Source organism: Petromyzon marinus, chromosome 28 (genome assembly GCF_048934315.1).
Source record: "Petromyzon marinus isolate PM22_M1 ecotype Great Lakes invasive population chromosome 28, UKy_Petmar_22M1.pri1.0, whole genome shotgun sequence".
Taxonomy (NCBI): Eukaryota; Metazoa; Chordata; class Hyperoartia; order Petromyzontiformes; family Petromyzontidae; genus Petromyzon; species Petromyzon marinus.
Genome location: NC_133694.1, coordinates 53728 through 175623, shown reverse-complemented (window position 1 = coordinate 175623; position 121896 = coordinate 53728). Strand labels below are relative to the sequence as shown.

At 45.5% G+C, this 121896-nt stretch overlaps 5 protein-coding genes across 13 annotated transcripts; 2 read left to right on the top strand and 3 right to left on the bottom strand.

Moving 5' to 3' along the window:
- Positions 1–2055: 2055 nt before the first annotated feature.
- COPB2 (coat protein complex I subunit beta 2) lies at positions 2056–26934 on the bottom strand. 4 transcript variants are annotated; one of them, XM_032962008.2, is made up of 23 exons: positions 26825–26934; positions 24933–25070; positions 23589–23675; positions 22622–22748; positions 21838–21986; positions 19755–19901; positions 19139–19238; positions 17966–18108; positions 16907–17106; positions 16349–16459; positions 15228–15316; positions 14743–14849; positions 14373–14516; positions 11403–11533; positions 11031–11238; positions 10371–10481; positions 9455–9669; positions 7930–8022; positions 6888–7065; positions 5288–5359; positions 4785–5012; positions 3675–3719; positions 2056–3088 (listed from the first exon to the last, which is right to left on the bottom strand). In XM_032962008.2, the coding sequence occupies exons 1-23, from the start codon at positions 26825–26827 to the stop codon at positions 2996–2998; spliced, it is 2919 nt and encodes a 972-aa protein (XP_032817899.1). In that variant the 5' UTR covers positions 26828–26934; the 3' UTR covers positions 2056–2995. The 4 variants fall into 4 exon arrangements, with proteins under 4 accessions (XP_032817899.1, XP_032817900.1, XP_032817901.1 ...); XM_032962009.2 differs by having other exon boundaries at positions 2056–3079; XM_032962010.2 differs by lacking the exon at positions 4785–5012.
- Positions 26935–27145: 211 nt separating this feature from the next.
- Positions 27146–36034, top strand: LOC116946835 (transmembrane protein 107-like). Of its 3 annotated transcripts, none has more exons than XM_032962013.2 (6): positions 27146–27397; positions 28222–28363; positions 30029–30093; positions 31529–31629; positions 33567–33663; positions 34774–36034. In XM_032962013.2, exons 2-6 carry the CDS (start codon positions 28226–28228, stop codon positions 34838–34840), a joined length of 468 nt encoding a protein of 155 aa, XP_032817904.1. In that variant the 5' UTR covers positions 27146–27397; positions 28222–28225; the 3' UTR covers positions 34841–36034. The 3 variants fall into 3 exon arrangements, with proteins under 3 accessions (XP_032817904.1, XP_032817903.1, XP_032817905.1); XM_032962012.2 differs by having other exon boundaries at positions 27147–27682; XM_032962014.2 differs by having other exon boundaries at positions 27161–27268.
- UBE4B (ubiquitination factor E4B) lies at positions 35884–70562 on the bottom strand. Of its 3 annotated transcripts, XM_032962003.2 has the most exons (28): positions 70152–70562; positions 67175–67352; positions 65542–65656; positions 62932–63019; positions 61959–62386; positions 61190–61393; positions 60420–60593; positions 56999–57164; positions 55798–55898; positions 55044–55158; positions 54326–54409; positions 53434–53490; positions 53146–53262; positions 52782–52880; positions 52223–52336; positions 51276–51474; positions 50602–50740; positions 50042–50132; positions 49394–49521; positions 47748–47846; positions 45459–45697; positions 44536–44662; positions 42647–42791; positions 40118–40252; positions 39050–39241; positions 38334–38508; positions 37895–38041; positions 35884–37006 (listed from the first exon to the last, which is right to left on the bottom strand). In XM_032962003.2, exons 1-28 carry the CDS (start codon positions 70173–70175, stop codon positions 36951–36953), a joined length of 3936 nt encoding a protein of 1311 aa, XP_032817894.2. In that variant the 5' UTR covers positions 70176–70562; the 3' UTR covers positions 35884–36950. The 3 variants fall into 3 exon arrangements, with proteins under 3 accessions (XP_032817894.2, XP_032817895.2, XP_032817896.2); XM_032962004.2 differs by lacking the exon at positions 61190–61393 and having other exon boundaries at positions 70152–70411; XM_032962005.2 differs by lacking the exons at positions 60420–60593; positions 61190–61393 and having other exon boundaries at positions 70152–70402.
- Positions 70563–76472: 5910 nt separating this feature from the next.
- Positions 76473–82709, bottom strand: RBP1 (retinol binding protein 1). The gene is made up of 4 exons (XM_032962002.2): positions 82263–82709; positions 78703–78881; positions 78126–78227; positions 76473–77821 (listed from the first exon to the last, which is right to left on the bottom strand). Exons 1-4 carry the CDS (start codon positions 82333–82335, stop codon positions 77768–77770), a joined length of 408 nt encoding a protein of 135 aa, XP_032817893.1. The 5' UTR covers positions 82336–82709; the 3' UTR covers positions 76473–77767.
- An 8927-nt stretch (positions 82710–91636) lies between these two features.
- CCDC50 (coiled-coil domain containing 50) lies at positions 91637–106883 on the top strand. Of its 2 annotated transcripts, none has more exons than XM_032962001.2 (10): positions 91637–91940; positions 92561–92623; positions 93094–93211; positions 93784–93877; positions 97070–97142; positions 99471–99568; positions 100091–100156; positions 102652–103133; positions 104187–104284; positions 106101–106883. In XM_032962001.2, the coding sequence occupies exons 1-10, from the start codon at positions 91658–91660 to the stop codon at positions 106118–106120; spliced, it is 1395 nt and encodes a 464-aa protein (XP_032817892.2). In that variant the 5' UTR covers positions 91637–91657; the 3' UTR covers positions 106121–106883. The 2 variants fall into 2 exon arrangements, with proteins under 2 accessions (XP_032817892.2, XP_032817891.2); XM_032962000.2 differs by having other exon boundaries at positions 91639–91940; positions 106190–106883.
- The last annotated feature ends 15013 nt before the right edge of the window (positions 106884–121896 follow it).

Below are 121896 nucleotides of genomic sequence, written 5' to 3'. Positions count from 1 at the left end.
CCTTCAACTCGAGGAAACCACAGACGTTTCTGATCTAAGCCAGCTTGCTGTTTTTGTACGCTATGTGAAAGACGACATGATAAAAGAAGTTTTTATTTTGTAAGCCTCTTACAACAACAACGAAGGCAGCCGATGTGAAGAAGCTTGTGGATGACTTCTTCAGAGACAACAATCTTTCATGGGATATGGTTTCTGCAGTTTGTACGGACGGAGCTCCAGTCATGCTGGGAAGAAAGTCTGGTTTTGGTGCGCTAGTAAAGGCCGATGCACCACACATCATTGTGACGCATTGTATTCTGCACAGGCATGCGTTGGCAACAAAAACCTTACCTCCAAAAATGGCAGAAGTATTAAAAACTGTGGTGGAATGTGTGAACTATGTGCGAAAAAGTGCTCTGAGGCACCGCATCTTCAGTGAGCTGTGTAAAGAAATGGGCTCTGAATTTGAGGTACTTCTGCTCCATTCTAACATTCGGTGGTTATCCCGGGGACAGGTGCTGAATCGTGTTTTTGCCATGCGTGTGGAATTAGCCCTGTTTTTGCAAGAGCACCAACACTGCCATGCATATTGCTTCAAAAATCCTGAGTTTATTCTCATTTTAGCATACATGGCTGATATATTCGCAGCTCTCAATCATCTCAATCAGCAGATGCAGGGTGGTGGAGTCAATATCATGGAAGCGGAAGAACACCTGAAGGCTTTTCAAAAAAAGCTACCGTTATGGAAACGACGAACAGAGAACAATAACTTCGCAAACTTCCCGCTTCTGGACGACTGTGCAAGTAAGATCGAAGATGTGTCTGGAATCGGAGATATTTCTGTATCCACGGAACTGAAGCAAACAATTGCCACGCACTTAGATGAGCTTGCAAAGTCTCTCGACGGATATTTCCCTACAAGAGAGTCATATCCAGCATGGGTGAGACAGCCGTTCACGTTTGCTGTTGAAACAGCAGATGTCAATGATGAATTCCTCGACGAAATCATTGAAATTCAGCAGAGCCAGGTTCAACAGCAACTCTTCAGAACAACAACGCTCTCAACGTTTTGGTGTCGACAAATGAACAAGTATCCAGTTATTGCTAAGAAAGCCCTGGATTTTTTTATACCATTTGTTACAACATATCTTTGTGAGCAATCCTTTTCGAGGATGCTGGACATAAAAACGAAGAAAAGGAACAGACTTTGCTGTGAAAATGACATGAGAGTGGCACTTGCCAAGGTGAAGCCACGCATATCTGAACTGATCTCTCAAAGGCAACAGCAGAAGTCACATTGATTTCCAGGTATGTAATTTGTTGTGAGTTTATGCATTGTGTTGGTTTTATTCTTTGAACAAGGTAATGTTCATGCACGGCTCATTTTGTGTACCAGTAAAAAACATATCTATGTCTTGAATTTGAAAAAAATCACATTTTATTTTTCACTAAAGAGGGGTTCGGTGAATGCGCATATGAAACTGGTGGGGTTCGGTACCTCCAACAAGGTTAAGAACCACTGGCCTAGTTTGTTGTCCTTCCTGCGCACCTCTGATTTGCACGGTTGGCGACGTACAGTGCGAAAGAAGTCCACCAACATACACAACCCAAGACACCCCCCAAAACAAATGCATTAACTCTACAATATACTGTACATTTAATACGTTGGTATGGAACTGCAAAGAACATGAATGGTGGCTGGGTCAAGGAGCTAACGATGTCACAGGACTGAATTTGAATCTGGGTCTCAGCCAGGGTTGCCACCTATCCAGGAATTGGCATGTGTTACGGTGGCATGAATTGATTTGTACTATTCTGAGATCTGATGACATTGTGTTGAACTTTATTATAGTAGCCTCCAGTTTTGATGGCCATAGGCTGCAAAATGTCTGGGTTTCATCTACAGTGGAAAAGGTGGGAACCATAGTTTAAGCCGCCCTGTGATTAAAAATGATTGATGATTGGGATTTAATGGTGTAATCCCAACTACCAATGGACACAAAACACCATCACAGAAAAAAAAACTAATTTTCAATTGTATGAGAAATGTTACAAAACACACGCAGATGGCAACGATCAGATACATAAACCACTTTATTATAACAGCTATATGCAGACGTATATTGGGGTGCCATCATTTTAAACAAAAAATGAAAACCGGTGGTTTACATTTTAACATATTAACAGGTTTTCGTAGCAATACACAAGAGTGATTACTAATGTTCCTTTACACTACAGGCCATATTCCTTCTTGACGAAACAGCCAAACCATGAAAAATCGTACGTAAAGGCACTTTCGCCAACACTTGAATTGGGCCCCTCATTTATACTAGGTTGTATGTGCGATTGAGAATGTTCACCGAAGTAAATGTGTCAAATGCTGCAATATTAGCAGTAAAAAATTATATACGCCAACAAATTATTGTTAACATGAGGAAGTGTACATTCGCCGAAACTCCCTTAACAAAACAGCAGATTGTTATGCCCCACATCTAATAATTTGAACACATTTGAAAATCTACTAGCCTGAACGTCTATTTCTATTTTTAGGAAGATACAAAATTCGAAAATGAATCATACGTTAGCTAATAGGGTTGCCATGTTTTGAAAAATAATAGCTTGTTTTTTCTGTTGTTACAAAAATAATAAACGATTAATGCAGCTGCGGTGTAAGAGTGCCGCTAAGAGACGTGGCGAGGCGTTAATTTGAATCTTTTATGCACACAATCAATGCATCGGATTGCGTGCATAGGAATTGATTATTCGTTTACATTGTTGTATTTAGTTGATGTATAACTCTGTAGCCATAATAGATTCTATACAACACAATAATAAATTGTTTCTTGAAATGAATGAAATCCAAGTCATGATAATTCACTGAATTATGAGGCCGGGGGTGGTTGGCGAGGGAGGGGGGGGGCGATTTGTGACATGCTTAGCCATTATGGAAAGTATGAGCTCCCGTTGTTTAGAAATTGACATCATCCAAGTCTAGACCAAAGTCATGTTCGCCAGGTCACTCAAAGTCCTCGTCGAGGTTGATGTCGGATGTATCGATGTTCTCGTCAATCTCCAGGTTGTCCAGGTCTTCCTCCAGCTCCTGCAACGTCTTCACGATTATCACCATCGCATCATCTTGCCAACAACATGCTACAAAACTCCCCGGCTGACTTTCCCAATACCAATAAAAAGCCAAGGGTGGTTTTCCGAATTGGGCTGTGCGTTCGAGCATTTTTCCTTTAAGCTTTCGCCATGCACCACTCATAGCGGGCATCTGCAGGCATTGAATATTCAGCTACTAAAAGCTTGAGAGAATAACTAAACACGCAGCTCACACTGTACTTGGATTACAAGGCGCTGCAAAAACTGTCGAATTACGGTGACATGTAGGTTTTTGAAGCCAATATTATGATTCATTTTTGGGTTAAGCCACCATGATACGAGTAAAATTTCTGTTGCAAGACCTTCCTGGCCACGCAAAAGAGGCAAATAAAATTGTCAGACATACAAGTGTGTAACGCGCCATTATTATAGTTTCAGTTTCCCGTTAAGGTGAAAATTTCTCACAACCAAATGTAGCAACTGAATCTGACGTTTTGCTTGAAGCAATGTCCAATATGATCCGGATAAGTTGCTGGAGGTCGTAAATAACAATACAGCAAGTCAAATCTGGTTTAATATGATTTGCAATTTACCTTTTCCTCCTTTGAAAGAACAACAGGCTCACTCTTGTGGATGTCCTGCAGAGACAAAGGAGCTCACTGGGTTATGAGTCACGCCACTGTACATGTACTTCTGGCAGTGGCATTGCTCTTCTCATGTCAAAAAGCTGAAGCCAGCATGCAGCAGTGGGAAACACCTTCCTTAAATGTGCATATTAACAAAAGACCAGCAGGAGTGAAAAATAACCTGTAAAAGAAAAAAAAAAACCATGTGCTTTCCAAAGGTAATTAGAGGAAAGCGTTAAGCTTCAAAGACTGGGAGGGAAAATGTTGCCTTTCAGATGCAATGCAAGACTCCATTCTGCAAGAAAGCTAGAGGGAAGAGTAAAAGTGATTAGGTGGTCATCACAGTCCAGCATCCCATAGGAATGCTTTATTGGAGCTGCACGTTCCAACAACGCCAGCCATGCAAAAGAAGAGATCAAGAGAAGCAGGTAGAAGTTAAGTTACACATTGGACCAAATGAATGGGTTTAACGCTAAAAGAACATTCACATATCACAAGGACTTAAACCCTTGCCTGTTTACATACTAAAGCAATAATAACTAGAATTATATTTTTATGTTCCTGTAAATAATTGTATTTAATATTGATTTGTTTATGCAGTATTTAAGGTTTATTCTTTAACGTTGTTTTTTTCACCGATTTCTATTTGGTTGTTTTAACTCGGATTTCTATTTGCTTCATTATTCTACTCCGATTGTCACGGTTGGCTATGTACGGTGCGAAAGAGGTTCAACATACATACATTTAATATTGCTTGTAATTTTGCTGACAAAAAGTCACTCTTGTAAATAAGACTATCCTGCTCTCCTGAGTCCTCACTTGGTTAAAAACTCAAAACTATAGCAGATACAATGACTGCCTGTTCTAACATTCTGCCACTAAAAATCGACCATTACTCCGGTTTCGCACAATTTCTCAATTAGCAGATGCGACAGATAGGGGAGTGCGCAACAGGGGGACATGAGGAAGAGAGAAGCGGGGTAAACGGAAAAGTGGGACGGCTGCTCGGAATTTTGGGAGGCCTGCATAAAGTGCTGAGGGGCGTTAGATTGTTGTGTGGTTAAGGTCGACACGCACTGCTGCCTCGGCTCCAGCTCCGGGTGTGCAGTCATCGCTGTTAGCGGTGACCAATTCAAGATTTTTTTTATCCGTGTCCTCAACAACATCAGCATCATCATCAGGGTCATTGTCGTTTTCTCCCTGCTCCTCCGCTGCCACATCATCCTCCACCTCCTCTTCCACCTCCTCCACCTTTTCCTCCTCCTGCACGATTGAAGGTTTTTCCTGAATGACACCAACAACCAACTGCGGGAACCGACCGCCAGCAGAAAACGTTAGTGGCAGAAACAACATTGCCGCTTTTCCTTGACCAATGATGGGTAAACATGAGGCTTATTGGTAGACAATTTACACAAATGACAACATAAAATACAAAATGGAAACTAAACTGTTCAACTTAAGTTCTGTAAATCAACAACGTAGAAAGCAATACAAATGGCTGCGATGAAAATCTATGCATGTACTGTACATCAAAAACATTCTGGAAACATTCAAGAGCAAACTCTGAATGCAACACAAACCTGTTTAGCAGCTGTCGTCTCTTTGGGCGTGTAGCCCTTAGCCTCCTCAAGAACGTTGCGTTCTTCGTTTGGCTACAACAGACAGCAAAAAAAAAATCAAAGCATCTCGTGTGCATTCAGGAATCTCACCAACCCCAAACCCAGACTTCCTTTATAACCACAGCAGCACCACCACCACGCACAGCCACTGGGTACACAACTTGCCGTGACGATAACTGCCAGTAACCGGTTCAGAAATCACTCGCCAATGATGTTAAACCGTGGCTAGGAATCAAACTCAGATCACTAGATTCACTGTCCCACCAGTGTCAAGCACTGTACCACCATTCCACCCCACATAGTAAATGTTAAAAATATTGACAAAAGTCAAATACTACTCACATATGTGGACATTTAATGATCTCACAGGCACATTGAAACATGCCGCAAGTCTCAACTAATTTACATTTCTAATTATAACACATTTGCATGACATCTGCAACTGTTACAGATGAGAGTACATTTCAATTAAACTGGCGCTATGCACCATTTAATTATTTACATATGTATCATGTATTTTATTGAGTGTGATATTCATTATATGAATGTATACTGTATAAGTGATAGATTTTAAACTGTAGATGTGTCATTAAGTTTTTGCTGTCAATCGACACCTTGGACGCCTTTGCAAGGGATATTCTCGGTGAATATTTGAACTAATAAAAAAATATTTGACTCATCATAGATTTTTGGGTTAGATCATGATCTGGTAAAAATTGAGTTGTGAAACCCTCCACCACCCGACGAAACCAAACAAATAACAATATCATGGGGTAAGAGCGTTTAACATGACAATTATTATCGGTTAAACTCACGAGCAAGTTTAATAACAATTCCCATCACCAAATTTCGCATCCTCCCAAACCAGCAATTCAGTTTAAATGTGTTACCCGAGCAGGCTTCTTAAATAGGTGTTGTGATATCACAGGAACAACCAAGTAGATTTTAACTATATATGAACCATTACTAATGTATCCATTAAAAGTGTACTCCAATAAAAAAAGACAAATCAAAAATATATTACCGATCAAAATGTTGGCTACGTGTTAATACCTACTATAATCACCCAGGAATGTCTGTCCTTAACGCTCATGACGTCACTCCACATCGACCAGCCCCCTCATTAATAATTATACGGTGACATCCTCCAAATGGACACCCCCCCCCCATTCATAATAATTAGCGGCCGACGTCACTCCACATGGGGGGCCAAGGCGCCTCCTCCCCCCTACTCGGCGTCAACTTACACCCCTCACTACAAAGGCAGAACCCTCACGTCACGTGATCTCCGTAACGCTATTAAGACATCAAAGTAAAAAGGACGTCATGATTAACAAAGGATAATAACCTTAAAATGAAATAGGTCAGTGTCACCGCACCCTTAAAAATTGCACACGCATGAATGCAATGAATATCACGTTGCGGTCTGCTTTTCGCTTGCAAGTTTCAGATTTACTGCAATACACCCGTCCTCGGACGGGCATAAGGTTAGTATAAAATATCTGCATTACTACAAACACATTCACAAGGACTGGGGGGAGGCTGAGTGGGGGGTACAGACCGTCACAAGGGGGTACTGGCATGCAAGCCGTGTAGAAGATGTAGTGCGCAGGTAGAGTTCGCCAGCGGCGGCCTCGCGCAGGCCCGGGAAGAGGTTCTCGTACTCGGTAGGGTCGGCGAGCGAGTCGGCCGCCTTCTGGTTGCTCTTGGCCAGCGACTCGCGCCACAGCTTCACTACCCTGTGCCATACAGCCACCCCACTTCCTCGTCACCGACCGTGCTCCGTTAATACATTTTTGATTTTCGATTGGTGGCCGATGAGATGTGTAAATTATGATGCTGAAATTATGCACAAACAGAAGGCCATGTGGTTGATGGGATGTGTGAAATATATTGAAAATGGAGGGACAGATACGGATTAGAGGTGACTTGTCTGGTTACTTATTTTGTTACTTATATTCTCAACAACGATACTAATTATGTTTTTGTGCTCTCAAGAAGGTCCATTGCCCAAAACGTAAGCCTGTAATATATGTTGATGATATGAGGCCATGCTCAAGACGAACGAGTTTAGATCTAACAAGATAGATGTATACTATTTGGTTCTTTCGGTAAAGTCACGTAGGTGAAAAAATAATAATAATAGAAATAAATAAATCACGACGTTTCGATTGCAACACAAGCAACCATCATTAGGGTGTGATAACCACAGCAATGATTTTTTTTACTAAAGTGGGAGAGAGACCAGGGTTAGGGCAGTTAAATGTCAAGAGAGGGGGAGGGTAGGGGGGGGGGGTGAATGCTGTGGTTATCACACCTGATGATGGTTGCTTGTGTTGCAATCGAAACGTCGTGATTTATTTATATTTTTTTATATTTATTTTATCACCTACGTGACTTTATACCGAAATAACCAAAGAGTATGAATCCTTGCAGTCACGAAAACTTCAAATCTAGAAAGAGAGATGTATGTATGCATGCTGAACTTCTTTCACACCGTACGTAGCTAACCGTGATAATTAGAGGTGCGGGGAAGGACAACCTAAGCGAAGGACAACAACCTAAGAAGGGAGCACCCTGTGAGAAGTGTTCGAATCATTCACCTTGACACTTCGCTGGGCAAGTATGTGCGGGCGAGGAAGGCCGCCTCTGGCAGGCGATTGGTGTTGATCAGCACCTCCAGACACTTATCCAGGCTGCAGAGCACACAGGGCATTACGTTTGAAGCAGTGATTTTCATAAGCATTGTTACATCAAGTATTTCCTCACTGAAGTTATCTTCAAAAGATAACTTTTTTCACCCACTACAAGATAGTCAAAAGTTGATTTCCTGCTGAAATTAGCATTGAGGCAGTGCTTAATACCTGTTAATAGCCCTGATCTAGTGTGGAAATTCCACCTTCCTATCTGTAGGACAACTGTTGTTGGCATTTCCAAAAAGTCGTACTTATTTTGCCTGCCCTGGAGGGATGAGCACAACCTTGGGGTACCCTAAACCTGAATAGCTAATGTGTGCGCATTGCCAGCTAGTGTCAATCAGTACGTCCTTTCACTTTTGAAATTCATGATCTCTTTGAAAGGCAGACCTAAATGTTCGTTAACTTTATGCACCCGTTGTAAGTTGACCACACACATTGCCAGAAACCAAATCTACAATACGACTATGAAAATGAGGAATGTGAAAGGCACAACTGGTGAAGATGATTATTACCCAGGAAAGCCTCACTGAGTCTCAACTCATTGTGAAAGGTCTTGTTATTTTTTGTAACGAGGGGTGATGATTGCTATGTGTTTCCCATTGAAGATATTTACAGTGATTATTTTTATTTGGAAGATTTGGACCGTGATGTCGGCACCCACACAATAGCCTACCTTATTCGAATGATGTCACAGGGCCTTTAAACACGCACTTCTTTGAGTGAATCAGACGGCACAAAATATTTAATGGATCATATACCCGCAGTATTAACCCAGGTGGCCTGGCGGATCGAAGCACAAACCTTTGCAACAAGCTGTGAATGCTTTACCTGTGGGTCATGTCACCGTCCCAGCACACGTGATGGCGCTGCCAATGGCTCACTGGTTACAGTGGTGATAACACAAATATAAAGCTTTTATTCAGGAAATGCTTGCTGATCCTCAACTTCTGTCATGAGGCGCCAGCATTAGAATGTGGTTTGTTCAGTTCCCTTGTAATGAGTGGCAAATGCGCTCCCGCTGGGCCATGCCATTTCCCAAGTTGACAGTGATAACGGCAGTGATATGGCCCAACGGGGCAGGTACATGGCTCAGTGATAGCGTGTTCGTCCCTTGTTGTAGAGATCGCAGGCTGTCCTGGTAATTACTGCAGGTGTATTCACTGTTAAATACGTGCCGTCTTCTTCACTTACAGTGGAATTTATAGATTCCACAATGTCATTCTAAAATAGTGATCCTCTGTGTGCCTTCGTCATGATCAAATTCGAAACTTATCTGCAAATTTGGAAACTGAGCAACATCGCCTCCCTATGAAACTATTGTAGACTGTCTGTGAATCATAGCAGCGTCTTCTTGCGATAGCCCTGTGTTACGAGGACAGGGCGGCTACCATACGTACTAAATGATTATTTATCGTTATCAGAAACTCACTTCCCCTGCAGGAAGTAGGAGAGGAAGGCGACGTTGTTCTTGCCATCGCGCTCGGCGCCCTGCGCGAGCCGCGTCACCATGGCCTGGTCCGACGAGGCTGTGGCGAGCAGAAGCAGGCCGCCGTAGTCCTGCGCACGGTGCAGGCACTCCTGCGCCAGCTGGAACTGACAGCGTGACGTCGCCAGCTCCGCCAGCTGCTTCCACTTCTGCTCAGACTGATGGGGGAGTGGAGGGTTTGGAACAGATACGGAGAAGACCGGAAAGTGAAGAAAGTGAAGGTATGAAGAAAAAAGTTAAGTATTTTACATGCTTTTATTTAACTCACTCTGTTGTTGTTGTCATATCCTCAAATCTTGTAACTAAATTTTAACCCACTTCCCAATGTGCTATCGACTGCAAACTTGGTATACTTATGTCATACTTATGACAATACTATATTCTATCAAATTTTTTTAAATATATATTTTTTAACATTATTTTTTTATATGTTATGTTTCGCCTTGGGTCTAATTGTCCACGCTCAACTGATGTTGGCTGTAAATGACCATGGTCCCTTACGTGATGGCAAGCTTTGCGGCCACTTCCTGGAGTCGTGGAGTTCTGCCATTACTCGTAAGATATATTTCATTAAAGCGTGTTTAAAAAATAGTATTTTTAAATATTCCTTATTACATATGAATTCTTAGATCTGCAGAATGAGGGTTTTTTGTGCAGTTATTTGTGAATGGGCAGAGGCCAACTCACAACACTTCAGAAGCTGGTTGAATGGTTTCCTGGGTTCGAATCCAGGACCTCGATGGTTCTGGCTCATTGCTCTCAAAGAGTGAAGCCTCTTGAGATACCTGGCCACCTCAAATGCATTATTTAAGTTGGTCAAGTTTCAGGCAATGACCCTATATGAAAAGGGGTTGGGTACCTCTGCCTCAGTGGCGAGCTGGTACGCAATCTTCAATTCCCCGAGCTGCAGCGCCAACTCAAAGCGGTGCTCGGGGTCACATGATACGGCCAACGCCTGCGACTTGAATCCCTGTGAGGCGGAACCGAAAATCCCATGTACACACGTCACTAGAGTGGGGGGGCACGCGCTCACGTACTCAGTCCGCAGGGACTCACCTCCCATTTCACGCTCTCTTTACCTGCTTCATCACTTTTCCACACTCTCATTACACTAATTTTTCCATCACCACACTTTTTCCCTATCTCATAACATATCACACTCTCCTCCACCTTATCGCTCTATCCTTGCCCCATCATGCTCTGCCAAACATCTTCATGATCTTTTCGCCATGAAAACAGCCTCACCATCCCCACCTTGCTACATTCTTTTCTGACCAGCATTGCACTCTTTTCTTCTTTAACAAACTCTGCCTAAACTCATAAAACTCTCTTCTCAATCATCATTCTCTCCCCACTTGGTCGCTTTACCCCTGCTTCATCACACTTTGCCCAATCTCATCCTACTATTTTCTCCATCATCTCACTCTCCCCCACCTCATCGCTTCAATCCCACTGTGCCACACTCTCCCCCACCCTTGTCACTCTCCCCCACCTCGTTTCTCCATCCAGTCTTACTCACCTGCTTCTCCAGGAAGTGAGCGACGCGCGTGCGCTGCTCCTTGGGGATCGTGGGCAGCACCTTGTCGGCCATGTCGAAGTCGCGCCGCATCACGGCCGTCTGGTACTCCAGCACGGACAGAAGCAGCGAATAGCTCACCATGTTCAACTCCTTATCGCCCAGGTACAGCCGGTTGTCCTTGGGGATGTAGCCAAGCAGGTACATCGTCCTATATGGCGACGCCGCCGCAGGGTGGAATTATGTGTGAAAGAGAGTACAACAACGATAATCAATGATTGCATTTATTTAAATGTTACTTTATGGTAAAAACCTTTCGGAGCCGGAGCCAGACTCAAGTAAGCTGGAGTTCGGCGTGAACTGGAAAGTCTTTACCTGTCCAGATGTGCAATGGTGACAATTTCGCCGCCCACGTAATAGTTGAGGCGGTTGACTGAGTTAGTGTAGATGAAGCAATCCCCGACCCACAGGCCGGTCTTCACCACCTCCTGGATCTCGCCCAGCACCTGAGAGACCAACATCTCAGTAACCTCTCTCACTAGTGCCAGTGGTTGTGATGCCGATGGTACACTAGTTACAGTGAGGGAAAAAAGTATTTGGTCCCCTGCCGATTTTGTACGTTTGCCCACTGACAAAGAAATGATCAGTCTATAATTTTAATGGTAGGTTTATTTGAACAGTGAGAGACAGAATAGCAACAAAATCCAGAAAAACGCATGTCAAAAATGTTATAAATTGATTTGCATTTTAATGAGGGAAATAAGTATTTGACCCCCTCTCAATCAGAAAGATTTCTGGCTCCCAGGTGTCTTTTATACAGGTAACAAGATGAGATTAGGAGCACTCCCTTTAAGAGTGTGCTCCTAATCTCAGCTCGTTACCTGTATAAAAGACACCTGTCCACAGAAGCAATCAATCAATCATATTCCAAACTCTCCACCATGGCCAAGACCAAAGAGCTCTCCAAGGATGTCAGGGACAAGATTGTAGACCTACACAAGGCTGGAATGGGCTACAAGACCATTGCTAAGCAGCTTTGTGAGAAGGTGACAACATCTTCTTTGGTTCTTTCGGTAAAGTCACGTAGAATGAGAATAAAATAATAAATTGATAAAATAAAATAACACAATAATATTCTCACGACGTTTCGGCCACAACACAAGCGGCCTTCATCAGGTGAAGGGAGCGAGACTGTCTGGTAGGACAGCGCTGGAGTGAGAGAGCCACGCTCAGATCACGGCTTTTAAGCTGTGTGAGAGGAACAAAGAGCCTTGACGAAGGAATTAGCATAAAATTTAGCATTGAAAAGGCTGAATGATTAGCTTGTGACTGGTCACAGAAATAGCTATGTTAAAAGTTAAAGCATACACCTCCGCAGAGGCACCCATTGTTAAAAGGAATTAGCATAGAATTTAGCATTGAAATAGCTAAATTAAGGCATTCGCTTGTAACTGCTACAGAAATAGTTACGTTGAAGTCAGAGCATACACATTCACCGAGGCACTTAGTACAAATCAAAACAGAAGAATTTAGCATTGAAATAACTAGGCGAATTTAGCATTGAGCTATTCACAGTACTATATAGTGAACCAATAAAAACTAAAATATAAATTACCTTCATGTTATCAATAAACTCTATATTCTCCAATCAGCTAAGCTAATATTCGTGAGAATATTATTGTGTTATTTTATTTTATCAATTTATTATTTTATTCTCATTCTACGTGACTTTACCGAAAGAACCAAAGAAGATGAATCATTGCAGTCACGAAAGCTTTAAATCGAAATTTAAGGTGACAACAGTTGGTGCGATTATTCGCAAATGGAAGAAACACAAAAGAACTGTCAATCTCCCTCGGCCTGGGGCTCCATGCAAGATTACACCTCGTAGAGTCGCAATGATCATGAGAACGGTGAGGAATCAGCCCAGATCTACACGGGGGGATCTTGTCAATGATCTCAAGGCAGCTGGGACCATAGTCACCAAGAAAACAATTGGTAACATACTACGCTGTGGACTGAAATCCTGCAGCGCCCGCAAGGTCCCCCTGCTCAAGAAAGCATGTACACATGCCCGTCTGAAGTTTGCCAATGAACATCTGAATGATTCGGAGAACTGGGTGAAAGTGTTGTGGTCAGATGAGACCAAAATGGAGCTCTTTGGCATCAACTCAACTCGCCGTGTTTGGAGGAGGAGGAATGCTGCCTATGATCCCAAGAACACCATCTCCACCGTCAAACATGGAGGTGGAAATATTATGCTTTGGGGGTGTTTTTCTGCTAAGGGGACAGGACAACTTCACCGCATCAAAGGGACGATGGACGGGGGCCATGTACCGTCAAATCTTGGATGAGAACCTCCTTCCCTCAGCCAGGGCATTGAAAATGGGTCGTGGATGGGTATTCCAGCATGACAATGACCCAAAACACATGGCCAAGGCAACAAAGGAGTGGCTCAAGGAGAAGCACATTACGGTCCTGGAGTGGCCTAGCCAGTCTCCAGACCTTAATCCCATAGAAAATCTGTGGAGGGAGCTGAAGGTTCGAGTTGCCAAACGTCAGCCTCGAAACCTTAATGACTTGGAGAAGATCTGCAAAGAGGAGTGGGACAAAATCCCTCCTGAGATGTGTGCAAACCTGGTGGCCAACTACAAGAAACGTCTGACCTCTGTGATTGCCAACAAGGGTTTTGCCACCAAGTACTAAGTCATGTTTTGCAGAGGGGTCAAATACTTATTTCCCTCATTAAAATGCAAATCAATTTATAACATTTTTGACATGCGTTTTTCCGGATTTTGTTGTTGTTATTCTGTCTCTCACTGTTCAAATAAACCTACCATTAAAATTATAGACTGATAATTTCTTTTTCAGTGGGCAAACGTACAAAATCAGCAGGGGATCAAATACTTTTTTCCCTCGCTGTACAACCATCACTATTATTATTGTTAAGCTTGTTTACCCAGGAAAGCCCCCACCTAGTCTCAAAACTCTTTTTCAGGAGACTCAATTTTTGCTGTACAGTTTCCCAATCAAGTAATTAGTGAGTCATTTTTCTAATTTGGCATATATGGACCACGATACCGGCACACGAAGGCCTACCCTTCTTAAAATTACATCATGGGATCTTTAATGTCCACTGCGAAGTAAGTGCACATAGTATTTTATAGTTAATGCACCTGCAGATTTAACCAGGACAACCTAACCGATCATTATTGAGCACCTCTGAACCACCTCAGCCTTTGTTTTGCAGCCACGTGATTTAGATTCAGAAGGGTTGCTTTCATCATGATGCATCTCTGCCATTGTGCCTGGTGGCAGGGGGAGTGGTGGTGGAGGCTAAGGCACCTCGAACGCATCCTCGACGCCATCCTCTGTAACGCCCTGGTGCGTCTCCTGTGCGGCCACCACCTTCTCCGAGTGGTACCGCAGGATGAAGAAGGAGTCCTCCGTTGCCAAGGCGACCAGCTCACCAGAATCCGACCAGAAGATCTGTGGTTGGAAAATGAAAAGAGAGCACAAGTAACAATGCCATTTAATTAAGAGTCTAATTTAACACTAAATCGAAACTAAATAATTTGCCACCACTTTAAAGGCATGTGTTGCCCGTTTGTCAATATTACTTGAGAGTTTTAGGGAATATGTGTGTACCAATGTGAGTATACTAGTGAGTGAGAATATGAGTGTGTGGGCGAGTGTGTGGACGAGTGTGGAATACATTTTTGGGCTGGATCTCAATGCGTCGGACGAGCTCTGTGCTCTCCCAGTCGAAAAACGCCAACCCACTCATGGAGCGCACACCCAACAGAAAGCCCCCGTAGATTCCTGGCAGAGGACATCAATCACGCAAACCCACGTATTAATCACCCAGGCAGAGCGATGTTAAGAGAGGGGCATTAGCCGCTCCATCGGCACATTGCGTCTGGGAGTGGATAAATTAAGCAGCATAGGTTCAACACAAGCTACGGAATGGCTTCAAAATCCAGTTTTCATCAGCAGAGTCAGGCTTACTTAAAGCAAGTCCAGTTATGCACTCCCAGAAGGCTGTTTGGCCAATGAGATGTGTAAAACACACTTATTTTTTATGTGGAGGGACAGATATGTGACGGAGGAGTATTGTCTGCTCATTTATCATGTTACTTATATTCATGATTATTTTGTTGAATCTAGTGAAGTAGTGACGTTCACGATCAATTCAATTACCTTCTGCTCCAAAGTCGGGTTTGAAAGATTTCTTCTCCTTGAAGTTTTTGAACAGTTTCACAGTGCTGCTGTTCTCTCGAATAGCGTACCTAAAGCGTAAAACATGCATGTGAGAAAATCAAAGTGGGGTCACAAATAACTCAAAACCAAAGTACTAACACCCTCAAGTTATTTAATCCTATCTGCTGGAAACCATTAAAGACTCAGATGAGTAGAACATAAAGCACTAATTAATAAATTGTATTAGTTGAAAGAAGTACTATATATATGAAGACCATTGGCAAGCAGGCATTAATAGTGATAATGTACTTGCATTTGTATTGCATCCATAATGTTACAAAACACCTCAGTGCACTGTTTTTAGTCTAGGGGACCACCCTGTGGTAGCTGTGCCTGTGCAACACAAAGTGTCTCAGCACCGGGCTGCAAATGGGTAATTAGCCTGCAATTGGGGTATAATGATTGCAAGGTGTAATGATCGCTACGTGTCATCTTAATTGTGATATTTTTACTTTTATTACAAATCATACCGTAAACCTACTGAAACAAAAGCTTAATGATTCACAGCAGCACAATGCCTCCATTAAACTGGGCTAGAAGTGCGAACCACCATGCGCCCGATTCCATTAACGCTCGCAGCATCATGGAAAAACCCACTTAAATAGAGATGAGTTTCAGATGAAAACATATCGAATATTCAGGACAATTTCGTATCTGAATTTTTTTAGATAATTTACATTGTTCCGTATGCATGCGTCAGCACACCAGCTAATGTGACAGTACCTGATGCCACGTATGGCTATTTTTGGCAGGAAAAACGTGGAAGTGATTGTCAAATGAGTCCCATCACTTCCAATTTCGAGTCAATCACAAAACAAATTTGGATAAAAATGTATTTTCTAGTCCTGACTGAGCTTAAGAAACATATCATTTAGGTAAAGAGTTCAACCAGATCTTGACTGACAATGAATCACTTCGGACCATATTTTGCTCTGGACAATGGTGATGAGATGCCAGCTGCCATGCCTGCCAACCGCCACCGCTGATCCCACATGCAGGAAACCCTCCAAACCCCCCGGCCATTGGCGCTCGGGAGGGCCCCCCGAGACAGCGGCACTTACTCAGACGAGTCGTGGGCCCAGACAAACTCCTGCGCCGAGCCAAAGCTCTTGTTGCGCAGAGCCATGGCAGTGTAGATGATGTATTCCCCGTCACCGCACACCACCACGAACCTGGGTCACACACGCACCGTCGCTGTATGTTAGCAGCTATTTCACAGGTGTCAATTTTAAACAACAGTTTAATTATACATTTTCGTTAGGAGTGGTGACATTAAGTTGTCTTAAGATTTGTCATACAGTGAATTGATTCAAGTTATTTCTTGTTATTTTTTTACATTTTATTTGTATTGTTGCTCATTCTTTCTCAGTACAGTATGGTATGTCAAATCGGCCAAATTCAACATCAGCAAATGTCTTGGAAATAACATTAAGTATGATTAACTTATTTCACACCGTACATAGCCAACTGTGTTAATCCTTACACAGCCAAACGTGTTTCAAATGTACATCCCTTTGCAGCCAACCACTATATTTCCTGAAAATAACAATAAGTAGTCTACTGGTTTCCTTAGAAAATGTGTCTGAAAGCACGAACACAGCATCAGCAGCTGGCCTCACCGGCCGTTGGGGTTGTGCGAGATAGTCTGTGGGTAAATCTCGCAGCTCCCCATGTCCTTGACAGCCAGAGGCAGCCGCTCGCCATCCTTGATCTCCGCCTCGCCCATGGCCTTCAGATTGGCCTGTTGCACTTCAGAGTGCTTCGCCCAGATGATCTTGCCGCTCGAGTCCATCGACATGGCCGGCTCCTCGCGTCCCAACTGCAGCACCATGCAAAAACGGCAGCAGCAAGCTCAGCGGGCAGCTCCACTTTTAAACGGTGCAGGTCTCCTGCACGTAACTTTGTTGCACACATGCTACCAAGGTTGTGCAGTACCTTGTGTTAAACAATGGAACATTGTTGCTTCTGAATCATACTTTATTCTTAGATTAGGCCATTTAATGATCTTGTTAAATTCATTTCGTAAGACCCTCCCACCACCCGACATAACAAAACAAATTAAATTGTCATGGGGTGCGAGTGTTCAACACGCCTATTAATTTTGATTTAAAGCTTTCGTGACTGCAGTAATTCATATTCTTAGTTTTTTCGGTAAAGTCACGTTGAAGAGAAACAACAAAATAATAAAATATATAAAACAATAAGAAATATATTGTTATATACATTTTATTATTTTGTTGTTTCTCTTCAACGTGACTTTACCGAAAAAACTAAGAATACGCCTATTAATGTTTAAGCTCAAACAGGTAAGTTGAACAAAAATTCTCACAACCAAATTGAGCAATTTTATACGTGTTTCAATTGAATCTGCACAGAACCACTTTAGGACAACAGCCAAGAAGTTGAGTACAATCCAGGAATTTTTTTTACATTGTGATACGATTTGCAATTAATGCGATGATATAAAATATATTTTTTACATTATTGCAGTGTGTTTCAAGCAGGAATCACAATGTAGTGTCCTGAGCACACCATGCCACCAATAGCTGCCAACCATCTCCTTGGAAGCAAAGAAATAAGGCTATGACGTCCTTGGATGACACCTCACTCGGTATAACACAGGGTGGGTGAACAGGCGCGTGTGTGCGCAGCACGAGTTGGGGAGGCAGGAGGGGCACCTTGACAATGATGCTGCCCTCGTCGTAGCCCAGGGCGATGGTGTTGGAGCCACGCAGTCCAGACACACACCAGGCGCGCTCCATGCCATAGTTTAGCGTGCTCTCCAGACGGTAGGTGCTTGAGTGCCAGATTCGCACCGTACCTGCATACCACAGTACATATACTAATATGTTCATAAAGCTACTTTTTACAGGTACTCAAAAGCATTGTACATCACGAAAATAAAGTCTCTTTACATAACAGTGCAATAATCACCCTATATCCATTTTTTGTTTCTGTAGCTTAATTTCACTCTGAACGGTTTTTAAAAGTAATAAACAGAGCCATCGTTCACTTTGGAATTTAATTTAATGTTTATTTCCTATTTACATTCTGTTCTCTGACGTGGTTGTTTTTTGCCGATTAGTATTTGGCTGTTTTTGCTCTTATTAGTATTTGATGTAATTGCTTCAATTTATATTTTTTCATTGCTGTAGTTATTTTATGTTTCGATTTAAAGCTTTCGTGACTGCAAGGATTCATCTTCTTTGGTTCTTTCGGTAAAGTCACGTAGAATGAGAATACAATTATAAAATAAAACGTTGTGAGAATTTTATTTGTTTTATTTTATTATTTTATTCTCATTCTACGTGACTTTACCGAAAGAACCAAAGAAGCTTATTTTATGTTCCTTTTTCCATTTTGGTGACCCACATCGCTCATGCATATGAAATGGTTTCTTCAGGTTCTGCTGAAGTAAGTGCTGCTCGCAAGCACCTTTTAAGGCACACGAGGTGGTGGGGTGTGGTCAACAACATATTCAGCCACCTTTGTCTCCTCAGAGCACTGTGTACTCATTTTTTTAAAGCTGATTTAGAGAAGACCGGGCCAGGTTTGTGTAAAATTAAAAATATATTTTATAAATAACAATTAATATTTATGGACCTGAAGCTAAACACATGGAATTTATATTTAAATGACACTTGGCAGGCCAATGTTGAAAAGTAAATTGACGCACAAGGAAACAATAAAAATACACGCACGACAAATAACTCCCTACCACCAATTCAACTCCTGACGATGCCTGCAGTCAGCAATTCTTCGTGAAATCTTGAGCACAAATACCCAACATGCGGTCCAGCCTGGAAAACTTCACTTAGACCACCACCGAATGTTGAGTGCGTACAACGCACCGTCCTCGGAGCCGGTGATGATGATGGGCAGTTCGGGGTGGAAAGAGACGCATGACACGTTCTGTGCGTGTCCCTCCAGTGTTTGGACGCACGTCTTGTTCTGCAGCAAAACCAGGCAGGCAGCACATCCCGCTCATCGACTACCATTATTTAAAAAAACTAATTTAAAGTCAAAGTCATTTCTGACTCATGTGAGCAATGCTTATCTCTTGTTTAGAGCCCTTAGGCAGCAGTGAGAATTTCACATTCCCATGGTGGGGGTAAGTATATTCATAGGACAAAATTCATGTCATACTCTTTGGTTCTATTCGGTAAAGTCACGTAAAAGTATAAAACAACAAAAAATAAAAAAATAAAATTCACGACGTTTCGGCCACCGAAACGTCGTGAATTTTTTTTTGTTTTATACTTTTACGTGACTTTACCGAATAGAACCAAAGAGTATGGATCCTTGCAGTCACGAAAGCTTCAAATCTAAAATTCATGTCAGCTGAAAAAGCAAATACAATTATTTATCAATTAAAATATTTTACATGGATAATCCCTTGAAATTGAACATTTAATTTTCAAGGGGTTACAGTTTATATTTCACTCCTCACACTTCCATCTTCAGTACCTGGTAGTCCCAGATTTTAACAAGGCGGTCATCGGCACCCGAGATGAGGTAAGGTTTATCGCCACCGCTGTAGTAGTCGACGCAGTTGACCCCTTTCTCATGTCCCTCTAGGGTGAAGTTCGGGGTGGACGAACCCAACTGCCACACCTACACGGGGCGGCACGGTGTCCCAACGCACCAGTACACACATCCCACACACATTCAGATTTTATTATTATTTACTGTTACACAAATTTACTCTGGAAATTTTCACTGAGATTCACAGATCTTTTTCAGGAGGGTCCTGCCTACTTTTAGCAACAAGGGGCAATTCCACAAATAATTCCCAATTGAGTACAAGCAAACCTCGCTTCGTGCTCAAGATGCGTTCCTGGAGAAGTGAGTATGAACAAATCAGCACAAAAAGGGGTCATTATACCATTGCATATATGGGGATGGATTCCTGACAGCGTTATTTCTCTCGTATAAGCAACATTAATGTTTAATTGGGGTATCGGTAATAGCGTGAATGAAAGAGAGAGTAAACATTGTTCCAAAATATAAGTTTTTGAGTTAGATCATGTAAATATATAAATGTGTCGTTAAAACCTGCCACCACCCGACACAGCCAACTAGTAAGGGTTGTCACGTAAACAGAACATGACAGTTCGTCACTAGTACAGCACACCAGTGTGGATGATATTGGTCGCGAAAGCCTCCGTGTTAAACATTGTTCCATTAAAAAAATGTATAACATTAGTATTATGTACTGTACGCAGGAGTGTATTCCACTGTACTTCTCTTGCAAGGCAGCGGTGGGAGACGAGTTTAGAGACACTGCTGCGCTCCCAATCTGGGTCACTCAGAGAAGAGATCCAGGACCTCCGTAATCTTAGTGATGCCCTCAGTCTACATTTCTGTGGTGAGGTTTCATTAAGGTGGAACCTGAGACTATCCTGGTCTCGTGAGTTTTCATCTGGCGAAACATTTAGATTTTTATGTAATCATGACAACGAATCATTATAATCGAATCAGAGGGTGCGGGGTCTGGTTGGCTGAGAGTGTAAGTCGGTCTCATTGGCTGAGTACATTGTGGGGGCGGGAACATTTACAAGGCCAACACTGCTGCATATTCTCACTCATAAGCGCTTCATAGATTATCTTTGCAAACTTTTTCTCCAGGACAAAGAGTACTATAACGTATCAGCGTTTTATATCGTCACACTAAGTGAGGTGTGCCTGCAATCTGCAGGTAATTTTTCAATATTGGGACATTTGGCCAATACCAGTTACATTGTATTTTTTGTAGCTATGAGAGGAAACCAGAGAACCTGGAGGAAACCCATGCAAGACAGGGGGAGCACGTACAAACTCCACGCAAAAAGGCACCCAGTCAGAAATAGAATCCAGGTCCTTCTTGATGTGAGACACAAACGTCATCACTGTGCCACTCTTGCTACAATCAACAAATGTGTAGTTTTTGTTTCTTGAGATGTGGTCACATTCATATAAAGTCATAACTCGGTAAACGACCGCTTTGGAATACGTCGAATTTGGTATACGTCGTGTTTTGACGAGAAAAAAATGTCTTGGGATACGACGTCTTGCTTGGGATACGACGCGCTTGCTAGAACTTTTATGGGTCGGGATGAGTCACCGCGTCCCCGCGTAGACCCCGTTCACGACTGAGACAAAGCGCCGCTCCTCAGTCTGCTGGAGATCTCGTTCAGTGCACAACCCTTGCTGTAACTTGTGAATTTTCACGTGTTTTTTGTCATTTTAACTCCTCTCAGCAAGGTCAAGTGATGTTAAATTTGATTTCTATTTCAATTTATTTTAATATATTTATGCATTTATCTTAATGTATGTATGCATTTTAGTACTGAGTAGTGTCTAAATAATGTTATACAACCCCATTAATGTATGTCTTGTAAAATATAATTTCTTATACTCTGGAACTGATTATTTCCTTTCCCTTCATTTCTTAGGGGAAAAATTCGTTTGGTAAACGTCACTTCCGGTAGAAGGCCTCCTACCTTCTGGAACGAATTAACGACGTATACCGAGGTACCACTGTACTTTATAAATGCACATAGTTTTGTACCTTGATGGTGCGGTCGAGTGAAGCGCTGGCAAACTGGTTGTTGTCCTTAGGGTTGATGACAATTTGCATGACGTAGTGAGTGTGGCCTTCAAACACCTGTGAGCACGTCCACTTCTTCTCCCAGTCCCACAGCTTGATGAGCATGTCATCTGCAGTACCGCGCCACACATTAACCCCGTGCACAAATTAATGTAAGCCTGGCTGGTCTCACGTGACAATTGACCGTTTCCAATTTTTCTCATTCCACATGTTTACCCAGGAAAGTTTCAGGACTTTTTTTCAGAAGGGTCCTGCTAATTTTTCCAAATCAGCAGGCAAGAATTTCTCTTTCCAAATGAAGTAATTTGCAAGTAGTTCAAACTTGGTCAAATTTGAAACATGACACCAGCACACAATGGCCTGCGCTTCCTTGAATGTTGTGATTGGAGCATACGGTGCGTAGTATTTTATTGTCAGTACACCTACATGATTAACCAGGGAGGCCTGCCAGCTTCGAACCGAGAACATCTGTAACAAGCAGTTAACACGCTACCGCTATGATGACTTAAAGCTTTTGTGACTGCAGGAATTCATATTCTTTGAGTCTTTCGGTAAAGTCATGTAGATAGGTTCAAAGAAAATAACAAAAAACAAATATTTTTTTTCAACCTATCTACGTGACTTTACCGAATGACCCAAAGAATATACCGCTATGATATGTCACCCTCCCTAAGAATACAGGGTTATAGTCATCATCAGCACTGCGATGGAAATTGCCGACAGTGTCTGTGAGGGTGCCACACACCACTGCTGGTGAGTAGGAAGGGCTGGCTCGGGTGCACGGCGATGCAGCGTATATAATCCGAGTGAGCCTCGAACATGTGCACACGCTCCAGCGTATTGTAGTTGAATACACGGATCTGCATGTCATCCTGAGGGCCCAAACAATACACAAAGAAATTTAAACTCATTCCCACTGTGACCAAGGCCGCTCATGTAATATATCATCATTGTCCACCATGATCAATCCACTGGTGGATGAAGGTATCCCTCAAGCTGCACTAATTTCTTACGGTCTTTGCGATGCAACAATCCACCGAGCACCTGTACACAAATGGATTTCATCACTTCATCTCCTCGGTGGACATACTTTTGGACACCATCCATTCCTTGGCTGCCACGCCACTATTATTCTTGACCATCATCCATCATCCCTTTTTGTGACGTGTCTTGCACAAACCCACTTTCTTTACTTAATTGTTTGTATGTTGCCATTAACCGGTGTATGTTCTCTCATCCATGTGTTCTCCCCTTTTAGTCTCTCAGTGTAATTCCACTTTTCAGTTTTTGTATGTATTTTCCGTAAATGATGACATTCGAACCATATGTTGTTACAGCCAGTAGTACACACCGATTAAAAATTGGTAAGGTATTTCTTACTGTCAATTTCTGATGTCAAATTGCAGACTGCCCCACTTGGTCCTCAAAATGGAAATAATAGTGAATGGCATCCCAAACATAACAAGTGACATCACAAACACAACACAATTCAATACATACTTCACGAACATCTTCCCTCAAATTGATCTACTGGATTTAGCAACACCTAGTATCCCTGTGCATGGACAGCTACATTGGAAAACAAAGCTCTTGGTAGTTGTAGCCTTGGCAAGTGGAGGTTAGTTAAACCACTGGGCCTTATTGTACAAATGTGAAAACCCATAAGCACTCTCAATATAAGTAAAACTCACTCAGCAAAATATGACACTCACCGAGCCAGCAACCATCCAGTTTTTGCGAGCCACAAACTTGGCAGCGCGCACTGGCAGGTCGCACACCTCAAACGTCTTCACCAGCGTCTACACACAAAATAAACAGACAATAGCAGATACGTAACAATAGCAGGTATGTAACTATTTGTAGACTACAATATATCATACAATATATCGTTAGGCTCACAATACATGTGTAATGACAGGGTGACACCTGCTGGCCGGGAAAGGGAATCACGGGTACGGGCACGGTTAAAGTAACAACCAATCAGAGAAGGAGAGGTATCTGGATCACAGGTAACAGGTGGGGCGAGCCGAGATACTCCGTAACCTGCTCGAAGGTTCCACGAGAGGGTGTGGCCGGAGGCGGGGCCTAGCCGCGCCTGGGAGGATAGAAGTGGGAGGAGACCCGGGGCTCGGGGTTCGTTAATGGGTTCTTGGGTCCTGACTGCGTCGCTGCTCGCCGACATCTCTCTCAGTCATCTGGCCACGTGGAAGATATCGTGCGGGGTTTCCATCGCCATCATCGTCACGCCGCCAGCCAGCAGCGTAGTCGAATGAGGGCGGTGGGACCACGCCGAGTGATCGGCTGTGTATCGCCAGTAGAGATGTTAATATCTAAGTGTTGTACTAAGAGTGAGAAGAATAAGTGTTGGCCTGCGTGGTGCCCATGTGTGAGAAATAAATAACAAGTACCCTCTACACGACGTGTCGCAGAAGTCGCTCATTACACATGGATCAAATCGTGCGAGTTAAGAGCCTACTAGTTTAGATTGTTATACATTTTATATGAGTGTTTCTTGCAGAGTAATGGACAAAATAATCAACAGAAGAATTCAGACAGACATTACAACTGAGAAAAAGGAAACTAGACATACCATATAAAAGAGGGGAGACAGTACAAATAAGATGACATCTCAGACAAAACAGATTAGACAGTACAAACAAGACAAAGGAATAATGTTTATGTTATGACTCCATTGTTAATCCAAGAAAGCCTCATTCAGTCTCAATACTTTTTCAGGAGGGTCCTGTTAAGTTTTTGCAGTAAGGACAAATAGTTATTTGTATAATCCCTGCTAAGTTTTTTTACAATCGGTTGTGATTGCCGTTTTCCAAATAAGTGATTTGTGAGTAAGTTACAAACCTTTACAACAAGAAGGGAATGTGCTACCACTGCTCCATCTCACCGCCCTATGATGACCCCGAATGGTGACAATATATACAGTATCTCATGGGAATGGTAGGGGACTCTATATAACAACACGCACAGTCAATCGCATACTGTTCAACGGCATAAACTGCCAGAGCCGCGTCAATGAAAAAGCGCGAGCACAACCGCACCTGTGTCTCATGGTTCCACACGCACACACTGCCATTGTAGAGGCTGGCCAGCATCCATGGCTCGCTCGGATGTAGGTCCACACACTTCACGCGGTCTGAGCGTGCTGTTAGCTTGCGCTTTATCTCCAGTCGCAGCGGCTGTAGGGGAGTAAACGCGGCAATTATAGCTGGAGCTAGGTGCAGCACTGTACTGTCAGTTTCATATTCATGCACACAAACTAAAAGTTTGAGTGTCTCCATACTCAAATGAGCTTTCGGCAGTGCTAAATTCACTTGTGGTCCAGAACCAGGAGTAAAAATTCCATATTGCCATGATTGCCCACAAAGTGTTGATACGAAACTGGGATTTTAACTCATGGCCGTCGAACTGAACGTTGAGTGCGCTGACCAAAGTGCCACACTTTATGTTATATTATTTCTGTTTCTGTAACACTGATCGCTTAATGTGATTTAATGAACACAAGGGGAGAAAAAAATCACTTCACATGATTTATGCAATCAAATAATAATGGAGCAGTTTTAAATAATATAATTTGTATCTCTTATATACATTTTCTCAAAGCTTTTCCATGATTAAACTGAATCTACTTGAGAAAAATACAAAGGGAAATTCCTGTGTTGCTAAATCACCATCTGGCCCTCTCACTGCATGATAGTCACATGTAAAAGCCTTCCCGAAAAAAAAACCACGTTAAAAAATTATATTTTATTTTTACCACAAAATGTAATTGTATTGTATCGTGTGAGATTCAGATGCAAGTGATTTCGCAGATCAATAGCTCTGAAAGTTGAATTGCATATATACCCACCCATTAAAATTATATTTTTGGAGTAATGTTAGTGTATTTGGTCCATGGTTTGAAGTTCGTAGCCTTAGTTACATACAGGAGAGACTTTGTTCTTCCAAGAGAAAACTGTTGGACAATGCCCCCGAGAAAGTAATGCCACGTAATTACTTCTGAGTTCCCTTCCATTGCCTCTTGTCCACATTCAGTGTTGCATCTTCTAACATGCCCTGTTATAGAGGCGTTTGCTGAATGGTAGCAACATCAAACAGTGTTTAGCACTCACTGCAAGCCACTTTAGCCGTTAAGACATCAGTGCGAGGGCCGCCACACATTTGAAACAATTGGGTTTGACAGCGTGATGGCATGCGTCAGGGGCCGCACTGGCGGCCACCAGTGGCCCGCAATAAAGAACACTGGTAATCGTCCATCATTATTATTTTGCATAGGTTCGGAAATGCTCACCGAGTCGCAACCCTTTTCAGGAGGGTCCTGCCAAGCTTTCACAGTAGTTCGCGACGATTGCCGTTTCCCAATGAACTATTTCCGGAATCGAACTATAAACCTCTGCAAAATGCGCTACCGCTGGGTTATGTCAATGCACGGTACACTTGAGAAGCTCGCAAGGTAACTCTGACATGATGCTCGGTGGACACAGTCAAACAGAGACCCCCTCATCCAGGGCTCAAATAGAGAATCTCAGCGCCGCCTGTGTCCGACAATGGCCATTATGAACCACCTTACCCACCCCACCACTTCATTTAAGGTATTTTATACGCTGTAGCTCACGTCACGTTACACAACGTAGGGATCTAATTTCACAACCACCATATGTTAATAAGGCAGAATTAAATAAGCATAAAGAGGTTTTATGTTGTAAAAAAATTAAAAGTTCAATTAAAATCAAACACTGTTCAGACTCCAGACGGCCCACGATGGGCTTCGCCTAGGCCAGACCCCAAACCAACTAACCTCGACGCGTGAGGAGTGTGACTATAATCGCTGTCGCCCAAACGCTCACCACCGACATCTGTAATTGTTGAGTGTTGTGTTAACTAGTGTAATTGCAGCGGCTCTGATTGTAATGCTAATAGATGTGCCACTCACCATTTCGTCTCAGCTGATGCGGCCCCACCAAGACTGTCTGACGTGGAAGTAACCGGGTCCAGCTCTCGCGAGACTTCGGTGACTGTGTTCACAAGTAAATGGATCCGGCATGAGGTATCGCGAGATGTGTATCCCGCGTCGTACGCGTTGAGACCGAGCAGAATTTTCTCGCGGCCATCTTGCGTAGGAAAATTCCCAAAGAGCCGTTAACATTAACGACTGTTACGGCATCATCCCGCGACGTGCCGGCGTCGTGATGTTGGGTCTCGCGCTCTACTTCCATAAACAATATGGCCGCCTTTATACTCACTATCTAATTCCGGTCCCCGGTTTAATCAGCAGTTGCTTGGCAACTCTGGCATCTCATGGGCCGCGTGCAGGTTGCAAGTTGTGATCGCGTCCACGCTTAACTTTCCACATTATCAGGCGTCGATTAAGCCACTGGTAATTAAAACGTGTCGTAAGTAATTGTAAAGGGATTAAGTCAGCGAGATCGGGGCATTCACGAATTGTAGTTTGTTAGTTGGGGTTTTGCCTTTAATTGGGACCCGTGATTGGAACTTCATGCTGGTGGTAAAAATGCTGTTAAGCCTTCTTTGCAGTTTCAATTTAAAGCTTTCGTGACTGCAGGGATTCATATTCTTGGTTCTTTCGGTAAAGTCACGTAGAAGGGAAATAATAAAATAATACAAATAAAATTATAATATTCTCACGACGTTTCGATTGCAACCTTCTACGTGACTTTACCGAAAGAACCAAGAATATACTTAATTGCAGTGTTCCACTTTCCTATTGATATCAACTTTGTTCCGTGGGCGCCCGCCGCCAAAGGAACGTGCCATTTCCACAACTGGTCAGGTCTGTAACCAGGAGCTGAGCACCGCCTCAATGTTCATTTGAACAGGAAATCACTGCACTTGTTTCTGTTGATAAATCAAGATAGTACATTTTCATTGAAGCCATGTGATTGGCGCCTGTTTGATGTTTTTAAATAATAATGTTCAGCCCTGGACGAAGGCCTACGCACGCCTCTTCAGTGAAGTGATCACGCGTCACTGATGTCAGCCGTGGCCTCGAATCGAACTCGGGTCACCGGCTTCGTATCCCAGTGCGCCGATCACCGTACTACCGCCCCAGTCTGACTCTTGATTACCCAGGAAAGCTTGTTTCAACTCTTTTCTCATAAAAGTTCTACCAAGTGTTTGCTCTGCGTTTACCAATAAAATATAATTTGTGGTATATGTTTTCAAATTTGGCGATTTGTGATGGCGAGGCCGGAATACAATGACCTACTCTTCCAGTTTAGTTAGAACCGTGAACCTCGAAAACAAGTGGCGAACATGCTCATTCTGGGCCATATCACCGACCCTTAATTGCTATGGCCGTGTCCTCCGCAGGGCGATGCGTACGGTGAGCGGCCTCGTGGGCCTGCGCTTCGTCTCGCTCTGCGCACACACGGTGCTCGTCGCCACCGCGCTGTGGGCCGCTGTGGCATTCGGCTGGCGCTGTGGGGACGGCGCCCTGAGGAGGGACTGCGCGGTGCGTGTTCGGCCCGGGAGCCCCGACACGAAACCCTCCTCTGGGCGGGCATCTCTCTGGGGCTCAGAACTCCCAACTCAGTAAACCTCCTCTGTTATAGTTGCCCACCTGTCTGGGAATTGACGTGTGGCGTGGCAGTCAATTTATTTGTACCGAGTTCTGGTACCGGTAGTGTTGAACTTCCTTACAGTAGAATGCAGTGTTTATATACATTGGCTCACAAAGAAATATGGCCCGGTTTGGTCTAAAGTGGGAAAAGGTTGCGACATGGGATACCAATGTTGGTCCATTCTTGATGTGTTCTAACCATCAAAACGTTTCTTAAAATGTCTCCATTATATCATGCTCCACTTTTCTAAAAGCTTAACTTCGTAGTGTCTGTCTGCATTCACGGTATTCCTCTTCAGCTCATTTCTGCAGCATCATCCATCCGTCTTTATTTTCTCCCTTCCACTTGTCTGGCCTCGCAAGTCCTGGGGTTGGTTGAACTCGCACCCCGCTTCCTCTGGTCTTAGATTTTTGCACGGCCCGAACTCACATCTCCCCATCCCGTTTTATTTTCAATACATGCCGTCAAACATACATCTTGGCAAATGTTTACCAACAATACGGCAAAAAGATAAGATATACGAATATGTGAACCAAACACATGATTTGGTGATGCTGCGTTGGCAATGGTGCGCACAAGCACTCGACACATTTGTCAGTAACACTATCTTTAAAGGAAAACGAGGTGAAAATGTGGGCACTGGCCATTCTGGTGCGCTATGAAGGGCCATTGAACAAAACGTTGCCTGCTATATTTTTTTCCCCCTTTTAAGTCGGTGTTGTTAACAAGTCTTTAGATTTAAAGCTTTCGTGACTGCAAGGATCCATACTCTTTGCTATATCGGGGAGACGAAACGACATGTCTCTGACCGAATTCGCGAGCACAAATCAGATTTGAAACACGGCAGAACGAATTCTTCTGCCGTAGCTGATCACTGTTACAACACTGTGGGTGATCACGATATAATTTTCTCCGATACCAAGGTTCTTTGCAAACCCACGGGTTTTTATCAGAGATTTGTTCAAGAGGCAATTCAGATTTACAAACACAGACACAATTTCAACCGAGAGGATGGTTTCAAATTAAGCAACCATTGGAAAGATGTTTCAGAATTAAACCAAACATTAAACTAATTTTCAATGGTACAGTATATTTTTTCAAGTAGTGGTATCCCAAACGTTCGCAGCTGCTTAAATTCCTTTTTCACACCATCAATATGTAAACTCCCCCCTCCCCCCCTCGCCGGTCTGCACATGCTCCCCCCCTGTACATCGTTCATCATGCTAAGTCCGCCAATTAAATGCTAATTTTTATGATAATTCCTTTGTCAAGGCGCTCTGCTTCCTCTCACACAGCTTAAAGGTCGTGCTCTGAGCTTGGCTGTGTTCACTCCAGCGCTGTCCTCTAGACAGTCTGGTCCCTTCACCTGATGAAGGCCACTTGTGTTTGTGGCCGAAACGTCGTGAATTTTTTATTTTTTGTTTTTTACGTGACTTTACCGAATAGAACCAAAGAGTATAAACAAATCTTTAGTTTGTGAATGTGAATCACTTAATGTCCCCATTGGTTACCCACTCTCATATAGCTAACTTTGCTCCTTTTCACATTTGTTTCAGGAAGAAAACCTGATCGCCTGTATTCCAGTGCCGCGCACCACAGAAAACCAGACGCCAACGAATGAGTAAGGATGGGCGACTCAGAGCTCTCACGTCCGCACATTTCACCCATAGCTATGGGAAGAAACTGGAGAACCTGGAGGAAAGGTACCCTAGTCGAAAATCAATCCCAGGCCCTTCTTACTGAGGTACAAGTGTTGCCACTGCACCACCCTGCTTTATCCATTGTAGACAGACAGATGACCTTTGTTGATAGCCAGGCCAGAGGTCACAGAGTCTCTCTTTAAAGGGAGACCTGGGTTTATTTAATACAGCAAAGCAGCAAATTCTAATTTGTAAACAAAACAATGTAGAATTAAACAATTAAAAAAATACAAAACAATTTTAAAATACAAGACAAAACGTGTATATGTATGGACTTTGTAGCACTCTTCAACATGCATTTATAAGAAGTATTAAAAAATATGATTCCGTACTACCTGCTATGACATGTTCATAAACATGGACATTACTGAAGAAAATGGAAAGTAAACTAAAAAATGTCAAACATGGTAAGCTTGGAGTTACATTGAGACAAAATGAGGAACACCTAGATAAGAAAATACAGGTTTGACATAATCCAAACTTGAAAAAAGTGGGCTTGGCCAGAAAACGTAAGGACGATGGATGGGGGCCATGGGGGCGAACACGCCCAAGAGGACATACACCGTGGGGGTGGAGTAATTAAATCAGCACGTGTGCAGATGCGAGGTGAATTTTCTTTCATTGCTGGGACTTGAGCAACAATTGTGGCTTGTGGAGGCCTTCATCGAGCTGTGTATTATGGCGGCTGATGTTAGATTTTGAGATAGATAACGAGATATAACATGCAATAATGTCATGTGTAGTGTGACATCACCGTGGGAAAAGTCTTCCCATTTAATGTTTACTTTTTAATCTCCAATTCTTTTATACATTTTCCCAGTTTTCTGTAAAATAACCCCCGAATAGCAATAAGTTTACATTAAAATATTAATTTATATTGGATCATCTTTAAGATGCATGACCCCATGTTACAAGCATTTGGAGAGAGCTAATGCATTAATGCTTTTAAGCTTAGTTGGAAAGCCTAATATTAGATAATACAATGAACATGTTCAGACAATAAATCGTAATTGACAATACACAATTGACAATATACTGTTTGTAAAAATTTTTTACGGTCGAAGCATTTGTAGTTCAATTGGAAAATTGAAGATTCATGCACTTCATGGTGGTTACTCACTTTCAAAGCTGTAATTGAGATTCTGTTTTGAATGTGCTATATATGCTTTTTACCGATGGAATTTATTCCCTTTTGTTTTACCCAGGTCACCTTTGTAAAAAAAAAATCTCAATGGGTTATCATGGTTTCTCAAGATTATCAACGTCATCTTTTAGAATTATTTTATTTCACCAGTTTTATCTGACATGGTGGTTTAACTGGTTGTAAGTTGTGCCTGCGTGTGCACCGGTTGGCAGGGTGGTGATACCGCTGGCGCTCACATTGGCTGCACTGGGGGTGGAGTGGATCGGCTTCATCACTGGGATGTCCGTGCACAGCAGCTCCCAGAGCCTCCTCTGTATCCACACGCTTCCAGCACCTGCACCACCGCCTTCTCACTTTCACCAGATTCGTATTATTCATCCAGACGTGGTCCTCTATGCCTGTGATCCATAGCTTTAAAGGCTGATGGATCGCACAGATCTCTGATGATCACAACTCTGTTGGGCTGAGGTGACCAAGAAATTTGAGTGCAAGGTTTTTTGAACACATTTGTGCAGATCTTTGAGTGTTACCTCTTTATATTCATGGGTTTTTTTGGCTTTCTCCTGCATGCAAAACACTCATTACAATTTAATTAACCAAACATCTCATTGCAGAACCCTCCTAAAGAGGCTCATTCATGTCGCCTTGTTCGTAAGCTAAAAATCGAGGGTATTGCATGTTAGCCAAGGTAATTTAATACTGACATCGTGATCATGCTCCTTGGCAGAGACATTGACCAAATGGCGTGACGCAATCCACCAAGCTTTAACTGCGCTCCATGAACGTCTAAATTCTACCATAGTTATTTTATATTAGATTGCTTTAAGATGCTCCTGCACTAAGTGAGTTGTTCTGCAGCCGAGTGGGAAGTTATGACAGTTCTTGACTTGCATTTGAAAGGTTGTGTTGAAATTCTAGTCCAGCGTTGGCTTGGCCAATCACCCACGAGATTCAGTAAAATACCACTTTGCTGAATGTCAATAGTGGCCATCGTTGGCAGATTAGCCCCTTCCCAAGGAATCTATAATTTTCTCCACTGGCTAAGGAACTCCAATGGTGACGAACATTATTACCATGCTCATTTTAGCAGGGAGACACTTCGTATTCGGAGGTCAAAGGCCAATTCCATTGGTACCACGAACTCGCCATTGCTTTCACTTTGTCGTGGCTATACCGATGGACTCTTCACACGATTGTCATTTCCGAGTGCACCTGTCTGAAACATACATGTGCTTATGTGCATGTCAGTGTAAGGTAGGTTAGGCGTCATGTAATCCTTTTACAATGATCCTCTCTGGACACCAATGTTAGACATTGAACCTTGACAATGTTAATTTGTGTAATTTGTCCATAATAAAGGTTTTTGGGTTAGATCGCGTTTATTTATAAATGTGTCGTAACCCTCCACCACCCGACACGGCCAATCAGCAAAAAAAAAAGTGTCACGTTGACAAAAGACAAATAATTCACTACTTCAGCCCACCGGTGTGTTGAAGAGTTAATCCACATTTACAGTTTCTGGCGAATTGCCCGATGATGCTGGAAGTATTTACCAGCGAAACGTCGTACTCAAACTGTAAATGTGGATTAACTCTTCAACACACCGGTGGGCTGAAGTAGTGAATTATTTGTCTTTTGTCAACGTGACACTTTTTTTTTGCTGATTGGCCGTGTCGGGTGGTGGAGGGTTACGACACATTTATAAATAAACGCGATCTAACCCAAAAACCTTTATTATGAATAATATTGGTCGCGAAAGCCTACGTGTTAAATTGTGTAATTTGTAGTGGCTTTCAAGAGGGTCGTCAGCATGCTTAATTTGTACATGTGGATAGGAGTCCTCTTTAATGTGAGTCGTCGTCTTCTGAGAGGCTGAGCTGTAATCGTTCTATCGGCGATGAGCACCTTTACTTCCCATTTAATTAAAGTTGAGCTGAGCAATGGCTACATTTTCATTGTCATATCGAAGCAAATTGGCAATTCTAAATTTCCACAAAGTGACATGGTTCGTTTAATGTGACCTATTTACATAAAATTGGTCTGCAAGAACACTTCGATTTGCATTAGCAAATTGTTTCCAAAATATTGCAAGGCCTAGCTTATTTCCAAGTCATCCAATAGGGAAATATAATGCAATTGTATATTTTCTAGTATTGGTGCTTGTTTGCACATGTTGTTTCTTAACGTGGATAACAGAAAAATAAGCAATGGAAGCATTGTCAAAATCCCCTTGACCAGCGTCGCGACCAGCCATCGGTTGTCACAGCAGCGCCGGCATCACGATGGCGTTCTACCTGTTTGACTACCTGGCCTGCGACGCCGCCTGGTGGCTCCTGGGTGTCTGCAGGTAAACTCGTCTCGCATTTAACAATAGAGAAAAGCGCAGGGTGAAGGCCCATTCAGCAATTTTAAAGTGCCGTCTTGACCTGTTTTAATATTATTGTCACTGTTCCAACAAGCTTCACTGAGTGAAGCGTTGAGTACTCAACTGGACTGCTTTACCTCATCCATACTGTATTTAACCACCACACTGCAGGTCACAACAACATTCACCTACCACTATATCACTCAACCACTCACCACACGACAGGTGACAACCATTTTCTTTTTGCTTCTTTCCTTACACTGCTCCAGTTTGGAATTCCCTCCCATTACCTTTTTTGTTCAACCATTAATGACATTTTTCAATTAAAGCAATGTATCAACTCTTATCTATAACTTTGATAGTGCTGTTTGTTGCTGGCCTCTTGACAGTTTGGGAAATTCGTCTGTGCCTGTTAAAAAATAAATATTTTCCCCAAGTCTTCCTTGAAATACAATGCTGGTCTCAAGTGCATCTCATTAACTACCTCGCCTGGTGTACAAGCGTGGGTTCGATCCTGACCCTGACGCCTGTATATTTGGTCACGTGGATTTTTATCCGGGTCCTCCGGGTTTTCCCTCCATTTATAAACTTGCGTTTAGAGTAATTGGCTGTTATAAATTTCCACATAAGCAACTTCGTTGAGCTATCATTTGTAGCCAGGTTGGTTCTGAAAAAGAGCTAGAAATCTGTGGCAGTACCAGATAAAATAAAAAGTTTGAAGTTTAAAGCTCAGTGGATTTTTTTTTTTACTTGTGGTTGGGAAAATCAAGGTTATGTTAGTAAACTATTGCACCATCTAATTGCATTCTTAGAAAACATTTGAATATCAGTTTCTGTATAGTACACTTTTCAAAATGTGAATACCTGATAGTATGTACAAGAAAATAATATTTAACTGACCAAAATAACAACTTGGTAAAAGATGCCAAGCTTTTCCCGAGGTCTCGGCATTAAATTAGCATTTGATGTGTTTAAACAGCAATGTGCAGGCGGAGGTAGCTCGGCATAGAACCATTGGCTGATAGCACTTGTCACTTAGGTCTATAAGGTGAAGAAGCAGCTTCAGTTGTTGTGTTTGGTCTCTCCCCACAGTGTGCCACCGGCCGTGCTGGAGGTGGTCGTGGTGCTCAGTCTGCTGCTCAACAAAAGGCCTTACTAACCATGCCACACTGATCACAGCCGCTCAGGTCGCTTGGAGAATTCTTGCTAAAGTGTGGTCGTGTGTCCAACATGGGCTAGCTTTATAGTTAAAAGTCAAACGAGAGTTCCTACTCGAATGAGCATCAAAGTAGAGCTCATTTGTTTACAACCCCGAGCCAGCGGTGAAAATGCTACATTCCTGTGATTGTGCAAGTCTATTGATTGGATAACCAAGTGGTACTAATTTTTATACCCCAGAGGGATGATGGCCTGAGTCAATCCCTAACTAGGATTTGAATTTGTAACCTCCTGATTGCGAGCCACTTGCTCTACCACCGAGCCATCTTCATAGTAGGCAGGTGACAATTTACTGCCCTGTGAGTCGATAAACTGTCGCAATTAGATTAAGAATTTCATTCTTGGTAGTTTTGATGGTACATTTTTGCTTGTTTTATCCAGTATTTAGTGCCGATAGTCTGCTAAAGAAAGCAGTTGCATATTTGTATACACAAATAATTATTCTGATTCTATTTATATTTCACGAGTAAAAAAAACATTTTCATGCTTTCTAGTATTCTGAGGCATGCTGTAAGCTTTACCCTAAATGAGGCCATCATGGCTATTATTATTATGCTTGTTTGCCCAGGAGAGTCTCACCAAGTCTCAAGACTTTTTCAGGAGGGTCTTGCCAGATTTTTGCAGGTGTTGATTTTGCTGTGTTCCCTCATTTGAGTAATTTTCAGTTTTGGGATGTTTGCCAGTTACACTGTGTGGCTTCTGTGATTTGGAAGGAAACCGGAGAATCCAGCGTAAAACCATGCAAAACGGAGAGAGAACATACAAATTCCATACAATAAGGCACCTGAGTTGGGAATTAAACCCAGGCCCTTTTTTGCTGTAAGGAATGAGTGTTACCACTGAACCACCCTGCCCCCCCAAGGTAAAAACGTCTGCCTACTCAAGCTCACATAGGGAGGTGCTCACCTCTATTTGTGGCTTTGAGCTAGATAGGGAAAATCCAAAATTCTATGATGGGACCAGTACTCCAAAGTATGATCAGCGTTGAGAAATAAATGTTTTTATAAGCTTGTAAAATACAACATAGAACAGATTGTACATTTTGTGAAAATGTATATTTGTATCATTTCTGGTTGGATCATTCATTACATCTGATTGACATGTGTAGCAAATGGCAGGGTTCAACTGCATATGGTTTGACTTTGAAAACTTATTACATGTGCTTTATATTATGAATAAATTCATTTTTTTATCTTGATAATAAAAAAAATTGTAATGGTGATAAGAGAAAAGTTTACACGTCTACCTTCCTTTTCCACTCTTGCGAGTGGAATTGTCCTGTTGGGTTGGCGCTTAATAAATAAGTCTTGCCTTTGTTGCCAACATGCTCTTTGTACAATTAAGTATCAAATTTTTAATGATCTCTAACGGAAGAAATACAAAGATATTCTAATTCAAACGTGATCTCTAACTACAGAGTTCTTCAACAGTTGCCTGCACTCGGAAGCGCTGCGGCAAGGGGAGGGGTACACAGGGGAGCAAGGAGGATTAGGGACTATCCTGAAGCACTGACCTGGGAAGTGATGTATCTAATACTTGAGGCGGCGCAGGGAGGGGAGGCGTTTGGCTGTCTGCACCCTGGCCGCCCCCCACGACAAAACCGGTGCGTGCAACGGCTCCGCTAGCGCACGCACAGCCGTTCACTTTCACTCCACAACCTTTAGTTCACAGTGCAACCGGGGTTTCAGACTGCACAATGGAGGACGGGGGAGTGCTGGGGAGGGGGGAGGCGTGATGGGAGTCAAAGGCGGCTGCCGGCACGAGATTTGAGGGAGGAAAATGGCCGACGCCAACGTATGTCCCTCGCGCGTGCGGAGCAGCTTTGCGACGCAGCAGCAGCATTGGTGTCTGATGCTGGAAAAGCGCGGTCCTGTCGTCCGACTTCAGGTGAAATGTGATCTCAGTTTTTTCCTTTTCATCGTCGTGTTGGGTATTTTTTGCCTTTTTATCTTTTAGCAAACGATACAGCATGGTGTACAACTGAAGGAGCCTTCCTTCCCTTCCTGGTTCACGGGGTCACGCTTCCTGTGAGCGTCGTGGTTTGGTGTGCGTCACTTCCTGTGCTTCTCTCGCATCCACGCTTGGATCCTCTCCTTCAACTCCGTTTCTGGATTGCACGGGAAAAAGAAATAAGCGCCTCAAAAATATGACAAGAATAACCATCTCTTGGATTTCCCAGGGCACTTGCAAATCAGACTCATCCAGTCTCTTTAGTCCTCACCTGGTTAAACAATACATTTTAAATAAAAAAAAATTTAACTTATGCTTGCAGAACATCACAAGTACAAATCCTGGTTGGGAATCGACACAGACCTTTCTATTGGCTAGTTACAAAGAGTACCACTTTGGATCACATACATTTATGAATCTCCCTCACCTGTGGGTGTCGAGGTCACAATCTCCTAGCTTAAGTTTAAAATAACACAGAAACGTGTACATTGTGCAAAAAAACATCAGCAATTGCTGAAGAAACGCACCTAATTTTCCATTGTATGACAGTGCTGCAACTAGATTAATTTTCATCTGTATCTGGATTGAGTGTTACCCCCCTCGTACCTGTGGATTTTCTTCAGGTACTGCCAGTTCCTCCCACATGTAAAAACACTCGTTAACAGTTGGCTAAACTTCCCAAGAGGACCGAAGAGCTTCGGAAATAGTTTGTGCCGGTTATGAATGCCTTCCCACTTGTCTGCTTGTAACAAAAATAATCAGACCGTACGCCTCCTGTGTATATTGTCTCCCCACAACAAATACAAGTGTTTTGTTACATATCTCATGTACCACTTTTTTCAGCAGCATTGAATTAATACAAGCAAACTTTGGACCGGTTTCGACATTCAGTGTTTCATCAGTCCAGCAGGCTGGGAGTTTCACTGCACGAGATATCTACGTGATCCACGAACCCTGCCTCTACTGAGCTGGATCGCAAGCATCAGCACGGAACGCAAGCGGTTCACACAGACAACGCCATGGCGGCGGCGTTACCGGTGCTCACCTGGCACCAGCATGGTCTCGTCGAGTGGCTGCCGGTTGAAGGGGTCGGTGTGCGCGTTGAGCAGGTGCCGGATGATGATGCTGCGGTCCATCACCTTGCCGCTCGGCAAGCGCACAGGGTCCCTCATCAGCGTGTCCATGAGCGGGTCTGTGCAGGGCGCACGCACGCACAGTGTCGCCCAGATCCATACAGCTTTACCAAGATGCACACGGCTTCACTGAGACACGGCGGGACCCCTCCTAAGAAAAGTCTTGAGACTCAGTCAGGCTTTCCTGGGTAAACTAGCGAAATGATAATAAACAAAAAATAATCAGCCCATAGGTCTTTTAGATCAATGTTTCCCCGTGGGGAAAAATTATAAATCCTTATCTCAGTGACGGGCAGAGGATCCCATCCCATGTGGCCTCGGCGTTTGGGCATGAGGCGAAATGACGCTCACCGCGGAACTCCTCGGGTGCATCGCTGTAGTCGTGGTCGGCCTGCACGTTGTGCTGCACCATCTCGTCCACACGCTCCGCCAGTAGGCGGAAGCGCTCCACGGCGATGGTCGTCTTGATGCCGGCCTTCTTCATCTTACCCACGGCATCCTCAAACAGCTCCTTTCGGTACGAGCGCTGGCCGCGGCACGTACAGTGAAAAAAACATTTGAATGCCCACCCCGCTTTACGAACTCAATGATTGTTTTGCTCCAACATCTCCCAAAATCATAACAGTTTAAGTATCCCAAGAGTTAAAACCCAAACAGGCACTCTTGCTCGGACACAAAGCTGCTTCAGCGTGGAAGAATCTCAAACTGAAACGTGCCGCCAGTCTCAACTTATTTAAATTTGCAATAAAAAAAATTACTCGTACAACATCTGCAACTGTTACAGCTACAGAACATTATATACAAACCGGTCATGTACACAAATTATTTGTTTGTCTTTAGCTGGGGAGGTAACCTTTGTATAAATGCATACTGTATACATGTAATATCAGTGGTGATGATGATGATAGCAATTCTGGTGGTGTTGATGTTGAAGACAACATCTCGTCATTGCGATGGCATAGTTATGATGCTCATGATGATAATGATGTTGGAGATGACACCTCGTCATTATGATAGCATGGTTACGATGATGATGCTCATGATGATAATTATGTTGGAGATGGCACCTCGTCATTGGCAATGGCATGCGCAAACTCGGGCGAGTCGAGGTGCAGGTAGATGTCGGTGAGCTGGTCGAGCAGGCGGCGTGGCTCGAAGCCGTATTTCTCAGGGCTCTCCACCTTCAGGTCCCGGCACTTGGGCCCGCACAGCTGCTGCAGGTTGAAGTTCAGCATGGCCGCCAAGCGATCAGACAGCTCCTGTAAAAAAAAAAAAAGACAAGGGCACGATGGCAGGAGGAGGAGACGCTGAAGGCTTCGCACTGGCGGTGCCGTGGCTCCGCAGCAACACGTTCACTGCTTGTTGCAGAGATTAACGATCCAAATCCGGCAGGCCACCCTCGTTCTGCGGGTGTATTAACTGTAAAATACTACGTGCAATCAGTTTCACAGTGGATGTTAAAGATCCCGTGGTGTCATTCAAAGAAGAATAGGCCATCATGGACCAATATTTTACAACTTTAAAATAACCTTGGATAACTTAAAGCAACATCTCTCCCTCCTGCGAAAACGTAACAGGACCCTCCTGAAAAATAATCTTGAAACTAAGTAAGGCTTTCCTGGGTAAACAAGTATAATAATGACAAGAATGTAACACGATTAAATTAGATTTTTACACCCACAATAGACAAAAACGTGTATGTAGAAAATACACTATTTACAGGAAAATTAGACTGATGTTCCATTTAGGAATGAAGAGCCCCACTAGGCCTGAAGAAGCCTGATGTATGTCAGGTGAATCTGATGCCAGTTAATGAGCTGGACTGCTGGTGCTGCTGATGCCTCCCGGTGTGTACAGTCGCAATCTGTGAGCTTAAATCTGCACTCACTGGTGACATTTCCCATCCTGTTACATTCCCACCTCTGATTCATCATTTGACTTTGTAGTCTCCAGAGACCGGGTGGAGAGGGCAACGACTTAAGCAACGACTGGTGATGAAGCCACATGCACAGTCGTGTCCGAATACAGGTGAAATGTGAATTTAATCAAACATGCGGAAACCTCAAATCTAAAGAACGAGGAGACAGAACGAACGAGCAAGCTAGCGAGTGATGATCGAGTGTAAGTGGACTCACTGGCCGCATGAAGGGCTTCTGGACTTGCTTGGTGAGGTAGTGGAACATGTCGAGGGTCTCCATGGCAAGCGTGAGGTAGGAGCGACACTGCCTCTCGTCCTGGCTCATCTGAGACGCCCGGCTCTGCTGCTGCTCCTGCGAGGTTGTGCACGGGCAGGTCACAGTGGGGGCGTCGCTTAGTCATCGAGAGGACGCAACATCAACCGAAAAGGGAAATGACTCTCATAGCGGCCGAGTTGCCAGATTAAGTGGCATGGCCCCTACCACACTGCCCCGCTGTGCATGCGTCCTGCTCCTAAATCAATCATGAGCGTCACTGTGGAAAATATAAGAAACAATCAAAGAGCTTTCCCACCTGATGACGGACGCTTGTGTTGCGCCTGAAACGTCATAATCAAAGAGCAGTATCATCCAAAAATTTCCAGGGGCTACTTGGGGATATGATGCTGGGACCCTTCATATATAAATGCAAGCCCTGGTCCTTTTGATGGCAGAATACTGTGCTGCACCTGTCTGGTACAGCAACGCTCACACTGGGCTCACTGACTTGAATCAAAGCTGTGCTGTGTGCCGTGAGCGGCATCATAAAACCTACGCTGCTGCAGTGGCTGCCAGTACTCGCAAACATCTGACAGGATGCTGTTGCAAAACTTAGGGAGTATAAGAATAGACTTGATTTGAAGCTTTCGTGACTGCAGGGATTACTCTTTGGTTTTTTCGGTAAACTCACGTATAAATAAGAAATAACAAAATAACATAATAGCGTACGACGTTTCGGTTGCAACACAAGCAGCCATCATCAGGTACAGAATAGCTAAATTATGAGAGAGGGGAGACACATAACCTCAGATGTATAAACAAACACCCAAGTAGGGGGAACTGACACAGATACAACAGGGGACGCAGAGAGAGAAGCATACCAGACAAACAGGGTTTAGCAAACATTTTTTGGAAACCATGTAAAGCAACACAGACGGTTGGTCAAAACACAACGCATAGTCCGGTTGATCACGCTATTTCAAAAGATTGCTAAATTGCAAGTAAAGTATGAAACTCAAAATACAGACCGCACACACACAGACAACCAAGTAGAGCGAGCCAGCACAGAGACAAGCACACAGTAAAGTTGCAGAGAAGAATAGGCAGAGAAGGTAAGGCTGAGTGACACTCAGAGAAGGTAAGGCTGAGTGACACTCAGCCTTACCTTCTCTGCCTATTTAAGGCAACTTTACTGTGTGCTTGTCTCTGTGCTGGCTCGCTCTACTTGGTTGTCTGTGTGTGTGTGTGTGCGGTCTGTATTTTGAGCTTCATACTTTACTTGCAATTTAGCAATCTTTTGAAATAGCGTGATCAACCGGACTATGCGTTAATTGTGTTTTGACCGACCGTCTGTGTTGCTTTACATGGTTTCCAAATTTTTTTTTCAAAACCCTGTTTGTCTGGTATGCTTCTCTCTCTGTGTCCCCTGTTGTATCTGTGTCAGTTCCCCCTACTTGGGTGTCTGTATATACATCTGAGGTTATGTGTCTCCCCTCTCTCATAATTTAGCTCTTCTGTACCTGATGATGGCTGCTTGTGTTGCAACCGAAACGTCATACACTATTATGTTATTTTATTATTTCTTATTTATACGTGACTTTATCGAAAAAAACAAAGAGTGTAAGAATATGTTGGAAAATCCAGATCTCCCTCTGCATATCGAAATAAAGTCCCCACCACCTTCTTGTCTGAAATCGAGACGTCCAATTTTTGACGCGTGCCTAAACTCTTCTGTCAGCCGAAAAGGACCCCGCCACCCAATGGTGTGAGATGTGGGGAAACAGTGGCGTCCCAAACAAGAACCTTATTTCAGACCCGACAATGGAACAGCCCTGGTCTCTCTATTTTGCCACAACGACAGTGGAGACCGCTACCAATCAAGTCCCAACAACACGTGGAAGATGGTGTGGCGATATATCCTCCGGAAATGGAAGAGCCATGACTCATCAAATTGCAAATGCAGTGAGGTGCGAACCATCAGGTATGTATCACTGATGACTGCCCAGTAACATTCATTCTGGAGGAACGAGCGAACTCCACTCAGCTACCACCCCGGATGCCATGGAATGGATTACAACATTAACAATACAATTGTAGCCTGCTGCTTTTTTGTCATGCCATACAAAAGAAGAGAAACAGCAGATCATTTTCCTCCTTTAAAATCTGTCCCTTCACATAAAAGTATATTTTTACACATCCCATCAGCCACTCAGTTTTCTCAAGAGAGCAGAATTTCAGCAGCATTGGTTCAACACAAGCAAACCCTGGACCAGATACAACATTCAGGGTCTCATCAGCAGAGTAATGCCAAGGACTCTCTCTGTTATATATGGGTCCAAGTTCAACACAAACCCATAAAATAGCTTTCATAACAGAGTATAGAGAGGAGAGAGAAGAGAGATGAGAGTGCATAAAGGAGAGAAGAGATAAGGGTGGGAGAGGAAGGAGCGATGAGGGAGATGGAGTTGAGTGAAGGGAGGTGAATGGCACCTGGGAGAGGCGATCCCACGCCTCCTTGTTGCGCATCTCCTCCTGCAACTCGTGGATCCTCTTGAGAGAGTCCAGGCTCTCGTCCAGAAGGAACGTTGTGTCGTTGATCAGCATGTTGATGAAGCGCACAAACTGACTCCCCGAGCTGCCAGTAAAAACAGCACTGGCTCATGAATGGGCGCAACGCGATCGAGCAAAGTGACGCATGGGGGTGAGATGTGACGGGTTGAAGTGCCAGGGCGATGCTATAAGGCGATGCGTGCCAAGCAGGGGCGGAGCCAGGATTTTCAGCCCGGGGTGACATTCAACAAATTTTAATTTCAAGAATGACTAGAGAGTCAGGCTGTTGAACTAGACGCCATCGGTTGGTGACACACTCTGACAATGCAGTTGCATGGAGTCCGCCAGACCGAGTGTCATACACTTATATGCAGAATGTTTCAGATTTTCGATTTTTTATTTTTTTTCGGGGGTGACAATTGTCTACCCTGTCACCCCCCTGGCTCCGCCCCTGGTGCCAAGGGAATTATTTTTGGTCTCATCAGTACCATCTTGTTTGGTAGTAACTGTTTTGTGTAATCAGTCTTGTATTTTTAAAAAGCATAATGTACAAGACTTTATAATCGCCTAATGTTCAGCTAAATGGCTTAGCAGTAGAGCAAGTGGTTCAAATTCATAAGGTCACGAGTTCAAATCCAGGTTGAGGTTTGGCTCAGTTCATAATCCCTCTGAGGTAGATAAAATCAGGACCACTTTTGGAGAATTCAACGAGTTCTATAAATGAAATCGCTCCCACCATAGGAATGAAGAATTTCCACCATTGGTTCTGGGCTGTAAACAGGAGATGAGCACTGCCTCAATGCTGATTTGAACAGGAACCTGCTGATCTTCTTAAACATGTACAATGCCATATAATTTACAACTGTTTATTATAAATGTGCTAATTTCCAAACAATTCAGTGCGCATATCATCGTGAGTGTAAGAATCGATTTTCATTAGTGCAGATACTCTTGCACGTGTGCAGGTCCCCTTTAACCTGACCAGGGCTTCCAAAACGCCAGATTTTGCAGCCCACGATGATGAGGATATTTGCATTTACTGATCATCAGGGTCATATAGTGTGTAGCAACTGAATTTGAATGAAGAAGTGGAGTTTACAAACATCTTGTAGTCGCATCCACTCCAAGAGTACAGTCTGAATGATTGCCCTTTTGCATTCCCTTTTGCAAGGAAGACCAGGAAGGCTCCAGTGAATGTGAACCTTATGGCGGGACCCCGGGGTCCCATAAGCCCCCGGCTCCCGCATAAACTGCGTTGTGACGCAATTTTATGTCCGTTGAAGGTGAACGACACGGCAATCTATTCCTCTCGACGAGCTCTACATGATGCGCTAATCAAAGTTTCAAAGTTTTGTTTCTTCTGCGCATTCGTCCTTGCTGCGCTTGGAAGGCATGACAACAGAGTGATCTGCGCCGGGTGGGTCGCGGTGTTTATGTACGCGGTGGGACGGAGTTGCCAAAAAAAATTAAGTAATTACGATTTTGACTTCCGTTTATTTGGAACCCTGGGGTCCCGCCATAAGGTTCATATGTATTGCATTTAGTCATGGGAAAATTGTCATTTTCATTAATAATTGACTGTGGCACTTGGCAATCAGCAGCCCTCCTGTTCCATACTAATGGAATCGCAATATCCTTCATGTCCACTTTATAACAGATAATGCACACTACTAATTAATCGGTCACTCTTTACAATGTTTACCAAGCGGCTGTGGTAATCAAACGTTTGACTCGATACAATCTGACTCGGTGAGCCAATCAGTCCGATTGAGCAGTCATCGCCACACTGAACACGAGGCCACTCGGCCAAACAAACAGGCCGTACGTACTTGAACTCCTCCAGGAAGGTGGCCTGGTGTGCCGGATTGCTCCACAGGCTCTTGAAGATGGCGCTGATGTGGTAGCGGATGGTAAACTTGTCATAGAACTCGCTGCTGGCGCCTGTTTGCTCCACGTCTGTGCACACATGTATACATTTAAAATCAATTATTTATACAGTTTGCATGAATGTAATGCATATCACACCCAGTAAAACGCATACATTCAAATGATTTCAATGGTGCACACCGCTGGTTCATGTACAGTGTACTCTAGCATTAACAGTTGCAGATGTTGTGCATGTATGTGAAGTGAGATATTTAAAACAACTGCAGCATTAACCAGGGCGGCTTGCTGGATTCGAACTGCAAACCTCTGAAACAAGCGGTGTATGCATGACTTCTGGATTATGTCACTGCCGCTAGTCACTGAGCAATGGATTGAACGCAGTAAAATACATGAGCAGACAATGCCCCCCTTCCCATGGAGCAGACCTTGCTTGTTTTTATTTTCTTATATTCTCCACTAATACACTGCTGATGATTAATATTGCACTTTCTTACTTAGGAAATACTCTTTCTCGTGAGGGTCATGCCAAGTTTTCGCAGTATAAGGTGATGTTGCTGTGTATAATCCCTATTTAGTTATTTTTAGGTAATTTTTCAGAATTGGAACATGTGGCCAATACCAGTTATCCATGGGAGGAAACCAGATAACCTGGAGGAAACCCATGCAGAACAGGAGTAGAACATACAAACTCCATAAAGGCACTCAAGTCGGAAATCAAACCCTGGAACTTCTTGCTGTGAGACACCAGTGTCACCACTGCACAAGCCTCACCCTAACCCTGATATGTGGTTTTGATCGCATGTGGGGGATTGCCGAGAGCCCAAAACAGCTGTCGCCGCCACTGCCTTCTCCTCCTCCTGCTCACCTGTGTAGAACTTCATGAGCGATGGCGCCAGGTGGCGCGTACCCAGTTGGTGGTTCTCCAGCATCTCGTGGAAGCGCGTGGTGCGTGGCTGCACACTGGGGTTCAGCACGAACAGCACCTCCACCAGTTTGGCGAGTAGGTACGGGTTGCGCAGGTATGTGTGGCTGCACACGAACACCAGCAGAAAGGTGGCGAGGTCGGGCCCGCACGGCTCGCTCTGCAGCACCTGCGGGCTGTACCTGCGCCACACACGGTGCAAGAGAAACACAAGGAAAACCATCGTAACTCAGATGAATGTCCCATGAGATTCTTCATCTGCTTCTGTGACATGAACCTGGGTAAGTGTAGGAGTTTTGATTCATCATTGATTTTTGTATTAGGCCATGTAACGATTTGGCCAAATATACGTCATAAGACCTTCCACCACCCGATACAGCAAAAAAAATAGTTGCGTGTACAAGCATTTAACGCTACAACTTAGCAATTAGATAATATTCTGACTTTAAACTTTCGTGACTGCAGGAATTCATATTCTTGGTTCTTTCGGTAGTCGCGTAGATAGAAAAAAAAAGCAAAAAACCCACGACGTTTTGATCGCAACATAAGCAGTCTTCATCAGGCGGAGAGAAAAGAGGGGGCAAGCCTCCAAATGCAACTGCTTATAAGGGCTTCCAAAGTGAGTGGGCGGGGGACGAGAGTTGCGAGGCAGCAGCAAGGAAAGCTGTGCGGCGTAAACAGCATGGGCAGAGCAGCCAGTGCTAATGTAGGAGTAAAGCGCGAGATAGAGGTGGAGCTGAAGGCGAGGGGCGCAGTCCAAGTGTGTTAGACAATGGGGGGAGGGAGGGGATAGAGATAGGGGGAGAGAGGGGGGGGGGGTAGAGATAGGGGGAGAGAGGGGGATAGAGATGGGGGGGGGCATTGCACCTCGCTACACACATCCACACTGCTGACAGTAGAGGTTGACAAGAAAACACAAATCAAGTCATGACCCAGTGGTTAATGACATCTTCCCAATGATTGCTGAGTTTATAACCTTCGTGTCAGTTGAAATTGTGTCTTTGTATATATGGATGGCTTCGTGAACAAATTTTTGTTGATAGCCAGTCAGCTTGCAAAGTACCATCGTCTTAGAGAAATCAATTTCATGTGAGCCAGTCGCATTAAAGTAATGATCAGCCACGGCAGAAGTATTGGTCCTGCCGTGTTTCATATCTACCGTATGTTCACGAACACGGTCCGAGACATGTCGTTTAGTTTCCCCAATGTAGACGACGGGATATTGCATGTCAGGAATTTTGTCCTTCACAGAAGGATCAGATCACGAATTTTATGCACTGTGTTAAATCGGACCTGGATCTCGTGTTTGTTCAAGATTTTGGAAATCTTTTTGGTTATCCCTGCTATGTAAGGCAAGGTGATTGTTTTGATTGGATCTTTTACCCCTTCCCTCCCCCCATTGTCTAACACACTTGGACTGCGCCACTCGCCTTCAGCTCCACCTCTATCTCGCGCTTTACTCCTACATTAGCACTGGCTGCTCTGCCCATGCTGGTTACACCGCACAGCTTTCCTTGCTGCTGCCTCGCAACTCTCGTCCCCCGCCCACCCACTTTGGAAGCCCTTATAAGCAGTTGCATTTGGAGGCTTGCCCCCTCTTTTCTCTCCGCCTGATGAAGACTGCTTGTGTTGCGATCGAAATGTCATGGGTTTTTTGCTTTTATTTAAAAAAAAATATCTATCTACGTGACTTTACCGAAAGAACCAAGAATATAGATAAAATTCTGCTTGATACTCCTCCAAGCTACTTCAGGACAGAATCCTGGAAGTCAGAATTATGCTTTGAATGACTGTTAAAAAGTGTATCATGTTAAATAAGGGTGTTTATTTTGCAGTAAACTGCACAGATTTCATAGACTTAGGCTGACTGAGAAATCTGTCTGGATTTTCTCTGTGGAGAAAGTAGAAACCCTATCACTCATATACTCACACACTCACCAATTCACTTATTCATTCACTTACATAAAGGTTACAAAAATTCACCCACCCATTCACTCATTCAGCTACTCATCCACTCACTCACTCATATGAGTTGCCACTTATCTGGGTTTGACCCAGACAGTCCAGGAATTGGCATCTGTGTTCAGGTGGCAAGGATTAATTCGTACTGATATCTGGTATCAGTATTGTGTTGAATTTTATTACAGTAGACTGTACAGGTTTGACAGACCTAGGCTGACTGAGGAATCTGATCTATAGTTGGGAGAGGTGGGGCCCCTAAAGGAGGCTCACTGGATAATGAAGAGCAGGAACTCGGCGATGTCTTCGATGTAGAACTCTGGCAAAGCTGAGAATGCCTCTGGGATCTCGGGGTTCAGCGGCAGCACGGGCCTGCGGTGAATACCACAGCATCACTCAGCATCTCTTCACACTGTGAGTTGGTGTAAAACAAGCCAGTACAGCAAGCGAGCCTCCATTCACATGCCTCCAAGGCATGTGACTACACAAAGCAACTTGCGTGCGCAAACGCACAAGCAAATGGACACACATCTGGCACTCATCACGTTTGTATGGGGTGCATATTATTTAAATATACCACCTTTTTTGTGTAATTGAGTCAATTTTGCCCAAAAATAATACAGGTTTGGGCACCACTACTGGTGAGTCATGCGGTGAGTCTCGCAGCATCAGGTTTAGCGATTTTGTAGTCTCATGAAAACATGGAAAGTGTCATTGGATGGATGGATGGAACTAATATAATCAGCTTTATCAACTCCGTTAAACCAGAACTTTGTGCTTCTGTACCTCCCAGAGGCATACTTTATCATGTTTCTGGCACCACATCTGCATATATTTTTTATTAAAATTATTGGTTAGATGGACAGCCATCATCTCTCCAGGGTCATTAAAATTAGTCATACGATTTTAATGTGCAATTCTATTGAGGAACTGTTTTTGCTGTTGTTTTGCTGCCTTGCCCAAGCTTGAGAATTGGCGTACTTATGCAATTTTAACGTATATGCTTTATCTATGTTAAGTACTTATATCTCGTGATTTGCTTACCTTTCCTATAATTTGCACTCCAATCGTTTTTGTATTGTTTGTTGTTGCAACTTTCTGACCTGCCTCTACTGGACAGCTGTGAAAAAAGAGCTTCATAGCTCATTGGATTTCTCCGGATAAATAAAACTTCAGATTCTGAGTACCATATTCTTTGGGTCTTTCGGCCAAGCCACGTAGATAGATCAAATAATAAAAATAATAACAATATCACGACGTTTCGATCACAATACAAGCAATCGTCATCAGGTGAGAAATATCGCAGGAGAGCTGCTGAGAATATATGGGAGTGCTGCGAAGGTAAGGAGTTATAAAGGTTTGGGATAGGTGTAGCCCAAGGGTCAGTGAGAGGGGCTAGAGATGAAATATGCATGTAAATGTAACATCGGGTAAATCTTGACAAACAAAGCTGTTGGGGTGGCCATTGTATTGTGAGAGATTAGCATGTCAATGTAAGAAATTTGCTTGTTAATGTAAGCTCGGAGAGAGCTCGGAAAGAGCTATCGCCACATGGTACCACTTTGCAGGAAAATCAAAAGTGGCTGTCTTATGGATTAACTCTACCCCATAATTGGAATGTGGAATATCCTTCACTGGCTTTTTAAGGCTGTAGATGGGAAATGAGCACCGCCTCAAAGCTCAATTGAGCAGGAAATCCCTGAGTTTATTTGTAATAGACAATGAAGGATAACGGTAATTCTAATTCACTATGCACAACAGAGAAGAATTTGATTTAGATACGAGCAGCAATCTATGAACAACAATAAGGGGACCGTGCCAGGCCACAGGTGCAGTATAGGAGGAGCAACCTAGCGACCTGTGCTGCTGAGAAGAACCGACGCGCTAAGTGACACAAGCCCAGCCACAACAGCGCTCACTTAGGGTTGACGGGGTCGACGATGCGGAAGAGCAGACAGACCACGGAGCCATAGAAGTGCAGGCAACGCCGCAGCAGATTCTCGTCCAACAGGACCACGTCCGCACATGCCTTCGCACGAACTAGCCTCTGCGCGCACACATGATGACCGCAGGGCATGAACATGCGTGTGCGAGCATGGGTGAATGTGCACATGGCCTGGCACAAGCGTCGTGGTGACGTCACCGCCACTTACTGGCGAATGGCGGTTGTTGTTAAATGTGCCAGTCATCGCGGTCAGTTAACTCATAACACCTGTATCTGTGCCGTAACCACCTGTTAGTGAGACTTCCAAATACCAAATGAACTCAATTATGATAATTATTAAAATTAAAATGTCTACGCAAGGTTGTTGTTGTTGATGCATCCCTTGTAAAAGTTAAATGTGGAAGCTCTGTCCAGATGCGACAGAGTGAATAAAAATACAATTTATTCCATCAGCCTGTCAGCCTTCTTCGCCAATGTATTCCAGCAGCATATGTTTTAGCAGCAAACTATCAGCTGGTTTCGACTTTCTGAGTTCCGTCAGAAAAGTGTGGCCCTGCTAAATGCTGCCGGTTAACATAACATCACAGGCAGCAGCGGTGGGTGGTGCCGGTGGGGACTGTACCCTGAGCCGCGCCTTGAAGCGTTTGAGCAGCTCGCGGTGGCGCCCGGTGCTTGGTGTCTCCTCCTCTTTGCTTTTGAGCTCCTCCAGGCTCCTACATTACAACACAACGCCAGCACCGCCATGTCACAACCCGACACCAAACCACACAAACCTACACACAGCAGTCAGGCTCTCTCGCTTTCTATTAAAGGCTCTAAAACAGTGTAGATGAGAAGAAACTGTGAATCGGGTAGACCGAGTCCTCAGCATTGGTGGAGGAATTAACAAGCGACGTTCACTGGAATAGCAAGCATGGTACTAGTGATGGAAGAGTGATAAGGAAGCGACCGGCTGCATGTGCGCAAGCGGCTGGAGTGAATTGTCAAGTGCTGGATCACCAATCACCCTGACCACAGAATGCACTGAGAACATGGGACAAATTGAACCGACGAGTCAATGCATGTGCCCATTCCGAGGTGACTCAGCACGTCCTGACTTTAGTTGTCACACCGATCGCTCGATCCCCTCTCCAGGCCTTATCGCCGCCCCCCGGCACCCGTAATAAGCGTGCGGCGCCGCACCGATTCAGGTCGCGGATCTCGCGCAGGCGCCGTGTGTAGCGTCGGCATGCAGGGAGGATGGAGAGGTGGTGGCAGTGCAGCGTGAGGAAGAAGCACTCTGTGGGGAACTTGACGTCGGCCTGGCAACACGGCTCCGAGCCTGCACACAGCACGCAGTGGCACAGGGAGCGTGGCGCCCGCACCATCGTCACGCTCCAGGTTATTTTATTTACCAGATGAGTACTCGAGAACAGGACGGTCTCATTTGCAACAACGACTGACCTAGGTCACCAAAACGACAAAACCAATCAAATAAAACAGTAATGAAGTGAAGAGAAATCAGCACGAGAACCAAACAGAAATCAGAAGGTAAACAACCTCGTTACGTAAGAAATCGTAGTACTGCATGAACACATAAATATGAAATGTATTTCTTGTAACAAAAGTTAATAAAAAAGTTAAATGACAGAAAAAACTAAATGCATTTATAGGGTGATTATTTCACTGTGTAAACAGATAGAGACATGAGTACCACCTCAATGCTAACTCTTTGAGATTTCATTTGCCCAATTTTTTTCAGTGACTGGATTTCATTTGCACATGCTGTGCAGCACTTGCAGCCAGCAGTATAAATACTCTCCTGGCTGCAGTTGACAGATCTCTCTGCTGGCCGGCCGGGGCGCTGCGCCACTCACGCAGTCGGTCCAGCCAGACAGCGAGTTCCTCGCGCGTCGCCTTCAGCCGCGTCTCGTCAGGGCCCAGTGTCAGCCGGCAGCGCGGGTGGAATGGGTAGAGCGGGTCTACAGTCTCCAGCTTGATCCGCGCCGCCAGGTGCTGCAGCACCCACAGGAAGTTGAGCATGAAGCCATCGGACGACACCAGGCGGTCATCCGTCTGCGGGGATGCGGGAGGGCGAGGGAGATGACCCGTGAGACCTCGCGTGTCACACCCTCAATCTATCCACTGCTACACATAGGCCTCCTTAAGCTGTATTCATCTGATTGGCGCTGCAACAATCCAACTAGCACCTGCACGCGAAATGATTTCATCACTCCATCCCAGCGGTGGACGTACTTTCGCTGTACGTATGTTGAACTTATTTCGTACCATACAAAGCCAACTGTGCTAATCGCTGCCATTACATTAGGTTTGACCAGTGGCCATCATCCCATCTATGCTAAATTTAATTTTAAAATATCTAGGTGGCTTCGTGCTCAAACAACAGTGGGTGACCTTGATCTCCAGTGGGAGAAATTCCACATTCCTATCCAGCTGAGTCATCCCTAAGACTCACTTGGAAGGGGCCGAGTTTACTCCAGACCAGGATTTGAGTGAACACCCTTTCATTGGCAAGCCGTGAGCCCAAGCGGACCTCACAAGATAATTCATATTCTTAGTTTTTTCGGTAAAGTCACGTTGAAGGGAAACAACAAAATAATAAAATATACATAAAACAATAAAAAATTCTCACGACGTTTCGACCATAACTCAAACGGTCGTCTTCAGGTGTGTTTTAAACCAACATTATTATTTTGTTTTTTCCCTTCAACGTGACTTTACCAAAAAAACTAAGAATATGAATTACTGCAGTCACGAAAGCTTTAAATCAAAAGATAATTCATATCAACCGGCGCCTCTGCACCTGCAGCTGTGACTTCTTGCCGTTGCGGTTGACAACGGCAGCCATGTACGCGAGCGTGGCTTCCCGCGTGCCTCCATTGAGCAGCATGCTGTGCAGCACCTTGAACTGCTCCATCTGCGCACAGTCACAGAGCAGCAGCGGCACGGCGTGGGCAGAGGCAGCGTCAGGGCACAGGGGGGCACACTCTGTTGGTGGCCTTTGTTGGCAATCCATGCTTAATTATAATATTTTTTATTTACACAGCACTTGCTGAAATGGCCCAGCAACTTAATGGCAAAGTTAAGTTGCTGATTGGATGTAAAGCAGAAGGAGACGTCTCCTGCAAAAACAAACCATTATTATTTAATCGCCTCGCATCTCATTTCAAACATTCAAAGGGCACCACCATTGGCAGCTGTCCCTGTAAGTCACAATGTTGACTCCGCATTAGTCTGGCAACTGAGGGTGATGATTGCTATGTGTAATCCCAATAGAGTAATATAGTGTCCTTTTTCAAATGTGGTATGTGTATATACGTGTGTGTGCGCTGGTGGTGAGGTGCACGCCGTGCACGCCGCACCCGCGCCGTCTCCAAGTGATGCTGCAGGGCCTGGCTGACGACGCGCGTATTGTCCAGTGTGAGTGTTGGCCCCGAGAAATACTTCTCTGCCACCTTGGGCTGTGCAACAACACAGAACACAGCGCATACAGCGAAGCACGTGCAGCATGTCGCATATAGCGCATAGTCCACGGCACAGCGCACCACCTCTATGTACACTGCACTATACCCTGCACTACCACTCCTGTACACTAGTACAATGCAGTGCACTCTCCAATACTTCTCGTGCGCTGCATTACACCCGACACATTACACGCCACCCTGCACCACATCCCTGCACCACACTCTAGCCTGTGACTCCGGGTGCCAATGCCCCGCGACTCACGTCGTCCTCGGAGAAGGCGGAGAGTGAGAAGACGGAGCCGATGAAGGAGAGACGCTGCAGCTCGCGGCCGCCCCCACCAGAGAGCGAGTCGGGTAGCCACAGCTCGTGCAATGCAACCTGTGCACCGCAATGCATGGTTAATGCACGCCGCAGTAGTAACCAGGGTGGTATGCCGGATTTGAACTGGGAGCCTCTACAATAATTGATGCTACTACTGCGTCATGTGACCGCCTGAACAGGCTGGGTACAGTCGTTACAGTTGGGTGCGGGAGGGAGAGAGGGACCCACCAAGGAGCAGATGGGGCGAGTGTTTCCCACCTTCACCTCGCACAGCTCCGCCAGTGCCTGCAGCCCACAGCAGCCAGAAGCAGTCAACACACAGCCCCATCTGCCAGCGCAGCCAGCGCTCACCAATTATTACTCAAATGCCAATGAGTTCACCAACCGGTAAGTTGAAGAACAATTCTCACACCCAAAATCAGCAATTAGACACGATGTTTCCCTTGAAACTGGATCATCTTTAGGACAAGATCCCGAAAATTAGACTAACCACGTCACCTGATCCGGCTTCTTAAATAGGTGTTCTGATCTCAGAGGAACAACCACTCAGAAATATTGACTATTACAAATTAAAAATTTTATTTAAAGCTTTCGTGACTGCAGTAATTCATATTCTTAGCTCTTTCGGTAAAGTCACGTTGAAGGGAAACAATAAAATAATGAAATATTATTTCTATATATATTTTATTATTTTATTGTTTCCCTTCAACGTGACTTTACCGAAAGAGCTAAGAATATGTATTACAAATTTCTTATTTTAATTTTATTTTAATTTACTTTGGCCAATGATTAACATTATATGCATTATTCATAACTATTAATTAATATACGAGCCTGCAGCAGGCTAGCAGCATAATCTTAGGGTTTACGAAAGATGTTGTGCCTCCGCATTACACCAAGGTATCCAAATAACCACGCGTGGAGGATCCCTCATCTTACACAGCCCAGAGCACCCTCCAAGAGGGAACAATGTCCTTGAGCAGTGGTTGCCAAGGGCGCCGTCAGCCGAACAACAACACGGCGCCTCTCATGGCCACACCTCCGATCAGCACGGTTGGCTAGGTACGGTGCGAAAGAAGTTCAACATACATATATAGCCGGGTGGCTGCAGGGACCTCACCATGAGCGGGTACTTGAAATTGTCATTCTCCAGCGAGCACTCACAGCAGGCCTGGGCGAGGTCTTGCACCACTGGCATGAACACCTGCCAATAACAAAAACAGCAGCAACTTTATCTTACAATATAATTACTCTTTGGTTCTTTCGGTAAAGTCACGATGAAAGAAAATATATTAAATAATAGAATACGACGTTTCGATTGCAACACAAGCAACTGTCATCAGGTAGAACTAAATTTGAGAGACAAAACACAGACACGGAGACACACAAGCAGAGAGAGACAACACAAACAACACAGAGACACACAAATCAAGTTTGAACAATATAATTATAACGATTACTGTTTTTTTTTCTTTATATAGCCTCATTCGTGCATACTACATCTCAAAACAGCAACATAACCTCCCGTATTTCCATTTTTTATTTTGGGAAAATTGGTTTCGCTTTAAGTTGCTTCACTTAGGTCAAATTTTACAGGAACGCAACCCCAACATTAAGCGAGGAGTGACTGTAAATGTTTAAGGTAATGGAGACATTATAAGGATTGAGTAGAACTTGTGGTATGGAGGCTATGCGTCATCACCTGGAAAGCCCGACGTAGACTTTGTAGTCTCCTCAACCTGCAGCCACAAACCTCCATGAATTGTTCTCCTCAATGCCTACATCCCCACCCACAACTCACATCCCCATCCACACTCATCTCCCCACCCACAACTCACCTGACTAAACGCATCCTGGTCCAGGCAGGAGGCCCTCACCATCTCCTGAATGAAGCCGACCGGCAAATTTCGGCACAGCAGGTATGGCACCAGCAGCGACGGCTGTAGTGCGGATCTGCTCCAGTCACATTTTGCCACAAGAAAACGTTTGTGTGGATGAGGAAGAGATTAATATTATTATAGTTAAGCCTGATCACCCATGAAAACCTCATCGAGTCTTAAGACTCCTTTTCAGGAGGGTCCTGACCATTTTTTGCAGGAGGGGGAAATTATTGCAAAAGATCTACAATTGAGAACGGGCCCAAAGGGCCAAACTGCCAAGCAGCCACCAACAAACACCACAAATCAAAGTTGTCGATTAAATGCATTTTGTGAATTGAGCAAGATTGTTATAAGAACTTGGAAAAAGAGATGATGATGGGAGAGAATTCCAACGTGAAGCAGTGCGAGGAAAGAATCAGAAAGAGGAGCATTGTGACCTGCAGTGTGGTAGTTGAACATGAGTATGGATGAGACAAAACAATTTCATGGAAAAAGTAGCAATAAAAAAGTGACAAGGAGGTGACTGACCACCGGTGAGTAATTCGATTGAATTGGTGAGTGCTGGATCATTTATCACCCTGACAGCCTTATGTTAAATTATATCGAGTGCAGTTAGGTAGAAACTGGGTGCTCCACCCTAGGTATGACAGCAGTGTTCCAACTTCGGCTGAGTGCATGTGTGCGTGCGCGTTTGCGCGCGTCTCTGCATTACCGCGGTTGGGTTAGCGCCCCTTGCAGCACGAGCGTTGCGTGAGCCACACACTGCGTACGGATCTGCCCCAGCACGCGGCCGACCTCGGGAAGGCTGCACATCTGCACACCCATGGACAGCAGCACAAAGAAAATCTCATTAATGAGCTGGCGGAGCGGTCAATTGAGAGACCCATAACTTCATGAGGGGATTTGACCACAGAGTGGAATGTTCCCACGGTAGCGCACATATGCGTTAAGCTCACACAAGTACGCCCTTGTGCTCACGTTAAAATACATGCGTTCATCACACTGGGACACAGCTTAATGCAAAGAAAAAGTAAAATAAACTCATTAAAGTAGTTATTTTCCAATCTTGCACAAAAGCTGCACAGCGAGCTGTGTGGTAATTTTTTTTTAGATTGTTTTTTGTAAGGATTTTGTAGATTTTGTGAAAACTTCTAAAGTTTTCCTGGCCTGATGGCTATGATTGTTGGGGAGCGAGTGACTGGAGTGAAATGGTAGCGAGTGCTGAATCCTCAATCACCGGGTTTATGTTCAACTAGCTTTACTACCCGGCTTCGCCCGGGACTTGGATTCACTACGCCCGGCCGCCTTTGTCTCCCCAGTGGCGATGTTCACATACCACACCAGTAAATTGTTTGAGGCTGAGTCGACCTAGGGGAGGCCCAGGACCGGTTAAAAAAATCGTCACCGGTGGTGGCCGAGAGTGGGAATCGAACTCGGGTCGCCGGGTTCATAGCGCAGCGCGCTAACCACTACACTACCGCTCCTCCCACACACACGCGCGCGTCCATAGGTACACATACACGTGTTTGCTGCAGACACACAACTTTCAGGGTGCCTACGGCAGTAAACGACTGAAATAATAAAGCAATGCTGTGCGAAGAACGCCTTCGACCTGCAACACATTTGTATGGCACTTCACTCGCGGAGGGCTGGGGGGGGGGGATGCGTGACATCAGCAGACACACTGCGTTACACTTCCGCATGCGGGTGACATGACATATGTGACGTCACAGCTCACTTGCCGTGCAAAAAATATGCATGTCGGGAAGTATGCTAAACATTTTGAACAGACACACATTCACAAATTTCCCTTTTATAAATATAGATTTGATACAGTTGAACGGTTTTCACACTGCAACAGGCAGGGTGCCACTGGCTGGTGCTGCGGCTGGGCGCGTGTTGCAATGCGCTACCTTGGGTGCTGCCCTCTCCTCCATGGCAACGCGGTCGAAGCACTCGACGAGGTAGTTGAGCGCGTGCGTCTCTGCGCAGCTCTCCATCGAGAACACGTCTCTGCGGTGCTCCGCTGGCAAGCAGAGCGCCATTGCGTCACTGCTGATTGCGGCGCTGCTGTTGCTGCTGCGGCACAAACCCCCCGGCCGAGGAAAACCTACGTCACAGAATGTCATGTGCTTCCCCCAAGTATCCCTTCGCGCCCCCAATATAATATCGATGGTTTTTCTTTTTACACAGCGTCACTCGCGCAAGTTGTCACCCTGGGGAATAAATATTTTGGGGAACCAAAATTCGTGTACGCTGGCACAAGCAAAACGACAACGCACCCAATCACACTGAGCACAAACGACACATGTCCATCTCACTGGGAGTGACACCGAGCGCCGGTGGAAAGTGTCACATCGACAAACAATCAACAATTGTCAGATTCATCGGGAGCCACAGCAAGCACATCTACAGCTTCACACTGACCACAACCGACACGTGGCAATCTTACCAGGAGTCACACCGAGCACAGGCAAAAACCGTCACATCGAGAACAACCGACAAGTCAGTTTGACCGGTATTCACACCGGGCACAGCTAACAAGCATCATACCAAACAAAGCTAATGCACAAGCATTACACCAGTACCACTATGGGGCCCAGTGGCAACCCTGGAAGGTTGTGTCTTGCAGGGGGCGTGCCGTGATGCCAGTCACACTCTTTAGGCTGAGCCAACTCGAGGAGAGGCTCAACGCAGACGTGGACTCTGATTGCTGCTTTTGCTACTCATTGCAAGTGACACCCTCCCAACACCCGTGACCTTACATTGACCTGCGAAGGTAAGTCAGCAGCAATGACGAGCACGCACAATGACATGCAGACCGGAAACATCGTCTAAAGTTAGCAACGCACGACTACTTAGCAGCGCTCTCCACCTCCATCAGTATTCACATGTTATTATTTGAGAAGGCTCTTGCCAAATTTTCACACTCGTGGGAAAATTTGCTATGAGCGGCTGAGAGGGGAACCAAACCCAGAATCTTCTTGTTGTGAGGCACAAGTGTTACCACTGTGACATCCCGCTGCCCACGTGTGCAACCTAAACTAACAAACAACCATTGTAGATAAAGCCCTAGGTCAATTGTCCTGGACTGTTCCTCATGCATTGGAAATGTTATTCATTTATTTAAAATGTCATTAGTGATGTCCTGTTCGAATGAGCATTGAAATTGTGCTCATCTCCCATTTAAAGCCTTGAGGCAGTGGTGGAAATTCCTCAATACTATGGCAGGCAGGGGTAAGCCAATCTACAGCACATCCACTGATACACCTCCACAGTGAGCACAATGTCACCAAGATTATACGGCTTACCAAAAATACATAAAGTAGATACACCCCTTCGTCCCATCGTCTCTACTATAAACTCCCCCACCTAGAAAACGGCTCGTTTTCTGTCTGAAATGCTGCGGCCTTTCACTGGAAAAACCACCTCTACGGTACAAAATTCTACTCACCTGGTATCGACACTCACGGGTATTTCCCTGTCCCCAGACGACCTGCTTGTCAGTTTTTATGTAGTTTCCTTATTCACCAAAGTTCCTGTACCTGACACCATCACAATCGTTGAAGACTTGGTTCATCAAGGACTAAACACTGAGGTACGCCCCTGGTGAGACACTGCTTAACCAATACATACTTCACTTGGAATGGAACTATCTACAAACAAACTGAGGGCACCCCAATGGGCTCCTATCTCCGGAGAAATTTGAGACTGACGCCATCTAGACTGCCACTGTGCGCCCAACCTTATGGAAGAGGTACGTGGATGACACTTTTGCCATCTGGCCACATGGCCGGCCTGCTCTAGACCAATTCCTCAACCACATCAATTCCATACACCCAGCCATCAGATTTACCATGGAAGTCGAAAAAGATGGCAAGCTACCTGTTTTTGATGTCCTAATAAAAAAGAGACCTGATGGTTCAATGAGCCACTCTGTCTACAGGAAAGCTACCCATACGGATGCTTACCTGAAACCAGATTCCCACCACCATCCATCCCAGCAGAATTCCCTCATCAAGACTCTGCACCATAGAGCCCAATGCATATCCGACCAGGAACACATAGCCAGTGAACTCAAGCACGTACACCAAGCTCTTAAGGCTAATGGTTACTCCCACTACACAATCCGCAAAGCTATCACTCCAACCATGAAGAAGGACTCTCTTGAGGAGCCTTTCAAAACCATCACTTTACCCTACATTGCGGGGATCACAAAAAAGATCTCCAAAATCTTGAATAAACACGATCCAGGTCCGATTCAACACATTACATAAAATCCGTGATCTGGTTCAGTCTGTAAAAGATGTGATTCCGGACATACAGTACCCTGGCGTCTACAAACTAAGTTGCCTCTATGGTAGTAGTTACATTGGAGAAACCAAACGACATGTCTCGGACCGCATTCGTGAACACAAAGCAGACCTAAAACACAGTAGGACCAACACCTCGGCCGTGGCAGACAACTGTTATAATTCAGTAGGCTCACATGACATTGACTTCTCCAAGACAGAGGTTCTTTGCAAGCCATCTTGCTACCATGAGAGATTCATTCATGAGGCTATCCACATATACAAACACAGAGACAATTTCAACCGAGAAGATGGATTCTGGCTTAGCAATCATTGGAAGGATTTGATAAACCATTTCGGGTCTTAATTGATTGTTCACACTTACGGTGGCTTTCGACCGCATCCATTATTTTCGTCTCCCCCCTCCTTTTTTCCAAACATAGATGGACTCCTCCATCTGAATAACTGATAAATCACTCTCCGTGGTGCTAACGTTAAAAAACCGCGACTTTTTTCAAATTTTCTTGCTGTGGTTTTCACACCTGATGATGATTGCTTGTGTTGCAGTCGAAACGTCGTGATAATTTTATTGTTTTATATTTTTATTATTTTATTGTTTCCCTTCTACGTGACTTTACCGAAAGAACCAATACGACCTAAATACATAACTTTATAGTTAAATTTTGATTTAAAGCTTTCGTGACTGCAGTAATTCATATATATTTTATTATTTTGTTGTTTCCCTTCAACGTGACTTTACCGAAAGAACTAAGAATATAACTTTATAGTTTTTTTCATAAATTAAACGTATTTTTATTTGGTTAAACTTTTGATAAATTAAACAAAATCTAGTACCCCTACTTCCAAGTCATGCTAGTCGGCCCGCAACACACAACACCTGCTGTGTAGCTAGCAGAGAAGAGCCGTTTGGTATACATCCCAGCCAGCATGTAGCTAGTAGTGAAGAGCTGTGTGGTTTTTGAGTTGCGTTGTTGTACAAGCCGATCGTGAAGGCCACCCCCCCACTCATCCCCCTGGCTACCTGGTGCCGAGCACACCCTCCTCATCCTCATCATCGTTATCATCGTAGTCGTCATCATCACCGCCGTGGCCCGAGCGGTGGCGGCGCGGTCCGTGAGCCGCCACGAGAGACAGGAGGAGGGCGACCGGGTCGTCAAGGCGTGGCGACGCTGCCAACGCCGCGCGCTGCGGGGTTCTGTTCGGCGAGCAGCGGTGATGGTGGAGGAGAGGAAAGCATGAAATCAGAAAGAAATAAAATGACAGTACAAAAAGTGAAAGCAGACAGAAAATTTAAATGTGGAAAGAACTTAAAAGGAAATAAACAATCGTATACAAATTATAAGTAAAGAGTGGTTTGTTTGACGGTCATGTAAACATATTTGTTTTTCCACAGTACAGCTGCCCAAATTCTGTGTTTTTCTATGTGTGCTTACGAATGTTTTCGTGCCATTAGGTCTGTGTAAGTCTCTGTGTGTGCCTGTCCATGTGTGAAAGTCTCAATGTCTATTTATGAGTTGTCAGTGTGTCTAAGTTTAAGTGTTTTTTTTGTCAATTTGTCTTAACACTTTTGTCCGTCTGTGGGTTTTCAGGTTCGCACACATCTAAGACTGTGTCTGCATGTCTATGTACTGTATGTATATTTAACGTGTTTCGCACCGTACGTAGCCAACCGTGCCATAGTGTCTACATGTCCCTTTGGAGTTTATATTGCTCTCCTAGATCTGAGCGTATCTATCCGTGAGCCTGCATTCGAGTGTCTGCATCCATATCTGTGTCTCTGCTCGTTCGTACCCAATGAACATGGGACTGTGTATGGCAGAAGTATTGAGCACGAACTGCCCTGGGGTCGGAGAAGCAGCGCCGATGGTGGCAGGAAAGGGGGACGGCGGGGAGGGTCTGGGAGAGGGGCGGGATGGGAGGGCTGACGCTCCGAGACCCCGGAACCAGGGGCTGGGGCTGGCACTGTACAGACTTGTGCCCTGACTGCCACCCAGACTGGTGGAAACCGGGAGACATCGCAGAGCCGTTGGGAGAATGGGGAAGGAAGGAAACAAAGAGGAAAATACAAGGAAATAAAGATGACACAGGATCATTGCAAAAGCAAGGAACTCAGAAAGCCAAAGAGACACGCTTGGACTAATAGGAACAAGAGGTAAAACTAAAACAATGATGAATAAAACCGAAAGGATGGAATGATTTTACCGTACTAACATAGATTTGAGTGCATCACCAAAATAATATAAAGAAGTGTGTCACATGGCTATACGTTGCTCGGGTGGGTAATTGAATTATTTTACAGTTATGGATTGTTTATTTAACTGAAAACCCATAGCACAACTCTATCTCGTAGATACGAACCCAGGCTGTGCATCCCCAGCGGTACCATACAAATTTGATTGAAAAAATATTAAAAACCTCAGTCATGCATTTCAATAGTGCCCAAGCGATCCACAAAATTGCCTGTTATTTTGCCAATTCACACTGCAAATGGATTTACGGCAGAGACCTGAATCCTAGAGACGCAAGTGAGTGGCGACAGTCACGATCGCCCAGGTCCTACCTTGAGCTGGCACCCTCTCCACCGCATGCACCGGGGCTTCTGGGAAAGCTGCACAGCGCCACGGGGTCGCCACCAGAAACATCTCGCCGCCCGGGGGGCACAGGCACAGGCTGCGATGCTGCGAGGGGTCCAGCGGTAAGACCGGCGAACGGATTTTCTTCCACGGAGTCCACCGAGTCCGGGAGATCCGCAGGAGCCTGCGCATCCGAGCGTGTCAGGTTCACGAGCACCTCCACGAGGATCTGTCCCACCAGGTCCTTCCAGTCGGAAAACATGCCCCGTGGGGCGGTCAGGAACTCAGCCGCGAGCGCTGGGAGGGGGATGAGGTCCCGGCCGGGCTGCTTCCATGACACCCGCAGGATCTTGCAAACCAGCTGTAGCAGCTGGTCCTTGGTCATCTCCGTGTCGTCCGAGGCCTGCATCAAGCCCTGTATATACAATAACTTTGTATTACTATAATGCTTGTTTACAAAGGAAAGGCTCACTGAGTCTCAAGGAAGAGCGCATAGCACAAGCAGCTGATGTAGCACACGTGGCAAACAGCTCACATAGTACAGCACACTTTCTCAGGTTGGTCCTGCCAGTGTTCACAGTCAGAGGCAATGTTGCTGCTGTGTATAATCCCAATTGAGTAATAGTCTTTAGGACATCCATACAGAACAGGGGGGGACCCATTTTTATGAATTGGTGTTATCCACCAACCTTAGCATCCAAAGTACTGTATTAACTGTTGGGCAAGTGCCATTAGAGGGTGCCTTTTAAGGCCAGCACAGCGCAGGTGGTAGTGATGTGGGCAACACCACGCCAGCTGCCTACATCTCGATGACATGGCACAGTGGTAACAGGTTTGCCATTTGTTGCAGAGGTGAATCCTGGAATCGCACCCAATAACTCAGCGGTGGCAGCTCAGCCCTCTCATTTGTATTCGCCCATATAGGCGATATGATAGAGGCCACGTCCTTTTATCACTGACCTTTACGTTCAGGCCTCGCTTATCCTTGCGGTCGCTCTCCTCCACTTCCATGTTCTCTATCCCCGAGTCCACATCCACCTGAGATCCACTGCACAACCCATCACTCATCACCCTCTCAGTTCAACATTTCAACCTTCTACTAGGTTTAACACGTAGGCTTTCACAACCAATATCATCCATAATAGAAGTTTTTTGGGGTTAGATCGCGTAAATATATAAATGTGTCGTTAAAACCCACCACCACCTGATACAGCCCACTAATAAGGGTTGTCATGTAAACAGAACATGCCAATTCGTCACGAGTACAGCACATCGGTGTGTTGGAGAGCTATGCCACAACATTTACAAACTGAGTACGACGTTTCGCCAGTTATTACAACTAGCTTCATGTGGCAGGGGGATTACTCAGGCAATGTACATTATGCATGTGCATTATGCGAGCCCTTGGAACTTTATGGGCTACCAAAAAAAATTCACAAACCTGATGTCCCATTAAGACCCATAGTTAGTACAATAGGCTCTGCCACGTACAAATGAGCACAATACGAAATGAAACAAATACAGTCCTACATCGGTAGGACCTTTTCGTTTATCAAAAATTTTGAATATCTTGTAAATATATTTAAAGATATTAATCTTAATCCTAATGATATTCTCGTAAGTTTTGATGTGACCTCTCTGTTCACCAGGGTTCTGGTCAACGAGTCAAATAAATTACTCGACACTCTGGTAACGAACAAAGGTTTAGCCAAAGATATCCCAAGACGAGCTGAACACTGTCTAAAGAACACTTCTTGTAGAAAGGTGACTTCTGTAAACAAAAGGAAGGAGCAGCAATGGGCTCTCCTTTGTCTCCTGTGATAGCCAATTTGTACATGGAAGATGTTGAAACATAAGCAATAGCTTCAAGCACACTAAAACCATCTGCTTGGTTTAGATATGTGGATGACACATTGGTGGTCTGGCCAGACGGCAAAGATACACTGAATGCATTTCTAAATCATCTCAACTCGCAAAACCCATCCATCCAGTTCACCATGGAAGTGGAAGCTGACACAACTCTACCATTTCTGGATATTCTGCTCGGACGGGGTAGAAATGGTAAAATAACACACAGTATTTACCGAAAGAAAACGTATATTGACGCCTATCTGAATGCAGTCACACCATCACTCCGCGAAGAAATCTGCTCTTATCAAGACGCTCATTCATCGAGCTAAGAAAGTGTCAGATGGTGACAGTCTGAGAAGTGAAATTCAACATGTTAAAGAAGTGCTGCAAATAAACGGTTACAATGATGCACAAACCAACAGGGCATTGAATACCAAAACCAAATAAAAACAAGAGCATTGAAACTGCCCATTTAATGAAAACGATCAAAATACCATACATTGTAGGAGTAACTGATAAACTAGCCAGATGTTTGGAAAAACAAAATATCCAAGTCAGATTTGGCACGGTACATAAAATACAGAATTTAATATCTGGTACAAAAGATGTATTACCGAAGCTATCAACATAAGGTGTGTACAGGATTAACTGCACGTGTGATAAATGTTGTTGGGCAAACAGGACGAATGATCAGCACAAAATTAAAAGAACATCAGAGAAATATTAAAAAATCCAAAATGCAACTGTCATCAGTAGCAGAACACGCATGCCAACAAAGACACTCAATTGATTTTGATAATGTTGAAGTTTTGTGCAAAACCAGCTACTACTGGCTAAGACTAATTAGATAATCTATCAGAATAGAAAGAAATAAAAATAACCTTAACCGTTCAGATAGCTACAGTCTTAGTGCTGCATGGAAGTGAATAATCAAATAATACATTATTTAAATGCATGCCTACAAAGGACAGCGTACTTCAATAGGGATTAACGTTGGTAGAGCTATTTTAATAAACAGAATAGAGAGGAAGGACAAGTTCAAAGGGCTAGCAGAATGCACATGCATAATGTACATGCATAATGTACGTTGCCTCAGTAATCCCCCCCCCACATTGTGCAAGAGCGCAGAAGGGTGGTCAACACATCTACGCCTCTATATAAGGAACGAAACAGTAAGACTTCTCCACAAATCTGGCTATCGCCTGATGAAGCTAGTTGTAATTACCGGCGAAACGTCGTACTCAGTTTGTAAATGTAATGGCTTGGCTCTCCAACACACCGGTGTGCTGTACTCGTGACGAATTGGCATATTCTGTTTACGTGACAACCCTTACTAGTTGGCTGTGTCAGGTGGTGGGTTTTAATGACCCATTCATAGATATACGCAATCTAACCCCAAAAAACCTCTTCTACTAGGTATTAGCAACTGTATCCGAGTGTCTGCATGTAGATTTTACATGTTTGTATACATGTCTGACATATTTACTGGATACCTTGAACACAAATTAGCATCATGATTTGATTCAAGAACTCTATAGTGAATGCAGACTTCTGTAATTAATAGTGATTAGAGCATTCCATAATCAACAAATGAAAAATCAGAACTTTCTATCATGTGATTACAGCCGCCCGTAATGAATATCTGAATGGAGCTCTTTGAAGTAAATGGTGAGAGGGGAGCGAGCATGTTGGAGGAGAGCGAGCGGAGTGGATGTGCACCTCTTGTCGGGCGCAGAGCGGTCGATCTCCATGCTCTGTGAGCGCGATAGGCCTTGCGACTGCGACTCGGCGCCGGCTGATGGGGAGCTGCTCAGAGAGCTGCTCTGGCTCATCTCTGTGGAGCAACAGGAAGCAAGTCACACGACTCGCTTACACGCTCGCCGAAAATAGGTACTACACGTGGCTTTACCACCACACTGCAGTGGTGAAGGGCAGCAGGGTTGCCCAGTGGTAATGCTGGTGCGTCACAGCAAGTATGTCTGGGTTCGACTCCAGACTGGTGCCTTTGTGTGGGGCATATGTTCACTCCCTGTTTGGCAAAGGTTTCCTCCTGTTTCTCTAGTTTATTCCATAGCTAAAAAAACATACAAGAGGCCTTCAGAAGAGAATTCGTGTAATTTTGCTATTCCTACGTTGCAATAGCACAGAATCCATTGGTTTACAATATGGTCCATAGTTTGGTTTGCATGGCAAGTCACAGTGGGCCTTATATTTAATTTTCCATTTCTTAAAGAGATGTCCTGATGCAATGGATGGTTACACCAGTATCTTCGAGGAATGTAAAAGTCAAAAGGTGTGATGAATGAATCGTGAATGAGGTGTTTATTATCGAATTCCGCATTATTTCACTCTGTTCGACAGCATTCTTCTGGATCTGGGTGAGATATAGGGATTGTGACAGCATGAATCCAGACGAGGGATCGGACGTCAGTCGGCAGCAAGTTACATTGTTGAGGTCTTGGTTGATGGGTAGGTTGTCGTTGGCAAAAAAGACATGTAAACGCCTTTGCAGTTCGCATATCTCTGTGGATATTTTGTGGCAATGTTTGCCAGAACAGGGAGCCAGGGGATGCATGTCAGTTTGTGTTTTGTTTATGATTTTCATTGCTTTATTTAATTGTGCACCTAGCAGTTTTGTACATGAGAAGTTAAAACACAACTCACGAGCCCGCATGGTGTCAAGTTGGCCTGCCATGGGAGTGTGGACATGTTAGCCCAGCCCGTGTCATGCTCAGAGCCAGCATAATTTGACCTACTTCAGCAATTGTTTCCTGCTGTGGTTGTCCCACCTGATGACGGACGCTTGTGTTGCGTCCGAAACGTCGTGATTTTATTTATTTTATACTTTATACCGACGTAACTTTACCGAAAGAACCAAAGAGTATAGGGTTCTGCTTCATTGTATGTATGGATGAAGGTATGTTGAACTTCATTCGCAACGTACAAAGCCAACAGTACTAATCGGAGGTGCGGGGGAAGGACATCAAACTATACAAAAGTAAGTTCTAAATCAATGAGTTTTCAATCTATAAAAGAAATTAGTTTTCAATATCGAAAACCTTGGATGTTTGGCCAACACCAATAACATTGGGTGTGTTTAGCTATGAACAAAAACCAGAGATCCCAGAGGAAACCCATGCAGAACAGGGGTAACACACACAAACGCGACACAAAATGGCAGCTGAGTCAGGTATCGAACCCAGGCGCTTTTCCTGTAAGGCACAAGTATTACCACTGTGCCACCCTGCCATCCAACATAAGTATGTGCCACATGTTGAGAAGAGAGCCTGAACTGCAGGACTGCGAGCTGGGCGCTGTGACCACGGTGCCAGGCGCAATCTCACAAACGCACCCACGGGCACGCTCGGCGAGGTAGACGGCCCCTGGGCTATGGATGGCCCCTGGGCCGTGGCCGGGGGTGATGAGGCTACGGGAGTTGAGGGCCCCGCGATAGGCGGTGCCGTCTCGCGCTGCGGTGACGTGAGCGGCGTGGCCGGCTGCGCCAAACGAGCGAGGCGGCGCCTGCGGATCTGGTGAATGCCACGGGGAGAGAGCACAAGCAGCGGATGTAGCATAATCAGCATAAACACGCAGCAGACAGCTCACATTGTACAGCACACTTAAAACAATAGCAATTTTATCTCAAAACGCTGTAGTTTTCACAGGCGGGGGAGCCATAGATAAGCAGGAACCCAATCACAACCAGTGCCAAAAATCGCTGAAATTCTGCGGTCCTATATTGGGATATTTGACCAATGCATTAATGAGTATTTACCCACATCGGATAAACCAGATTTCCCAGAGAAGATCCACCAACCCTCGCCTCCAATGCTGGATTACAGACATGCATAGCCACCAGTGGATAGCTATGCAACACACAGCTGACAGCTCACACAGCACATGCAGCGCACATAGCAAAAACAGCACACACAGCATGCACAACACACATGACATAGCCAAAACAGGTGTCATCACAACACCGCCACTTTCATTTGTGCAATGCAATGCTTAATGGGCAAATGCAGATAAATTGTGTCATTGTCGTTTCATGACAAATTAAAATGATCTACGCTGCTCAATGATGATGAAACTGATGGTGTTCAGAGGAAGTTAGTTAATGATTACAATGGCAATGATGGGTGTTTTTTTATTTAAAGGACTGTATTATTCATTGTTGTGAGGTTGTCAATTACATGACAAAGTTTGCTTTTGAAATACAGGTCAGTCATGCACAATGCTCTTTCTGTCAAACTAAAGTCCGCTAATTTTGCAAGCGTTGCACAGCAAGTATAGCACAGCAGTTACCATCCTATAACACCTTTGTTGTGGTGGTGGTATTGTCTGTCTCATGGTTTCGCAATGTGAACACTGCATGAACTTAAACAAGCAAAGCATTGTTAAAAAGGCGTGCGTTTTACCAAAAAGACCAATACGTCGCCTTGCTATATTTGTATCTCAACATAAAAAAATATTTATTTTACACATCCCATCAGCCACAAGGCCTTCTGGGAGTCAATTTTTCCAGGAGCATTGGTTTAACATAGCAAACTCTGGGACAGTTTCAATGTCTCATAAGCAGTCAGGCTTGCCTTGAGGCCATTTGTAAAAGGTGCATTATAAGTGCAAATTATTGTTAATGCTGAACTACATAATCAGAAGCAAAGACTCACTCTGTTTGATACGGGTCCTAGTTCAATAAATGTAACTATATAATACATAATAAAATGGTTAGACTTTTCCCATATAAAATTACCTCACTCACACACATTTCAACACTGAGCAAACAGCAATGTCTAACGTATAAGTGTTCATCCCATAAGAAAAGTAAACCCAATTCTAAAATGGGGTACATTATTGGATTGGCAAGAGTTGTTTCTGCACCTCTTGTCGGTTGCGTATGGGCCCGTGGTTTTTGCTAAATGAAAGGAAATATTGGATTGTACGTTATTAAAGAGGTTTTTGTTCCTATACTCAGGTATGTTATGTGCCCTCAAAGTGAAATCACGATGCTGTTGACGCCGAGAAGGTCCTCCCACAGCACGTGGTCCCCCACAGCAGAGTTCTGGCCGCGGTTATTATGACTGTGATTATTTGCACCGAGGTGAAACTATTAATAAAGCGGTGGATGAGCGGTAAACAACACGGGGCCGACGGGTAGAGACGAGGTCACGCCACACTCGTGTCAATCGACCGCAAAGTGCTTGTGTTATGTATTCATGTTTCATGGAATGAGGTCCCAAATCTAACAGAGGGGATCCTTGCCCATACACATCTAGCAAATTACTAGCATTGATTTAAAGAAGCCTTACTAATGTAAATGATTACCCTATAGCAGTTTCGCCGATTACACAGCGGGCCCACGAGACGGGCCCTGGTTGGAGAGCCGTGGGCCGTGCATGCGTGGCGCTATAACGCAAACAAAATGACACTGCAATAATAACGCGCGGAGCAGAGCCGCCACTGCGTGTTTACAAGGCTGGGCCCATGCAAACAGATTCCGAGTTCGAGCTGGGTTCTTTAAAATCCCACTATTAACGTTCAAAGGGGTCTTATAATGTCAAGGGGTTAGGCGAAGATTGGGCAAAACATTGTCCAAGTTAAATGGATGACTCATTGTGGCATATGAATCGGATTACACGTTACACTTATCGCCACACAATCTGCCTCAATTTCTTGAAAATGTAATTCTACAAGCATATACTTCTTTAACAATTAAATCCGAAACGTAGCTCTCAAAGACGCATGTTTAATTTGCCATACCTATGGTTCTACGCCGGGCTTGTTAAGTAGACTACTTTCACTCTATCATAGGCTTGATACGAACTCTTATTCCGCTGTAATCTCAGAGGTCATGCACGTAGGAAGGCAGATGAATATGCCGGTCCATGTGTAGGCAAGTATGCAGGTGGGTGTACATTTGCAGGTAAGTGGGTAGCTAAGTAGGTAAGTACGTGGGTGGGTACGCGCAAGTAGATGCCTAAATAGATACGCAGACAGGTATTTAGGTGGCCAAGCATGTGTGGTTAAAGATAAAGTCGCCTTAGCTCGAACCCGGCAAGGAGCCACAGGAACACCGCGTCTCCTATGCAGGCCACGGCGCGCCCAGACACTTAAAGCGACCCGATTCCCATGCTCTAAGGAGCGGGGTCCACCGGGGTCCCACGGCGACCACTAGGACTCTGTCCACACACGACCGCAACCACCAAACAGCTGCGGCCTACTTTCCCGGCGGAGCCTCGTACTAGCCTAGTGGTCTTGCCTGGGAGGGCGAGGGACCATGGCGGAGGGGCCGCACCGACGCGGGTTAAGGGGAGGGATGTTGCGAGCACCTCGTCTGGGCTGAGCTCCTCCATTTCGGGGCAGCAGCTGCGTCTCTTCAGGGTTAGCAGCAGAAGGAGAAGGCGGACGCGGAGGAAAATGAGAAGGATGAGGAGACAGGACAAAGAGGAGAAGGCGGCGGCGGCGGCGTCAGTGCAGTAGCGATTGATGCATCCTGCGAGCAGCGGCCATGTCGGGGCAGAGTGACGAACAGCTGAGAGGGCGGTGTCATCGCATCATCATTATCTCATTCATTATTCATTCACCCCAGTCATCGTATCATCGTTCGTATTTTATTCATTATTCATTCATACAGTGAACATATCATTCCCTACTAGTTGATTATTCATTCGTCCAGCCATAACATCATTCTCTTCTCATTCAATATTCATTCACTAGTCATCGCATCGTTCCTTACTAATTTATTATTCATTCATGCAGTCATCACATAATTCATTTCTCATTAATTCGTCCAGTCATCGCATCATTCACTAATAAGCAAAAATCCCTGTGGATTAATCTAGCAATCACATAATTCCTTAGTCATCCAATCGGCACGTCATTATTTACTCATTCATTCAGCCATCAAATAATTCCTAATTCATGAATCCAGTCATATCGTTCCTTACTCATGTCTTAAATCATCCAGTCACCGTATAATTCCATACTCATTCCTTAGTAATTAAGTTACCACGTCATTCATTAATCATTCGTCCAGTCATATTCCTTATTCATTTCATAATATTTCTTACCCATTTATTAATTTGTATGGTCATCACATAATTCTTTACTAACTTATTCAGCCATCACACCATGCCTTACTCAATCCATACATAATTCCTCACTCATGCATATTCAGGCAGTCATTACATGTTTCTCTATTCATTCAATTATTATCACTACATTCAATATTTATTAATCTATTCGAACATTCCTTACTAATGTATTATACATCGATCCTCTCCGTCATATCATCCCGCAAATCACTCATTCATCCAGTCACAGTCGTTGCATCGCGCCGAGTCATTCATGATTTAGTATTCATACTCTTTGGTTCTTTCGGTAAAGTCACGTCGGTAAAAAAAAATATCACGACGTTTCGATCGCAACACAAGCGGTTGTCCTCAGGCGGAAAAAATAATCCAGCAGTGGAACTTCTGAACCAGCCAGAGAGCTGTTACAACAACAAGAGGTTACATTTGTATTTAAAGCTTTCGTGACTGCAGGGATTCATATTCTTGGTTCTTTCGGTAAAGTCACGTAGAAGGGAAACAATAAAATAATATGAATACAAAACAATAAAATTCTCACGACGTTTCGACTACAACACAAGCAATCATCATCAGATGTCAAAACCACAGCAAAATGTTCTTGCTGTGGTGAGAATTGTATTGTTTTATATTTTTATTATTTTATTGTTTCCTTTCTACGTGACTTTACCGAAAGAACCAATAATAACAAGAGGTTATATATGTGGCGATGGGCAAGCAGGCGGGGTCTGAGCTGGAAAGGAATTCCATCCCCGGCCGCAGGCACCTAGGTTGTGTTAATGGGGGAGTTTAGGGAGAGAGAGATTACGGAGAGAGAGATTAGCATGAAATGAGCTTCCGTTGCCGCATCAGAGCACCGTCCCTGCATATGCGCACAACAGCAGTGTTAATGGGAGATTAGCACTATGTTGATGGGAGTGATTAGGCAGAGAGATTAGGGGGATTAGCAAGTTAATGTCATGTCTATGTGTAACACAAGCTGAGGCGCTGCCAACTGCGCTGTGAGAGGCAAGCGTGTTCCTCGCAAGGGTGGTCGCGTCAGTGAGACACAGAGCCCATCACACAGCCAGAACCATCGGTACATCGAGGCTAAGGGAGCAGAACTGGCCATGTTAGTGAGACCCCAGCCCGTTAATGCAGAGGCACCTAGCAGGGCAATGCAACTCAGAGAGTCGGAGATAACAGCAAAACAAAAAAACATACTCTGATCATATATGTTTGTTTTTGTTTGCATTCTGACTACAAGTATTGTGGTTAATGCAGCCATGATTCTTTGTGAAAGGTTTCAGTTGCCAGAAAAAAGGGGAACCCCTATTTTCAGTTATAATCGAGTCAATCTCGTTCTTAAATTCACCATTCGGGCTTCTCCACGTCCATATTTTAGCTTCCCCTTTTTACAAACGGTGTTCATTCTACTCTTTGGGTCTTTCGGTAAAGTCACGTAGATAGAAAAAAAATCAAAAAAATCACGACGTTTCGATCGCAACACAAGCAATCGTCCTCAGGTGAAAAAAATATATTCTGTTCTTGTATTTGCCTCTGAGAATTCTCATCGGCGCTTATCTCTCAACGTATTGTCAAGTTGTCCATACGATTTTGATATGCATTTTATCAGAATTTAGTAGAGAGAGCAGAAACTTGCTGCATGCAGGACGGCACTGCCACTTGCAGGCAAGTAGACTCATCCGCGAGCGTTTCGTGCAGACTATTCTCTCTCCTGCTCGACGAGATGGCCGCCTGAGGCGCGCGAGCCCCCGGGCCGCTCCCCCGGGCCGCGCTCCCAGCAGCGGCTGGCGGGGCCGCTTGTGAGGGGGCCGAGGGAGCCGGTGGAGGGGGCCAAGGGAGGGGGCCGAGGGAGCCGATGGAGCCGGGGGAGCCGACGGGGCCAGGGGAGGCCGACGGAGCCGGGGGGGGGGCCGAAGGAGCCGGGGGGGGGTCTACGGAACCAAGGGGGGGGGGTGACGGAGCTGGGGGGGGGGGGCGACGGAGCCGGGGGGGGGGCCGACGGAGCTGGGGGGGGGGGCGACGGAGCCGGGGGGGGGCGACGGAGCTGTGGGGGGGCCTACGGAGCCAAGGGTGGCCGACGGAGTCGGGGGTAGATGATGGCACGAGCAGAGGGAGCCGACACTGACTTTCTCACACATCATACACTGACTCACTCACACATCATACACTGACTCACTCACACCATGCACTGACTCACTCACACATCATGCACTGACTCACTCACACACCATGCACTGACTCACTCACACCATGCACTGACTCACTCACACCATGCACTGACTCACACATCATGCACTGACTCGCTCATCATGCACTGACTCACTCACACATCATGCACTGACTCACTCACACATCATGCACTGGGAGTGTCGTGCTGCCAGCTATGGCTGCAGTTTTTTTGTCGTACGTGTTATGTATATCGTTTATTGTTACATTTTAAATCACAGTTCCTATGATTACTGTTGTTACATTGTTTTTGTAGCTTTATTTTGGTAATTCGAAAACATGGTTAATCTAACTTGTCTTATGGTTGTTGTTGGCTTGTACCACATTGTGATTTTTGCACACAGCGTTTTAATAAGTTTTTTTGTGTGGAATATTTGCTGGTTGAATTCCAGGATGTTTCTGTTGCGCGTCGTCGCTATAAGGTGTTCTGTATTCATATTGTTTGTTGCGGTTGCACCCGACTTAAGAGCCGCATGGCTCACAGGGCTATACCTAATAAATGAAACTTGAAACTTGGGTAATTTGGTCTTATCTTGACTTATTATGATCACGCTGTTCACCAAGAAAGTCTCCCTGAGCCTGCAGGAGGATTGTGCCAAGTTTTCGCAGTAGGGGGCGATGGTGTTATTTTTAATCGCAAATAAATAATTTGCAGTTAATTTTCAGCACTGGGTTGCTTGGTCAATACTAGTTACAATAGGGTTTTTTGCTATTAGAAGGAACTGGAGAACTCAGAAAAAATCCATTTAGAACAATGGGCAAATTTTGATTTGAAGCTTTCGTGACTGCAGGGATTCATATTCTTGGTTCTTTCGGTAAAGTCACGTAGAAGGGAAACAAAAAATAAAATAAAAAATATAATAAAAATATAAAACAATACAATTGTTTTAAAATTTATTGTTTCCCTTCTACGTGACTTTACCGAAAGAAGCAAGAATAACAATGGGCAAGAATAACAATGGGCAACATACAAATGCCACACAGAAAGGTACCCAAGTCAGCAATTGAACCCAGGAAGGTTTAATACGGAGGCTTTCGCGACCAATATCATCCATAAGAGGTTGTTTTTGGGTTAGATCATGTAAATATATAAATGTGTCGTTAAAACCCGCCACCACCCGACAGCCAACTAGTAAGGGTTGCCCCATACACAGAACATGCCAATTCGTCTCTAGTACAGCACAGGTGTGTTGGAGAGCCAAGCCACAACATTTACAAACTGAGTACGACGTTTCGCCAGTAATTACAACTAGCTTCACTCTTCCATAATTGGCTGTCGCCTGATGAAGCTAGTTGATGAAGCTAGTTATAATTATGGCAAAACGTCATACTCAGATTGTGAATGTTGTGGCTTGGCTCTCCAACACACTGGTGTGCTGTACTAGTGACGAATTAGCACGTTCTGTTTACGTGACAACCCTTACTAGTGGACTGTGTCGGGTGGTGGCAGGTTTTAACGATACGTTTATATATGTACACGATCTAACCCCCCAAAAAACCTATTATGTGTCGAGTAATAATTAATTGCGTTACGTCACGCTCCCCCTCTGGTGCAGTTACGTCAGAGTGACGTCATGCACGGCGGGCAGGACGGTGACGTCATGTCCCCTTGGGGTATTTAGGTTGGGACCCGTGACGTAAACGAGGTCGTCGCGATGAGCCAGGATCATGTGAAGGTGGAAGTTGGGACCAGGGTAGGGGAAATTAGCGCCAGGATAGAGTAGCCTGTGCGAGTGCTAGGGAATTCCCAGTACCCTGGGGTGTGGAGTGTGAGTAGATATGGGAACGAGTTCCTGCAGTGGGAACAGCCCAGCCGCCGCCGAGGGAAGGCGAGAGGGTTAGAAGCCCCACCTTGTCGCCGGGCGGTGATGGCGTGCTCCCGCTCGGGGCAGACGAGGGGAAGCCGTGCCGGGGCGTAGAATAATGGGAGACAGTTCCACGTGCAGGCCAGAGTTCTGACGCGCACCATTACGGGTGCAGGCGTCGGGTGTGGAGTGTAGGCAGTGGGTGTGCAGTACTCGGTGTAAGCAGAGTCGTGTGAAGAGTGTTTAATAAACTGGCGCAAGCCCTTACATGAAGCTCCGTCTCCGTGTGGATCTACAAGTCTCCAGTGGTGTCAAGATTAACCACACAACATTTGGATGAACCCAGGACCTTCTTTCTGCGAGGCACGAGCGTTAATGCTGCACCACCCTGCCGTTCAAAATGTTGAAGATCCTTGAACACTATAGTAATAGGTTTTACCCTTTTAACTTTTGTTTGCATTTTGACTGCTTGTGTTGTGGTTATTGCAAACATGATGCCTTGAATAAAGGTGTCAGTTTTTGTGCCAGTTAAAAGGGTAAAATCTATTACTATATCTTGTTACTAGCAAAGGTCTCATAATCCTTGAACACTCTTTAACTTGTTGCGTTTCAAGAGCCTTAGTGAGCTTGGTAATTCTCAAACCAATCTGTAGCACCCTAACACTCCAGGTACTATTCACAGAGAGACTAAGAATCCCACTTTTCCATAATTCCCGTCGACCGCCCCCCCCCCCCCCCCCCTAGTGATAGAAAATGTCGACACTCGTTAGAAGTGTAGGGGTTGTTCCCTTTCCACATCGCTGACACCAACGGTGCCAGTTTATTGTTGACGATCTGCTTATTGTTTAATCCAGTTGTCCAATTCACCCACCGAGTTTGCGTGCAGCACAGCGTTACCCTCTCTCGACAGACCTCACTAGGGGTTTGCATGCTTATAGCGGTGGCACATTGGGCACTTGTTTCAGCGGCTCGTGGGTCGAGCGCAGCAGGTCGCCATAGTTAATACTGCAGGTGTATTAAACGTAAAGAGGCGTCATGTGCTTCACTATGGATGTTAAATATCCCATTGCGTCATTCCAAAAGCGTTTGCCATTGTCAGCATCATGGTAAAAATTTGCCAAATCAAAAAAGACTTCCAGATTACTTAATCGCTTTTACTCAAAGCAACGTCGCTCCTCCTTATACTTATGTAATTTGTACTTATATACTTTGTTTTTGCATTAAAATGTAGTCACTTGCTTAGCTTTCCTATACTTTGTACTTCAATCTGTTTTTGTATTGTTTGTTGTAACTTTCTCACCCGCCCCTACTAGACATTTGTGAAAAAGAGCTTCATAGCTCATTATATTCTTCCAGTATAAATAAAGATTTTCATTCTACGTGCAACATAGTGCTTGTTTCGTGATAGCCTTGCATTATGAGGTGGTGGATGTCACTTACTCAATTATTATGACCATAAAGAAACGTGTTCTTGTTAACAAAGCCTGACGTCGTGGACACGCACATTCAAACTCTCCATTATAAACACGTTCTCCTTCATGATTTAATTACACTGTGCTTAGCTCATGCAGCAGAAGCAGCAAAGTGTTTTACGACACACAACAACAAAGATCGTGATGTTAAGCTGCACTAAGAATTACAACACTGGACGATTATGATGGAGCAAGTATTATTAGCAAGCACCTATTAAACAAGGCCTAGCTTCAAAGTACTGGAACTCGTTGCATCAAACACCTTACGAGAAAAGTTCCGTAGTTTGTGCGTTTAACTTGGTATACTAAAGCAATACAAGTTGCAATGCATTATTTAAGAACTATATCCTCAACTCCTGGACAAAATGTGTTTATTTTAGATTGTTGCTACACAATATCATGAGAGGTGGCGGCAGCTTGGGAAGGCCTTCATCCAGCAGGGGGTTGTTCAGAGTTGTTTACCGCGTTGCGTCAGGAACCCGAGTTCAATTGCCAGTCACAGTTAACATCAACGGTGATTATTTGTAATGGTACTGAGCCTCCCCTAGGTTTAAACATCAACACCGTGGAGACAATGGTGGTCAGTCTCGGTACTGGCCACCCACCGGCTCGTGTGTCATGCCGACATTCACAGGTGCCCGCTAACAGCACTTGCCACAATTGTCTGTTAAGGTTACATGGAGGAATTCTGTCTTTCTGTCTATGTCTGTGTGTGAGCCTGGGTGAGCTTCTGAGCTTATTCATGCATCGTTTCCATAATTAGTTGGAGCTTCTGGCCCAGGGACACCGCATATGTGGCCCAGAAACACCACGTGTTCTCACTTTCCATCACCCATGAGCCATACGTTTTAAAATCGTAATGTGACCAGGAAGTTTAAATAATGTTTACATCACGCAGAACAGCTCTCATTTCCACATTGCCACCGCGAGGCCAACACTGGTTCCAGGGTCGGTCTGAATACAATAATTATAATGATTACTAATTACCTAAGATAACTGAGGACTCATTTCAGGAGGATCCTGTGACATTTTATGAGGCTATTTACCTGTGGGAGAAAACTGAAGAATCAGAATGAAACCCATGCACAACAGAGGGAACACATACAAAATCCACACAGCAAGGTACCCGAGTCAGGAATTGAACCTAGGATCTTCTTGCTCTGAGGCACAAGTGTTACCACTGTGCTACGCTGCCACCCAAATTAAGTGTGTTGCACATACGGAGAGCCTGGGGGCACATGAGCCTGGTTGGGATGCCGTATAAATCTGGATTCCTAGGCCCGGTCAGGTGTGGGAATTGGGCCAGCACAGTTCCCAATGGCCTTGGAAACGAAGCATCGCTGTTGCTTTACTTGGTCTTTTTGAAGATCTGCTTGCACTTCACTCCCTCCACGCGGATCTCCTGTGTCCCCGGGATAAGACAACGAACAACGTGAGACAATAGCCAAAAAGAGACGAGAGAGAACATACAGCATGAGACAACAGCCAAGGGTAGCACTTTGCAACCCACGTTATATAAGCCACCCATAGCTACCGGTCATCTCAGTCAGTTAACCCACAGCACCTCGGTCTGTCCCGTGACCTCCTGGCAGCAGCGAGTCTTTCAGACGATGGCCTCGAAGTGCAATTTAGCCTGGCTCAAGCGCTGTGGTGACGTCGCCGCCACTCAGTGGCGAGTGTCAGCGGTTGTTACTGTGTGTCACTACCAGGTGGAGGTGGTCTCCCTCGATCCAGTGGGTCCAGCCACGGTTCTGCTTCTCCCCGCGCTGCACGCACACCAAGCGGTCGCCCTCCCACGACACGGTCGTCTGTCACCGCACACATGACCGACAGACAACAGCAAAACAAGGAGGTTGTGAATCTGTCTGTGCAGACCTGGAATTGTCATCCCCTCGCTTGCATGGGCTTTCTCTGGTTTCTTCTTAGGATTTGGGCAAACAACCCAAGGTAGCAGGATCCTCCTGAAAAATTTGAGAATCAGTGAGGCTTTCTTTTATTATTCATTTCGCTTGTATACCCATGAAAGCTTCACGGAGTCTCTCGGCTCTTTTTCAGAATTCTGCTAAGTTTTCATATTCGGGGGTGATGATTACTATGCAATTTAATCATTTATGAGTAATGCCTCAAATCTGGAAAATTTTGACCATGACAATGGCACACAATAGCCTAATCTTCTTCGAATGTCACAGGATCTTAAACCTGCTCATGGCACCATATGTAATGGGTAATACTATGGGTGTATTAACCATGCGCACAGAGACACGGAGGTGCGTTGCAAATTACCATGCACTTGCGGTCATCCAGGCCACGCAGGTCCTCCTCAAACTCCTGACCGATGGTGAAATCCATGATGTAGTTGCGGAAGGTGCTGATGGTGCGGATGACCATGCGATCGCCCGTTTGCGTGATTTCCTTATCAATTTTCAACAGATTCGCAATCTTGCGTATGGCCACGTTGATGTCTGTGGGAATGGAAGGGAGTGCAGTATGGTGGCATGAGAGAGTTCAGGAACATTGTTTTGTCATTTTCCCAATTTAATTCCAAACATGCAAGAATTCCATTCAGAACTCTTACAGAGCAGTGCACCATCCTGGGTGTTTGAGAACAAACTATACATACCTTCTCCAAAAAATCCTCTCAAAACGTCAGTGATTTTCTGATCAAATGAGCATTGACGTAGTGCTCAACTCCTCTTTACAGCCCTGAGCAAGTGGTTGAAATTCCACTATCCAGCCCCTGTGCCAGGGGCTGGGCTGTATGTATGTTGAACTTATTTTGCACCGTACATAGCCCATCGTGCTAATCGACGGTGGCCTGAACCACAGGATGACCACTGTCGACTTCACCATAATGTGGTACAGTACTAATTTTATCAAACCCGGACGGATGATGGGCCGAGTCAACCCCCAACCAGGACTCTCGCAACCTTCCAATTGCGTGCTGCTTACTCCACTGCTGAGCCTCTTGGCTCAACAATCAACATTTGCTTTGGGGATCATGGGCCGCAGCAATAGTTGCGTTCATGAGCATGTTAGGGTACAGTATGGGGAAAAATAGAGTGAACAGGGGTGGAGTCAGAGGTAGAGGTGGGGTTAGGGGCAGGTGAATGTCATTCCCACATTGCGAGGCCAATGCGTCCACAATGCGTCTACCAATGCTGCCAACTTAATTTCGGTAGTTTTAGTGACTTTTTAGTTTTTCTCAAAAGTGTCCAAGCCACCAGTGACGTTTAATGTGGACAACAGTGATTCATTTATATAGAATATGGCGAATTGTTTCAACGTCATAATAATTCAGTACAGGGGACCACGTGAGTCGCTGTGCAGGTGGAGGAGATGGGAGTCACGTTGACCCCGAGTTACAATATTTAGATTTAAATCTAAGTAACCCTTAGTTATAACGCGATGTGGATATCTAAGCATATGCCTCAGCTTGGAACTGACTGCCCACACATGCACTCCTGCACACGCCCTCACAATGCAGAAGCACTCTCCGAGCACCATTCCAGGAAACATGCAACTTTGGGCCAACGTTGCCACGTGGTCGAATCCGCTGAACGAACGTTGCCCCAACGTTCCATGTTTCTCGGGTTTTCAGTAAAAGATCCTTCCCTTATTATCCTTATATCCCCCTATACATTTCACTACCATCTAACAATGTACCATAATAGCAATTTCGAATCCATTCTCAACCCCATGCTAGATCTCATGCTCCAACCCATAACAACTTGATATTGATGTTTTCCATTAGTTGTTCATTGTGTGGTATTGCTTCCCATTGGCTACATTAGGCTCATACATGCATAATTCCTCCATATTTCATGGACTCATTCTGTCGCGTCACCGTGCCAGTGGAGCGAAATGAGCTCAATAATTGGAAGAGAGTAGGGGGTGAAAACTTTCCCAGCGACGTGACCAGCGCACACAATGTGGCCACTGTGTGCTGTATAGAGAGCGCCCCCCCTGTCCCAATCAATGGTCACCAAAGAAAGACGCCCTGTGTGTGCAGCTTAGAAGAATTACTGATGTGGGCTCCACACACACATGGCACAGAGAATGATGTCTGCTGAGGGAGAAAAAGTCTCGGAAATGCATCGAAGGGGGTGGGTGGATAGGTGGGAGGATGAGTAGGTGTATAGGTGGTGGATGAGCATGTGAATAGGTGGATGAATAGATGCTGTGGGTGAATGTGCGGTGGATAGGTGAGTGAATGAGTGGATAAGTGGCGTTACAATGTGTCAATGCAACAGCTATTATTGATTTTGAAGCTCACAGATACATGCTTTGAATGGCACAGTTACCCATTGATGTCTTTCAATGTTGTATGTAATGGTTTAACTTGAACCCCTCATCTATTAGAGGCTGCTACAATCACAATAAATAAAATCACCATCCTGAATCGTAAAAATTAATAGACTCGTGCAGGTAACACTTCTCCTGGGTGGCAACAGAGAAGAGAATGGTGCCAAACACTTTCCTCATTTTCTAATCCGCGTCCTAGGGTGTCCCATCCATGCCACGGCACCCCCACGCCCCCCCATGCCTCCCTTCAGATAAAATCAAGTGGCCCTCATGATAGAGCCATCGTCTCCAACGCGGCTTTGTGATCAAGGAATAAGAAGATTTAATAAATCACGAGTCCCGCATTGAGCAGGGTTTAAGAGGATTTCGGCAGTCTTGCCATTCTTATTGTTTTCCTCTAATTCCCTCCTACTGCCGGGCATTACGCAGACACAAATATCCATGTTTGCCTGCTAGCATGAGAGCTGACACAGTTAGTCAGCACCTATTAGGGCCAGCAGTTGTTTGAGATCAGCACGGATCGTTCAGGAATTGGCGTCTGTTCAGGTGGCAACAATTTATTTGTACCGAGACATGGTACTGGCATTGTGTTTAACTAAATTACACTAAACTGCACAGCTCTGGCCGACCTAGGCTGACTGAGAGATGTGTTTGGGCTTGGTATATTGTGGAAAAAGGTGGCGGGCCTGAGAACAGCACAGTGATGAGTGTTTTTTTTGTGGCCAGCACCACACGCCTGGCTGGGTTTGTGTCCGTGTGTGATTATATTCCTGGTCACTACTGCCTGGTGTTTATACAGAACTCAACTTAAAAAAAAATACTAATAATGTAATTTGGCCACTTATATAAATTAGGTAACCTCACAATCAACACTTCAATAATACAAATGGCGGCCCATTTTGAAGGTAAATATCGGTTTAGAGAACATAACATATATATGGGAATATGTTGAGACGCACAAATTATGAATTCACTTCACCACCCTCAACGTGGATGAAAAATAAATGTTGTCCGAGTATGTCCGATACCCTGATATTTTATGAGCATTTCATGTTGTTTTTCACGAGGTGATAACTCAAGAGAAAAGGAATCTCATTGCAAGAGTGACCCGAGTCACCAAAGTTACAAAAATAAGAACATGAAAATAAATTATACTATAATATACTGACTTATAGCAAGTTTGGCTGGCTTGACGGACGGAGGGAGGGCAGGACGGACCGTCACGTCAAAATGACATGCGGGCCACCAATTACAATACAACAAATATAAATCAGGGCAAAAAATATCCGTGTTACAAACTAAAATCGAAAAAGTGCGCAAATATTAATTCATATAAAATACATTTTCTGCGATGAAAGTCGGTTCGTACAAATAACTTTAGTAAAATGTTCATTTAAAATTGAGTTACGTAAACATCACGATGCAATTCTGGTGATTATTGCACTCGCTCAAAAGCGAGGACAATGTTAACAGCACTGCGGCGGAGAAGCAAGCGATGCTCGCGGACAATTGAGGAGCCACGGCGAGACAGAGCGACTCACCCAGCGCCTTCATGTAGTCCTCAAAGCTCTCGTTGCTCACCATGGCCCAGTAGCCGTTGTAGTCGGCAGGCATGTTTAATCTGTGGTATGTTAGTGAGCGGGCTTGGTGGCTCGCTGTTTCTTGAATCTGGCTGGCTGACTGCCTGGCTTGCTTTGTCACCGAGAGTTTTCTTTGTGGTTGGCTTCGTGGCTCGCTGGTTCGCTGATCGCCGCCTGGCTGGCTCTGTGACTGGCTTTATGACCGGCTTCCTTGCTGGCTGGTTGGCTGCTTTGCTGATATCTGGCTGACTTTGTGTGGCTTTGCGAATTACTTTTGTGTAACCCTGTGCGTGAATGCGTGAACGTTAAAGTCCTGCCGATAGGACAGGAAGAAGATGGGAACCGTGCAAACTCCAACAGCTGCGCGTGAAACTTTGACTCTGTGCTGCGCACCCGCCTTCAGTCACTCAGGGGGAGGGGCGGAGGGGGAGGGGGAACGTAATGGATTGGTATGGAGGGAGGAGAAAACGAGATGTTAGTGGTGTAAGTGGGATGCAGCGTGAAGGAAGTGGGTGAGATGGGTGATGGAAAGATGTCTCGGAGATAGGCGATGGGGGGATGTGGGATGTGAGGGGGATGGGCGATGTGAGGATGTTTCAAGTTTCATTTATTAGGTATAGCCCTGTGAGCCATGCGGCTCACAGGGCTATACCTAATTTGAACACAGAACACCTTATAGCGACGACACGCAACAGAAACATCCTGGAATTAAACCAGCAAATATTCCACACAAAAAATGTATTAAAACGCTGTGTGCAAAAATCACAATGTGGCACAAGACAACAACAACCATGAGACAATTTAGATTAACCATATGTTTTCGAATTACCAAAATAAAGCTACAAAAACAATGTAACAACAGTTATCATAGGAACTGTGATTTTAAATGTAACAATAAACGATATACATAACACGTACGAAAAAACCTGCAGCCATAGCTGGCAGCACGACACTCCCAGTGTATGATGAGTGAGTGAGTAGTAGCTTGAGTGAGTGTATGATGTGAGTCTGCGTATGATGTGTGAGTGAGTCAGCGGCAGTGTGAGTGAGTGTATGATGTGCGAGTGAGCCAGCACACGGAGTGAACCTGTGTATGATGAGTGAATGGGTCAGTGGTTGTGCGAGTGTATGATGTCTTTGTGAGTAAGCGCATGATGAGCGAGTCAGTGCATGATGTTTGAGTGAGTCAGTGCATGTGTAGGGGTGTTGCGGGAAGGTAACACATAGTCACAGCATGGTGGCTACAACCATGTCCGCTATAGCCCCGCCCTCAGTGGTGTATGGGTATAAAGGGCAGGGAGCCAGAGAGCTCGGGGCAGTGTGTTGGGGCCAAGAATGAAGAACCAGTGAAGAAGGAAGGCCGGCTAGATAGACCCTGGGACTTCCCTGACCGCTGTCCTATTGAGGGCCGGCAGGGTAAGCCAGTGGTGCGGCCCAAGAGCCTCAGAGCCGGAGCCCTTTTAAAGGTCGGTCTGGTTGGTGGGGTGCCGTGATCTGTGCTTGACCAGGGCCAGATCAGATAGCCTCCTCTAGCGCCTGTAGCGGAGGAACTGGGAGCACAAGAATTAGGCAAGATAGCCTAGGGGGTAACCCATTTACCCCTTCCAGTGTAACCCTTGTTAAACTTGAATAAACAGTGCTGCTTCTACTCCACCGTCTCCGTGTCCCGTGAACCCACTACACATGGTGTGCGTGAGTCAGTGTATGATGTATGAGAAAGTCAGTGTCGGCTCCCTCTGCTCGTGCCATCGCCCCCCCAACTCCGTCGGCACCCCCTGGCTCCGTCGCCCCCCCCCCCGGCTCCGTTGCCCCCCCTGGCTCCGTCGGCCCCCCCCCGGCTCCGTCGCCCCCCCCCCCCCAGCTCCGTCGCCCCCCCCCCTGGCTCCGTCGGCCCCCCCCGGCTCCGTCGGCCCTCCCCCCCGCCCCCATCGGCCCCTCCCGGCTCCCCCGGCCACGTCGGCTCCCCCGGCCCCGTCGGCCCCCTCGGCTCCATCGGCTCCGTCCGTCGGCTCCCTCGGCCCCCTCACAAACAGCCCCGCCAGCCACTGCTGGGACAAAACCTCAACCGCATTCGTGGAGGCGCATTCGTGTAGGCGATTACACAACCGTCTTTGCTTCGTGAGGAAATTCCACACCTCGTCGACAGACGCAACCTTAAAGAAGAAAATTAAAAAACAGCCGTAGATTGTGGTCTGTACATTTTAATGTGGGGGTGGGGGGGATGTGGTGGAGACGGGCGATGGGAAGAGTGGGGAGATGAATGATGGGAGGATGTGGGGGAGATGAATGATGGGAGGATGTGGGGGAGATGGGTGTGAACCTCCATCCCTGCCTCACTCTGACCTTGTGGCCCGGGTGAATACGATACGAGGGCTGTGAATTAATGCATTCGCCTTGGCCGTGCTGCCTACTATTTCTTACACAGCAAAACAAAACGGCTATAAATATTTGAAACGGTCTCAAAGTAAATCCTCCGGCTGCTCGGTGAAGCCATCACCCCCACGCTGCGTATCGCTGGTATCATATTTGGCATGGGTTCATGCGCAGGCTAAGTGTGCAAGGAAGCATGGAGAGTCGAGCGCATGAGATCACTGAGGGACAGAAAGAACACGCACACAGTTACAGAGATCGCATTTTAATATGACCCTTGTTTACCCAGGAAATACAATTTTCAGAATTGAAATATTTGGCCAATACCAGATAGATTGTTTTTCAGTTTTGGGAAAACCTGGAGAACCCGGAGGAAACCCATACAGAATATAGAAACTCCACACAAAGCACCTCAGCCATACATCGAACCCACTCTTCTGAATAATTATGGTTACGAAAGAAGTTCAAGATACATGAGGCGCAAGCGTTGCCAGAGCCACCCTAACACCCTATAAAAGTAAATGGATTTGGGCAGAACACATCGCTCATGGAGATCAGTGAGCCAAAGGATAAAACGTCTCCGATAGGATGTCTACCAAGGAGATGAAGCAATTAAATTGGTTTCTGTGCTGGCGACTGAATGAGGAATCCTTCATCTAACAGTGGATATATCACGGCTGCTGATAAGTGCGCGTCTCCTTTCTGCTGTGGATCGTGTGCTTGGCTTTCTGCGTCGCATATTCTAGTTTAACTAGCATTTTGCCCTTCCAAGGACGTGTGCATTGCAGTAAATCTGAAACTTGCAAGCGAAAAGCAGACCGCGACGTGATATGCATTGCATTAATGCGTGTGCAATGTGTAAGGGCGCGGTGACACAGACCTGTTTCATTTTAAAGTTATAATCCCTTGTTCATCATGACACCATTTTTACTTTGATGTCTCAAGAGCGTTATGGAGATCACGTGACGTGAGGGTTCTGCCTTTGTAGTGAGGGATTTGTAGTGAGGGTTGTAAGTTGACGCCGAGGAGGGGGGAGGAGGTCCATCGGCCCCCCATGTGGAGTGACGTCAGATGCTAATTATTATTAATGGTGGGGGGTGTCCATTTGGAGGACGTCACCTTATCATGATTATTAATGGAGGGGAGGGGGCTGTTCGATGTGGAGTGACGTCACCTGCTCATGATTATTAATGAGGGGGGGGGGTCCATGTGGAGGACGTAACATGTTCATGGTTAATTATTAATGAAGGGGGCTGGTCCACGTGGAGTGACGTCACGAGTGTTCAGGACAGACATTCCTGGGTGATTACAGTAGGTATGAGCATACAAATTTGAGACATCACATTGGCCGTTAAAGATAGTCGGCTTAGACAGGACACTCCACTAAAAGGGATGATGGCTGATGTTTCAGAATTATAATTCTTATGTAAACTGGAGGAATCCGATGAGCTCTAAATGTATTTTTCACAGATGCCTAGTATGGGCAAGTCAGCATGTTACAACAGCAAACGATGTTTGACACTGCTGTCGGAATGGCAGTCAAAGCAGAGAATCGTCCGAAATAATACATCCACGCGGGGTGACAGAGCGATGACATCAGCTCATATCCAGATGCGGGGTGGATTGCCACATCGCAGCGGCTTGAGGAGGACTTCATCCAGCAGTGGACTGACCATGACTGCTGCTGATGATGAAATACAAATACTCAAAAACAGCGGTGTCCTCAACTTTCTTGTTTATTCTTAACTTTCTTGTTTATTCTGTCGACACTGCAGCCAAAGAGCGACTCTGAGATCCGGCCGGAACTCTCGTGTTGGTTTCTGCAGTGGCTGTTATTTTTTCGAATCCTTACATGGTAACATTTTCACAAGCGCGCCTGCATTGGTAGAGTTGAAAAGTTCAAAGTAGGGTTGAACGACCCACAAACGATCAAACACAGACAAGTGAAACAGAATAGAGCTTGCCGAAACGAACAAAAGATCACAGGGCTTGGGCAATTGTTGGTGTTGCCTCTGGCTGCCTTTTCTCTTGTCTGTGGTTTCTTACACATCCGTGTGTAAATTCTATAGCATTCTGAGATATAATTTGCATGATGCTGTATAAAAAATACGATTGTAACTATTATTAAATAATCGATCCTCTTTCATTGATCAATGTAGAATGTAGCGCAATTCTAAATTTGGTAACTTTGGTTGATAACACAGGAACAAAATGGCCTACTCTTAAATAACTTCAGGGATCGTTAACATCCGCTGTGAGTGAAGCGTACTATTTTATGATCAACATACCGCAGTATTAACCAGGGCAGTCTTCCGGATTCAAACCAACAGAGGGCGAACGCGCTGCTGCTGGGCAATGCCATTGCCCATGATGATGATGGTGTTGGTGCCGATGATGGTGGCGGTGGGAAGAGCATTTCTGAGCATTTCTGAAGTCTTGGGGAGGGCAAACGCCTTAGCTTAAACAACATCATAGGACAAGGTGAGGCTTAGCCTGCTGGTGCTTCCGTGCCTCACATATTGGAGGAAGTAACCGCTCCTTGTAAGTCTTTCGGGGATCTTTGTCTTTGGTGGCGGTGAGAATGATTTTGGTGATCATGTCGAAGGATGGATGCTGCTGCTGATAGTTGCCTTGAAGAGAGTTTTTTTGGTAGATTAATTCACGTAAACATATACAGTATGGTACAGGCACATGTCTGATGGGGTGGTACTGTGGTCATAGGGCATTCCTGTTTTCGTATTGTTTATTGTAACTTTCTGACCCGCCCCCATTTGACATGTGAAAAATAGCTTCATAGCTCATTGGATTCGTCCAGTCGAAATAAAGTTCTGAAATAAAAATTATATTAAGTATAAATTACATAAGTACGTACATTCCTGCCGATTTTTAACACCATAGTTTAACACGTAAGCTTTCGCGACCAATATTATCCATAAAAGTGCGTTAGATCGCGTAAATGTGTTGTTAACCCACCACCACCCGACACAGCCAATTAGTAATAATTGTCACCGAAATAAAATGTGCCATCACCTTTACTCTATTTAAGACTTTACAATTCTGGAAAATCGTATAATGAAGCTGGTTGTAATTACCAGCGAAATTGTCGGGCCCGTTGTCCCCCCACTCCTCTGTTAGGATCGAGCCACTGTGGGGGCCGCTGTCCCCCGACTCCTCCATCACGATCGTGCTACTGCTCCCCGACCGCTTTGTCGGGTTCGGGCTACCGACCCCCAATTCCTCGCCCGGATTTTCCCGCTCTTTTGATAGTTGGATCCCAGCTCTGGTGACGTCACCGCAAGTGGTCCCCTCGACGTCCGTTTTCTGCTCCTCCCGCTACCGGGATTTTCCCGCTCTTTTGATATTCGGATCCTAGCTCTGGTGACGTCACCACAGTGGTCCCCTCGACGTCTGCTTTCTGTTCTTCCCGCTACCAGCCCACTGACCCGTGTTGCGTGTGTGTGGTTCCATCCGCGGTGGCTCAACAGCCCCTGCCGTGACCATGCAATTATAATATCAGGTCACGGCGCCGCGGTGCACGTCAGCCTCAGGGGTAGGTCGCCCAATTTCCCGGCCGCAGGAAACCATGAAGCTTGATCCCATCAGGGGCTTCTGGACGAAAACCTGTCGGCCAGGTGACTCCCCCTCGGGCCCTATGTGGGGTATGCGTGCATTCATGTGGGGGGCGGCGAGGGGCGCGCAGCAACGGCGTCGTCACTCCCCTGTGGCTGCGTCACGGCGGTGGGCACGGCCCTGACAGAGAGAGATAGACGGGGGGAGCACGTGCATTTTCTATTGATGCCCCCAGGGTCTGGAATGCTATCGCCAATAAACTGCAACTTGGATTACTACCTGTGAGATCTTCACTCAAAACTGCTCTCGAGGAGTTGTACACCCCTAGCTGCCACTGCTATTCAGCATGGCCTGAAATCAAATGTATCGTTCCGGATGACCGCTGCAAAGTATGATCTTGAGTTTTGATTATAGTGTGCTGATCTTTAAGGTGTATTGAAAAATGTTGATACTACTACTGATACTCCTGCTGTTATGGAGTGACTCATGCAGCCAGCTATGGCTGAAAAGTTTGGTCGTACATCTTATGTATATCGTTTATTGTAAAATTTGAATCACAGTTCCTATGATCACTGTTACATTGTTTTTATAGCTTTATTTTGGTGATTTTGAAAACGTTTTGGTTTAGCCATGTTTGTTTGTTGTAGTACAGAGTTAGCCTGATAACTTTAATCTTAATTGTCTTATGGTTGTTATTGTTTGACTTGCATCCCACTGGGATTTTTACACACAGCATTGATATACGGTGTTTTTTCTGGAAGACTTTGCTGTTTTTTCCTGGATTTTTCTGTTGCGTGTGTAATGTTGTGGATTCAGGAGACATCGGAGTCGGTTCTTGGAGGCAACACTATTAAAGCACCTCGCTCAGCAGTACAGTCCCAGTACACTCATGGTTATTGTCCTCCTACAGCTACTGTCTGGGGAGGTACTGCCTCTGGGCTAACGTGCCCTAACACAGGACTACACTCAGGGTCCTCCGGCTATGGGTGCCTCGGGGGAGGCTAGTCTAACTCGCCCTAGCCAGGGTGCGAGTTCCGACCACTGATCCACTGGACCCGGCCCTTACAAGGACGTCGGGCCAGGGGTTCCCAGTGTCTCACCACTGAGCCGCACAGAGTCCCGGCCCTGATAAGGACAGCGGGGCTAGGGGTTTCAGGGTCCTATCTAGCTGGTCTTCGGCTTCGGTCTTCAACTGGTCCAGATCGGCTGGGGAGGTCCCCTTTTATGCCCCTTGCCCATTGGAGGTGGGGCTGCGTGGGATCCCAGAACCCCGCAGCCCCCCCCCGCCCGTTGGGGGCGCCGAGGGGCTTAGCTGTCTGGGGATCCTGAGCCCCCAGCAGCTCCTCCCCTCTTGGGCTGGCACTGCAGCCCCTCCCATGATTGTACGAGGTACCGTTCCATCTATGGCGCTACACTTGTAGTCACTTTAAGATGTTTCTTGTTCATGTTTTTGTTTGTTGCGGTTGCACCCTAGTCAAGAGCCGCATGGCTCACAGGGCTATACCTAATAAATTAAACTGAAAAAATTAAACTGTCCATTATAATGTAAATTGCCCCCACGAGTTGTAAGACCAGGGTTCCTCTGGTCGTCTGCGCTGCTGCACCATTTACCACGAAGCGGGGAGAGCCGTGACGACTCCTATTCCTGTGACTACCCGCCCCCACTGGAAATCTGTTAAAAGGAGCTTCAGAGCTCATCGGATTCCTCCGCTATGAATACAGATTCTAATTCTGACTTCAGCGCCGTTAGCGCCATTGCAAAATTAAACGGAAGTGACGCTTGATTTGAAGCTTTCGTGACTGCAGGAATTACTCTTTGGTTCTTTTGGTAAAGTCACGTAGAAAGGAAATAAATTAAATAATAGAATACCACGTTTCGATTGCAACACAAGCAACCGTCATCAGGTAGAACTCAAATTGAGAGAGACAAAACACAGCGGAGGAAACATCGTATTCTATTATTTAATTTATTTTCTTTCTACGTGACTTTACCGAAAGAACCAAAAAGTAATTCCTGTAGTCACGAAAGCTTCAAATCAAGTTTGAACCAATCTACGGGGAGGATGTAAGTTGTTTTCTCTCTCTCTCTGTGCGTCTGAGGATGTAAGTCTGTGTGTCTCTGTCAAATTTCATACTTAATTTCAAATTTAGTAATCTTTGGAGATCGTAATCAACCAGGCTATGCGTTAACTGTGTGTTAGCCGACTCTCTGTGTTGCATTGCATTACATTTTCAATTTTTTTTCTAAGTTTGTTTTCTCAAACGGCCTATTTCTCTCTCTAAAATGTACCAGGCTCTCATAGGTCCATTCGCTCTTTCTCTCCCCCGGCCGCTTCGGGGTGGATTTCCACACATTTCTTTGTGGGTCTCTGTTAAATTTCACACTTAACTTCAAATTTTAGCAATCTTTGGAGATCGTAATCAACCAGGCTATGCGTTAACTGTGTGTTAGCCGACTCTCTGTGTTGCATTACATTACATTTCCAAAAGATTTGCTAAATTTTGTTTTCTCAAACTATTTCTCTCTCTAAAATTCACCAGGGTCTCAGAGCCATTCGATCTTCTTTCCCTCGGTCGCTTCGGGGTGGATTCATTGCCATGCTAATTTCTCTGCTCCAGCAGCTGCCCCAGCAGACCCACCTCTCTCTCTCTGCTATTGATGCCCCCAGGGTCTGGAATGCTATTGCCAATAAACTGCAACTTGAATCCCTACCAATGAGATCTTGTCTCAAAACTGCTCTAGAGGAGTTGTACACCCCTAGCTGCCACTGCTATTCATTGGCGTAAAATAAAATAAAATGTTTCGCTCCGGATGACGCTGCAAAGTATTATCTGTATTTTGATTTAGCGTGCTGATCTTAAAGGTGCATTGAAAAATGTGATATTCCGACTGATGCTTCTGTTGTTATGGAGTAACTCATGCAGCCAGCTATGGCTCTAGGATTTGGTGTTACATGCTAGTTATGTAGTTTATTGTAAAAATTCGGTCACAGTCCCTGTGATCACTGTTACGTTGCAATTATGGCTTAATTTTTTTTATTTCGAAAACGTTTTTTGGTTTGGACATGTTTGTTTTGTTGTAGTACGGAGTTAGACTGATGGCCTTAATCTAAGTTTTCTTGTGGTTGTTGTTGTTTGACTTGCATCCCACTGGGATTTTTTGCACACAGCGTTGGTGTACGGTGCTTTTTTTCAGGAATATTTTGCTGATTTTTTTCATGGATTTTCTGTTTGCACAGTCACATAGTCACTTTAAGATGTTTTTCTTGTTAGTGTTTTTTTGTTGTGGTTGCACCCTATTCAAGAGCCGAATGGCTCACAGGGCTATAACAAAATAAATAAACAAACTCTGCCCAACCCCCCCTCTCTCTCTATTTAAGGCCTCGACACAGAGGCATTGGGGTCTCTGTGTGTCTATGTTGTGTCTGTCTCTCTCAATGTTAGTTCTACCTGATGACGATTGCTTGTGTTACAATCGAAACGTCGTACTCTATTATGTAATTTATTTTCTACGTAAATTTACTGAAGGAACCAAAGAGGGAGGAAGTGACGCTCTTAACCCGGACGCGACGCGACGCTTCCGGCCGCGCCCGAAGCAGAAGGAGAGAGGAGCGGAGAAAGGAGGCGGCGGAGGCGACAGTGGGATGGCGGCCATGGACGCGAGCGTGGACCAGGCTCACTTGCCGAGGGTGGAGGAAGGTGAGAGAATAGGACGAGATAGTGGCGAGCGCCTGAGTGTCGGAGCTCCATCCCCCCCCCGCCCCACTTAGCTTCCACTTCCGTCTGCGGAAATGGAGGCCGCGTTTGTTTACAACGCGAGCGATCAGCTGGGGTGAGGAGTGAAACGTGCAGACTTGGCCTACCTCTATGAGCCCATCGTTGGTTGAACCAGTCTAGATTTTGTGAGGCGGTCGCAGATCCGCCACTGTTGTAAGGAGGCAGTCGCTCTCCAATGACAGCCGTGAGCTGAGGAGCGACGTTCACAACAACGATCCGAGCTCCGGGCGACTAAGAGGCAGCAATATGGCACAGTGGGAGCACAGGCAAGTCAACTCGTAGCGCCTTCGTTCTGTGTCGTAACCTCTTGCCAAAGAAACCTTCGATTTTCCACGTGGCCTAAATGTGCACCTAGCCTGGCACCAAGCACTGTGACGACATCGCTATTTACTGGCGAACGGCGGTTTTCTCACAGGTGAATAGTAAGGGTTTGAAAATGTTTACACTAATCTAGCAATAACTTTACTCTTCCCTTTTCATGTTCAACAATTGTCCCCAAATACATGGTGTCCGAGTCGGTAATTTAGTGTTTTTTGTTGCAGTAAAGAAAGAATTCTCTGTGCTGGAGGATGGAGTGCTTGCTCACCATCTACAAAAGCAGGAGAGTACGTCTGCATGCAGATACGCATCCACTTGGATACATCCATTAAGATTATAATTTCAGGGCCGAATAGAATCCACTAAAAACGAATCGCGCCAAAAATGTGCATTCATGGATCTGTGCTTGTGGCAAGAGAGTTTTTTTAGAGGTTTGCGATTTTAATCTGGCAGGCCACCCTAGTTAAGTGTGGAGTGTATTAACCGTGAAATACTACGCGCCATCCGCTTCATGGTGAACATTTATTTAATCTCTTGACTGCATTCGAAGAAGATTCAGAGCATTGTGTGCCGTGTGATGGTCCAAAGTTGCCGAAATTAAAACAATACTCGCAAATGCCTTAATTGGGAAGACCTCACAATCGTCGGCCCCAAATGTGAACCTGAGAAGTGTAGTAACAGTAATATAGTGCAAACACTTATTGTTACTCGAGGTGATTTGTGTGGCTCAGCAGCCTCGTGTCCTGTTCTCATGCAGTTGAGGATCACTACGCCTCCAATGTGGTGAAGAGCCGCCTCGCGGCGGGCGACGTGCGTTTGGCGCGACAGCTGCAGGAAGCGGAAGCGCAGCGGCAACGTCTAAATCGGCTGACGATGTGAGTGTGGGAACACGAGCGGAGCCGACATGGGTGAGAGAGAACAGTCGATGTTTGTATGTGAGGGTGGAGGAGAGAGAGAGAGCAGTGGAGTGAGGGATGTCTGTGTGTGGGGAGCTGTAATGTCGTGGATAGTGTGCTGCGCAATGACTCCGGTGACCGGAGTTCAATTCCCGCTCACAGCCAAACCAGTGACGATTATCTGAACTGGTCTTGGGTCTTCTTTAGGACTAATCGGCCTCAAATGAGTACTTCGTAAGGTATGCAAACATTGCCATTGGCGAGACAAAGGTGTTTAGGCGTGGTGGTGGCCTCCCCACCCCCTTGTATACCGTACTGGCCTTTATAGGTGCTCACTAACAGCACTTGCCTCAAAAGTTTAAGTCTATAATGGCAATCTTTGTCTTTGTGAGGATGCGTGGAGTAAAGTGAGAGAGCCAGATGGATGTTGGTGTGAGGAGTGAGAAGAGACGGTGGTGGATGTATGTGTGATTAGGGTGGGTGAGAGTCGGGAGGAGGGAGAAATTTGGAATGCCTTTCAGTTGATTGAGGGGATGTCTGTGTTTTTTCAGTGAGGAGCGAGATGCTCACGTTGCCATGGAGCTGCAGCAGCAGGAAGAGCGGGCGCGCGAGGAGGAGCGTCGGGAGCGAGAGCGGCAGGATGCGGTGGGTGCACGCGAACATACGGTGACACTGCAGTCTAAGCACATGGGAAATTACGATCGTGTTGAGCACAAGCCCCAGCTGGAGTAGGCCCTGTACCACCAAAAGTCCCATTGGACCACCCAGGTTTACTCTCGTCCTTCGGTGTAAAAATTTACAGGCAGAAATTTGCATCGGCTCGGAAATCGCTTAGTGCGAAACCTAAATTATCTTTATCGTATCCCAGACAGATCGCAAAGATGGATGCCAGTCAGTGGTTGCTAGGGATTGCGTCATCACTCCCCCTACATCAGCCAATCAGCTGCCAGGAAAACAATCCTGATGGAATATGGCTGCTGTGACATTATTGCTCCATGCATTCAGTCAGGCTGTGATTTTTTTGTGCATTTTTGCGTGTGCAAGTGTCTGCATGTATTATTCAATTGTGTTACTTTGCCTGGGAATGTTTATGTAAGCGAGTGCATTTTTTCGTGTGTTTGTATTGTGTGCCATGCTAGCCTTAATAGGTGCTCGCTAAGAGTGTGTTATAAGGCTATGTCTATTTATGACAGTGTGTGTCTGTACGGGGGAGTATTTGTATGCTTTTGTATTAGATGGGGCCTTACCATCAGCCCCACCAAAACTAAGCACTTGCCTGGGTATTTTGTACCATCGGACACTCCAGCCCCACAACTCCCAATCGCTGATGGGGCAGTTGTGGATAGAGTGGAGAGTTTCCCATACCTGGGCAGTGTGCTTATGACCAGCTCCAGTTTAACAGCAGAGGTCTCACTCCGAATCAGTCGAGCGGCAATATCTTTTCATCGGTTGCGTAACGCTGTGTGGAAGCTACCTGGTCTGTTGCTCCGCACTAAGCTTCAGGTCTTCTCGGCCACGGTCATTCCCTCCCTTCTCTACGCTTGCGAAACGTGGACCCCCCTAATGGAACATCTTCGCCGGTTAGAAACATTTAGGCTAGCCTGCCTACGATCCATCCTGGGTTTAACCAGGCTGGATTGTGTGAGGAACTCACAAATCCTTGAAAGATCTGGGCAAGGTCCCATCGGTGAGCTCCTCCGGCAGGCAAGGCTGCGTTGGCTGGGTCATGTAGCCCGCATGCCCAGCCACCGCTAGTTTGGCTGTGTTTTTTTAGTTTAGCTGTGTGTGTATGTCTGTGTATATTGTAGGGAGTGGTTGTGTATGTATGTTAAACTTCTTTCGCACCGTACATGGCCAACCACTAACCACTATGCTAATAGTGTAGTGGTTAGCGTGCTGCGCTATGAACCCGGCAACCTTATTTTGATTCCTGCTCGCGGCCACCACCAGTGACAATTATCTGAACCAGTCTTGGGCCCTCCCCTAGGTTTACTCGGCCTCAAATGAGTACCTGGTGTGGTGTGTAACCATTGCTGCTGGGGAGACAAAGGCAGTCATGGTGCTGGCCACCAATCCTCTATTGTACTTTTCTGGCCTTCACTAGGTGCTCGCTAACAGCACTTGCCCCAAAAGCCTGTAAAAGGCTATACTGGGCATCTTTGCCTTTGTGATAATGTGTGTTTATTTGTGTGAGGGAACGTGTTTCATGGATGTGAGTAATGGCGGAATTAACGAATTCCCCTTGCATAAATCCTGTATGGATTCTTGGCGTACCCAATTTATAGAATTGCGTAAACCGTTTGCTACTCGGACTCTTGGTATATGCTGAGGCTTGAGTGAATGCATTGAATAATAGTGATGTATTCAGACGTGTAGGTTTGACTAGACTAAGCCCGCGATGTAGAGCATTGGTGCCCAACCTGTGGTCCACAGAAACTGGTGGACATCAAGGCCATGGGAGGTGTCCCGCTGAACTATTGCAGATACTATGATTTATTTCTGCAAAGCACATCAACTATTTTACTGCCCATCGTACATCTTTTCAGATTAGCCAAAAAAACATTTTAAAACCTATTTGTGGGGCGACTGCATGTGTGACTTCATCACCAGGTGTTGCTTAAGTCGTCCTCCGTCTACCTGGTCTCCGTAGACTACAGAGGCAAACTGCAAAACCGGGTGGAGAGGGTGACTAAAGCAGCAACTGGTGAAGTCACATGCACAGTGACAGCTGAATAAGCTTAATGAATTAATCTTATTCAAGGCTGAGGAAACCTGACATCTAAATCATTTTCTATTATGGCTTTTAATTCAAATGTATGGTGCTTTTCGAGTAGGTTTAATTTTTTCAAGTTTGTTATTGGTGTGTGATTGTCTGCGGACATTTATTGAGGGTTAACTTGGTCTGTGGGTCCAGAATGGCTTGGGATCCACTGCTGTCGAAAATATTAAAATATTGTATCTCTTGCCCAGGCGTCAACAACTTGCAGGACGTTGTGATCTAAAAGCTCACGCTTACATCAGCAGATATTACCTTTAATGATGATCGTGATTTGTTTTTGATATAGTGCCCCATGTACCGGGGTGTCTCGGAGCACTTTACATCACATCTCAAACATTGATAGGATACCTCCAGTGGCAACTGTACTTGTGCGCACAAGGTGATACAACTCCTGGCCTGCAAATAGGCATTAATCTGCCAGTAGTGGGTGTCAATTGCTTTGTGTAATTCCAATGTATTAATTCATATTGTCTGACATTTTAGTTCTATAAATAAGAAAATGGACTTGAGAATTCACCGCATACAATGTACACCTACCGAATGGTGCAATCATGCACAGAAGGTCAAACGCCTAAAGGATTCTCAGTATTCATTGTGTTTATTGGCTGAGGCTTGCAGAGCCAAGCTAAGGCACCATTAGGATACTCGGTGTTCAACATTCATTCCTAAAACGTCTTCGGCTGTCAATCGCGAATGATGATGACAGGAGAACAGCTAGCACTTCCCTGCGCTCTGGTGGGATGAGAGACCAGCCCTTGAAATGTAGACAATAACTGCAGGAAATATTTTGTTTTCAATCTGCTGAGATTTTACAGATCTAAAGTGGAAATGAGCGTTGATTCACATGAACACCAGTCTTGCTAAAAAAAAAACGTAATGCACGGTTGTCTTAAGCAGCATTGCCATTTCATATATTTTTTATTAAAATTACTTTTTTTATGACAACAGTTGTGATCGATCTTCTAAAACACCTTGATGTGGCTAATTAACTTTGAGACCGTGAGACAGACTTCATTATAAACATTGGGATGTAAACGTGTGTGCGTGTATGGATGCAGAGGGTCGCGCGCAGGCTGCAGGAGGGGGAGCGTAGAGGTCGCCACGTAGACTCGGCCGCGCATCCATCCCCAGGTGAGAAGGGCCCCGCATTGATCTCCACACAAGTGGTCAGGGCGCTGACATGGCCGAGCAGGAGCGCTTTGCCACTCGTTTACGGAGATTTTCTTTTTTAATCCGACGGGCTACCCTGGTTAATACTGCGGGTGTATTAACCATGATGCACTCGTTCTGCTTTGCAGTGCACCTTGAATCCTGTTGTCATTCGAATAAGAGTAGGCCATTGTGTTGGTGTCATGGTCCAAAGTTGCCAAATTATCCACAAATAACTTAATTTGAAAATAGCAATCATCGCCCTCGACTGCAAACGCTTATCAGGACACTCTTCAAAAAGTCTTGAGTCTGAGGCTTTCCTTGCTAAAAAAAATGTAACAATACAATTATACAAATGCATAAAAAAAATCTGTCTTTGTATAATTTTCTCCCATTAATGCAGTTGTGTATAATTTGCATAAAATGACCATAACATTAAATTTCGATTTAAAGCTTTCGTGACTGCAATGATTCATCTTCTTTGGTTCTTTCGGTAAAGTCACGTAGAATGAGAATAAAATAATAAATTGATAAAATAAAATAACACAATAATATTCTCACGAAGGCCGCTTGTGTTGTGGCCGAAACGTCGTGAGAATATTATTGTGTTATTTTATTTTATCAATTTATTATTTTATTCTCATTCTACGTGACTTTACCGAAAGAACCAAAGAAGATGGACCATAACATTCCTACACACATTATTATGCATTAATCTAATTTTTCCGAATCCATGTAAATCAATCCGTATATATCATTGAGCACACCCCTGATTTAAAATCCGGCTGGGTGGCTCCGTGGTAGCGGGAGCAGCTTGCAATTGCAAAGTTGCGAGTTGGAATTCTGTTTGGGGGGTTGATTCAGTCCACCAACCCTCTGGGGTCAATAAAATATACATGCCTTTTGCCCGTCCAATGACGAGTGTATTGCAGTATATCTGAAACTTGCAAGCGAAAAGCAGGCCACGACGTGATATTCATTGCATCCATTCGTGTGCAATTTGTAAGGCCGCGGTGACACAGACCTATTTCATTTGAAGGTTTTAATCCCTTGTTCATCATGATGTCCTTTTCACGTCTATGTCTCAATAGCGTTACGGAGATCGCGTGACATTAGGGTTCTGCCTTTGTAATGAGGGTTACAAGTTTACACTGAGGAGGGGGGAGGAGGTGCCTCGCCCCCCCTATGTGGAGTGACGTTAATGGAGGGGGGGGGTGTCCATTTGGAGGACGTCACCCACTCATGATTATTTTGAGAGGTGGGTCCATGTGGAGGATGTAACTTGTTCATGATTATTAATGAGGGTGGCTGGTCGACGTGGAGTGACATTACGCACTGACATTCTTGGGTAAATATAGTAGTAAATACGGGCAGTCCTCGTTTCGTTCCTGAGACCAGTTTGTAAGTCGAAACACTAATACACTGTTTTTAAATGCCCACATGGTCAGGGTTATGAAATGTGTTACAGTTCAACAAATTTGGAAGCAGTGTTGAACTAATAATTAAAAATAAATATTGTAAAAAAAATACTGTATAGTCAATAAAACTAAATTAGGTAACATAAATAGAAAAAATATGTTTTAAATTCACTTACCTTGTCTTGCTGCTGGCTTGCTTGTCAGAAGAAGGGCAGTGGGTCCCCACAATTGCACGCACGCATACACGCATGGGGCACACAGACACACACAAAGACACGCACACACCCCAACGACAACGATCGTTTGTATGGCCTTAACAGGCTGTTGGGCCAAGTTCTGTTCAACGAGCAGCGTGAAGACTGCCTGTACCGCATAGTGGGAAGTCAACAGTGTTTGCCCTATGGATGGCCTTGCTCCAGCTATAGGAAAGTGGCGTTTCCACCACTGACTGTAAATGGGAGATGCACTGCCTCAATGCTCATTTGAACAGGTCACCACTTTGATTTTTGAATTTTAAATAAGGGTTGCATCTTTAAACCCCAACAGCTGGCAGAAGACATGAGTGCCTTGACCCTAATTCTCACTTGCATAATATGTGCAGCTGTTACAGCTGGAGTACATTCTATATGAACTGGCAGTTTCCACCATTTAATAATGAATGTAGTTGTGTTTGGCTAGCTGTCATGTTCATTGAATAATTTGTAGATTTAAAGTTTTTGAGTGTTGTGTTTGCATTGTAAGTGTGGATGGCCGTTTGAGTGTGTTCGTGTAAATTGCGTGCGTGCGGTGCACAACACCCTGCACCCTGGATACCCTTGAAAAATAAGTGTTCCATCTCGAGGGAATTTGAAATAACCAAATTAGTGTGGTGTGGGTCTCTGTGCTTTACTAGTACGGGACCAAGTGGGCTTTGTGGAAGAGGGGATGACTGAGGAGATTGAGCTTGATGATGCGGAGCTGGCAAGAAGACTGCAGCAGCAGGAGGAGCAGGTGAAGCGGCTGAGTGAGAACCTGTGACGAAGCCTCATTGGAAATGATGAGGTGGTAAAGTGCCTAGCGGTAGTGTGAACGCTGTTTGTTGCAGCGGTGTTTGTGCTTTGTATCCAGAAGGCCACCCTGGTTAATACTGCTTTGGATATTAACCATAATGTACTTTGCGCTACCTGGTTCACATTGGATGTTTAAAGTCCTGTGATGTCATTCGAAGAAGAGTAAGCAATTGTGTGCCGGCATCATGAGTTGCGGCTCCTGACATGGTTATCTGGCTTGACCACATGAAAGTGAAATTGTAGTAGTTGCTCTACACCATACGAAAGAAGAAGAATGGGCCAGGTTTTAAACATCTGTTTTTACAAGGGTTGTAATGTTTTATTTCTTTATTTTAATATCAACAATTTCTACAAAAGCTTTTGGAGGAGACCTTGGTTGCTTATGAAATCCCTTGGTTGTGTATTATTTGTTTTTATCCCTTTACGCAAATGCAAGCCTTGTCCTGTTTGCATTTCTCCCCAGAGAGCATGGAAGGCTCACCGGGCAGCCGATGCGGGGCTCAGGGCTGCAGTATTGGCTCAGGATGAGGTGAGCACGTTATCTGGACCAACTTCACATCTCCTCACGTGTGATTTGTGAATCGGCATCTATTTGCTTTTATGAAAACTTAACAATCCTCTCTGTAATTTGCTTTTGGAATGATTTTCATTAGGCTTTACAATTTAAGAATTATTAAGTATACCATCGTGTACTGGCAAAGAACTAAGTTATGATACTCTTTGGTTTTATTCGGTTAAGTCACGTAGGTAAAAAAACAAATTAAAATTAAATAAAAGAAAAAAATTAAACACGACGTTTCGGAGGCAACACAAGCTTCCGTCTCCAGGTGGAAACAGTCAGCAACAAATCGCTGCACCAAGTGGCGAGGCTCTGGGAACCTCGGGCTTAAATACAGGTTAAGGGAGGGGGGGGAGCCATGTAGGGGGACCTTGGTGGGGTGAGGGGCTGAGTTAATCAGTCTTTTGTTGTGTAGAGGGTGCGGGGGGGGGGTCACTGTGTGTGTGCAATAGAAACGGAACAATAGAAACAAATAAAGATCGGCAAGAAAGTGCTGTAAGGTGTGGAGTAGAAAACAGTGGAAATAGAAAATCTTAAATGCAGGTTAAGTGGGGGGGGGGGTGGGAGGAGCCATGTAGGGGGACCTTGGTGGGGTGCGTGGCTGAGTTAATCCGTCTTTTGTTGTGTAGAGGGTACGGGGGATGGGTCACTGTGTGTGCAATAGAAACGGAAAAAATAGGAAAATTAAAGATTGGCAAGAATGTGCTGTAAGGGGGGAGTAGAAAAAAGGGAAATAGAAAGTTCGGAATGAATATGCTTGGCATACCACTACTTGAAATTGCTGTTAGAAATTAGTTGACGTTTGGTATGATTTAAAACGTCTTTCCAGTGGTTGCTTAATTTGCAACCATCCTCTCGGTTGACGTTATGCCTGTGTTTGTATATCTGAATGGCTTCATGAACAAATCTCTGGTGATGACCTATAGGTTTACAGAGAACCTTGGTATCGGAGAAGACAATCTCATGATCACCCATAGCGTTGTAACAATGATCAGCCACAGCAGATGAATTCGTTCTGCCGTGTTTCAGATCTGATTTGGGCTCGCGAATTCGGTCAGAGATATGTCGTTTCGTCTCCCCGATATAGCAATCACCACAGGTACAACTCAATTTGTAAACTCCGGGGTACTGTAAGTCAGGGATGACATCCTTTACGGATGGGATCAGATCACGAATTTTGTGTACTGTATTGAACCGGACTTGGATCTTGTGTTTGTTTAGAATTTTGGAAATCTTTTTAGTAACGCCTGCTATGTATGGTAGTGTGATGGTTTTGATCGGAGTATCAAGTGTTTGTTTCTGTGTGGTAGGAGAAACAGCTTGGCGGATGGTACGGTCAGAGTATCCGTTACTCTTGAGGTTCCAGCCGTACCAATTTTAATTCACTGGTCAATTGGTGTTGGTCCAAGATGCAATGAGCCCTATGGTATAACGTTTTGATGAGAGAATTCTTTTGAGCCGGGTGGTGGTGGGAATCCGGTTTCAAGTAGGAATCTGTGTGGGTGGGCTTTCTGTAAACAGAATGTCCCAACGAGCCATCAGACCTCTCAAACAGAACATCTAAGAATGGCAGTTTGCCATCTTTCTCTACTTCTACTCCCCCCTTACAGCACATTCTTGCCGATCTTTAATTTTTCTATTTTTTCCGTTTCTATTGCACACACACAGTGACCCATCCCCCGCACCCTCTACACAACAAAAGACGGATTAATTCAGCCCCGCACCCCACCAAAGTCCCCCTACATGGCTCCCCCCGCCCCCTTAAACTACATTTAAGCTGTTTTTTCCACTATTTTCTAGTCCGCACCTTACAGCACATTCTTGCCGATCATTAATTTTTTCTATTCCGTTTCTATTGCACACACACAGTGACCCACTCCCCGCACCCTCTACATAACAGAATACGGATTAACTCAGCCCCTCACCCCACCAAGGTCCCCCTACATGGCTCCTCCCTCCCTCCCTTAACCTGTATTTAAGCCCGAGGTTCCCAGAGCCTCGCCACTTGGTGCAGCGATTTTTTGCTGTGACTGTTTCCACCTGAAGACAGAAGCTTGTGTTGCCTCCTAAACGTCGTGTTTTAATTTTTTCTTTTATTTAATTTTAATTTGTTTTTTACCTACGTTACTTAACCGAATAAAACCAAAGAGTATGAATTCTTGCAGTCACGAAAGCTTCAAATCTAGAACCAAGTTATGAATTAGATTTTTACGCCGTATGTATTAATGATCATGGTTTATTTTGTTTATACAGCGGCATTCATGGTAGTTGTCTTCTCAAAATGCTGTAGAACTTAACACGCTTAGTTTTCGCACAGGTGCAGGAAGCCACAGACAAGCGGCGATGATTGCCAGGACCGGCACCAACAATTACCCATGCTCTGGGATCCTATACTGGGCTGTTTGGCCAACTCCAGTGTTTATACACTGAACACTATAAAACACGTGTCTCTGTTTCTATCCCAGGAAATCGCCAAGTTTATCCAAGAGAAAGAACTAAAGAGTCTCAAACAAAAAGAGAAGACATCGGTGAGGGCGAGAGAGAAAGGAGAGATGGAGAAAGAGAGACGCAGAGACCCAAGAAAGGAGAGCGAGTGGGTGCGGGAGAGGGAAGCGGGGAGGGAGAGACAAGAGTGGGAAAGAGAGAGGGAGGTGCGAGCAAGGGAGAGACATGGTGACCCGCGTAAAGAGATCGAATGGCAAAGGGAGAGAGAGGCGAGGAAGGAGATTGACACTGGTGAGAGGAGAGAGCAGGAGAGGCTGAGAGACAGACACAGGGATCTGAGTAAGGGGAGTGATCATGAGAGACATGTGGAGGCACGGGGGTATAGGGAGGGGGGGAGGGAGATGCACGGGGAGAGAACCCCGGGAAGGGAGAGGAGAGAGCCTGTGTCTGCGAGGACTGCTGATGAGAGAAGCAATGGCGATTCCCAGAGAAGACCGCCAAGGTGAGCGCACTTCCTCTCCCCGCTCCCCCTCTCTCTGCTTCCCCTCTTTCAGGTCCCCCTCTCCCTGCTGCTTCTCGCCCTGCTACCCCGCTCCCCCAGGTCTCACAAATTCACTCTGGCAACCAGTTGTGGCCTCAATCACTTATTTGTCAATAATACCATGGTTACTGTTTCCGTGAGCTTCTCACAATGATTCCTGCAATGTTGGCTTGGTCTACCAGACCGATTGTTTATTCTCATCCACAGTGGTCAACCACCACACTGCAGGTCACAACACTTCTTTTGGCTTATTCCTTGCCCTTCTCCACTCTGGAACTCCCCCCCCCCCTCTCTATCATACATTTTCCAAAGTTCTTTCTAAGAAATTTGTGTAACCACCCCTAAAAAAGCAATTTAAGGCTATAAGCAATATTGCGGAGCTAATACGTGTGGATATCACCTGCTATGACTTGAATCATAAACATGGATATTGACAAGGAAAATTAAAAAGAAACTGACAAGTACACAGACATACAAGGAAGCATGGAGCACTACATGCTTGGAATTACACTGAGAAACAAAAACGTGGATTGGAGAATCAATGCAAGTTAGATGCATCTTATTGCCTTAATAAAAATTGGCTTGGGAAAAACAAATCACGATATGGGATGCTGGTTGGTGGTCAAGACTAGAGACGGAGTAGCTGCCAAATGGAGCAGTGCCCAAATGATGTCCACTACGGAGATGGAGCAATACGATTAGCTCATGTGCTGCACCTAGATGGATTGTCTAATCGTAATACCGTAAGAGATTATGACAGCCTGAGTGCCTTCATTTATCAGTGGATAGGTCATGGTTGATAATGTTGATGGGAAACCCAGTGCTTTTCCTGTGGATAGACTCATCTCTGCCATATGCATGTGTAATTTATATTTTTAGCTCAGAGCTTTAAACAGTTGTTGAGCACCGTTTCAACGCTTAATTTAAGCAGGACATTTTTGATGATTTCCTCTTAAGAGGCAATCTGGATTTCAACAAAACATGAACATTGGCATAATTATTGTGGCTCTGCAGGCCACCTCCGCCGAAGAACATTGCGGAGGAGCTGGACCCGACGTTTGATAAGCGACCAATGAAGAGGCCGCCCCGCCCTGCCGCGCCTCCCTCGCACGGTACGTTTCGTGTGTGTGTAGCTGTGTGCATGCCTGTGCATTGTGTTTGTGTCGTGAGCGCACTGCAACTAACCCGGCCACCCGAGTTTCGTGCCTGCTTACAACGACCATCGATGACGAATATCTGAACTGGTCCTGGGCCTCCTATAGATCAACTCAGCCTAAAATGACTACCTGGTGCAGTCTATTTACATCATATTTGGGAGATAAAGGCGGCCGGGTGCAATGCTGGCCACTTACGCCCTCGTGTGCGGTGCTGGCCTTAATTGATGCTCGCAAACAGCACTTGCCTCAACAGTCTGTTAAAGGCTAAAGGAGGGAACTTTGCCTTTGTGACTGCATATGTGTGTCCGTCTCTGTCTTGCCATAAGCCCCACAAAAATAAGCACGTGCCTAGGTATTTTGTGTCATCGAATGCTTCACCCCCTTCGCTCCTCAAGAGTGATGGGGTAGTTGTGGGGAGAGTGGAGACGTTTTTGTACCTAGCCAGTGTGCTTATGGCAAACTCCGGTTTGGCAGCGGAGGTCTCACTCCGAATCAGATGAGCGGCACCTTTCTATCAGCTGCATAACAATGTGTAGAAGCTACCTGGCCTATCGCTCCATCCGAAGCTCTGTGTCTTCTCAGCCATAGTTATGTCCTCGCTTATCTATGCTTGCAAAACTTGGACCCCTTTGATGGAACATCTACGTAGGTTTGAAAAATCCAGGATAGCCTGCCTACAATCCACCCTGGGCTTTACCATGAGTTGTGTTATATTATTTTGTGTTGAACTAGGATCCAAATCGTAAACAAAGCATCCTTGCCTGTAGGATTGGCAGTTCAAGAGCATTGATTTAAGCAAGCTTGACTACTAATGAGACACTGAATGTTAAAACCTGTTCCCGGTTTGCTTGTCTTGAATCAATACTGCTGATATTATGCATTCCCATTTAAGCCGTGTGGCGATGGGTTGTGTAAGAAGACTTTATTTAATGTTTTTATGTGGAAAGTGTGCAGGCGATTGTCTGCTCATTTTCTTGTATTTGGTGGTCTCTGGTTTAGGATGTTTCTAAAAGATGGACCCAATTTCAAAGCAGTATATTTTACGATGGCAACCTGTTACAATTACACTAAAAGTTACAAACAGTTTAATAAGTTGTCAAGTTTTACTAACCATTTTATAAATGCTCTATGTGCCCTCCACCTGCTGTACGAACAACATCGAGACGATAGTTGAATTCGTCCCAAATGCCTCTCATCTCACGTTTTCTGAGGTGCGTGGTCGCCCTGTGCTCTTGCCCTTACATAAACAGCCTGTTTCCTCAAATTGTCGGTACCAATGACGAATGCTCTTTGACATTGGCGGATCAATGCCAAAATGCCGTTGAAACGCACGCTGCACCACAATTACGGATTCAGTCTTGCTGAACTGCAGAACGCAAAACGCCCCTTGTGTTGCCGGGGTCACCATCTTGCAAATGACTGAGGCTAGGGGCTGCTTATGCGCTGGGAGAGGCATCTAGCGGTAATCATTTGAAACTCTATGCCCCGCCCTTTCAAGTGGTAAGAGATTTAAAGCTTTCGTGACTGCTAGGATCCATACTCTTTGGTTCTATTGGGTCACCTAGTCACCTACGTGACTTTACCCAATAGAACCAAAAAGTGGTAAGAGTTTCATTCATGGGTGGTTCGTGGTTGCAGAGCTATAGCGATTTCAAATCGGGTCCATCTTTTTTAAACAACCTGTATATTTGGTGGTTTTTGCTCTGATTTATATTTGCCTCATTGTTGTGCTTTGTTTTTTGTTATTTCTTTTGTCATTTTGGTGACCCAGGTCAGTCACTCTTCAAATGAGACAATCGCAGTCTCTTGAGTCATCACCTGGTTAAACAAATTTGAAATACTTGGCTGTGTCCCTTGTAGACCGAACACAAGGCCATCCTATTGGCAGCCCACCCGCACACACAGCCAGCGATGAACATCACGTCAACCGGAGCTGGTCGAGAGATGACATTCATGGGAGCCAGCCGGTGGAACCAGAAGGGGCAGCTGCCTGGGATACAAGAGATCAAGGGCAGAGGTGGGAGAGGGCAGGAAGAGTGCTAACAGGAGAGGGTGAAGACCAAAGTCGGAGCAAGAAAGAAAACTGCAAGCAGCAGTGAGAGGCCTCCGAGTTTCCCACGCTCAGCAAAGTAAACACCATAGTGCTCAGCTTTACCAGCAGTATTACTCGTGCGCATAGTGTGCGAGTGTGATAAACACCGTCTTGTTTATATTTCTAGTGAATGTTCTGTGCAGCAATTGCATGGAACCATCGCGAGCTGTGCCACAATTGGTCACACCGTCCCTCGTGCTGGCGCTTGATCGTCACGGCAGTGTTACGTGTTCTGTGTTTAGTGGACCACACCTTTGCCAGTGTGTAAGTGTGGCGTGCGCGCATTTGACCAGCATTCTCATTGTGTGGACACCCGCACAGGATGGCCAGTGTCTTATCTGTGATGTCAGTTTTTCTTGCCTTATTTTTTACGCTTCAATAGGATATTGTATTGATTGTAAAATAACGATGCCTTTTATTTTTAGACAACATAACAGCCAAAATATCATGCGCTTTTTTCCACGAGCTTGTGATTGGTGTTTTTTGTGTGCGTGTTCAGAAGCGAGTGTAAAGCAGAGGTGATGCATTTCTTGTGGTTGGGCTGTGTGGTGCGGAATCATTTTGGGGTGGGTATCCCAATGCTGACATCGTAAATCAGTCATTAGCAGAGAGCACGTCAAAACTTGGCGATACAGTATATAAGAAAGAGCAAACTCTGTTTTATTTAACCTGGGAAGGGTTCAGGAGACCGGGATGAATTTAATTTTCAAGAGTGACCTGGGTCAGCAAAATGACAAGTAGTAGCATAAACCACAAGTACAGCAATGAAGCAAATTTAAATTGGTGAAAAAACAACCATTACAGAAATTGAAAGTGGCAAAACATAAATAATTAAATTATTTAATGTATGCCATTGCATTTATTGATTTTCCTTTAAGGCCCAAACTAAGCCTATGGGCATTATTGTAAGGTAAAAGATTTAGTAATTCAACAAAAAAGCACTGGACTTTGAGAAGGCAGGAACTTCTCCACAGGCCAATACGAAGACGACACTGCTTGCCACTTCTCAGTGGAACGTGCATTAAAGTCCGCCATTCTTTTTCGCGGCATGACCTGTATGTAGTATACATGATGAACTTATTTCGCACCGTATGTAGTGAACTGTGCTAATTGGACCTTTTGAATATATATCGGTATTTTACACAATGTAGTTGTATATCCAAACTTGATATGAAGCTTTCGTGACTGCAGGAATTACTCTTTGGTTCTTCCGGTAAAGTCACGTAGAAGGAAAATAAATTAAATAATATACGTTTCGATTGCAACACAATCAACCGGCATCAGGTAGGACTCGATTTGAGAGAGAGACAAAACACAGACACGGAGACAAGCAGAGAGAGACATGCAACATAGACACAGAGACCCAATGCCTCTGTCGAGGCCTTAAATAGAGAGGGGGGGAGGGGTGGGCAGAGAGAGAGGTGGGTCTGCTGGGGCAGCTGCTGGAGCAGAGAAATTGGCATGTCAATGAATCCCCCCCGAAGCGACCGAGGGAGAGAAAGATTGAATGGCCCTATGAGAGCCTGGTGAATTTTAGAGAGAGAGAAATAGGCCGTTTGAGATTTTTTTTTTAGAAAAAAAAAACATTCTACCCGATGATGGATGCTTGTGTTGCAATCGAAACGTATTCTATTATTTAATTTATTTTCTTTCTACGTGACTTTACCGAAAGAACCAAAGAGTAATTCCTGCAGTCACGAAAGCTTTATATAAAGTTTGAACCACCTCTACGGGGAGGATGTAAGTTGTTTTCTTTCTCTTTGTGTCTGAGGATGTAAGTTTGTTTTCTCGCTGTGTGTCTGTCAAATTTCACACTTCAAATTTTAGCAATCTTTGGAGATCATAATCAACCAGGCCAGGGGTGTCCAAACTTTTTTTCCCGAGGGCCACATACAGAAAAATATATAAAGGACTGGGCCACTCACAAGACGTGAGGTTTACTGCCTCACTTCTCATGCACTAATATTGGCAAAATCAATCAAATGCAGGTAAATTACGTTTGATAATTGAACATGTTTGAAGAAAAAAGCCTCCATCATAGCTCTCCATTAGTAGATTTTCATTTTATTTTTTACAAAAAGGTTGGCAGGTCATTCTCTCAGTGACAGCCTCAGATTGGTTCTTAGGGTGCTGATCCCCCTTCATTGTCCTGTATGAAGGGAGAGACAAGAAGAGAAATAGGGGATGTGGATATTTCAAGCTTATTACACAAATTATTGGGCTTGTTAACACATCAACTAACGTTTGTTAAAAAAATGTCATCAACTTTAATTGACTGAATTTATTATGTAATTGGGCTTAACAAATGAAAACTGTGTGTATTTTTAACTCGCCTGTAATGGGAAGAATGTTGCGCTCAGTGGGAGCAGTGATGCTGTGCTTTGGTCTGAAAGATAGCTGGCAGGTCAGGATTAAGTTTGGTGGTTGAGATGCGAAGGATGTGACTGAGATGGCTGTCGATCGTTCTGGTTCTCAGTCTGCTTTTGTTCAGCGTTAACAGAGAGAATGTCTGCTCAGATATATGTTGAGACTCGTCATTCGTTTTGCATGGCGTCTCATCAGAGGAAACTTGGCCTTTTCCAAGCTCCGGTAAAAGTCAGGTAGGGAGAGAAGCTGATGCTGATTCTTCAGAGAATCATCACACTGAATTTCGATCAGTTCTAATTGCAGACTCCACTTCTTTTGCATCCATTGAAAACGGAGCTGCAAACAGTGCGATTTCCTTCTCAATGACAGAAAAATCTTGGAAGCGCTGACTGAATTCTGTCACGAGAGATGTGATCACAGACACATTCTCCAATTTTTGCAGAGAGCTTGGCAGTTGGAAATGCGCATTTGATTTCGGTCAGCGTGGGGAAGTGCGCTACATTGAAGTTGCGCAATTGTGACTCGGAAGAGACGGAGCTTCGCATTGAATTATTTCATGTGCGCATACAGCTGTGGTACCAGCTGCTCTTTGCCTTGTAGTCTCTTGTTCAGGGTGTTGAGATCAGTGAGAGCAACTAAAAAAAGCCAGGTCTGCCAACCATAAAGGGTCACTGATCTCATGGAGAGGTCTGCCCTTTTCTTTAAAAAACTTGTCGATATTTGATCTCGGGGAATAAAACCGCTGCAGCACGGAGCCGCGACCGAGCCAGCGCACTTCAGAATGGTAGAGTAGGTCCCCGTATTCAGCATCGACATCAGAGACGAACACTTGAAATTCTCTGTGGTAAAGCCCTCGTGCCCGAATTATGTTGACAGTTTTCACAACTGTCAACATAATCACATCGCCAAGCTGGATTATCTTGGCACAGAGGGCTTCTTGGTGGATGATACAGTGCATTTTGACAGCCTCACCTCCGCTCTCCCACACCTTGGCACTCACCATAGAAGCCATTCCTTTGCGCTCGCCTGTCATTGCTGGAGCCCCATCCGTTGTAATTCCACACAGCTTGTCCCATTTAAGTCCAGCCTGGTCAATTGCATCTGACACAGCTTCAAACATGTCCTTCCCAGTTGTTGTCCCCTTTATACTCCGAATATCGAGCAGTTCCTTCGTAATGCAAAAATTATCATCAACTCCCCGCAAAAAAAATTAACAGCTGTGCGGTGTCCGTGGCATCTGTGCTCTCATCACATGCAATCGAGTAAATCGAAAGCACAAGCTTTATCTGACACTTGCTGTTTTAAGTTAGCCGACAAGTCTTCAATTCGTCGCACAACCGTAATTCTGGACATACAAACATCGTTGAAATCCTGCATTTTCTCCGGGCACATTATTCCCACGACTTTAGTGAGGCACTGTTTGATGAAGTCACCATCTGAGAAAGGTTTCCCGTGTAGGGCAATGAGTTGAGCTATTTCATAACTGGCTATTGCATTTTCTTGAGCTTTGTTAGCATGGAAAAAAAAAACCTGCTGCTGCATTAGCAGGCTTGCTGCCATTTGCTTTACCTTCTCTTTCCGCTCGGTGCCAGTGTAGGACGTGAAGGTCTGATGTTTCATAATGCCGTCGTACATTGTACTCTTTCATCACGGCAACACTCTCATTACAAAGCAAACGAACACACTTCCCCTTGGTTTCTATGAAAAAATATTCATTTTTCCACCGAGTCTGAAATTTTCTGCACTCGCTTGCAATCTTGCGTCTCTTCGGTTCCGGCATTTCTGGTGACCCTGAGCAAAATTTTTCTTCGATTGCTTGCTTTGTGGAGACGCTGCCTTGTTCAAGACAATAGTGCCACCTAGTTTTTAAACTAAGAAGTGCAATACAGTGGGCCATAGTCTATTATATTTTTAGACTTTGATACGGGCCAATTAAAAATGGATGGCGGGCCGCAGTTGGCCCGCGAGCCGTAGTTTGGACACCCCTGAACCAGGCTATGCGTTAACTGTGTGCTAGCCGACTCTCTGTGTTGCATTGCATTACATTTCCAAAAAAATTGCTACATTTTGTTTTCTCAAACTGCCTATTTCTCTAAAATTTACCAGGCTCTCAGGGCCATTCGATCTTTCTCTCCTGAGGTCGCTTCGGAGCGGATTCATTGACATGCTAATTTCTCTGCTCCAGCAGCTGCCCCAGCAGACCCACCTCTCTCTCTGCCCAACCCCCCCTCTCTAGTTAAGGCCTCGACACAGAGGCATTGGGTCTATGTGTCTGTTGTGTGTCTCTCTCTGCTTGTGTCTGTCTATCTGTCTCCGTGTCTGTTTTGTCTCTCAAATTTAGTTATACCTGATGACGGTTGCTTGTGTTGCAATCGAAACGTTTTATATTAAATTTATTTTTTTTCTTCGTGACTTTACCGAAAGAACCAAAGAGTAGTTGTATATCCCTTTATTACAGTTTTTATTCCAGTTTCTGAGTCCTTGGGTGCATTCTTAGTATTATTACACTGTGTGTGTCTTATCTGCATCCAGTAAACCCTTTTTCCGTGAGTTCTGGATTCACGACTTTTGCATATTCGCGAGTTACTAAATGTCTACTAATTCTCTATTTGCGACCCGCTGGAACTCCAATATTCGTGAGTGTACGTAGTGTCAGGTCACTGATACTTGAAGGTGCACACAGAATTTTACATTTGAAACTCTGCGGAGATTAGGCACACCCCCCCTCGGCTGCCCATGTAGTCCTCAGTCTCGCAGTAATCCCACTCTGAACTCGCTCTTGTATTATGGATTTTTACTTTATACTTAGTCAACGAATACATTTTGGTTTAAATGAGTCGACTGAGGTCCATTTTAAAAAGAACACGAATTAAATCAGGGAAAGTGTTGCAGCGATAACACTCCCCCGTGCTAAAATGATGACTGCGTTAACAAATACATGCATCTCCCGAGGAGTCGTCCTGAGTTCCTCGCTATCACCTCCATCGTCATCAAATCAGAAGTAATAAAAAAACATTGTTCCGTCTAATATATTATTTATTGTAGTAATTTTTATTATACATTTAGCATTTCCTCCCCCCCCCCCCATATTCACTCGCATAACAGGAACGTAACCCCATTTTTCCCATTGGAACAAGTTTTCTGCATTCACGAGCGTTTTCAAGAACATAACCCTTGTGGATAGAGGGTTTACTGTATATCTATCCCTTTGTATCGATTTCCTTATGGAATTTGTCCAGTTTCTCTGTCTCCATATCTCTGCCTATCCCTCTTATCTGTCTTTCACTTATCACTGATTTTTTTTCCATGTTGCTCTATATCTGCATCTCTCTATCTCTTTCCATGTCTTTGTCTCTCATGTATTTTTATAATTATATCAACTTGCTATACTTGAACCCAGTATAATTGCGTGCGTCATGCGTGTTTAAAATTTCAAAATTTACAATCGGGCACCATAAACATCTATGCATGGCTGAGTTTGTGCATGTTTGTGTGCAAAAGTCTTGAATTTACTTGTCTGTGCATCTGTATCCATATATGTGTAAATATGCCTGCGTGTGTGCTGTCCTACCAGACAGTCTCGCTCCCTTCACCTGATGAAGGCCGCTTGTGTTGTGGCCGAAACGTCGTGAGAATATTATTGTGTTATTTTATTTTATCAATTTATTATTTTATTCTCATTCTACGTGACTTTACCGAAAGAACCAAAGAAGATGAATCATTGCAGTCACGAAAGCTTTAAATCGAAATTTAACATCTACACCAGTTAAAAAAAAACATTTAGGCTGGCCTGCCTGAATGATCCATCCTCAGCTTTACCAGGCTGGATTGTGTGAGCTCGTAGATCTATGAAAGATCTGGACAGTCCCATCGGTGAGCTGCTCCAGCAGGCATGGCTGCGCTGGTTGTGACATGTAGTTTGCATGCCCAGGCATCTTCTGTTTGGCATTTATAAGAGGGGGCTAAATGGGCACGGCATTTGCTAGAGAAGAGATGGGCTGATGTGGTACAAGAAGCTGTAGAGCCGAATGGACTTGCCGATTACTTATGTAATGGTTCCAGAGAGGCGCACACTGTTCTGGGAAGGCAACACTTTATTAATGAACACGTCAACTTGTAACGATAGACATAGGGTGGTGACCACCGACCTATCCTCCCTAACGCTCGTTAACACTGACACTCATAACAACTGGCGTGACCAAGCCTGGAGGGCTACTGCTTGGCCATGCTGACTGGAGGCTTTCCTTCACTCTTCATGAGGCGTCTTCATGAGGCGTCTTCATTCTGGACTCGAGCAGCCCCGCACCAGGTGCGTAGACCGCTTATATGTGCTTCGGTGTGGCCAGGCTACACCCTGGCCACACCCTGGCCACACCCCCCTTCGAGAACCCTCGAAAAGGCTCTGCCTCTGGCCTCGTGGCCCCCTGGGGCCTCCGGCCCCCACATTGATCCGATTACGTGTCCGGTTGGATTCATCCAGAGTGCCATGTCCTCACACAACCCCCGCGGCACTGACCAACGGCCTCCCGGCCCCCCAGCCCTCCGACCCGGCCGTGATGTCATTCCCGCATCTGCACGAAGTGACATCGTATGTGTGTAGGCCCAGACAGTAATGACGTTCCCTGCACAGTGACGTCATGCGCGTGGAGACCCACGCGGTAGTTACGTTACAAGTCACTACATCACCCCCCCCCCCCCCCCCGTATAAAAATACAGCCGTCCCGACTGTGATTAACCCGAACAAACTGTTTGCCTCCCAACAAAGTAACATTCATAAATAACCGACGTCCGACAATACATAACGCAAGAAACATGTACACATTGGAAGAACCTCAGACGACAAAACGATAATGACAACACCAATCGTACAACACCAAAAAAACAAAAATTTAACGTGACCGGCAATAAACAACCCCCAACCCTGAGGCACCCCGCACGAGCAACCCGATGACCACTAACGAACCGCTGCGGGGGAAGACAAGCACACAAGCAACAATAAAGACCCGCAGAACAACTCGCATTGTGTGATAGTGTTATTTGAACCGTGTGGTCCGTGAATGAGTGCCGAGGCGGGCCCCAGCACCCCGGGAGGTCCGGGGTCAGCGTCATTGCAGGCGGGTGTTTGCGGCTGCCCCGTCGGGGACTGCGGTGTGGATGGTGGGCGGTCGGTCATCCGCATCCAGTGGAACGTGAGGAGAAGCAGGCCCCGTCGGCGCCGAGGGGATCACGAGCCTCGATCCTGCGGGCGGTACCACAGAGCCACCCTGAGGGGCCACCTCTCTCGGCGCGCCCCCCATCTCGCCCGGCACACCAGACATTCGGCCCTCGGGGATAGGAGATGAGTTAACGCTACGGGGTTGCACAAACGGTTTCAGTCGCGACGGGTGTATAAACCAAGTACGGTGACCGAACCGAATCTTAACACATTGAGGCCGGTCGGCCTGCACCACCTCGACCGGCCCTCGCCAGGGCTTGTACAGCTTAGGTGACGTGCCGATAGGCACCTGTGGACAGTGCAGCCACCCCTGTCACCAGGGACCCACCGCTTGCCCGATACACGACGACTCATTGGCCAGCTGCCGTGCGGCCGAATTTGCTCTGGCGGCTTCGTGTGCCTCAGAAACACGTTGAAGGGTAAACCTCATAGGTTTAGAGATGGACACTTTGGCCTTACTAGGACTTGCTTCAAGTTGAACGGGGTTAGGTTCCCGCCCATACATTAGAAAGAAGGGCAAGTAGCCAGTGGAAACATGGGGGGCCATTCTGTAGGCCGCGAGCACCCCAGGGATGCGTAGATCCCAATCTTTTTGAGACTAATCGACCTGCTGACTCAACATCGCGACCAGTCTTATTGAGCCTCTCGACCATCCCATCCATCTGGGGATGACAGGGCGAGGTGCAAACCCTCTCAGTGCTCAGAAGGTTGCACATGTCCTTTAGTAGTCTGGCGGAAAAAAAATTCCCCTGGTCAGTAAGGAGGCATTCCGGGGCCCCAGCACATATCCGTGCAGGAACTCGTCAGCAATACTGACGGCCATCTGATTGGGAAGCGGCGAAGCAACCGGCCAGCGGGAAAAGTATTCTATGCCCACAAGGAGGGATTTGTTTCCCCGGGCTGTAGTGGGAAAGGGCCCCAATATATCCAACACCACAAGCTCGTTAATGCGGAACACTTTAATTGATTGCAAAGGCGGGCAGCACTTCACAGGCGGCGGTTTGTGGCGAGCGCATTGCGCACAACCTTTGATAATGTTCGCTACGTCCGCCACCATGCCGGGCCAATAATAATCGAGTTTAATGGCGGCCAGGGTCTTATGCATTCCCAAGTGTATTAACTGCTCGTGAATGGCCACAACAAGCCTGCCCCCGAGGCATGTGGGCACTACGAGACAGTAGCGCTGCAGCCCGCCGTCCCAGTACATTAGCAAACCCGCCTTGAGGACAACGGGGGCCACCCTCCGGTGGCCCGTACTATCACCTAGCGCCCCAACACGGTGGCGCAATTTTAGGAGGGAAGCGTCCGCACCCTGGAGGCGGCCCCACTCGGAGCGGGTTAATCCCAGGGCGGCATCACAAGGCATAGGGGCGCCTTGCTCCTCAGGAGAAGGCAATGATGCCGACGCAACAATGGGAGGGGACAAATGCACGTCCGGCGATCTGCAGCGGAGCGACCCCAACAGACAGGCGCAATGGCCGTCCGGGTGAAGTCACGACAACGCTTCAGCGTTAGTGTGCCATGTCCCCTTACGATGTGAAACTCGACATGAGTAATCCTGAAGGATTTCCAACCAGCGAGATAGCTGCCCAGATGGTTGCTCAACGCTTGATAATAATCAGTACTGTGCCTGTCTTTTTCTTGATCTGTCCAAAGCTTTTGATACAATAGACCACAACAAATGGTTGAAAAATTACCTCTTCTCGCACCCAAACTGTATTCACAGATGGTTGGAGGTCAAACAGCGTTAAGATAACAAAAGGGGTTCCACAGGGTTCCATCCTCGGCCCCCTCTTGTTCTCTCTTTATGTCAATGACTTGGGCACTGACCTGGATCATTCCAGGGTAAATCTTTTTTGCAGATGACACGATACTGATTACTGCTGGCCGCTCTCCGGATGATATGATTGCTAAGCTCCAGGATGATTTAAACAAACTACAACATCAGCTAGTTGCTCTTAAACTAGTCCTGAATACCTCCAAAACCAAGGTGCTATGCTTCTCACCAGGACTAAAGCAGGAAGTTATTTTTTCCCAATTACATTCCTTAAATAAATATCAAATAGAGCAAGTCAAGATCTATAAGTATCTTAGGGTCATCCTGGATTCAAAACTGAATTTTGAAGATCACATTGATTATATTGATAAAAAGACAAAAATAAAAATTGAATTTCGATTTAAAGCTTTCGTGACTGCAATGATTCATCTTCTTTGGTTCTTTCGGTAAAGTCACGTAGAATGAGAATAAAATAATAAATTGATAAAACAAAATAACACAAAATAACACAGTAATATATTAGAATATTACTGTGTTATTTTATTTTATCAATTTATTATTTTATTCTCATTCTACGTGACTTTACCGAAAGAACCAAAGAAGAGAAATAAAAATTGGTTTTCTGTATCGACACAAGCACTGCTTCCCCCCTATGTTCCGTTTGGAATTGAATAAAGCTACCTTACTGCCTCTACTTGATTACTGTGACATCATGTATAAATCAGCCCCAAGTACTGTACTGAAGAAGCTTGATTCCATTTATCACTCGGCCTTAAGATTTGCATTGAACTGCCCATATAAGACTCACCATTGTGATCTCTACATTGGGTCAAACGTAACATCTCTTAATGTTCTACGGTTTGTGCACCAGATCTTAATTATTTACGATGTACTTACAAAAAATTCCGCAGACTACCTGCTGGATCTCCTTTATGTTTCAAAGAACAAATTTGACCTAAGGACCTCGCTCATTTACCAGCTTCACATTCCCTATTGCCATACAAATACTGGAGGAAGGGCCTTTGCTATTGATGCCCCCAGGGTCTGGAATGCTATTGCCAATAAACCGCAACTTGAACCACTACTTATGAGATATTCACTCAAAACTGCTCTAGAGGAGTTTTACACCCCTAGCTGCCACTGCTATTCAGTGGCCTAAAATAAAATAAAATGTTTTGCTCCGGATGACTGCTGCAAAGTATTATCCGTATTTTGATTTAGTGTGCTGATCTTAAAGGTGCATTGAAAAATTTGATACTCCGACTGATGCTCCTGCTGTTGTAGAGTGATTCATGAAGCCAGCTATGGCTGCAGGGTTTGGTGGTACATATTGTTTATGTCGTTTATTGTGAAAATTCGGTCACAGTTCCTATGATCACTGTTACATTGCTTTTATGGCTTTATTTTGGTGATTTCGAAAAAGTTTTTTGGTTTGGCCATATTTGTTTGTTGTAGTATGTAGTTAGACTGATGGCCTTAATCTAAGTTGTCTTGTGGTTGTTGTTTGACTTGCATCCCACTGGGATTTTTGCACACAGCATTGGTGTGCGGTGCTTTTTCTGGAATATGTTGCTGTTTTTTCCTGGATTTTCTGTTTGCACAGTCACATAGTCACTTTAAGATGTTTTCTTGTTCATGTTTTTGTTTTTTTGCTTGTTGCACCCGATTCAGGAGCCAAATGGCTCGCAGGGCTATACCAAATAAATGAAACTGAAAATGCGCAAGGCGTACTTGAAGGCGGCATTATCTGATCACACCTAAAAAATGTTCTGCCATACAGATAGGGCCGGTACTGTTGTACAAAGAAAACAATGGTGAGCAGTTCCCGGCGTGTCACACAATGACGTTGCTCGGCTGGCGAGAGCACTCTGCTTCCATACACCACCACCCTCTCCACGTCGTTCACCACTTGCGACAATACCGCACCAATGCCCGTGTTGCTAGCATCGGTGTCTAGAATGAAGGGCAAGGAAAAATCTGGGTATCGGAGGGGAGGGGCGCGCACCAAGCCGTCACGGAGGGCAACAAAGGCGGCCTCCTCCGCACCCCACCGAAACTTCTGCCCCTTTGCCATGATGCATGGAGAGGTTTGGCAATGGTGGCGAACCCGGGCATGGAGCGACGGTAGTAGGAAGCGAAGCCGGTAAAACTGCGGTCTTCACCCACTGACTTGGGAGTGGGGCCAGGTGCGCACGCACGCAGTTTTATCGGGATCCGTTGCGATACCTAATTCGCTGATGATGTGCCCGAGGTATCGTACTGATTTCTGCAACAAATGGCACTTTTAGGGTTTGAACTTGAGATTAGCCAGTCGCTAATCTCAAAAACAGCGCGCAGCCAGACAAGATGTTCCTCAAACGTTCGACTGAATACAATAACGTCATCCAAATATATCAGGCAGGAGTCCCACTGGAGTCCCGCAAAAACCAACTCCATTAACCTTTGAAAAGTAGCCGGGGCCGAATGTAAGCTCATCGGGAGTCTATTGAACTCGAACAACCCTTGCGGCGTCCGGAAAACCACCTTAGGCCTGGAGCAATCGTCGAGGGGCAACTGCCAGAACCCCGAAAGGAGGTCGAGCGTAGAGAAAAATCATGCCCCCGCCAATGCGTCTAGTGAATCATCCATACGGGGCAGGGGATATGCGTCCGCCACAGAAATTTTATTGAGTTTGCGGAAGTCTACGCAAAAGCGCAGACTCCCGTCGTGCTTCTTTACCAGCACTATCGGAGCACCCCATGGACTCGTGGATGGGGATATGACGTCGGCAGCCAACATTTCGTCGACAGCGACTCGTATGTGCACCTTCTCAGCCGGGCTCAACCGGTAAGGGTTCTGCCAGATCGGGGGAGAGTCACCGATATCAATGTGGTGGCTTAAGAGGGTCGTGCGACCCAGATCAAATTTACCGTGGTTGAACATGTCCCCGAATTCAATAAGCAACTCCCGCAACGCGGACCTCTGACTGGTAGACAGATCCTGATTCTCATCACAAAGAGCGTCCGCCCATTTATTATCGCCTGGCCGTGCGCACATGGCGCTACGCGAACCGCCAATGGCCCCGATAATATCACTCTGAACCACCGCAGCCGACATGTGAGCGAGCACCGTACCCGCCTGAATAACTGACGCATCAGGTCCCAACATTTAACACCCGAATAAAAAGCTGCCGATCCCGTGACACGAGCGTCTGTGCTCCCACGAGTGCCATTGCCCGGCCCGCTCTATTAGATGGAGCCAACACGATACCCCCCTCGGTGGCCTCACGATCGAGTGGCTTGCGCAACCGCAGGGGAATGAGCATCTGCTCCCCTGGGGGAATCGTGACTGTATCAGCAACAAGTGCCTGTACAGATGCACAGACCCTGTCCGAATCAGTAGGCGACGATAAGAACGTAATCCGTCGCCCTGAGGACAACTCCAAGCACCTGTGGTCTGTGAGGATTTTGAGGAGCATCTTCCCAAGCAAGTCCGTCCCCAACAAACACGGCACCGCTAGGGAATCAGAGACCAGGATGGGACCTTGCAATGTGATGCCCTCGATGGACACCTCCACCACAATCTGACCCAAGGGACGGATACGGGGTGCGATAACCGGCAATGGGCCGGTAAAATATCGAAAATTAACTCCGAAATCATGGTGGCAGAAGTGCCAGTGTCAACAAGGATCCACACTTCAATGCCCTGAATGGTACCGACGAGCGTGGATGACCCGGTGGCTGTGGCCACGACTCGACGGGCCAGCTGCGACCAACCATCACCTGACGCAACGAACCCCCTTGCGCGGCGCAACCCGACGAGGACGAGTGACAACAGTACGCGGGTCAACGCGATCAAAAGATGGGTGAGGTGGGAACGAGGGCCGAATGTGTAGTGCACCGCGACTCGCCTGGGGACCCTTCGCAGTCGATGGTGGACGAGAAGATGTGGACGGCAGCCCGAAGCTGCGAGTGGAGCCCGGTCGCGTCTCCATTTCTGGTCGGTAGCATGCCCCCGACCTCCGCCTCCGGCCACGGTGGCACAAACCGTGGCGGGCTCGTCCTCTTCCAATGCCTCGCGCCCGTCCGCTGGAGCAGCACATGCGACGAGCCCCGAGCGTTTCTTCAACCCGAGGTGAGACTGTATACAGCGTGCAATCAAGAGGTAAGTTGGATCGTCCTCTTCACAAGCAGGTAAGGTGATATTGAATTGCTTTGTCAGCCCCAATAACCTGTCCATAACCTGTCCAACACCAAGGAGTCAATGCCCGCCGCCTCCATCTTCGGGAACGCCGCCTGAGCCAGCGACAAAAGGGCGCTTCTGAAGGCGAGGGACGTCTCGGGTTTCCCCCCGCCGTCGTTCCACGAACCTGTTGCGAACACAGGATGGCGGGTCGTACACTACGGCCATCTCCTTAAACGCCAGCACCAATGTGGAGCGCCGCACAGGCGGAATGGCACAAAACGCCGCCAACGCATCGTCGTCGAAAGAGTTGGGGAGCGCCTTCAATGCCTCCTCCTCTGATCACCCTGCCAAGGTGCAGCTCGCGGAGAAGCGGCATTTAAACGCCTCCCAATCCCTGCCAGCCGCCGTGAATTCGCACAAGAACGGGAGTCGGTGGTGCAGCGCAGGAACGTCCCGTGGCGCGGCTGGCGCGGCTGGCGGGTGGCGGGAATGGCGGCCTCCCAGCTGCGCGTTCCCGCCAAAATGGCTGCCACTCGATCAGGCGGCATGGTGGGAGATTCACGCGACCGGACGGCGGCAGCAACAGCGCCGTCGCCACATGGTCCCTGCACAAGCTCCTCTGTCGATGGCTCCCCGACGTCGAGCTTGGCGACCAAGTCTGCTGCGGCGCCCAGCATCTCAGCGAGGCGGGCACTGGCCGCCCGACGGTCCTCTGATGGCGACGGGTCTGCCAGCCGTGTCGCGTATCGCTGCTCTGCCGTCAGTGAAGCGTCGGCGGGACTTTCCAGGGCTGCCATCCCCGGGGCTGTCGGCGGGATGAGGTTTACGTCGTCGTCTTCTTCACCCGAGGAGTGCCTACGGCGTGTGAGCATCTTGCCTCACTCTAGGTAAGTTAAAAAACACCTCGTGATTGCTACCTCCGACACCAAATGTAATAGTTCGAGAGAGGCGCACACTGTTCTGGGAAGGCAAAACTATTTATTACGAACACAACGTTAACTTGTAACGATACACATAGGGTGGTGACCACCGACCTATCCTAACTAACACTCGTTAACACTGGCACTAACAACTGGCGTTGCCAAGCCAGGAGGGCGACTGCTTGGCCATGCTAACTGGAGGCTTGCCTTCACTTTTCATGAGGTGTATTCATGAGGTGTCCACATTCCGGACTCGAGCAGCCCCGCACCAAGTGCGGACGCTGCTTATATGCGCCTCGGCGTGGCCAGGCCACACCCCGGCCACACCCCCCTTTGAGAACCCTCGAGAAGGCTCTGCCTCTGGCCTTGTGGCCCCCAAGGTCCCCCTGGGGCCCCCGGCCCCCACCTTGATCCGGTCACGTGTCCGGTCGGGTTCATCCAGAGTGCCACGGCCTCACACAACCCCCGCGGCACTGACCGACGGCCTCCCATCCCCCCGACCCGGCCGTGACGTCATTCCCGCATTTGCACGTAGTGACGTCATGTGTGTGTGTAGCCCAGACGGTAGTGACGTTCCCCGCACAGTGAAGTCATGCGTGTGCGTGTGTAGACCTACACGGTAGTGACGTTACAAGTCACTACACTTGTACCAGTGGTGTCAAGATCGACTTCTGTGGAGGAGGCTCGTGAACAATGCTACCAGGCCGTTGGAGGCAGTAGCTGTCCAACAACAGCAGTGGGCACAGGACCGACGTGTGCCTAAATGAAAGCCTGCTGGCAGAGTGGGGACCATAGGTGGTGCATATGCCATTCATCTCGGTCAACTCATGACACCTGGAGCTGCCCTGTGACTTGTCGAGAATTCGACACTTCACTTGGCCTGATGTTGCACCTGTGTCTCCCTGTCTGTGTTTTGTCGCTCTCTCAAATTTAGTTCTACCTGATGACGGTTGCTTGTGTTGCAATCGAAACGTGGTATTATATTATTTTATTTATTTTCTTTCTACGTGACTTTACCGAAAGAACCAAAGA

Excerpts from the sequence above, each read along its gene's own strand:
- COPB2 (XM_032962008.2), bottom strand. Across the intron at positions 21,987-22,621 it reads CTTCCTACTCACCAGCAGTG|ATGACATGCTCATCAAGCTG; the intron begins GTGTGTGGCACC and ends GCGGTACTGCAG. Across the intron at positions 10,482-11,030 it reads CTCACTTCCTGGAGAAGCAG|GGATTCAAGTCGCAGGCGTT; the intron begins GTGAGTAAGACT and ends TCCGCCTCACAG.
- LOC116946835 (XM_032962013.2), top strand. The coding sequence starts at position 28,226 with ATGCGTACGGTGAGCGGCCTCGTGGGCCTGCGCTTCGTCTCGCTCTGC. Across the intron at positions 31,630-33,566 it reads CAGCTCCCAGAGCCTCCTCT|CCATCGGTTGTCACAGCAGC; the intron begins GTATCCACACGC and ends CGTCGCGACCAG. Across the intron at positions 33,664-34,773 it reads TGGCTCCTGGGTGTCTGCAG|TGTGCCACCGGCCGTGCTGG; the intron begins GTAAACTCGTCT and ends CTCTCCCCACAG.
- UBE4B (XM_032962003.2), bottom strand. The coding sequence starts at position 70,175 with ATGGAGGAGCTCAGCCCAGACGAG. Across the intron at positions 45,698-47,747 it reads TTCCTGCTCTTCATTATCCA|GTACAGCCCGCAGGTGCTGC; the intron begins GTGAGCCTCCTT and ends TGTGTGGCGCAG. Across the intron at positions 42,792-44,535 it reads ACCTTCCTGGAGGAGTTCAA|CTCGGGGAGTCAGTTTGTGC; the intron begins GTACGTACGGCC and ends TTTTACTGGCAG.
- RBP1 (XM_032962002.2), bottom strand. The coding sequence starts at position 82,335 with ATGCCTGCCGACTACAACGGCTACTGGGCCATGGTGAGCAACGAGAGC. Across the intron at positions 78,228-78,702 it reads TGGATGACCGCAAGTGCATG|ACGACCGTGTCGTGGGAGGG; the intron begins GTAATTTGCAAC and ends GTGCGGTGACAG. Across the intron at positions 77,822-78,125 it reads AGGGAGACCACCTCCACCTG|GAGATCCGCGTGGAGGGAGT; the intron begins GTAGTGACACAC and ends CCGGGGACACAG.
- CCDC50 (XM_032962000.2), top strand. The coding sequence starts at position 91,658 with ATGTTGTGTCTGTCTCTCTCAATGTTAGTTCTACCTGATGACGATTGC. Across the intron at positions 93,212-93,783 it reads CGTCTAAATCGGCTGACGAT|TGAGGAGCGAGATGCTCACG; the intron begins GTGAGTGTGGGA and ends GTGTTTTTTCAG. Across the intron at positions 104,285-106,189 it reads TGCCGCGCCTCCCTCGCACG|ACCGAACACAAGGCCATCCT; the intron begins GTACGTTTCGTG and ends TGTCCCTTGTAG.